Source organism: Aethina tumida, chromosome 4 (assembly GCF_024364675.1).
Source record: "Aethina tumida isolate Nest 87 chromosome 4, icAetTumi1.1, whole genome shotgun sequence".
NCBI classification, from domain to species: Eukaryota; Metazoa; Arthropoda; class Insecta; order Coleoptera; family Nitidulidae; genus Aethina; species Aethina tumida.
Genome location: NC_065438.1, coordinates 28,744,571 through 28,886,479, shown reverse-complemented (window position 1 = coordinate 28,886,479; position 141,909 = coordinate 28,744,571). Strand labels below are relative to the sequence as shown.

At 29.8% G+C, this 141,909-nt stretch overlaps 3 protein-coding genes across 7 annotated transcripts in view; 2 read left to right on the top strand and 1 right to left on the bottom strand.

Annotated features, from left to right (window-relative positions):
- The window catches only part of LOC109596235 (coiled-coil and C2 domain-containing protein 1-like), a 6,025-nt gene extending 341 nt beyond the window's left edge, over window positions 1–5,684 (top strand). The window contains exons 2-12 of one of the 3 annotated variants that reach the window (XM_020011741.2): window positions 1–180; window positions 416–1,180; window positions 1,236–1,349; window positions 1,549–1,668; window positions 1,753–1,851; window positions 2,143–2,281; window positions 2,335–2,499; window positions 3,101–3,332; window positions 3,402–3,553; window positions 3,877–3,997; window positions 5,076–5,684. The exon at window positions 1–180 is cut by the window's left edge and continues 88 nt beyond it. In XM_020011741.2, the coding sequence (XP_019867300.2) occupies window positions 1–180; window positions 416–1,180; window positions 1,236–1,349; window positions 1,549–1,668; window positions 1,753–1,851; window positions 2,143–2,281; window positions 2,335–2,499; window positions 3,101–3,332; window positions 3,402–3,553; window positions 3,877–3,997; window positions 5,076–5,195 (2,207 nt within the window). In that variant the 3' untranslated portion in view covers window positions 5,196–5,684. Of the gene's footprint in view, window positions 181–415; window positions 1,181–1,235; window positions 1,350–1,548; window positions 1,669–1,752; window positions 1,852–2,142; window positions 2,282–2,334; window positions 2,500–3,100; window positions 3,333–3,401; window positions 3,554–3,873; window positions 3,998–5,075 lie in introns of all 3 variants that reach the window. The other 2 variants (XM_020011733.2, XM_020011749.2) reach the window with 2 other exon arrangements.
- Window positions 5,685–13,453: 7,769 nt separating this feature from the next.
- Window positions 13,454–15,737, bottom strand: LOC109596395 (Krueppel-like factor 11). The gene is made up of 3 exons (XM_049966510.1): window positions 15,334–15,737; window positions 14,842–15,265; window positions 13,454–14,671 (listed from the first exon to the last, which is right to left on the bottom strand). Exons 2-3 carry the CDS (start codon window positions 14,896–14,898, stop codon window positions 13,769–13,771), a joined length of 960 nt encoding a protein of 319 aa, XP_049822467.1. The 5' UTR covers window positions 14,899–15,265; window positions 15,334–15,737; the 3' UTR covers window positions 13,454–13,768.
- Window positions 15,738–23,985: 8,248 nt separating this feature from the next.
- On the top strand, window positions 23,986–138,150 carry LOC109596126 (zinc finger protein ush). Of its 3 annotated transcripts, XM_020011610.2 has the most exons (4): window positions 23,986–24,322; window positions 69,686–69,739; window positions 134,462–136,650; window positions 136,883–138,150. In XM_020011610.2, exons 1-4 carry the CDS (start codon window positions 24,283–24,285, stop codon window positions 137,462–137,464), a joined length of 2,865 nt encoding a protein of 954 aa, XP_019867169.2. In that variant the 5' UTR covers window positions 23,986–24,282; the 3' UTR covers window positions 137,465–138,150. The 3 variants fall into 3 exon arrangements, with proteins under 3 accessions (XP_019867169.2, XP_049822124.1, XP_049822123.1); XM_049966167.1 differs by lacking the exon at window positions 69,686–69,739; XM_049966166.1 differs by lacking the exons at window positions 23,986–24,322; window positions 69,686–69,739 and adding an exon at window positions 103,804–104,051.
- Window positions 138,151–141,909: the final 3,759 nt, after the last annotated feature.

Here is a 141,909-nt window from a genome sequence, read left to right as displayed (position 1 = left end):
CAGCTTTAAGTGGTGGTGGTGGTGCTAAGCCAAAGAGACCTCCTAGAAGAAAGCCTATCTCCCAAGGAAACTTAGATTCTTTAGTTGCAGAAAGCATTAAGGATATTCCAAGTGATGAAGATGTGTCTGATGTTGACGATAATGATCCTGACTTATTAAATGAGCTACAAAATATTGCAGGTAAAAATAAATATTTATATACAATTTTAAAAACAACATATACTTTTCTTAGGTGAGCATATTATAATTTAACTATTTTTTATATTTATTCTTTTATTATTGCAACTTTTAATATAATTGAAATTTAGATAAAACTGATTTGTTTTATTCTTGCCTATATTCAATAATATTTATTATTGTATTTCAAAAATATATAAATATAATACGCCCATAAAATTTAATAAATATGTTTCAGGAGATGAACTAGCCCCAGAGGAATCAATTACAGAGAGTAACCCTGAGCCTGAACCAGCTAAACCAACATCTGACCCCTCATCTGATGTGCTCACTCTTTTGGAAAGTAGACTTAAAATGTATACAGAGGCTGAAGTTAATGCAAAAGCAGCAGGTGAAACCAGTAAAGTGAGAAGATATGGACGTGCCCAGAAAACACTAAAAGATTTGATCAAGCAAGCTAAATCTGGTCGAGCTATAAATAATGAGGATATTCCACCAGAAGTGCATTTCGTAAAAAGAAACCCGCCACCTACAGATGGTGAAGAAGCAACTGCTACACCTGCTTCCAGTGACCCCCCAGCTTCTGAAGCTGCATCAGCAGATCCACCAGTGCCAGCCATAACTAAAGAAATTAATACTGAATTGCTGAATTTGTTAAATGATCGTAAAATGCGTTACAAAATGGCTGCATTAAATTCTAAGAAGTCTGGAGATACTGAAACTGCAATGAAATATATTAAAATTGCTAAACAGTTTGATACTGTTATTGCTGCTGTTGAAGCAGGACAACCTGTAGATTTGTCTGGTATGCCAGGTCCTCCAGGAGATGGAATTGAACAAAATCAGGTTCAACAAAATAGTTCAGTAGACCCCCCTGCTGAAGAAGACAAGCCACAAGAACCAGTTCAAGCTCCAGCACTGATTACAGCATCTTCAGTTTTAGAAGCATTAGAACAAAGGTTGGCAGTTTTTAAAGAACAAGAGAACAAAGCTAAACAAGAAGGTAAAAACCTAAAAAACGAATACAATATACACAATTGATTGATTGATAATTACAGATAATCCAAGTAAAGTACGTAGATATGGAAGAATAATCAAACAGTTTGAACAAGCTATTAAACTACACAAGGCTGGTAAACCTATTCCTGTTGATGAACTTCCTACACCACCAGGTATAAAATTTTTTTCTAAATATATCATTGATAACTATTAACGCAAAAATAATTGAGACTTATTATCACATGTCGTGTCTTTACTGCAGATCAATGTTATTATATGAAACATAATTAGATTCTTACTACACTCACTTAACTTACAAGATAATTAATATTTAATTTTCCAATTATTATCTTTATTTTCTTGTATAATTAGGTTATGGACCAATACCAGTGGGTAATGGGGCTGATGCAGCTCCTAAAAGTCAACCAGAACCAACTCCTGCTGATACACCACCACGCCCTTCAAAACCCAGCCCTCCAAAGACACAGACAGGTACTACATTTGGTTAATTATTGCATGTAAATTAATTGAAATAATTTTCTATTTTTGATTTGTATTGTCATTTTTTTTTGTCAGGTGGACATACGCCCACTTCGAGGGCTGAAAAACAAGTAGTTATACTCTTGGCCAAACAAAAACAATTCAAAATGGCTGCTTTAAATGCCAAAAGACAAGGTAAGACTAATTGAGAAATACGTATATTTAACATTAAATATTTTTATAATATTTGTTGGAAAACGCAATATCAGCCAAAATGTTATTGGTAAAAAATTTCATCAGTGCGCAATAATATTTCTTTTCATATAAAATATTCAAATTTATTCATTGATGTCTTTTTTTGGCCCCATATTAAACTTATATTTTCGATAAGAAAAATGTTATAAGAATCATAAAATCTAAACTTACATTTCCAAATGAAATGTTAAAAATTGCTTATCATCAATTGTTGTTTTATTTTCCATACAGGTGAACTTGTACAAGCAATGGAATATCTAAAAACAGCGAAAGGATTTGATAGATTATTGGATGCAGCTCGAGCAGGTCTACCAGTCGATTGGTCCTCTATTCCTGTATCACCTGAGGCAAAATCTCAATTAGATAATGAGTAATTATTAATAATTAATACCTAATGTCTTATGTTATAGTTTAATTTTTTAGATATGATATTGTTATGGCGGACGAGTGTAATTTGGACGACAGTGCCGACGCAGATATTATGACTAGACTCGAAAACCAACTTTCTAAACAATTAAAGATGTGTCTGAGTACTAGAGATCATCATAAAGCTTTGGGTGATGTAGCTGGCATGAATAGGTTTGAAAGGTAATATTATGTATGTATAGCGGTGGCCAGAGAAATAGCACACATTACTATTTACTATATGGTGCCTTTTGTTTGTCATAACCGCCTGTAAAATATGTTTTAAAGTTTTTTGTATTGAATCGAAGGTCCTATTTGGAGGTAAATGAAAGTATTGTCTACTATCTAAACCTATTCTATTGAACTTGGATTCATCACTCCAAAGTACTCTTTTCCAAAATTCTGGAGGACATTCAATTTATTTTTGTTCACACTTTAGTGTTATTCAAATATACCTTTTTATACCAATACACTTTTTTACTAAAACAGATCCGTGCTAATTTTGTTCTAGTAAATATACTGATATTGTGTGACTCCATTAATTCATTTTTAGAAGAAAACAAAAGGATTTTCTTTCCTGATCCCAATTGGTATCTTAATAAATGGTATATAATATAAAGTAAATACATTCTTTGGCCAGAACTAATTTATACCTTTAAAGTAATATATTCGTTATTTTTAATATGTGTGTCAGAAAAAGCAAAATGTTTCATTTTGAATTAGTCAAATATCCTGTTTTAAAATACTTGCAAACTAAATTTGCATTTATTTATTTGTTTTTTAGATTAGCTATCAATGTTACTAAAGATCTTGATGTGGTTAGACTAGCACATAGAACTCCAGGAGCTAAAGTGCCTCTATTTCATTATGAAATGAAGGATTTCTCAATTATAAAGAGTTTTACAGAGCTAACTGACAATGATTTGGAACTGGTGATACTTAGGGGAATAAATTATAATGCCGCCAATCCAAAAGATGTCGATACCTATGTTAAATTTATTTTCCCATTTCCTCAGGTAAATATGTCTTTCCTAAAATTATTATTAATACATTAATAATCTGAGCATTGTGTTTTCAATTTTTAGGATACACCATTTTCTGATTACACATCAACTGTAAAAGACACCAATAATCCAGAATACAATTCTACATTTAATATTCCTATTCAACGAAATTCCAGAAATTGTCAAAGAGTTTTTAAACGTCACGGAATCAAATTCGAAGTGTATTCGAAAGGGTGAGTCATTGCTTCATTAAATTCTTCCACTACCAAGTTAATCACCTCTGCATGACATTCTGAAAAACTAATTATTTTTGTTAGTTGCTTTGCTAGTCCTAGTTTCTATTTTATCTACTTGCATTTTGTTACACCGTTTATTTCGGCCCACCGGAATTTGAGCAAAATTCGCATATTCACAATCATAGCTTGTTTGTTTAACAATGTGAGAGGCTTTGTCGGAAAGTAGCATGTGAAACTATCATCTCATAACTCACTAGTTGGTGGTGGAGTTCAAAACACAATGAATTTTTGCTCGAATTAGCGGGTGGGTATGCTAGCAGTTGCGCTAGCATCTTATGCGAATGTTTCAGTGGTTGGTTCAAAAGTGATTCTCTGATGGGGACTGTCAATCTAAAGCTGCAACCATTGGAGACGCAGTGTGAGATTCACGATAGTTTCGATGTAAGTAAAAAGCTTTAAATCGTAAGTTAAAATTTTAATTATGGTAGATTAAAACTTTTTATAAATAATTTTTGTTTTTACAAATATACACAAATTTCAAATTTGTTGAGTTTCAAATTTGTTGATTTTGTCTGTTATGAACTAAAAAATTCTATTCAATACGTTTTTAGTTTCTAATAAATAAGTAAAAGATATAACGATATTTCTGATGAATTTTGAGATTGTCGTCTATTTATGGAAAATACTAATTATATAGGTAACTAAGGTGGTATGATATTTAACAAAAGTGTTATTAACACGTTGAAGACGCATGTCCACCGGCCGGTCACTACGCAACAACATTAGCGGCCCACATGCTCACGGGTGGACACATGACATGTTTTACATGACCGCTTGTGTACACCTGTGGGCACGATTTAAATACAATTTATGTACAGTAGTCGATTCTGTAAATCTAGGGGTTAAATAATGTCTACCTCAAATTATTCTGCACTAAAAAAATATTTAAAAAATAATAAACGTAATTGACAATGCCGGCCCTTACAAGTGAAATACGATTTTCCAATGCGGTCTTCAACGTGTTAAATATCTTAATCATAACTAAAAGAAATTATAAGTTACGTCCTTTCTGTATCATAGACAACAATATTATTTATTTCGAAATTCACCAGAAATATTAGTCAAAAATAATTTACAATAATCACAAATTATATATTTTGTCAAACTCAATTTTCATTTGAAAAATAAGAGTTACATATACCTCAATTTTGCTTAGCATTTGCTAAGGATATAGTTTCTTTAGCATGTATATAATACTGTTGTGAAAAATTACAAAAAAAAGTTAATATACTTGTTGCCTAATGTCAGTTTTCCTTGTTAATTCGGAGGTTTGGTCATTTTTTGTCTATTTAACAGCCAAATTCAACCAATTTAAAACATTCTGTCTGCGTATTTTTTAACATAAAAATCTAAACCTTGTCTTCTTTCTATTTTAATTAATTATTAATATTCATATTAAGATTATTCTTTATATAATGTATGGTTTCAATAAATTTAAATCCACAAAATTTTATTACAGATAATGGATGGCAGAAAGAAAACTGGAGGAAAATTAGAAGTGCGCCTACGGTTAAGAAGTCCAATTGTTGCCCAGGAAATAGAACAATTGCAAGAAAAATGGTTAATTATTGATTCATAAAAATTTTTGATCAATTTCTACACAAAAGATTAATAATGTTCACCATAATATTCTGAATAAGCAAGTGCAAAATTGAATACTTCGTTAATAAACATCCCGGTATTGGAATTAATTTATTAAAATAATTTAATACGATCAAATTATTTTATACAGTACTAGTGATAACTTCCCACAAAAAAATAAGATGTTAAGATATAAGGTGAAGTGTGTATTGAATTATTTTACGTATTTAGATTTTACTATGACTTACGACTTATCCAATAAATGTAACTGTCATTAACATAAAATATTGTATATTGCCTATAATATGATATATTGTGATTAGTAGCTTTAAAAACCACAAAAATTTTATTATATAGAATATTACATAAAGATGTATATTTTGGAGTACTTGTTTGCCTTAGTGTTTCTTTTAACTTGGCGTTGTTAATATTGAATTGGTTTTTATTATAAATATGTATTTAGTAAAAAATAAATTTATACTACGTGTATAGTTTTTAATTAATCAAATCTGAACTTCTACTTCTAAAAAAATAATGTAAATGTATAATTTAAATTTTTCCTAGGTCTATCGTTCTATCGTACGCTGTATATGACACAAAAGTCCTCTTTGCATATACATAGATCATTATTATGTAGAATTATGAAGTAACATCAATATCCACTGTGCATTCTGATCATTTACGCTGCAAACAACTTCATTTTTATTGCTAGGTAGAGTAGAGTATAATATAAATTTATTTAAATTATATTATTTTTAGATTTTGATATATAAAATATAAAAAAAAATAAAATATATAAAAAAATTAAAAAAATATTTCAATATGGCGATCGAAAGTTGTTTTTGTTGACATTTCTTTGAAATTAAAAGTAATTCATTATATCAGTATGTATTTTTCATTATATTCATTAATTTAATGTACAATCGTTTTTATTTGAAAATGAAATTAAGTCTTGTATTATTGTTTTTTCATTTATTAAAAATGTTTATAATATATGAGTAATATTGTGTAACATACTTAAATTAATAAGTAAAATTTAATTTATTCGCACTTGCACTAAAACTACCTTATTATTATTAATGATGCAACTGTTAATTCGATTGCACTATTTATTTTTATTCAATGCAGTGATGTAAATTTTCTATATTTTACTTCAGTAACTACTTTTCATCAAACACACCCACATTTTAATTTAATACATTAATTTTTACATTGTAATACACATTTTCTTCATTGTTAAAACTGTTGAACAACTATAGAATGTATATTCTAATATGTACATAGATTATCGAGAACGTCTATTAAACTAATCAAATACAAAATAATGAAGGTATAACTAATGAACATAAGTTATTTTATATATAATTTCAACAATTTTAATATAATATAGCGTTGCAGTTATGAAAGAAAATTTCATTGCTAGAATAATAAGAAATTGACCCAGTTAGAATAATATTATATGTCAAACAAAAAACATACCTTTTTCAAACAGTGCTAAGGCTGAAGATGTTAAAAGCAAAAAGAGAAATCATAGAAAGGTAACCCCAAAAAGCCTAAAATATTAGGAGAAGCCACTGCCACCGTTTTTCTACCTTTTTGAAGAGTTTGCTGATCAATAATTAGATGGTCCAAGAACGAATAGAATAAGTGCTACAATGTCTTTGTAACTCTATCTGAGTTCTGTCTAAATTATTCTAAACAAAATTTAATCTTAATTGACAGTGGAGCCACTATGGATCATACCCTAATTAACTTGTTTTAGCTGTTTTATGTAGTTTATCAATTATTGTATTCAGAAATTAATTGTTGACAATAGATGGAGGCTAATAATTAGTTATTACAGTTTTTAAAAGTTTTTTTATCAATTATTTAAAAAAAAATTATATTGAAAAATGAGATATACCACATTTTAAATTTGGAAACTTTTGTTAGTGAAAATAAATACAGAATAAAATAGAGGATATAATTATTTATTGTATAAATAAATTTCTTAATAAATTTTATTACACAAATAATTGTTTCTTTTATAAGATAACAAATGAGACAATCAAATAAACTTTAACAAGATCTTGAATAGATAAAATTCAAAAACCTGGTCCTGATAATTGTGTCAATGTGCATTATTAATTGAAACTCGTGATTTTTGTTTATATATTTATGTATAAAATGTTCACTTATGTAAGCAGTTCATCTTAACGTAAATGAAAGTAAAGTCATAATAATACATATGACAAATTTCCCTTTTTGAAATTTATTATCACAACTATATTTTAACTGGATATTATATTTTATGTTGTATTATCAATACTTCCCTATTTAGAGCACGCAACTGGTGCATGGTACCTGGATGCTAACGATGGTGTTCTGGAAATCGTCACGTACTACATAGATTCGAGAACTGAAGCGATGATGAACGCCCATCGATTTAAAAAGTAGTAGTTATTGAAAAATCAGTATTATTATTTTTTTTTAAATATAGTTTTTTCTTTAATAATAATAAATATTGTCAAATATCATACTATTAACTTGAGATCGTTTTATTATAATTGTTTTGTCATTATTTTTTTATTATAATTGAATCAACATATTAAAACATTTAAAATGTTAATTCTGTGAATTTTCCATTAACTCTTTGTATTAAATATCAACAAACACTAGTTAGTATTGAATGATATCATACATGTGAGTTAAGGTCCCAGCGACCTTGTTATTCTTCCTAAACAGCCCCGTGGTCTATTTTTAATCGACCTACGGAAGATGTAATAATGCTAAGTGTTACGTCAGTGCGGGAAACGCAAAGCAAAACATTGTATTGTTGTTGGGAGTAGCACGGTGACGAATGACCGTGCTCAATCCACTGACATTTACTGTTCCAGCAGAGGTGTGGATAGTAACATCACAAGGCTGTTGATCCAACCGACACACACCCATTTCCATGCTCGACTCGAAAATGAGAGTAACTCAATTCTGCTAGCTTTCTAATGGGTCAATGTTTCATACATCATTTGAATGTATTTAGTTATAATATAAAGGAAATAAAAAGTCAATAGCCACCTTGTGGTTTAAAAGTAAGAAATGTAATTTCTTATTAAACTTTTTCAATTTTCTGTCTTTTGTGTTTCGAGTTATTAACTGAGCAAAGTTCAAAAGATTATTTTTATATTATTAATCCTATAAATGACTGTCAAATATAAAGAATGAAGTTAAAATGGACATAGAAATAATATATAATTCAAAAATATGTTGTTTTATACAACAACAACAACAACGAACAACAAATAATTTATAGTTTAATAATTATTATAAATAAATAGTTTAATTTTAGAACTCAAAATAAACGAAGTTACGAATATACCTGTTTTGTTTCCAGATAAAGTCATCCAATAGGTAAATATTGTAGACAATGAATATAAATAATATCTACGTGATACAAGTCAAGCACGCATAATATAGATAGACAACTCGTTCCATTAACCACGATATTTAGCGATTTATAACTCGTGGATTTACCATCAAATTAGCACGTGTTACAATATTGATATTTAATGATCGGTCATTGTGTTAATGCGTCCATATTTGCAATGTGAATACTTGAAAATGACATGTTCTTAGAAACATTAAATAAAACAAAATCTTAATTATGTTGTTTTGAAATATACTTTATTATTAGATATATGTTAGTGAAATTAATATATTTTCGTTTGTAAAAAAGGTTTAAAATTATAATTGGAACAATCATGTAAAATTCTAACTAAAAATAACACATGTATATATCTTGGTTAAATTAGAAAAATAAATATTCTTTTAATGCACTTATTACATAAAATTAAGAACCACTTTCAGGTCAAGATTAATTTCGAAGTGACAGAATAATAATCAACAGCAACATTATCGAAACCAAATCCCAGTATTTTCTGTGATAACGGAAATATGAGCAATCATATTTCAGTGGAATGCAACGAAAACAACACTGCACGCGTAGTGCACGTGAAGGTTTTGCGTTTTGTATATAAATATAATTGATCCGCCCATCCCTCGCCAATAACTAACGCAATTTATGTAATGTTCTATTGGTTTGGGAAAAAGTTGCGTCAATTAGTTTTCCGTTCACTTCCATTGACGTAAATTTTCACGCATATTGTGCATGACTGATGTATATTTGGTTGTTAGAGATTATGTTTATGCGATGAATAGTAGTATAATATAACTTATCGTATTATATCTTCAGTATTACTGAAACAAATATATAGAATAAATTAATTGCTACAAAGGTTGCACCTTAACTTTAAAATGGTAAAAATTAATCCTAGACTTTCCTATTTACTATTCATTCTCTCTTCAATAATAAATAAAATAGGTCAAAGTTTCTGCAACATCTCCAAACCACAACATTCCCTCCTTCAATTGTGTCATAAATATGGTACTTCCAATTGAACTATTTGAATCTTTTACATATACAGTAACGTTGCTTCCAAATATGTTAATTTTTTTAAAAACCACATTGATCTAATTTTAGAACATTCTATTTTTATGTTCTAGAGAAAACTATAGAGGATTTCCGATGGTCATATTTGACATTGAACGGTGTTCTATTTTTTAAATTCTGTATTTATTTGAGTTTCAATATATTCAGATTCTTTTGAATAAATTTAATTAATCTCTTATATTTTTTTGGCCCACCAGCTTGCCCAACATATTGTCTATGTTAATTGTTATTACTTTTTGCAGATATAATAATAATTTAATTTCCACCATACCACATACAAAATTCGAAACATATTTTATATTTGTAATAAATATTTGTATTTAGAATCAATATTCAGTTTAGATATTCATGTCTCCAAAGTATAGAGAAAATTCTTTTTAAAATTATTATCAAATATTTTATTATTCTTTAAATATTTTTAAGTCGTAGTTCTCTTGTTCAACTTTTAGATCTTTTTTCACTAAGGCATTCATTAGTTCTAGAAGTTAAAAGATTATTTATTTTGTACCACTTTTAAATATACATATATTAATAATAATAGCATAATTTTTCTCAAATGTAATGTTTATAAAGAATTTTGAAGTACAGACATCCGTCTCATATTTGTGTACATTGAATACTGAATGGGTATAAACTTAATCATATTTTAGTAATATCTAGCACTGATTATTATAAACTAAAGTTCAGCTTAGATGAAAATATATACCTGTGTTCTCTGTATCTTTTTTAAATTTTTCCACACTTTATATAAAACTCTATTTATCATGTTATAATAATAAATCAATCCAATTTATTCATAACGAACATTTCTATATTTTTCATTAATAATGAAATATCTATTATATACTTGGTCGAATTGTATTTGACAAATATCAAAATTGTTGATATGATATCATAAAATAACAAATTTTTATTAAATTGAATTTTCGACATGCGTGTAAGGAAAGTAAGTATCTTTTGCTGTTCTTCTTAAAACCTAAAATATGTCGATTTACCCTAAATTTAAATTTTATTGTAGTTTATTTACAAAATCACGATATATTTTCTGAGGCAACTTGTTATTTCAATAATACCTTTAAGACCACCATTGTAATCTGAGTTATGACATTCATTCATTTCATTCATTCTTGCAGTCAAAGCGTACACACATAATTATAAAAATTAAATTTCAGTATGAGTAATGTTGAATGTAAATTTATAAATACTATTTGAAATAATAAAAAAAACTTCTTTTGGAGTTATTTGTAATTATGTATTTTTTACATGTAATTTAATTTCCATATCATATATTCCATATAGTTCAAAACATATTTAATAGTTGTAATTACTATTGTTTTTCAGTGAAACTTTTAGATATCTCTCAATTTTGTACATTCATCAGTATTTATAAGTCGTTTTTCTTGGTTTACCAATCTTTCATTGAAACGTCGAAGTTTACCTTCGATGAAAATTTTTAAATCTTTTCCACACTTTACATTATACTCTGTTTATTATGTTAAAACATTTTCATAAAAATTATGATATTTATGATAAATGATAATTTAATAATTAAATTACTTATTTACTATTTGTCTGTATTAGTTCAACAATTGGCATTGAATTTAAATTTTATTGTAGTTTTATTTACAAGATCATGACGTATTTTCTAGGACAGCTTGTCACTTTATTAATACTTGATTATGATATTTCAACGTGCCTTTTACAACCTTACAATATTAAAAGATTACACATTTATACTTTTTATTTTAGTATAAATAATTTTGAGTGTAAATTAATCGAAATACGTCATTAAATTTGAAATAATTAAGACACATTGGAACGCCCACAGGCCCCTACCTTATTCTCCACATGCGCCTACGCCCTGACGTGCCACCCCAATAGACGTCAATGCACACCGATTTCCCCGACATTGACCCAAAACCGAGGGTTGACGGAAATTTTCTAAAGGCCGCCGCCTTGACGTCAAGGGGTTGGGGAAATGACCCGACCTTGACTAAAAGCGGTCGGAGGCAACAGTTTGTCCCCCGGGCGACGTCACGATCCGCTCCGGCCACGCCACAGCAACATGATCACCTAGGCAAATCCGTCTGAGCTTCTGCCATTGGGAATTTACGTCAGGCTATTTCTATATAATATTTAACGGGACGACACTTACCTTGAAGTATGCTCATTCACCTGAGCACAATGTTCACGTGGCAGATTTAAACTATTATTTGTTAAAAAACATGAGTTTTAACTCATTGTCTTTTTGAACTAGAAAAATTGTTCACAATTAGATTTAAGTCGAATATTACTCAGAATTTAAAAAAATTATTATTATGAATATTTTGGTGAATGCGCCGCGCCGACTATAAAAAATATGACAAAGCCAGTTCGAAATTTACACATTAAAGCAAATATTATTCAGTGAGACATTTTTAAACAATATGTGTATAAATAAATTGTAAATATATTAAAATAGAAGCGTGTGACGCGTCATATAAAAGAAGACTGCCAAAACTTGTACTATTTTAAGTGCTATTTAAGTCAACAATTAATTTTAAAATTTTTGGCAAGATATTTAAATAATGCTATTATAAAACGCATTATTCAGTTACTAGTTAAATCTCGTATAGTATTTTCTGTAAACATCAATTTGTAACTGTTTAATAACGAACTTTGAATAATTTAATTGTATTTGAGTTTTCATCTGAAATTTTAAATATTTTTTAAAAATTAGCAACATGTACGTATGTGCAAAACAGCAATAAAGTTTGTCAAATTTTAAACACATGTCAGGAACATAACAATTGTTGAAATTTCAAACTTCAAATAGTGCACTACACTTTTTCATATTTTTTCACGAGTTTAACAACTATAAAATCTCAAAGATAGTTGATTAATGCCATAATGTGAAAATAAATAAACAGTGTATGACATTGTTTATATTATATTAAATGTAGTAGACGTCATTGCATCATATCTGCTATTTGTATAACACCAACAGTGCTAATTCGATCTTTGTACCTGTTTATTTTTAAATTAATTTTTGATTAAATTATAATATTGAAACCTTATGTATAATATTCTATTTTAATTTATTTGCAATTGTATTTGAACTTAACTTACTTATACAGCGTGATTCACATAAATTACTCATTAGAAGTTTACGGAGAATGGAAACTATATATCTAAATCCAGTAGTTTTGAGGTATTAATTATTTTCTAAAAATTTTCACAAATTGATGAACTAACTAAAATGTTTCTAAAACCACAAACTATAATCCTATACGGAGCAATAATTAATACTCCCAAATTTTATATAGTGTTCGTTATTTACATTTAATTTTGTACATCTTAAAACACTGAATACCATGTACGTTTTAGCATAATTAAATAAAATATTAAGAAACCTTTCGATTGGCTTTAGCATTCCATATACGTAAAATGAATATTAACAGAGATTTTACCAAAAATGTGAAAATAACGCTCATTTTCCTTTGTGTACTGATAGTGAGCATGTTATGTGTATGACTACATTACATTACAATAAAAAAATTGCTGAAATATTATTTATTGTTTTTCTATTCCATTATAAGTCGCACAAATTAGCTTCTTTGCATTATATATGGACAAATTCTACTTATTATTAAATTGTTGCTTTAAATTACTATTAATATTTTCACTTTCATTTTATTTCATTTTTTTTTTAATTTTTACATGTAATAATAAATGTAAATAAATGAAATAATTTTTATGAATACGTTGAGGGAAGCAGTAAAACACTTGGGTAATTATCAAAACATATTTATTATTTAATAGTAGATTAAATTTTATGTACAAAATTAATAATCAAAATAAATAACATTACTATATTCCTAAAATCACAGACAAAAATATTATGAACATCCTTAACTACAGTGAAAGTGAATTAATGATGATTTGGAATGTTTATGTACAACATGGTCAGCGAAAAATCAGTCAAATTTACATAATAAAATTATACTTTTTTCAAGCCCTAACTTATTCTGGCAGATCCATTATATCAGTAAACTCAATAATACAAAACAGTCTTAGAACAATACGTCAGAGTTAACGAAACGTGATTAATGTGAGGCGGTTATAACCACGGGCGCTGGTTGCAGAGGCCTTAGAACAGCAGGAACCAGGTTAACTCGGTTGGATGATTGGGCTGGCCGTTCTTTCGCGTGCCTCTTCACGTGTTTGGCAAGATGATCGGAACGCATAAATCGCCTATCACACACGTCACATTTGAATTTCTTTTCGCCGGTATGCACACGTTTATGTCGCGATAACTCATCGGATCGTGAAAACTTCCTGCCGCAATCTTGCCATTGACAAATGAATGGTTTTTCCCCAGTGTGGATTCTGTTATGCGCCTTCAGATGCGACGACTTGAAGTAGTTTTTCGTGCAACCGGGGAATTTGCACTCGTAGACCCTTCTTCGGACTGGTTGTGCTTGAGGTGTTGGCGCGAAGAGTACGATCTGTGTTGGAATCGGACCTTCGGTGGATATTAATATTTGCGATGAATGTATAAATTTCGGTGCAATAGGCAAGGGTACTGTTACTTTGGGCTGGACTTTTACTTCTTTTTCTTTAGTGTCCTCCTTTGCCTGAACGACGGGTTCCTTCCTGCGGTTGCCCATTTTAAATTTGAGACTCTTGACGATATTTTCCTCTTTATGTACGTGGGGCATGGAGATCGGAGCGCAGGAACCGTCCGGATTCGCCTTCATTATAACGGATACGGTACGCACTTTTTCCGGTTTCTCGACAACTTCCGGTGGTGGTGTTAAACTAAGAAGTTGGCGCGCTAATTCACTAGTACAATGTCTCTTTTTCAAGGGATAGTCCAACTCCTCGGATTCGGAGTCCGACGGCTGGGGTGTGAGTACATTGGGGAAGAAACCTGATGCAGGCCTCTTCTGACCCAGTAGGAGCTTGTGAGGAAAGAGTGAACTCTGGCTAGACTCATCGTCAGAAAACTGAAACAAAAACGTCATAATTAAGCAGTGCAGACTAAAAAAACTAAAAAAAAATTAAAGGGTTGACAATATTAAACACAAAGTATAGGTCAACACCAGCAGTTTCACTAAACATGATTAAATAAAAATGAGAAATAAAATATTAAATAGGAATAGTAACTGATCCTTACGTTTTTCAATGGGGGTGTGTTGGGTGGCGATAAAATTATTGCCGGCGATAGATCCATATTTCCGAACTACCACTGTTTAAAAGTCACAAAGAAATAAAATATGTTAGGAGACCAACAAGCCGTGTACGAGCACGTTTGGTGTATCATTTAAAATGAAATCAGTATTTTGAAAGAAAAGCGGAGAGCTCTTGATGTTATTGCTCTGTCCACGCTGCGCTGGGGTGTGCGACATGCACAGGGTCCGTGTCGACCAATCAGAAACGGGGGCTCGCCGTTTTCGGCCAACTGCTGCGAGGCGATCATCCGGGGCCCGCGTGATCACTTGCATGGTGTTCACGTGCACACGGGATGATATCGGTGAGTAGTGTCGTGATTGTGACGTCATAGAAGCGTGTTAGCGAGACGTACGTCATCGGCGGGCCCGCTGAAAAGGTGTGTTAACAGTTTATTTTAGACGCACAAGCGATGTTGTCTATTTGAGGCGGAATTCACCTGAATAGTTGACGTGGTTTATACGTGGTCATGCCGGTCGGTGGTGTTAATGATTCATTACCATTATTAACGACGCGCACTCTACGTGTGTGGAAGAGTATCCGATTTCAAGGTGCAAAGTACAGCACGTGGATACGTAGCAATAAGGATCACTGAATTTCCTCACGTTAATCTCAAAAAAATATACTTATACTTACAAAACCAAATTGTGTATATTCAACCCAGGATGCAGTAAACTCATTAGACTGAACTTCCGGACTCCCATCAGATAAAATGAACCAAGTTGTTATTAGAGTAAAAGTAAATTTTCCGATAATAATCAATTTATTGATCTGTTGGTTTATATGGAAAAAAAATCTGAACCTGAAGCTGTATGGGTCGAGTTAATTTTTAAATCATTACTGAAATATTCCATTAATGAATTATTAAAAGAAATTAACAAGTAGACATAAATAATGTTCATATAACTTATAATAGACATCTAACATAATAGCTTATAACGTGTCTCTTATGTTTTAAACCATTTTTTTGTTTATTGTTTATAAATAACATTTAGCAGTAATATAAAAGTGTACAAATATAAACCTGTATGGCTTTTACATGTAATTTACATAGAAAATTAAAAATTATTTAGTTTTTTTTACACAAAATTATTAATATTCTCGTGAAAAAGGTATTGATTTAAATTTTTTATAACAATTACAATTTAACATGAACTACTTTTCTAATTTATTTTGAACAAAATTCATTTCCATTTTCGCCGGATTTGACATTAACATGTTTTTTTTTAATGGAATACCCCATATATAATACCTATATATATATACCATGTCCTATACTTATTTAAGTAGTTTTTGAAATACACAAATGAAATAGTATTCCCAAATATTATATAGGGTAGCATTTGTTTTATATCTGACAACATTACATTACACCTGTGGAAATATCTCTGTAAATATTAATTTTATTATAGGGAATGCTTATACAAATCGAAAGGTATGATAAAACATACGTGGTGTTCCATTGAAAATAACAAAGCTGATGTCATTTCCGTCGAAACTGCAAATGAAATTTTGATAAAAATAAATTAGAAAAAGTAGTTTACGTCAAGTCAAGTTAACACCATAAAGATTTCAAATCAATACCTTTTTTCGTTCTCTATAATCTTCTAATGAATAAGTTAGGTGAGCTAAGCTGTATTTATAATGTTTAGGTGTGTAAAATTTAATGCAATTTCTTTTACGAAAACCTGTATATAAATTTGGCATCAAGGTTTGTTTTTACACTCCCTGGCAATAGCGTCGTTAATAATTATGACAATATTTTTTATATTTGCATGGTTGAAATTAGGCGATGGGTAGTTATCGTTTAGAGTTATCTGCGTATGGAATTTTCATTCCCAATACTCAATCAAAGTTTGTTTTGGAAAAATTACAGTGGTTTTTATCTACAATTGTATGTTTATATTCAATTACTTAAAATTAGATATATGTTTAAACAATAAGAGGCCTTGAAAAATCAAATCTATTTTTCAAGGATTTACCCCAATAACAAAGTAATCTTAACATATAAGAATAAATACGGTTGTAAATATTAAGTAGGAGCAATTAAAATGCGTGGGAGGTCTCACCATGAAGAAGAACGTACAAAAATTAATTTTAATATATATAATAAGAAAAACATTAATTGCATACAAAACTATAAATATCGGGAAGGTCAAACACAAGTATGTAAACAAAATAATAATGTCTGAAACAACAAATTTATATTGTTTTCACCTGTAGTAATAAATTATCTAAACTATTTTTTTTAATTTGTATAATGCGTGTCCTTATCCAAATATCAAAAAAAGAATTCTTGAATTTTTTAGAAAAATTTTGGAAATTGAAAGTTTTTAAAAGAGTTGTTATCCCACGAGACAGATGAGGAACATATAAAATTATTTTAAATATTAATTTCAAAACAAAAATTAATATAAACAAAGTAAACGAAAGTGAAAATGTTGATTGAATCGAGTACATGACTTGCCTTAATTAATAGTACGTGTGATTAATAATCGCCTTAACCTAGGAAAATCGAATTAATACTCATACCCATAATTTTACATATTTTCGGTGTATAGCTTACACGGTGTAAGTATAATACCATATATATATATATATGAAACTCTAGAACATGCGATTATGACGATGAATATAAACAAAATTACTTAAAAGCATTGCATACACACATTACGTTTTGAATTGTAAGTATATCCCTCTAGTGTTTCTAGGTATGCTGTATGATTTAATATAGTAACTTAAATAAAAAATAAACTTTGCGCAAAATGGTTTGAAAATGTTTTTTATAATAAAAAAGTCACAAACATTTTGTACTTACATTTTAAATAATAAATTAAAACTGTTAACAACCTTGTTAAAATATAATACATAAAATACGTTAATAATTAACTAAATAAAGTTAAAAACTGTCAGCTTTAACCTTTGCGATAAATAATAACCTTGCGTTTTATTGTATAGGATTCTTTTTTATCCACATTGAAAATCATTTATAATAGATGTCGCCACCTATCACTAGTGAACATTTTCAATACAGAATACTTTAATAATAATATAACTTAATACAATAATTGAAGAAAAATTCATCAGATGGCGCAATAAGATTATGCACTACAAATTACCCATTAAGTATTTGATCACTGCAATTTTTTTCTCTGCAAGTATTTGTTATTATGTTATGTTATTTCTTTTAACAATTTGTTATATCGTTATTTAAAAAAACCCTTGACAGATGTTACCTCTGATTACCAAATATTATATAGACATTTCTTTTCTATTCATTAATATAAAAAATGTAAATGAACTTATAACTCCGTTCAAACGGCATTCTTTTCCGTGAACTCTCTATCACTGTATTAGCAAAATATTACCAGTTTTTAATATACTCTCGAATCTACAGATTCCAAAGAGTCTATTCTCTTGATATCTGCCCATTTTTTCCTTAATTGTCTCGATTTTGTTATTATACGGCTATGCAAAACAGATCGATTTTTTAAAAATCTAGATGGCTGTAACTATCTTCTCGGAAGTTAATCTATTATGTTCCCAATAAATCCTGAAAATTTCAACTATGGTTGCGTTGAAATCAACAAATTATTTATTAACGTTTGTCATTTCAATGTATATTATTATAATTATACTGTTAAATGATAATGATTATAGAAACTTTATAAATTTAGTTGAAGTAATTTATAATCTTATTCGAAAGAAGTCTCTCTCACTTCTAAGGTACTGTCATTAACAGGTGTAAAAGAATGGTTAATTAGAGTAATCATATCACAATTAACAATTTAAAATGATTAAAGCCACAAAATATCATCAATTTTTTAAGTATCCTTATGTTAATAATATCATTAGAAATCATTCTGAAATTTTTCCTAGAAAAGAAATAATATAAAATAATAATATTAACATTTACACTGTTTTAGAGTGATAGTTAATAGGGTAGTAAATTATTTGATGGCATTGAAATAAAAGTTGTACTATATAAAATAAAAACTCCGTCTCAGATAAATATAATTTTTGATCATTTGTTCATGTTTTATATATATTTGGCTAGTGGATGCGATGGATTGTAACTTGTGTTTATCACATGAAATTAGTCTGTTTACCATTTCATTCGTATCTAATTCAAAAATGTTTTAGTTTGGATCAAAATACAAAATGGTAATGGGCCAATCTTTTATTGGTTCTGTCCTGCAAAATTTAAACGGATTTCAAACTTTATGTTAAAATAAATATTTTATAAATAAACTATCAAAACTTGACTGTGTGTGATGAATTATTTGGAGGAGACTGATTAATTGATTTATTATTTTAATTGTTAATGTTGTTGTTGCTGATTTTGCTTAAGTTCTGCAGAAGAGCCGCCAGTATGAAAGATTTAACCAAACTGCTTAACAGTAAAACTTATAAATTGTAAATAAATCCGAGAAACAAGAATTCCCAACTATCTAGCCAAGACCATCCAAAAAATCCTAAAAGACAAATTAAGAATGCACAACCTGATTTGATACATGAAGTCTATTAACATGTGCAATAAAAAATAATAATAAATTTTATTATATTTTAAATATGTCAGAATACTAAATTTTTAGTATTTTTTATAAATGGACTAATATCTTTTCCATTTTAGTAAATATTACTTCTTGATAAATAATATAAAATGGGGATAAACTATATTCGGAGTATCATGAGGGCAAACCTAAAAGTAAATAACATTTTTCAAAAAAATCTATTTTAATTTTAGAAAACTTATTTCATTATTGATGTTTTCAAAAAAAAAATAATTTTGTTTAACTTGTATATTTATTTTAGTATTTCTGTCTTGGTGATTTATTTGTTATCTCACTCGATATAATACATATTTAATAAATAATTATAATAATTAATATTTTTATTAAAATTACATCAATTGAAAAATTTTATAAATAAATATTGAATTTAACGTATACATTATCATATAACATAATGATAAGTATTTAACTTACGTGAATAAGCTGTAACTCTATCATGTGTTCCTTATTTGTATAAATTTAATAATAAAAATACACGATGTATTTAAAAAGTTGCTCTACTTTTTTCAACCACAAAATTTTAATGTATATATAGAAAATATAGAATGCATTTAAATAGTGATGTAATCTACAAATTTGTATATACCGGGTGTACACATATACGTGTATACAATTCTCTACTGTTATTTAAACTCATATTATATTTTTAAAAGTTTCAGTGAAACATAATAATAAATATTATTGAATAATGAGAATTCTGTATTACTTTTTAAAATTAAAATTTTAAATTATAAATTTCGAATTAATAGAAAAAATTATCTGAATCTGAATATTTGTGAAAAGAATGTTTTTTTATTAGTCGACATTTTTTAAACAAACCCGAAATTTCTATAAAATTATGTTTTAACTAATGTTTGACATACAAAAACGTCAGAATTTTTCTGAAACTAGTTGTTGATAGAGGAGTGTGGCGAGTAAGTTGGGTCTCACTTTCACGAAAGTTTTTAAAAACACTACCGCAAAAGTCATGTGTTAAGACTATTAAACGACATACTTTAAGAAAAAAGTCTCATAATTAAAAATAATACATTCTAGTGGGAAATATACTAGTGCTAAAATTATTTGAATTCCCTCTCCTCTTAGGTGGGGTAGAAAACATTTTAAATTTTAAATAAGTATTGTATGTATTTTTATTGAAAATTTGGATTTGCTGCAAAAATATGAAAAAATAAAGTAAGAATTTCCCAATTATTTGTAATTTGCAAAATTGATAACATAGGTCTATAAATTTAAAAAATTGACTGCATAAAAGGAACATGTTTTTTAAGTAATTTGGGTGCGTAGAATCCAAATTTACCGTCAAAATTGTGTCATCAGATCTAATTATTATGAATTCAGCGCATAAAATTACCTACAAACACTGATTGCTGTAGTCTAAAACTTTGTATATCAGCGAAATTTTTGGAGGCTCATGTTAGTTATTTACATTTTTTTAGTTTTACTTAAAAATATTTAGGGCAAATATTACATATATTTAGACACAAAATCTGCGATAAATATCGGTTCTTATTTAAAATTTATAAGTCATCTCTTGCGCCTCATGTGGGTAGTTTCATTTTGGTTTTCATTATACAAATAATTATTATTTTAAGTTTTTAGCTTTAATTTTACAAAATTTTAATAAGGAGTTCTTCAAATCTTCTTTATGGAAAAATTTGTTTTCGAAAGAATTTATTTGAAAATATCTTATTCGATTTTTTACTTGTAAAGATATAACATGTTTTCGACAAAATTATTTCGAATTTGAATTAAATTAAAACTTGCATAATTTATTTAAGATAAATGAGTGTCACTTTTTGAAACATGGAATAAGTAAATAATAATTGTGCAACGTTTTTCAAATTATCTCAAATAATAATAATAATTTCTTTACCACGATTTTATTTTATTTTCAAATAATTTTTAACAAATTTATTATATTCCCATGAATAGAACGAGGTAGATTCCCATGACCCAGTTGTTAAATCAAAATATTAGTAAATAGTGTAAATAGTTTGTTGTACATATTATCGATATTTTCACATTAATTTGGGCTATTCCACTGTGTTTCAGTCTTCAGCAAAATATACAAAAAATGGATGTCGTTTTCTTCTTAAGAAAGTTTGATAGAGGGCTTGCATAAAATGTATGGCTCACGAATGATCAAAAGAAAAAATGTAGCTCAAAAAATAATGGGTGATTTTTAAAATTTTAAGATTTCTACTCACTTGCACTTTTCTCATTGACATTACACGGTTAATTCTGTCGATTCCGAAGTGTTTTTGATACTGAAATTTTGGGCTTTTTAAGGGTTAATTTCGGCCCAAAAGAAAAAAATTTGGGCTCGAAAAATAATCGTTTTTTTTATTTTTAAGGTGCGGGATGTAGCTTTACCGTAAAATTAGACTCCACCCTGAGTTTCAAGGGCTGGGGTTATCGAATCAAAAAATTTTATATGCAGGAATTTCGGGCTCTTTATGGGCTCACGAATGGTCAAAAGAAAAAAAATGTAACTCAAAAAGTAACTGGTGATTTTTTAAATTTTAACTTTTCTACGTATTTGCACTTTTCTCATTAACATTACAGGGTTAATTCTGTTGATTCCGAAGTGTTCTTGGTATTGAAATTTCGAGCTTTTTATGGGTTAATTTCGGCCCAAAAGAAAAAATTTTGGGCTCGAAAAATAACCGTTTTTTTTATTTTTATGCGCGGGGTGTAGCTTTACCGTAAAATTAGACTCCGCTCTGAGTTTTAAGGGTTGGAACTATCAAATCAAGAAATTTTATATGCAGAAATTTCGGGCCCTTTATGGGCTCATGAATGGTCAAAAAAAATATAGTTTTAATAATAAAAGATTTTTTTTTTAATTTTAAATTTTCTATGTAGATGTAGTTTTCTCATTAAACGGTTAATTCTATCGATTCCAACGTGTTTTTAGTATTAAAATTTCGGGCTCTTTATGATCTAAATTTGGCTTAAAGATAAAAATTTTGGACTGGAAAAATAATCGACTTCTTGATTAATTTTCAAGTTCGTGTGTGAGCGTTTCTTTAAGCCGAAATAAAAATGTTCACAGTATGTGAATTTTAGAATTCTTATATACTAAACAAAACAAAGCTCCAAGTAGTTGTTTTTTTTTAAATGTTAACTTTATGTCATAGGTAAGGTAATGGCTCACCTGTCTCACTTGAGTAGCCGCTACTGTAAGATATTCTCCTTTTTGAATACTTTTGAATATAACATAAAAGAAGTAAGTAACGCCTAAACTACTGTCAAAGTAGTCAATAGAAATCGTTATCGTATTGTATAGAAACTTTCTATACAACTTGAAGTTGAAGTATTCTAATTTAAATTTGTATTAAACACTACACATTAAATATTTATTTTTGAATATAAATTTCTTACCTTCTTAATGGATAACATCCTAGGATGGATCGACCTTGTCGTGGTCCTGAGGCTCAGTACGACTCCACAAGACAGTGGTGGTGGGAAGTTAACAGATCCACCACTATTCCAATCCCTCTCCAGAAGTATTCTCCTAGGATGGATCCACCTTGTCGTGGTCCTAGGGCTCAGTACCACTCCAGCGAGTGATGGTGGGAAGCTAACGGATCCAACCACTATTCCAATCCCTCCTCAAAAGGATTCTCCGAATCTGATCTCTGGAAAATTATGTGAAATTTTTCTCTATCAGATTTGGAAATTCTCTTAACAGTCAGAGCTGATATGGAACAGGCCGAAGAAAAATAAAAATGTCAAATACGATATTTGAAAAACAATTTATTAATAATTATGTAATATATTACAAAATTGCAAATGTAATTTGCATAATTAGCTCCCTAAAAAAAGGGTTTTGGAGCTTCTTACGTCTGAGTAGCCGCCAGTGTGAGATACTCTCTTTTTTGAATTATTTGAATATAAAAGAAGCAAGTAACTCTTAAAATATTGTCAAAGTATTCTTAATGGATCACATCCCAGGATGAAAGAAGGATGGATCCACCTTCACAATCCAGTGGTGGTGGGAAGCTTACGGATCCAACCACAATTCCGTTGCCTCCCCAGAAAGATTCTCCGAATCTTTCCCTGATTGGTCTTGTTCTCCCGGACTCATTCTTGCCTGTCTTTCGTCCTCTGAGTTTAGCATACCCATATAAAAATATCCCTGCAAAAAAAAAATGGATGACACGTCACCGAGGATGAATCTTCATCAAGCGGTTTTCCAGTGATCAAATTATAAAAATAATGAACAGTAATTATCGAATTTGAATTAGATCTGAAAGAACACAAAATAATTTGTATAGTAGTGGCCATTCGTCTCCGCATCGATGACACAGCCCGTCCACATTAACTAAATAAAACGGCAGAAAATCAAAGGGCGCAGTGATTGATGGTAAGTAAACAAACAAATAACAAACGCGTGTATTAATCGTCAGGTTGAAGAAATTGTATCAAGTGTGTGTGTGTGTGTGCGCGCGCCATAGAAGCAACAAACTAGAATTCCGTCGGGCGAACGGTAAGTGAGTCAGCGGCTGTCAGTCGTTTCATACCACTGCTTTGGCGAGGTAACGCGATTCCTTCGGCCAAACAGCCCCTCGACACGTGAACTGTCAAGACCCAAAATCAAAACATAACCTTTTCAAACGGCGATGGGCTACGTGTTTGTTTAGTTTGTTGAGAACGATAGTTATTAATTTTTTGTTTTGTTTTGTTTATTGGTGTCCAAGAGTGGTTTTTGTGTTTATTTTTGTGCTTTTGTTTTGTATTCTTATTATTAATATGTTGTTCGTTTGTGACTGTTCCTTAAACTGCTAGGGGTCTTACTGCAACTGGAAAAAATGTCCAGACGGAAGCAGAGCAACCCAAAACCTCTAAAAAGTAGGTGTCATTGTTTTGCTTTTATATATTTGCTGAGCGCCGCATTTTGTGTTTGTTTTGCAGTCGACGAGCGTAAATTAGCAAACCTTCAAAAACTAATTACCTAGATTGTTACTATTATCAAAAAAATTCGTAGCGTAATTTACTAGTTACTTTATCAATCTTTACTATTACTGGTTTGGTGAACAATGTCATTTGTGCCGAAACCATAAAAATTATCTTTACACATACTTATTTATAGATATAATCTAGAGTTGTTATCACCAGTAAATGTATTTTACATAGTGAATATGTAAAACAAATTGGTATATTTATTCACAATCGTGTGTGCGGAATATACTAAATAGTTATCGTGATATCATTTTATTTAAAAAATGTTTAAACGTGAATTTTAGTGATATCTTGAAATATTATACTTTCGACACTATAAACTTATTAATCACATAGAACAAAAAATAGTATTTAATCTTCAAAAATCTTAGACACGTCAATTCACCTGATAATTTATGTAATTTAAGTACGTTTCATTTTTTTATATTCAAAATTTTGAAACCTTTTAATTTAAGTCAATTTCTGAATTATAAGACTGATTTTTTACATGACAGTTGGGGCCTCCCACTTTTGATACTCTTTCGTTTGTGGGCGGTCCTACGCATGCAATAGGTTATCTAATTTGTTATAATATATTGTATCTAATTTTATTTATTAAAGGTTTAAGAAAATCAAATCAGACTAAATTTCAATATAATTAAAAATTCATTTTAAAATTTGAATATTACTGATATGAAGATAGCTTATTAAAAAAGGTGGCTTAATGACTACTAGATTTGTATAGGGTTTCCATATTAGTTGATTGATTGCAAACAATATTTTTTTAATATTGTTTGCTGCAAATCGTATTTTATTATATATGATTTTTGCTGAAATTTCTACGAAAACTGACGTTTTGGCAGATTTCGAAAATAACAATATGAATATATTATTCATTCTGATAAACGGTCCAAAGTTTCTTGAGGCTTTTTTTGCTTAATATGAAACACAATGGAATCATTTGGCAGAAAATCGTGTTATCAAGTAAAAATTGTACTAAATTTTTACCTTGGGCTGGACCAACTTGCCTCGAGTTCTCGCTTACAGAAGTTCGACTGTATTTACCTCAAAAATATGTCTTCATAACATTTAGAAAAAAGATGTGCAACTTTTTTATTTCATATGTATGAAACTTTTAAAATCTTGGAAAAAATAAATTTTCCAAAAATATATCATTTTTGATTTATAAGGATAAGATATAACTATATTTATGGTAAATTTCACGATATTTAATTTTGTCGTTTATCAAATATATGGGAATTTTTCAAACAATGTAAACATTGTTTTATTATAACCATCCGATCTGGTAATTTAAATAATTCTTTTAAAAAATAACTCACAATTAATACCTGTTTTAATGACAATTTAAAAATTAAAAATTTATCATGATAACGTGACATTATATAAAATTATATATCTGCTCTTTCCGGAATATCGATAGGAAAACTAACAATTTGACAGATTTTGAAAAAGTGTAATTAATAACTTATTCAATTATTTATATTGATAATCTACACAAAGTTAAAAAAATATATCTCCTTAAATATTTCGAGATACATTTTTTTAATTTCAGATGGAAGCAAATGATAATCGTATTTGCCTTTAAAATGTCGAAAAAAAGCAAGCTTTCTAGAAATATAAGATTTCTGGTATCTAAATTATTTGTAGCAAAATTATTATCACTTTTATGATAAATTTTAAGATATTTAATATTATGTTCTATGAAACATAGTCGTGGTTATGTAAAGTTATCAAATATGATATTTGACGTATTTTAACATTTTAATAATTTAAAAGTTTTTACGTTTGTTAATATAAATAGATAAAAATTGTGTTATTATCTAAATCTGCTAAATGTGTATTTTTGTCAGAGACATCAAAAAGTGGTTTATAGAAGTCAATGTTTAAAAAATGATCTCTGGAAAATTATGTGAATTTTTCTCTATCTGATTTGGAAATTTTCCTAACAGCTGGAGCTAATTTGGGACAGGCCGAAGCAAAATAAAAATAACAAATACGATATTTGAAAAATAATTTATTAAAAATTTACGTGAAAATTAATAATTATGTATATATATATATATATATATATATATTACAAAATTTATTATTAAAAAACGAAAATAAAATAAATGACCAGCATCCCGGTTTCATGTACTACAATATTAAATATCTTTGTTTCTAATCAAAATAAAAATTTGCATATCCATATTATCTTCAAATTTTAAAGAGGTATAATTTTTTAAGAGATATGTTTTATATTAAATAAAAAGCGTAATAAATAAAAATATTATTACATTTCGTTGAAATATAGGATAGATACATCAAAATGTAATTTGCATAATTAGCTTCCTAAAAAAACGTTCTGGAGGTTCTTACGTCTGATCTGGAAATACTCGAAATCAACCAAACTCATTCCATTTCTTCTTAAAACGCACATCACAATGATCACAACTGATCAATATACATATTCATCAAAATTATTATTTTTGTTAGCAAATTTATAAATTCTCTTCAATTACAAGTAACATATAATTAATAACAATAGATACAAATAAAAAATGGTAAGCAACAAAAATTACTTTAAAATTAGGAAAATTCATTATGAAAAATACACTTTTATGTAGGTTATCTAATGAGTAATAATAGGAAGACTTATTCTGAATGGACTCTTCTCATACCAAAATTTGAACAATGTATTTTATATTAACACACTATAGGCGGGTAGCAAAATATTCCATACTAAGTTGTTGAATGATAACAAAAAATAAGAGATCATTCTTTCAGTTCCGTATGTAAACCAATAGAGTAAAGTTATCTCACCCCGCTTGTAAAGTAAGTACATTCAAAAAGGTAAAAATTACCCGGCCCGCTAACAATCAACAGTTGTCGAGACGGGTATTTTTACCCGACCCGCTTATAGTGTGTTAATATTTGGATCTCCCTCGTAATTTCCTATTTTTTTTTTTATGTATCATATAATTTTGTTTATTCTTTTGTCAATTGGTATACAAGTAATTACTATATAATTTACTAAGTTATTTTTGTTATATTTATATTTTAATATATACAATTAATATTTTGATATTGTCTTTCCTTTATTGTATACAAATTCTTGTATGTACCGAATTATTGTTTGTTATTTTTTAGATGATGTATTATTAATTATCTTTTAAAATTCTCACATATAACCTAGGTTATCTGTCGAACACAGTCAAAATATTTGTTTTAAATTTAAATATTGCGAGAAGAGATATTTATATTTATACTTTAACCGTTGCACATTGTGCCTTATAGGTATTAATATAAAATGAACGTCTGTGATCTAATTGAAATGTGTTCCATTTATATTTTATTTAATTATAAAGTAAATAATTACAACAACTTTGCACTCATATTTTTTAATTTCATATTTCTTTATTCTTTAAATCCGAACAACTATAGATATGGAAGCAATGGTCACGAAAGTCTCAACCTTTACATTTATATGAATAATTATATAAAAAATATTTATTCTTATATTTTTATTTTGAGGAAATATGAAAGTTTCTTCTATTTACTTGTGTTTTTAGTCTGTGAAAAGGAAACAATTAACTATTTTCAGAGCAAAAATTACATTCATAAAATTTGACCAAGTGAAAGTGAAATAAACAAATGTCTTCCCTAAAGAATACGTATATTATCAGTGAAAAAGAACGTTTGAGATAAATTGTAATAATTTCATCTGCAATAACTACATAATAAATTATTATTGGATAGTAGAAATGATGGAATCGTATAAGAGATTAAATGTTATTAAAGCCCTATCTTATTTCAATACCGATAACACAAACATATTTTTGTTCCTAAAAGTCAGTAAATAAGATAGTATAGATCACATTGTTTTTATACAGCAGTAATTTATTTATGGTGTTTTTGACTTGTTCTAAGATAATATTCAAGAAATATTAGTGATAAGAATATTGATAAATTGTCGATACCAGACAGGAACTTATTATACTTTGAACTCAAAATAATTTGCTTGTAAAAGAAGCTCTAGCCGTACTGGAGGGCTGTAAAATTTACCTCTGATTATCTAGTATCTGTTTTTTTATTTTTAATTTATATCATTTCATTTCTGGCTTTTAGTTTTAATTTATAAAAGGATGTTCTGTATAAGAAATATTCAATTAAAAATGGTGACAAGCACAGTTTCAACTTTCACTTTGTTCATCACATAAAATTATAATGTGAAATGAGAACATGAGATAAGATAAAATCGATTATGTGTTTCACTAAATACCTAATCTGCATTTAACATGCAATATTGCCCCTATAGGGACAACAACGATTAGATTTACTTACCGTTTGTGTGTATTCGATGTCGTCCCGAATTAGAATAAATATGGAAATTACATCAATTATTCCACAAATGGTCAATATACTTTGGAAATTCATATAGATAACTCATGAATACAATATTGTGATATATATCATGATTTACTGACAATTTATCTCACGACAAGTCTAAATATGGTTTATTAATAAAAAGTATGTTAGTATTTCTTTATAGTAAGTATAAGTCTGTGATTTCAAATAACTATATTGAATCAATTAAAAATATATATATATATATATATATATATATATATATATATATATATATATAAATAATATTCTACATTATTATTAATTTTTAAATTTATTTTTTATTTTTCAACAATATCAAATTTGACAAATTATTTTGTTGTAGTTTTAATATTTTACATTTTATTAGTATACAAAAATATTATTGAAGATTTAACAGTTTTTTGTTGGTTAATTTATTTAAACGATGGAATAATCAGGATATTTCTCCACATATTATAAATGATATTTTAACAATACATTATATTATTATGTTAATTATTTCTATTATTTTAAGGACAAAATGAATTATAGATTACATGTATAAAAATGAAGTTGTTACCATTTTTCTTAAAATCTGTAGATAGATCTGAAGATATAGTTCTTTAAAACATTTTGAATGCCTATTTTTCTACATTGTATGGATATGTCTAAATCAGCTAAAATTCAATACCAATTAGAGAAACCCAGTCTAAAATTAAATAAATTAAACTTATTTTATTGCTTCGTTATTGGATCTTGTATCATTTTTATAAATAATTCATGAGAATATTGTGATGATCGATAACAAGGTCGGTATTGAAATGAATGGAGAAATTTACATGAAATGGGTACGGTTCAGTTGGGAAAAGGCTGTTCTTAAAAATTAAAGCGCATGTTGCATTAACCAGGTATCGACTGTAATCATTAAATTGATTTTGAAAACGTATGATATATGATACTCAGAAATAGTCTTTATCAAGAATATCATTGAAAGAAATGTAATATGAATTCAAATGTGATCAATATGCAATATTAATGGAGAAATAATAGAAAACATTTATTAACAAATTTATTTTTATGAAATACGGCACAGTGACGCCACAAAGTTAAATATTACTTATAATTTTCCTCTCAACGTCATTATAATTCATAAATGTGATTTAATTTACTGATAAGATTCAATTAGTGTATTCATATACAGCTAAATATATTCAATAACTTAATCTACTGAAACAAATTCAAATCGCGTTTTTTAGTCTAACATAATAACCGCCAATAAAACGCTTGAAGCTATTTATTTGAATAATTTGTAGATCTTTACGGTGTCTCACACATAACAACCAAAACCATCTATGATCGCTGATCAGCTTCGTTATCCGGACTATTATGCAGCTTAACTGTATTAATAATATACGACATTCCATTTCAAGTCTACGGATCCATTCTGATTCTAAATAGATTCTTTCCAATGTTTTTTTCATATTTATTTATATTTTCCATTTAAACCATTTGTTACAAAAAAAATGTGTATCTATTATTTTTGATAAATAAAAAATATAAACAAAAGTAAGTAAATATTAGTATTTGTAAACGGCTAAACAATAATTAATAAATATTGGTATATTCATTTGAAATTTACCATTCCTTTCTGTTGTTTAACTTTTATTTATTTAAAATAAAAAATTATAAACAAAAATTAATAAATATAAGTGTTTGTAAACAACTCCATAATAAGCGAATTATTTCATTTCAAATCTTCAGGTTCATTCTGATCATAAAACAATTATTTCGAATGTAACTAATTTAATTTAATAACTTTTTAAAAATGTATTTTTTTATTTATTTACAAATTAATATATCCTGATATTAAATTAATTGTTTCCAATAGTTTATAAACTTTTTTTGTTTTCATTAAAACTCTCCATAAATATGTGGAGTAAATCATTTTTATACTACAAAGTTCAGGTGCATTCTGATCATAAAATATTTCGAATGTCGAATGAACCAATCTTTTTCTACAAAGTTCTTTAAAAAATTGTTCATCCTTATGTATTGTTCAACTTCAAGTTGTAAGCAGAAATAAATAAATATGGTGTTTGTAAACGACTAAATATTATATGGTCTACTTCATTTCAAATCCACAAGTGTTATCTGATCCTAAATCAATTATTTCCAATGTTATTTTTTTCAAAATTAAATATTTTTCATTGAAACTCTTCCCAGGTGATTTGTTCACCTTTTCTTTAATGATAAATTAAAATTATAAACAAAAATAAAAGAATATTAGTATTTGTAAACGAGTATAAATATACTAGTCCTTTCTAATCCTGTTTTTTTTTTTCAAAATTACATATATAATGAAATAAGTCATTTACTATAAAATAATTAGCCGTAATTCGTTAATTTTTAGTAACATTAATCGCGTTTAAAAATCGATTTAAGCTTTAATGAAGAAATAAATGATCATAGTTTGTTAGAAAAATTTTTGCTAGTGTCAAAAATTATTGAAATAGCTTATGTAAGAACATATTACAATTCATTAAATTTTAAAAATAATTAACATAATGGTCTTGATATGTAAGAAAACAGGCCATACGTATTCAATTTAAAGAAATAAAAGCCTGTTTGTTATAAATTGCGCAGATACTTATTACACAATTTTCTGGCCGTTATATTTTATCTATATTTAACAGAACACAAAAAATCTTTCTGATAGTAAATCAAGTGCTACGAACAGATCCAAAATGTTTACCGATGATACGCACTGACTTGATGGATGGACGGCTTTGTTTTTTAATTAACAATCATTATACACCACATATAGCTACCTGGGTTTGTGAAAATTGCCAAGTCACGGCTGGTGCTACTGTGAAAAAAACTTAACAAATATTTTGACGAGTTACACAACGAACCGGACGCATCGTAAAATAATTTACTAATTGTAAAACTTATATTTTGATTGATTTGCCTATCTCTGACTGATATCTTTGTTACACTCTATTAATTATTTCCAGTTCATCGACCGACTTTATTCATTGTAGATCACTGTCGTATCATGTGCCATGGTGTGATTACAATAATGATAAGTACAAATTTTATATACGTTAGATGTGCCACTGTTCATAAAACTTCTGATGTTCGTTTTGATTTAAATCTTCCATTAACGTTTCCAGTTACTTCGTATTTGTTGTGACGGGCGGTTCTAGCAATAGTAAGCGGATTATTATAGAGATTATATTAGATAATGGATGGTAAGGAGATTGTGTTGGACGATATTGAGATTAATATAATATATCAAAGGTAAAAAAATTATTTTGAAAGCTTCTAAGGGCTTTTCAATATACTCAAACATGAAAATATTCTTTTTGGTTTTTGTGTTATTTTACTCAATTATCAATTAATTTAACATATTGCATATTATTAAAGAAATCGTTGGAGCATAATTTACGGCAAACTATCGGACAGTGAACGATTAATTAAAACTGTTGTTAAATAAATTTATTTGTTATTAGAATAATAATTAATTTATTTCTCATGGTGGAAGGTGAGGCTATCAGCTATCGATCTTGTAATATAACAAGTCAGCCTTTCCATTAATAGTTTACGTAGGATACATCTTTCAAAGCGATCTTAATTTTGCGTTTTTTAAACGGTTACAATGACGTAATCAAATTAATAGATCTTTAACTATTAAGGTCAATTCATTACGTACTTTTACTAGCTGATCTTTTACTGATCCTATACATAAGTAATTTTCTTGTTTCTGCTATAATTATTTAAAAATAATTTAGCTCTAAGATGTTCTTCGATTGTTTCACTCATCAAATCCATTAAACATCTAAACAGTAATAAAATCAAACCAAAAGGAGATATCTCTCGACAGAGCAAGGAAACATAATTACCGTGAAATAAATGTTGAATTGAATGGTCTGGCAGTTAACCAACGAACGATTAGTGAACGCTAATGAAATGTCAACAGAGGTTGCCGCTGAGAAGACGTACCGCCGTTTTACCGACAGCCTCCTGTTGCCTGCCCCTGCCTCTATCTGCCTGTGCCGGCTATTTACTGCCACGAACATTCTATACGCTGTTAAATCTTTCACGTTCGCGGATGCCAAAGCATTGCTCAGATTCGTTTCGGCTTAAAAATGGTCATATTACATGGAATATCTCCGATGAAATCTAACCGACGTTATACGATCAAAGAATGTTTCTTTACGAGTTGTTATTGCGGTTACATAGTAATTTGAAATTTTACAACAAAATGGTTAACTTGCTTTTCACTCTTTTTAAATTTGTTTCTTATGTACAGGGTGTGTCAGAACATGAATTCAAAATATTATAACATGAAAAGTTCCTATACGATTATTCCAAAAGCCCTCAATAAGTACTTTTTCAAAAATCTGTTTTTCTAATTTGTTTAATTAATTTTTTTATTAATTGTGGTGCGTAAGGATCTGTTTGACTCTTAAACGTGCATTAAAGAATATTTATTAAATACTTTTGTATAAAATGGTTTCCTCCTAATTTCTTCAAATCTTTAAATATTCCTATCTAGGAGTATCATATAATATTGGACTCTCCGAAACACAGCAAAAGTAGAGTAATTTTAAAATAAAACAACATTACGTACATTTAGCCTTCTTTTATTTAGTATCTAATAGTATACCCATTATTTTAATAACTTCTAAACACTTTCTTCATTGATTTTAGTAGCTTTTCAATATAATCGTTCGAAATTTCTTTTGAGTGATTTTGAACTTCTTCGCAGAATTCATTCATATTTGATAGTCTTTTTGCATAGATTTTCCGATCAATTTCTTTTCAAAGGTTTTCCATTGGACTGAGGTCTGGGTTTTGTGCTGGCCAAGGCTGGACATGTAATCCTTGAGGAGCGAACCATTCTTTAACTATCTTAGACGTGTTTCGGATCGTTGTCGTGCTGGAAAGTTCACCTTAAACTCATGTTACGATAAACAAAATGATCCAATATTTTGTCTAACTTAACCAGTGGGCCCATGCCAAATCCAGAAAAACATCTTCAAATCAAACGTCTCCTTCACCATGTTTCACAGTGAGTCTAGTGTACTTAGGATTATACTTTTCATTAATTGGTCCTCTCACCTATGAAATGCCATCAGATATGAATCATTGGAGACGACTCATCGGAAAACAGAATTGTTTTTCATTGCCCATCTGTCCAGTTTACATGTTCTCTTGCAAAAAGTAGTTTCGCTGCTCTATAGATTGCAGAAATGAAGGACCAGCTCCTTTAAGTCTTCTTTTTATGGTACTCACCAACACAATGAGTTCGTTTATTTTTTGATTTATGCGGGATGCGCTGATAAAAATGTCGCGAACAACAAGGGTTTTGCTTTCCCGTTCAAAGTTCTGTTAGTTTAACGATTTCTACTAAATTTCGAAACTCCTTCAAATGTATTCCTTCTGTTAATATTGGAAATCGTCTTCGAAATGATCGATTTGTTTAAATTTAAATCTACTGCAATTTTACTCTGATTTTCTCCATTCCGGGACTTTTCTACAATTTATTGTTTAATTTGTATTGAATGGTCACTTCTAGGTATTTTTAGCTTTAGGGAACGATGTCGGACACATAAATAAATTATAAAATCAAATGTAGTGAATATAGGGTTTGCTGGTAGGTGCCTTACCTATGAACCCTTCCCGAAATAAAATGTTATAATAAAACTGTGTAAATAAATATATTCGTATATCAATTGAGGTACGAAATGTTTAGGCAATTAAAATTAAAATTAATTTAAATTAAAAAGAATTTTTCTTTTAATAAAATTATTATACTTTTTAATATGTTGCTCTACGTATGAGCGATAGTATAGGTTGTGTGCATTATTATTTTAAAGTAATCATTCATGACGAATTAAATAGAGCGAAAGAGTATTACTTAACAATCTTAAATAGTATCATGTATGATAGGTGATTACAATTATTGTATTAATGTTATATTAATTATAATATTATATAATTTATTTTAGAATTATATTATATTTATAATTTAATTTATATGTAATTTTAATAAAGTTCAAGATTTCTTCAAAAAAAGGATTTTGCTTTTTTGAATATAATTCGAGAGAGCTAATTTTGGCTAATAGTAAAGAAACAATGGGAACTCATTGATTTTGAGCAAGTATCATGTGGTAAAAGAAGGCTTCAACGCAATCACATTTTACTTGATTTTATGCTGCTCTAAGTAATCCATTCAACAACGTCGTCGTCGTCACTGTGTCTTCGTTTCAGTTTGTACTCAAAAACTCTTTCCTGATTTAAACTCTGCCACCCACTATTTTATTATTACACATAAGGGAATAGATCGTAGCGCCGTCCAACATTTATCTTAAATGATACTTTAAACTTAAAGCTTTTAAGGTGTCACTATCTTCCATAATACAATTTTTATATTTAACAACAGACTAAAGAAAAGTAAAGTAGAAGAGGTTTCCAGTACAAATTGTTGATCATATCAATCACAACCGCTGAAATAAAAAATTTAAAATTATACATTTAAGCAAGAATATATATTTATATGACTGTTTCATTTTTCCGTTAACATAGTAATTGATCTGTTCGTTCGTTGTTTAATCCCAGCCAACCCAAACAAGGTAGATTGCGAAGCTGGGACGCAGGTGATGTATTTCAATGATGATAGCATTATCGGGTAGGTATCTCGTTAGTTGGCAAGGCATCGTGGCTGGCTACAAGCAAGGCATAAGGTGAAATATTGTTTTGAATGGTAGTGAGTCCGCTGCTAGCGAGACAACGCCGCGGTTCATATATCACCGTAGGTGACACGTGCATTGTGCAATTATTCATTTTACTCGCATTATGTTATATATTGTAAATGTTACTCTATACTGTACTCTGTACGCTCAGTTCGTTGCGTTTCGACTGCTGCCACGTTATCGCTACGGAAAGTAGATATCAGTCTTGATATGAATGTGCATAGAGCACCGCAGCAGTACGAATACGACTTTGAGCCTTCACAAATCGGATAGGATAAATACTAAAATGCTTTACGTGCATTGTTCTTGCCACACACTCGAAACAATTTGTTTTCCATGCAAACGAGATAAGTACAGATTATCCATTCAGTATCTTTCTGACTTAAAATAACAACAAAGAATGATAGCGGCAGAATTCAATGAATTCATACGTTGAGAATTTGTATTGGTACAGTTTAGTATTGTTTTCTAGTAGTAGCCGCAATGAAAAATTATATTTGGAATTACTAAAAAGTTAAAGTCCAAAGGTAGTATTAACATGTGTTTCATGGATATTGTAATATTAAGTAAGTACACTGTGCTTCTTTGTGGATAATTTGTGTTATTTCAAAAATCAGAATATCAGTGGCATTATATTGCAACAAATATATTATCAAAATAAGTTTTAACAAACAATATATAAATAAAACAATATTGCATCAACAACATAAATTTTAAACCACTCAAAAAACTAATATTACTAAATTCCTTGAGAAATTATTAAAAGAAAATTAATTAAATTAAAATAAAATAAAATATTACCTAACACTAATTGGTCGATCCCCCTTGCTCTACAAACAGCTTCCACCCTCCTTGGCATACTCAAAATTTCTGATTCTTAGCATTTAGCTAATCCTTCTAAATTTAACATATAAAGTATAAATTTGTCTGTGTGTCTGCCTCTAAAGAAATTCCACCTCACACTGTTACAGAATCAACTCTAAAAGCAACAGTTGAGGTCATATTTTGCCTCATGATATCTCTCATCACGTTCACGACATGTGCAAATACGGCTATCCGAATGATATAATGTATACCTAGGCTCATCTGTGAACAAACAATGCTGTAGTCTATAGGCTGTGATCGTTGACCATGATCTGGGGCTAATCCCTTGCTCCCTGTTTAATAGGGGATGTTAAAAACTCTCTAAGGCTCTAAGACTTATGATGGTAGGCAAATTTACAGTTATTTCAACTTCTGTACGAAACCTGGATATAGAGACTGTGTGATTTCATTTAAAAAATCAAAAATCGGTCTTGGTGCTGGTCGTTGTTCTTTATTGAGCACCAACATGTCGTATTACTAGTTTGCCTATAAGGATTCCAAGCGCGACTTATTACACTTTGAGTGTATGTGTATTATACATTTGAGCTACTTGTTGATGACTCAAATTGGTATAAAGGCGACAAAATCTTCAGAAAAAAGACGTATTTGAGCATATTTTATGCTAATAATCATCATATAAATTAAGAATGAACAAAATAAAATGTATTAAAATGTAAAAATACGTTTTTTGAAAATAATAATGTTTATTTTTAAATTTATTTAATTTAAGAAATTCAAATTATCCACTTCGAAAGACCCGTGTCATTTATTTATTTATTTTGAGGTACTTCTTCAGTATGAATATTAATTTGGCATAGAAAATATCCATTGATTGAAATATCTACCGTTCATCAGTTTCCAAAAACCTCCACATTAATATTGAATAATACATTCAACGAATTTTCTAAAGATTTTCACGTCTAATTTTTATACTACATGACGGCGTGAAAACGCCGAAATAGATAACGATAAAACAATAAAATAATGGTGGTGCCGCATTAACAAGTGAAATAGAGTGCGATGCAGATTGATTTCGACGCAAACAAATGTTGGGGTCTTTAGCACGCAGTTTGTTTAGTTTATCCCTTTGATCTGACTAATCTACAACATTATACCGGTGAATAATAACAAGTGGTGTTGCTTTCCCGGTTAACGAATGCATTCGCCGTGTCCAGTGAGCGTTGCCAACATTCCGGTAAATCTCGGACTTGAGTGGATTGTCGTCGCAAGGGCCGTGATTACTTTATAAGTCAACGCATATATCACACAAAGTGTCTTACAAATTACACGTGTCGTTGTTTGTTCTCCCTCTCTACTTCGCCCACGACACGCCACTGATTTATGGATATTCCGGATACGACGCTCCATTACTATTTTTTGGTCTAGCCGAATCGTATGGTTAAAATGTTCCTACATTAATCAATTTTTTTCAACAAGCCATTGAATTTTTAATAATTACAACTGTTGGTTTAACGCTTTTGATCTTGTAATTGACAGGTTAGCTTAAAAGAATGAAAGATTTTTTTAAGTTTACTTATTGCAATTGCCTAATCGTAAATATGATATTTTTATTTTATATTTTAATAATTTATTTAATTCAGAATATGTTAAATATATTTTTAATTAACATTTTCTTGATTTTCGACCAACGAATAATTTCTGTTAAATAATGTTTTTGCAAGAGTTAAATAATTTTCCCGAAACATGTAAATGACTAAACAAACCTTTTTTTAAATAAAACATTAGTTTTTAATAAAATTCGAAATTTGTGAAATATCAGTTTTCGTAGATATTTTAGCCAGATGTATATGTGTGGCAATTAATTAGTTTCATCTAATTTACACTGGTCTGTCAGCAATAGAATTTGTTGAATCTATTGTAAGTTTAAAATAATATAATAAAATATATGGTATATCAAGTCTAAATCACATATGATAATATTATTATTAATTTTTGAAGCTTGCGTGATTCAATTCCTTACTCATTTAATTTTTAATCATAAACAGTATGTATAACAAAACCGTTTGATCCAACTGAATTTTCAGAGAGATATCATGCACTATAGAGACAGTAAAAGTATGCAAACTTACTTCGTAGTGGGAATCTTTTACTTTCATGACTTCTCTCTAAAAATTCAATAGGATCGAAGGCTTCCAATCGGTATAGTAAGGTTGAATTCTATATATCAAAAACTAATAACATTGTTTTCAACTATTGTCATATGTGTCAAATTATTTGAATGTGGGTAGTTAATTTTTTACTTGAAAAATAATTCCATATGCGTTAACATTTTAAAATTATACATAATTATTATTCAAAATTCTATTTAATATTATTAAATCAGTTTACAATACAATATGTAAATAATGTGACCATCCAAAGAAAATATATAAAATATAATTTTATAATAACATCGTTTATTGATCGAATCCTGAGATGTGTACACTTTAGTTGTTGACAGTTTTCAAAGAATCTGACGACAGTTAATTATAATTTTTTGCATTGTTGGGCGCCGTACTCTGCAGATTAAGTGCAAAACCTAATAAATCCTAAAACATGCAATGGAGTGTACAGAGAGAAGCATGAGGCTGTATATCAGGACGATCTTGATGTCGCATTTCCATCGTCAACATCTGGTCACCGTTGATTAACGAGAATGCAGCAACTGCGCCTTGAATTAATTTTCTGTAAACAACGAACCGCCGATTAAATCTACTGGCCAATGTTTACCACTATTAAAAATAAACAGACTCCCGTAACTCATAAATGTGAATATTTTTTATTATCTGTGTTCATTTTCAGTAACTTAACGTAACGTAATTTCTAGACAAAAAAATGAAGCTGATAAATAATTTTATGTATGCGACAATTATTATGTTTTATGTGCGTTATCTTAAGGACATATTTTGACAAAAAAGCTTGAAAATACGTGTGCGCACTGTACTGAACATTATTTACTGAAGTTCCACCGAATGAAACTTAAACATTAAAGAAGACTCTCGGTATCTTGTTTTGGGAACAATGCCGGATACTCGAAAGTTCACCATTTGATAAATTTTCAAGTGATTACAACTTCCTTTTAAGATATAGATAAACATAGCCGCCGATATTGCTTGCCTCCGTATATCCGCACTTATTTGATTATCTTAAAATCTGACTGGTACATTGTGTTATTTTTGATTGTGATTTATTTTCAACACCATTGTGATAGTAATTAAAAATAAATAAATGTATGTTGAAACAATGTACCACATTCAGATATACAATTTATATTAGAGTATTAGATAACTCAGTTTTGGTAACTCAAAGCAAATTAATTCAGACCGGAGTGGAAATTATATGTAATTATTAATTGCCAATGCCAAATATTAACCAGGGTGTTTGTTTAGTTTTTTTCAAGTCAATTGATTTATTTTATATATTTAATTTTTTATATCAGTTGTTTATAATGGAATAAAACAATTTAAAACAAAATTTTATTGTCTATTTAATTTTTTTAAATTGTATTTCTGCAAAATAAATTTAGATTTTTATGTAGAACTCTAAAACTTATATTTCAACATTGAAAATTTTTTAGAAAAGTTATAAAAAAGCTGCAGTATTCTTTAAACTTATTACAGATAAGTTAAGCGAATCACCCTGTATTTTTATTTTCCAAAACATAATTTAAATAAAATTTTACGACATTACACCATACAATTTTATTATTTATTATTATTACTGTTAAAAATATCATGAAAAAAAAAAAATAAAAATATTCATTAAGTACTATTAAAATAATAATGTAATTAATTAAATGTAGCTGTATGATGTATGAAACGACGAGGAACGTTATAAATACATATTTCCGAGAGTTCATTTGCGAATATTAAATTGCATCGGTGTATTTAATGCAGAACAATGTGGAGTTATTATCTTATTAAAAACACGAACCACTGCTGTTATCTAAAATATACTCAGGCGGATGTAGTGGTAATTAATAAAGAAATTAATAAAGGGTTGGAAGATTAATCATATTACATCAACGATAATACTCTGCACATAAAATATGAATTGATATTAATTCAGATTTGTGAATCGAAATTAATTTATTGTTAACTTTATGTAGAGTTACTCGATGGAGAAACTATCATAGATATAAATACAAAAGATGTATTGTCGTAAGTACAAAACGCTTAATAAAATTATATTCCCCCATTAAATGTGGACAAGAACACATAATGTTCACTGTCACCTGGCAGACAGCCTACAAAACAATTGTATGTGACTAGTTGAACTAGTCTTTACTTTTACACCTACAACATTAGAATGAGATGGAAAGCTACTACAAATTATACTATATTGTCTACTTTTATTCCAATCATTGTTATATTGTCAGTGATTGTTATCTCGTTCTCAGGGTTGTAGTTTCAATTGGTCTTACAAGACAGTTACCGAAAATTCATGTTTCTCGCCCAGTTTTAATGGTATATTTAAGCAATAAAATATGTTAAATCATTTATCTTAATTATACAATCACAAAACAATTTTGTGTTTTATGTAATAAATTAATGAATTAATTCATTTTGGATTTTACATATATTTTGCTTTTAGGGCTTATGTGTAACATCGGAAGAAATATTCATTTTAAAAGCATGGTTACCTTTTTTCTAAAAGGCTGACTTTTCTTCAAGAAAGGTGGATCCAAGTTTCACGGATTACAACTAACAATCTTAATGATACTTTTTAATATCGTTAATTTGATAAAAATGAGGCAGTGAACATTTTATGTCATTGCAACTTGTCAAATATAATGGTTTTAATGAAAAAAGAAACAGATCAATAATCGATCAATTTAAAATATTAAGTCCCGACATACCGAAATGGATCACTATCTAAATATACCAGTACCTATACGTCATGATTATTTTCGTGGTTCTCTTATCTGCGAATCCATTCTCCTCAGTGGAGAGTGGAGTTTCGGTGGGTGTGCACCAGCACGCCTATTTCAGATTACTTATAGTGATGCTGATTAGATTATGTGTTTATTTTGAGTTTTATATCGTTCCATCTGTTATTTTTTCTCTCTTGCCACATTCTATCTTTCTCTACAGTCGACTCGTCTCCGCTAATTATGTATATTTTAGATAACGGCTCCAGTTTTTAATAAGATAATAGCGCCACATTGTTCTGCCTTAAATACGCTGATGCAATTTAATATCCGCAAATTAGCTCTCGCAAATATATACTGCATCAAATAAAACAACATGCGTATTTGGTTTAATTTTGCAATTTCTGAACAAAACTGCATTTTTAAGAAATTTTTTTGTTTTAAAATAATAACAAAATTATAGACTAACATTTAGCTTATATTAATTTACTTTAATTCAAATTCCCATGTTGTAATTTAATCTTTAGAGTCTAAAACAAATTTTTTACTTCTCGTGTTTTAAAACCATAAGTAGAAAAATAGGTGAAATGGAAATTTATTTTATAGGTCAATCAATTGTTTTGTTTTTTTTCTTTCAATTTACCAAACTGTTATTTGTGTCGAGAGTTTATAACAAATCTTTTACTTTATCACCTTTGAATCAATGAATGAACTGGTGAACAGTAAAAATATTCAATAATAAGTGATAATAAAAACCAAACATATTTTTTGTTTGTGTGACGTCGTGTGAAGATAATAGTGTGTTCTCCATGTATTTTGTGAAGGTTATAGAAAAACAATTATTAACCTTTTAGTCTGTAGGAAACAACGAGTTTGAATTTTGTTGAATTAATTATATGAAGTCAAAATGTTGATAGTTATTTGTAGAGGATATAGACACTAAAAAGAAGATTTAACAAATTATTAAAACGATTCATTTATTCAATATTTATACGTTTATAGTTTCAACTATTAAAATATATTAAATGTATCCTAATAAAATTCCTTATAAAAATAATCAACCCAACTTTAAATTTGAGCAAAGATATTAAAGTTAAAATATAACAATTCGTAATTTGCGTTTTTTAAAAATAAAAGTGTTACGTTGTTAAAATTATAATAATTCTAATATAATTATTAGCACGATTCCAAGGAAATGTTTCGATAATACGTTATTTCTATCACGTGAAATATTACCTACTTACTCTCAATACAACTGTCAAACGCCCCTTTGTTCCGTGGGGATCTTATCTAATAATTAACTGCGAAAGTGGCGATAGTGGGATTAGTAAAAAAAGAGCAATATAAATTGACCGGACATAGGGCACGATCACCGTATACATCAGAAAGTTAACGAGACGCACGTAAACTCCGACTATCTGAGCTTATGAAGTGAGAGCTCCACCCATCGGACACGACCTCGTGGACTACGGTACGCCTATCTTTCCTCTACTCTTCTTCTGTCCATATGGGATGCTGGCGAACGGATCTCAACGGTCACCCAAACCGGACAGAGGCGTTCAACTAATAATCTTAGTTGTTCCGCATTGATTTTATTGTGTGGTAGTATGTGATTGATACAATAAAAATATATGCTACCCATTAATATCGATATTTATTTTAATTTCATTTTCTTCAACAGAGTAATCCAATTACAATATAAATAATGGTAGTGTAATATTTTCCACTTTGTAATAATTTCTTGTTTAAATCTTAAAATTTCAATTTACATTATGTTTATTTGGGAAGAAAAACGTTTTTATTTAAATAGAAATTACATAGAAAACATATTTTTTTCAATTTAAAACCTCTAAAACATTGTAAAGCTTGCTATATTATTATTAGTAATATATACATAACATAACGTGTATAGCAGGTGATTCTTTCTGTCATTTTTGTTCAACTAGACTTATTAATTAGAGGACAGAAGATGGTCAGAAAATGTTCTCAGTGATTCCTCCGTCACTGCACAGTTGTAGATTTCTAGATAAACCGACAGAAGAACAATAAAAATATTTACTCAGCAATTATTATTGGCTATCTACGCTTGATACATCCTCCTCCTTCTCAAACTATAAACGGTACTAAACGAACAAAATGCTCTCTCTCTGCAACATTATCATCATCCTGTAAGAAAACCTGTTTCCACTACGTGATATGAAGATTCAATATGCCACATTTCAAAAATTATTGTTTCAAACCAATTAACTATAATTTTCGTATCAGTTTCGAGTCAGTTCAAATATTTCGATATTCAATAACTTTGATTTATCTTATCGCTGTCTAACTGGAATTAACTTAAATATTAATATATAAATGTTATAATAGTCATTATCTATACATACATACAGCTACGAAGTGATTAAAAATAAATACTTATATGCATCTCCCCCATCGTTGATTTATACAAGCTGTATTTACTAGTAAATGTATAAATCTCCAATATATACATTTATTTTTAAGCGTGTTACGAGAAGAATAAATCTAACCACCAGACTCATACACCGAGGGACGCATGTTGGAGCTGCAGAACGCGGTAATTTGTTTATTGATTATCTACAAATCTGAAGTTTAACCTTAAATAATTCTAAGATAAGAAATCTGTAAATGGAGGACGGTACAGTTCGTCATCCTTTATTTGGGCATTAAACGTGGGCCGTGGACGTATCAGAAAACAAGTCCTGTCTAGAAATTAACTTATCTGATGACACTTCAACAATTTATACTTTGACATCTAGTTAATCACATAGTTGGTGGATAAGGAATATCTCAGTTACTAAGATTACATAGACATACATGGTCTAATAAACAATGCATCTGATTTGTAAGATGGTAAATTCAGAACTTGATACTAGCTATAAAATATGGAAGTTTTCTTCTTTCTGGGGTATATTTATAATTTTATGGTTTTACAATGTACTAACTAAACTGATTATAGTATCTAATCTGTATTTTTTAATTTTCCTTGATTAAATATAATGTTCTTCTGTTTGTATTTTAGTTTCTGATTTCTGATTATAATATTATATTACTTTAAGCAACAACTTATTACATAAAACTGGGTTACCCAGATGGAAGAAAACTGATTATAAAATGTCTAATAAAATTGATATTTGACAAATTCCAATGAACTAATTATTATTAATTATTTTTATTATTGTGATAACTGTCTTTAAACACATAATATTTTATGTGCAACTGTTGTATTTCAAAGAGAATATTGATATATCGATTTTCCTGGCAAATTTCGAGATATTTAAATGTTGTTGATGTTTAAAGCTGTTAAATATCATATTTGACAAAAATTTTAACAAAGAATCAAGTTTTTGTGACCTTAAATATTATAAAATTTGAATTTGAATTTCGTAGAGTTGTCAAAAACAGTCAAAATCAACCAGTTTGGGATATCCTACATGATATAAAAATATAAAAAATATTAGATCAGGCGCCCACATATTTTTATTAAAATTATTTATTTTAAACAGACCGAAACAAAATAAAATAGGTGAGAAACCACAAAGAGAAATGACGTGAACTTAGTGGATATGTGGAACGAACCCTGATAACCGAGCTTCGACATAAAAGTTGATATCTTTCATATATCCATTTACTTCCACCTTATTGAGCACTTGGAGACTCACCATAAATCTCGGAGTGTGGTACACGGAGATGTATCATATTCTATCTACATTTTGCAGAAAACCTGACCCCGTCCCCGCCTGGTGGGGTTTTGCCGCCCAGCGGACATTATATAAATACATGATGATATATGCCCGATATCTCGCGTGGGCAAATGCCAAATATCGAACGTGAGATACATGCTGATAAAAAACCCCTATAAAAATGTCCTCCGCGTCCTTATCTTTTACACAGTACTAAGGAATATTTTTTAAAACGTGAAAATTTTATTTTTAAACCGTTTGTGCGGTTGCACATTCATGAAATGGTGGGTCCTGAAATCTTTCCATCCTGCTGAATCTTGGTATCTTTGGGACATATGCGTTCACAATTTTATGATTTATTGTACGTTGACGAATTAAACTTTAATTTAAAAGAAAACTTAAATTTAGTGCACATGTCTATGACAATATCCCAATTATTAATATTTGACCTTAATTAATACAACTACGAAAGAGAAATATCTAAAAATAGATAAAGTACCTTTTCGATAAGGTTTGAATTTATCGTATAAAAAGCTTTTATCGTTACTTTATGTCGACCACATGGATTCAGATAAATAAAACCCCAACATTTTATTTTAATTGGAATATAAAAATTGTATACTATATATGGTATCTTTAATAAATATACAATGTATCTATTTCAAATGTAATTTGTCTTTAAAAGTAGACAATATGCCACTAAATATGGCTTTCCTCAAATTTATCAGAATAATTTTAACCACTTATATTCTCTGTGGGCAACAATTCTAAGATTATATATTATTATATTATTATTATATTCGATTGATTAGAATGATGCTGGAGACTCCTGAAGTTTACTTTATGCTGCTTACATGATTCCAAATGGAAGTATTTCTTTTCAAGGGGTTTTACAATTAAATGTCTTAAAGACAACAACAAGAAAATCTATGCATGAAAAAAAAAAAAATACTTTCGTCAAATACCAATAACTGACTTATTTGACTGGAAATAAAAACTACATAATATAATACATAATTTGATTGCATTATCTATTACATATTTTATAGGTAGACTTAAATCATACTTACATGAGAAATACACTTTTATTTAACAACAGTAAGTCTTGATAACTTTATATTTTTTATTCTGATTTTAACAAACTTTTTTCAATTGATTACAATCGTTTTATTAGTACACATAAATATGTACTAATAAAACAATCAAAACATGAATTTTCATATTTAGAATTAATTTATATAGTTATTTTTACCCAAATCAAAAAATTTAAATAAAAAAATAATATTTATAAAAAATAAAATTTGTCAAATATTGTACAATTAAAAAACAAGCAAACTGTTTTGCATTGTTCTTAAATCTCCAACTAAAATCCAACTAAACATTTTTAATTCCATTCGAGTTACGGTTGATAATATAAACAAACGTTTGTTTAAGTTTTCCTTAAATTGTATAACTCCAGAACGGATCCTTCTATACTAATAAAATATATAAAACAAATATAATTAGAAAAGATACAAATTATAGAGTTGTTTCACCTAAATCAATAAATTTAATTAAGGACACCATATTTATGAAATCTACTTATGTTATTATAAATACAATGTTAAATCTTCTACTACATTGAATATGTTCTGGACTGATTTTATTTAAAAATAAATAAAATATATTAAACTAAATATATTTCTACAAACGTTGAATTAGGTTTTTGTGACGAATAAGCCCTTGAAGTTCTATAGAAGTTAATAAATTTTGAGACTTGTTCTTACGTGTTCATTATAGTGAAAGGTATTTACTGTTAGTTCAACGATACAATTTTTTAGTTTGGACATTATCAGTTTAATACATCACACTAGAATTATTATAGGAAACTATCAGGTAATAGATGGATACTAAAATATATAGAACGACAATTTATTTGAAATTAGTTTTTATTTTCTAGGTGACCTTAAACATTATCGAAATGATAGTTGATAATGGTAAAATAATCATTGAAATGGGCGTGCAACGAACTGCATTCGTTATTTTTAATTCCGAGTGTGCACTTTAGAAAATCTGCATTTTTTTTTTAAATTAATTGTTTTGCCAACAATTATTGTTATTCGTAGTTGGTTGCAACTATTTAAGTACAAAGTTGTTTCTTGGTATTCATCAAAAGAGATAAGTGGTATTTAATAAACCTATAAAACTTAATCGGTTCACAAAATGATGAAAAATTAATTAATCGAACCCGACTTTACTTTCATCCAAGCGGTTTACTATCGAATAAATTAAAGCAAAATGTCGTTTTATGTCTCCTGTAACGTTAATGTGAATCACGCGGGAGAATTAGCGTTAAAATAAGAATTTTAATGTATTACGAAATATTCTCATGCATTCGCTATCATGTGTAACACATATTTGTGATTTAAACAAACATTTATTGTATATTGATTAAAATATGCACCATATTATAAAATCAGAAAGTGTTGAAACATTTGAATCGGTGAGCAAAACTCTACCATCATGTTGTACAAGCCGTTAACAATACCAAAAATTGGGATCCTCGCATAGTTTTTTTTTTTAATTTCTCTGTAGATCTTATCGACGGTAATATTTATTCGTGTGTTGTCTCCGCGTGGTGGCAGTAGCATGTGTAGAACGAGACGCGGCCGCATTCGGTCACAGGAAAAAAGCTTCCAGACGTTTGCTGTTGCAGAGGAGCATTATCAAGAAATCAACAATGTCCATTAAATACAACACATTTTTAAGTGATAAACATTTGCTCCGTTAAACAATGGCCCATAATGACACAGACTGATGAATTCCGAGATTAGAATCGCATCACGAGTCGAAACCTTGAAAAATACCATTTAAATTATTATACCTACCTGGACTGTGTGCATAAGGAAAACGATACAAAAACTAAAAAGCGATTATATTCAGAAATTCCCACATTATAAGACTGATATTTTTTCCATTTAGATAAATATTTAAATCGACTTTAAATTATGTTTAGATCTCAAAAAGTTATCAATGCAGCGTGTCTAATCATAATGGACGATATCGGGTTAATCAAGTTTTAATTAAAAAACACGCAGTTGCAAATGAAATTAATGTTATATGCATTTTGTTTATCGACTGCCTTTATTTTAATGATGCCACAATTTATACACAAATTGTTTATAAATGTTGTTTGCGATTCGAAATTTATAAATTTAGATATTCATTCGTTCAGTTAAATATTTATGAAGCATATTAGAAGAAAATTTATGAAAATTAACACTATATAACGCAACATTTTATGCATGAGTTGTTTCTAAATATTAATTTGTAACCGAAAAATTATAAATTTACATATACAAGGTGTTTCACAACATATTCGAAAAATTTTAACCACATATTCACTGTTACATAAGAAGTCTATTAAAAAAATTTAATAGAGCAACAAGAAACGAGATAAAAAATAATTCAAGTCTATCTGTAAAAGCTGTTCGAAATTGTTCCCATTGATTTGATTGCAAGCTTTGGCCCGCCGAATCTAATTTTAGCACACGGGTCTTTTTAACCTGCTATACAGGGTGTTTCACAACACGACAAATTTTAACCAACCCAAACAAATTAAATTTACGTCACTCCAAAGGACATTGTTCCATTTTTTCCTGAGTTCATGACAAGTGGGATTTTACAAATGCCTGACGATACACTGTGATTTTTTAGCTACAACTCGACCATGTAGTCCTGCATCGATAAGTCGATTCCTCACTGTTTTGTTTCTAACATCTAGATTGAATTGTGTCGAAATTGACTAGGTGATTTGTTTTAATGTTTTGTGAGTATCTTTAAGGGACAGCCTTTTTATAATTTTATTTATCTTGGGGATGGTTTTTTGTGGACGTCCTGGCTTGCGTCGATTTTCAACACCACTTTAAGTGCGGAAGTTACATAGCACTCTTAGTAATATTTAATCTTTTTGTCGCGTCACATTGCGTTGGGCCACTTTTATAAAGTTCTTAAATTGAAGGGAAAAGTAAAAACGTATCCGATAAAAAGAGCTAAACAAAAAGAGGGTGCTTCCAGGGGTATAGGTAGTTCCAAATTGATTAAAAAATATATATCTGAAAATTTGAGCTATTAATATTAATTATACGATAGTCCGCATTCCAACTAATATGGAAATAACACGGGAATTTTTTTTTAGGTTTTTTAGAATTGTTTCTCGGGAACAAATAAATTTATTTGCTCCTGATAGCAAAAAAAATTTAAAAACACCTCTATTAAGGACCACCACATATATGAAATTTTATGAAAATATTGAATAATAATTAAATTTACAAAAAGATTGTTGGTCATTGGTCATTGTTGGTCATCGAATCAAGTCGATTTATGTGAATCGATTCATTTACATAATTCCATCATTTCTAAATTGATACTACATTTTATACATATATAACTTAAGATAAATATTTATGAAACATATTGAAAGAACATTGAAAAAATGGACTTAATTCTTAATGCACAACATCATAGAGACGTACTTGAGAGAATATCAGAAGTATATTAGAATATATTTAGATAATTTAATGAGAAAGTTGCGTCTTATGAAAGATCAACGTTTTGAAGATATTTGCCAAGATTCGTTTTTTAAAAAGTTTCACATTTTTAATTAATAAGTTCTAGCAAGATCGAAAAAAAGTAAAAATATTCTCATAGAAATTTGTTACTTTTTACTGATTCTTTCTTTTGTGACTATGAACATTAGAAATGTTAATTAAACATTGATTTTTTTTTCAAATAGGCATTTATATTGATAGAAGATAATTATGTTAGCGAATAAATAGGTAATTCAATAATCTGATGTTTCACACTTTAATAAATAGTTTTTTATTCAATTTAAATATTTCCAGTGCAAGATGTGTTAAAAAAATTAAAAAAATATGGTAGAATTATTTAAATTCACTGCCGTAGGAAGTGATTTTTTAAAACCAAGATAGTCATTTATTACTTTTTTCTGAGTGAAGAATATGCAAGAAAAAAATTGTTATTTTCCCCGTTAAAATGAATTTTGTGAGGTATCTTACTAAAGGTACTTAAAGGTAGGAAAAATAATGTATTTTATCATTATTCCATGAATGTTAATTAATAATATTTATTTGAATTTTGTGATTATATAATGATTGGTATACTTGGTGTATTCTCCATGTGCAAAATCACAAAACTCGGTTATATAGAAATCAGAACGGCATACTAAACGAAGGTATTAGTATGAATTGAAAATGGTTCAGTGTCCCGTATTGAAAGTTATCGTCAAGTCGATCCTCCGTTCAGGCGAAACGTGAGAATACGCGAATCTGATAAAAAAGAGTCGAGGCTCCGCGCGGAGCGGCTGATACGTTGGCGGTTGGTCGGGGTCCGTTGCAAGCTACGTTGGGCCATCCGGCTGTCCTTAGGTCCCACTTGCGTTATTTGCTCGAGATTGTGATTGGGCGATAAAACGAGGTGCGTCCAGACACGCTGATGCCGTGATCTCCAAACAGATATTAAAATATTACCGGCTGCACGGCCTCCAATCCGATAGATATTATACATTAGATAGGCCGCGAAATGCAGAAACGGAACGATTTATTGCGGGGGATACGAAAAATAAATTAAATGAAATTCCGTGAAAGATCTTCGGCCGTGATGACTGGAACTGTGGGTCGAGATTTAAATGTACGAAACGGTTGGGCCATCTGCTCAAGATTTGTTTTAAATGTCTTTAGATTATACACTCTCAATTCAGCACGGTTAATTTGTCTTTTATACCATATTTTCACATTTACGTTTGTATATTCATATTTATTGTATTTATTGTATTTACTTAGTTTTAGTAAAATTGCTACATTTCGTAACCATTACACTCAAAATGTACGTGATATCAGATAATAAGTTGAACTAATGTTCGAAACATTGGAAGTTAAAACTATTTAGTACAAATTATTCCTTTATTAACGAGGCAACCTAATGATGGAAAGGTTAAACATATGAAAAATACCTTAAAAACTAAATGTAAACAAATATTAATATAAAATATTTTCAAAGCGTTTTTAAATATCTTTGGGGAACTAAAAATAATAAATTAAAAAACTGGATTGATAATCTGTACTAAAAAACTTCTCCTATCCTCTACCCCATCTCTAATACATACAATTGTGGAAATAAGCATGGCATATTTATTTACTTGTTACAAATGTTACTTAATGTTTTCCCTAATCTGTTGTAAATCTGAACAAATCCATTTTTTTGCAAGATGGATCAGTACATTATTCAAAATGATCATTATATTTACAGGTTTTCACTTTATTTAATAAAAAACTAATTTGATCTAAAAAAGTATGGAATATTTTATTAATATTAATCATCAGTAACTCAAATATTTCAATATTTTGTGTGGTTTCTATCAATGCATGGCATCTTTTAAGTATCAACAATATATCAACAAGAATTTGTTGCCAGTTCTCCTGTATTGTTTAAAGAGGTTCTTGTTTATTTTTAATGTTTTTTGTTCGGATGCGACCATCTAATACTTCCCAAAGATGCTCAATACGATTTAGATCGGGGGATTTAAAGCGTCATTCAAGCATAGTTAACTATTTTATTAGATACCATAAATAATTTTAGACGTGTCTTTGGGATCGTTGTCTTGTTGAAATATCCAAGGAAATGGCATCTTTTACTAAGCAAATGGAAACACGGGGCTTTTCGGTATGTCTATTTATTGAAAACGATCCATTTTACCCTCCACTTGAATCAAGGATCCAACTTTGGATCGAGAAAAGCGTACTCAAACCAAAATACTGTGTTTCATTTTAATAATAATAATAATAATAATAATAATAATAATAATAAATATAAATTATATGAAAAATTCAATGTTTAAAAATATTTCATACATTTTTCCACCACTGTATATAGGCTGTTTTTACTTAACTTGTTCAGTAGGAGTTGGAGAACGAAAACATGTAATTGCGAATAAAAAAACTGCATCTAATCTCAATAGTATTTGATTTATTAATTTTTTATCAAAAAATTTTGACAAATTCATAGTCTAACTAATATGTGTGTAAAGCAACCAATATTCATGCTGGAAAGTTCATTTTAATCACACACGATAACCTGGGACCATCTTAAGATTCCATTATAAGTGCTCCCAAATTTTATACAACATTAAACATCGATAACTTTATTATTTTAAATGGAACATCAGGCATGTTTTAGCATAAATAAATTGTACGTTAAAAAACTTTGATTGATATTAACAGTAATCTCAGGTGAACTTGTATTTCCCCTACTGTTATGAATCGGCGTAAAAATTCGACGAAATTTTAAAAGTTGTAAAAAGTGCTTAGCAGGAGATAGAATTCAACTGGTTTTTGATATTAACAAGATGTAATTTAAAGTAAGTAATCCACTTACACTTCAGGATGGGTATTACCCTCGTAATACAAACTTAGTAAGTTAAGTAGTAACACAGTCTTTTACCAGTTTGGAAATATTCCATACAACCAAAATTTACCAATTTTAAATGTCATTTTTCGTTTGTGATTGAAATAAAAAAAATTCATCTCTTTTTAAAAAATAAGAATACTTAAAATTACTTAGAGAAATTATCTAAATCTTTTCACCCCAAGGTAAGTAAAAATAAAACGTTGTTTCCACATTGCCAATTGTTTTTATTTATTTTTTAAATTTGGGCTGTTATATTTTCTAACATACAGATTTTATGTCCACGTCCATATTAAGTCATTTTTCATTTGGCAAAGAATAACAAGTTAGGCACAGTCGAACAATCACTTCCAAATGCATTTATTCAGCAGTTATTAATAAACATAGTCTGGCTTATCGATAAGAGAGGGACAGCCGAGTAAGTGAGTGAGGACAGGGGGATGATCCAGTAGAAGATTTATTAGAGGACATGGTTGGAAGAGCGTCGGGAGGAAGGGAGAAAGGCGAGAACACAGTCCATAACGCATTCCGTTCACGGACACGCTAAAATTCATTTCCTGGCAGTCGGCGTGTCTTTAGCCGCAGAGCACGGCTTGATCAGGAAATAAGTATAGGATTTTCAATGGAAAACAAAGCACTTATCTCTTGATACTCTTCCATTGGTCCCTGAAACTACCCCTTGTACCCCTTCCCCATCTGTAATACATGTATCGCTTAAATTATTGCAATGTCTGCCTACTGACCATACCAACTCCATTAAAAATATAAAAAAACTCATTCGATGAGAAAAGCATTTATCTTCATCTTCCCAATGACTTTTTTATCTGTGACTATGTTACGGAAATTAGGAGTATTAATTAAACATCTGGATACCTGGTTATTTTAATTTTTTAACTCTTTGTTGTATTTGAATTGTTTTCACAAATAGACAATTTTTGTCTAATTTAAAAAAAAAAAATTAAAAAATGTTAGTAGGAAATAATAACCGCAACCATGAACAAGTTGTTGCTAATATATTTTTATAGCATAAAAGTAAACATTTAAAAATTAATTTATCTACAACTATTTATTTTTGTTAACTATAAAGAGATAATGAAATTAAAAATATTTTCATCATATAGCGTTAAATATTTGAAATTATATTTCTTACCAAAACTACTCTTTTACTTATGTACTTTTATACTGGTGAAAATTTTATAAGAAATTGAATTAGTTACAAATTGGAATTATATCACCAACTTTGGTTGACCAGCTGCGTTGTCACGAATAAACTAACAAATAAATATCTGTTTGTCGGCTAACAAGAAGTGTTTATCTGCCGTTGATCAAGCATACATAGACATACAACACACTACACTCACAAAGTAGGTGTGTTTTAGTGCAGTGGTTTTTCCTTTTGCGATTTGCGATTCCTAGTGCGGCAGGAGTGAGGTGTTAAGGCGTGACGCTACTTTCACATGATCACTAAAACATATATGTATATGCATTTTAAGCATTTACCATTAAAGATAATTATAATCAGTTCTTGAATAATGCATATCGAGATGTATCTATTTAGCTAGTTTTAGGAAAACGATTTGCGATTTCCTTCTAACTGCAGAACTGACTTCTTATCTTTCGGCATTTTTGTTGTGAGATCAAAATGGAAAATGCTAATGACTCCATGGATCAGATAATGGTAATATATTTAAAACTTGAAAAGGAAAAAAACAATTAAGATACTTACTCAGTGTCTTAAACAGCAAACTTCACAGAGACTTCGGCTTAAAATTACATAATCAGTGGCTTTTAAACATAAACAGAATGAAAATAATGTTTCTAAAATATACTCAGTAATTGTAATGTTTTGACAAAAAATATCCTGTTTATAGGGTAGTAAAATCACAATGGCTCGAACAGGAAATTTTAGTCACAGTGGGAAATAATTTAATCTAAAATCTCAATCAAGAACGTGGTAGTATAAATTCAGGTGTGTTCTAAACATGAAATATGTCTTTTTACGTGTAAGTATTGTAAAATACTCCATATTCTTTGCACATTTGAATACATTTGCCAGAGTGTGTGTGTCTAAACTAGGTGTAAAAAATAAAAAGTTGCGTGCTACTCCTAGTTATTAACATAAATTTGATAAGCGATATGCGATAAAAGTCCATAAGCATATCGCAAATCTAAATAAATATCTTTACACTTTTTTCCCCGTGCAACAGTGAAAAATGTTCATACCAACCCTTCGTTTCTTCTTGCTTCATAATGTTGTTACTTACGTAACTCATTTCAAAGAACTTAAAACTAATCTTTAGAATCTTTAGAATGCGCCTATTATATATTTTTATTATACTTCTTTGGAAAAACGATAAAAATAATATTTTAAGGACCAAATTTGGTTATAATAAATAATAATAAAAATATCGTTGTGTATATATTATTATAATTTTTTCAAAAATTAAAAACAGTACATAATTATTAGTAAATAATAAAATAATTTACCAACTAAAATAAAATTAATAAAAAAAAATCTTTCAATTGTATATAAAAATAAAATATGAATTTGCCCATAAATATTAGTTTAAAAATCATTCAAAAATTAGTTTTACAAATTTCGAAAATGAAACACAAAATAATAATTATCCCGCAATCTCTTAAAAATAATTAAATTACAATTACATTTAATTAAAACTTAAAAAGTTTATTTATGATATATTGAAAAAAGATTTCAATTTTTTTTGTGTAATTTGTAACATCTAAAATGAAAGGAAAAATAACTTTATCACATTTAACCACGTTAAACAATTAGTACAATTATGTATTAATGCACAACAAAACAAAATTATAATTATTATATATACTACATTTTAAAACAAACGCTAATGTAAATATAATATAATTTAAAAAAAAATATATAAATGAATATTACTTTAAACAATAATAATAACTACATAAAAGTATGACACGTAATACTTTAGCTTGTGTGCTTCTGTATTATCTAAATTTAAGTAACCAATAATAATATTTTTTGTTAGTTTTTATAATTATTTAAAATTTTAATTTACAGAATAAACTTTATATTTAACTAACAGAAACTTGTGTACAAAGAAATAATTTAAACTTCAAATTCAAATTTCTTAGGAATCTCATTTAAATTTTATCGATTTTAGCTACTATAAAGTTTACACTTTGTCAAATACAAATTCATCCAATAAATCATTTACATTGAACTGAAACCGTAGGATTAAATATCTAGACTATATTTATTTTAAGTTTTTTATTAAAATATAATGTAAACATTGTTATTTCGATGTAGAACATGTTAATACTAATAGCTGAATAACTGCTCGTAAATCTCCATGATGAGTAGGTGAGGACATGTTGGGGAGAGTGTAGAGTACAGGCAGAGAGGCGAGCATGTTGCGAATCTTGATTAACCGGGCCCGGAATGGAACGTAATTGTTTAGGCACCTCAACACCACCATCAGGTGGTCGCCGCTCGATCTGATCGCTTTATTAATTACCTGTATTGACTGGTGTTGTTTCTGCACACAATAATAATTGAATCGTCAGTTGGTTAAAATATTCACCAGTCATTTTGTATTGTTTCATTCGAATGAGTACTGTAAATAATTGAGAGGTCCATTAATTAAAACGTATCATGTTTTAGTATAAAATGATAAAATATTTATATTAATTATAAAAAGTCATTAACAATTGTGTATGTTTTTCTTAGGGTTAAATTAATTTAATCAAGAAATACGATGTGTTAAAGGAACAGCAGACCAGTTAAGCTAGACCTCGGCCATGAGACGTTGTGATTGAAGTTGCACGGAGTGTAGAACAGGGAGATGGTGCGATAAGAACACTTAAAAGGTATCAGAACAAGAGTATGATGTGGTCGGCACACAGCGGGCACATCAAGCCGACAGAAATTCAATTTAAAATCCAAAGCACGGGGTACGAAAAAACATGACGACCGCTGCTGGGATTCAATCATGAACTACTCTTATACCAATTACCTATCAATGTGCTATTATACGCCGATCCAAACGATTGCATCTCTGTTCAGTGTTTCCATTTATTTACACAATACTAATTTGATAGATTATCGATCTGATATAGGCCTTGTAATAACAATGTATACATGGGTCATTGTATAATTGCTTTTCCTATCCTATAATAATCCATTCGGATTATTTCTTTTTTTGTTATGTCACACTTTTAAATTTAAATACAATTAACCATAGTGCACCGTCAGATGCCTTTATAAATAGTTTGCTCACAGTTTTACACGTACACAAATAAAATTATCAAAAGTTCTTACACATCGCATTAATCACTGATATATTCATTATTCATTACAATTTGATGTTTACATGCTTTTCGTTTTATCGAACTCTGTTAGTTTATCGAAAACCAGCGACTGTTCCATTTGGATTCTGATGATAAGCCATGAGCATTTGTTCTATTAACTTAAATGTCTAGTTTCATATACACACTCCCCCATTTTAACATCTTATCGCAGCGGTTACGAAATTCTGCTGCAGGTACCTGTATAATTTCGAGTACCTAAGTAGTTGTTAGTTCAATAACTTCACATATCGCATATTCATTTTGTGTTTATCAATAAAGATAAGTCTCAAACAAGTATACAGTTTAGCAAAAAGTTCGAGATACTAGGTCTTGCTAATTTAATTTTATATACAAGAGAAACTTCACTAACTCGAACTTGCTACCAATTAAGTCAATTTTATTACAAGAACACTAAGTAGTTTTACATAAATTTTTATCTCTAGAAATTGAATTTCTGTAACTACTCATGCTATATTTATTCAGAGGTAGCAAAGATTTCTGGTTTAGTCGACTTTTTTCCGAGGTGACTGATGATATAGTGAAGTGAAAGAATTACAGTTTACATAAAATATCTAAAACGGCAAAGCGGTAATGTATGTTAATTGCTGAGACAGAAAAATATCAAATAAAGGTACAATATTGGCCGTATAGTTTAAATTTTCTGTCAAAGCTGGATAGAGAATTTTAAATAACAAGCACAATAAAGACTCATCTGCTAAGTTCCAACAACTAATAACTAAAACATGGGATAATGTAATGTAATAATTGAATGAAAACACGAAGCACCTAAAGATGGAAGTCTAACCCTAAACATCGTCATCAACATATTACCGAGAAGGTTACGAATTGGACACACAAAGCCATAATTACTTGTCAGTGACATACCATTCTGCTCCACCTATAATATCATCTTAACAGTTGTCCACATTCTGGTTGAGTGCTCGAAATCTGCAAAACGGTATAACAACTACATGCAAATTTCGGGATTTTTATAGAATAATTTCGGCCAAAAAGTAAAAATGTTGGGCTGGTAAAATAACCATTTTTTATTTTTAACAGGAGAGGTGTTACTTTACCATAAAGTTAAACCCCTCATGTAGGTGTTTTTAAAATTTAAAATTTCTATATAGCAGTTTTCATGTTCGTCAGTCGTTCCCATGCAAAAAGTAATTAACTATTATGATTAAACTATAAAAAATTAAACCATTTTAACTTCACTTATATCATACAAAAATGAGGATGATGATTAACGCGAAAAATGACTGGAAAAAAGGAGGATGTTTTTTAAATAATTTGAGTGCGAAGAATTCAAACCGTCATTACCGTCAAAATTTTGCTATGAGGTCTAGCTTTTTTATGCCGCATGGTCGCCACAAAAACATAATATTGTCCTAGAAAACAAAACATTTGAAATAAACCATTAGTTGATCCAAACAATGTTCTACTTCCACCACTGCATATAAAACTAGGTCCTTTTAAAAACTATGACAAGGGTCTGAGTAAAGATGGTGCTGCTTTTAAAGATTTGTTTTCCTAAAATTTCGTATGTTAAAATTAAAGAAGGCATATTTCTTGGTCATCAGATTAGGAAGTTATTGTAATACTGAAACATTATTGTGAATTAAGTGCACTAATGTCACTCAAAATGCATGTTTTGCGTTCAAATTTTGACTTTTTCCCATAAAACCTTTGTGCTCTGAGCTATGACTAAGGAAAACGTGCTCATCAAGATTTAATATAAATTGAAAGAAATTATCAAGGATTTTGGCACAAAAGGAAAACTGATTCAGAGAAATACAAACGATGTTCAAATAATTAAAATAAGTATAATATATATAGAACTCAAACTTTCCAATATATATATATATATATATATATATATATATATATATATATATATATGAAGTTATATTTTTTAATATCGCCATACATTGAGGGACATCTACAAAAATAGTGTTTTTATTGTAAATTATTCATTTTTTGTCTTCAAATTGAAGAGATTTCAGATCATTATACGATTTGTTGGTTATTAGGAATTATAAGTAACTAAATTTGAAAAAGCTTCTTTTAAATATTTTGTAACTTTTAATCGTTATTAATCGCATAAAACTGATTTATTTACTTATTTATACAGAGGGATCTTTTATTGACATACACCTAGTAACTAATATTGTTGTTTTAGTGAACCATCGTATTATAATTCTTTTCTTTTAAGTTGTAACTAGAAACTAGATTTAGATTTAAAAACTTTTTTATTATACATAATCACTGGTTTGCAAATTAGGTAGTTTGCTTTTTTTGTCATTGAAACTATCTCTAAGGACAAGATTATTCAATTTTTCTAGCATTAGTCTAGTTCAGTCGTTATCAATACAATTAAAATTCCTCCTTAAAAATCAGTCTAATAAACAACTTTCTGGCGATTTTAGATATTAGTAACCCTTCCTTATCATTCGAAATTGTTTTTCTAAAACATTAAAAAACATTCGTATGATTTTTATTGTCACTTGAAATTATTGTTCATTTCCTCGGAATCAAGAGTGTTAATTATGTAAAAATTTAAAAATTTACATCTTTTAAATTATTAAGCTGTATGTGTCTTTCAAAAAATATTTACTATACTCTTGTCTAGATTACATTCCTCTTAATTTAGAAACTGAAAAGGTGACAAGATGAACATTTTCATCAAAATTTAAATTACTTAGTGGGAAGTAAGATACCAGGAGTATTGTATCGAGTTAAAAATTCTTTTTTGAGGATATTAAAAAAATTTCTACCTACAACTACCATTAATATTCAGAGAATGAGTGTGAAATTTCCCAAAATCTGTAAACTGGCGCACATGATAGTACGTATGTATACGAAAATATCAATTTTTTAGTTTAAAATTTGAATATATAATAGATTATTGTGTAATAACAAACGAGCGAAATCATATTAAGTTCAATTTAACTGTTTGACAACAGAAAAACGTAATAAGCCTGATCGGATGATAACAAAATCAATTACACAATGACCCGCACACTATATATACGAGCATTTTAAACTGCAAGTATAACTACACGACTATTAAAACCAAAATCGTTGCGATCATCTATCAAATTAGTGTTGTGTAAATAAATGCGAACATTGAACAGAGATTCGATCACTTGGATTGGCATATAATGGGATATCAGTACAGTGATTCTAGAGCATTATAGATAGATCGGATTTTGTTATTATTAATTGTATCTGCATTTCATTCATGTACGATTCTTCAGTCACTTTGGTATATGCGTACTCTTTGGATTTAATGATTGAAATTTTTTTCTCTTCAAAACATATCTTAAGATATATATGCAGTAATAAATTTAAATCTGCAATATTCAATTTCAGTAAACAATAATTAGCAAAAATTTTGAAAACTATCGTTTTTAAAATTCTAATAAATGACAGACACAATAATAAGATGTACACAGAAATGTGATGTGTTACTAATTAATTAAGAATTTCCTCAAATATTAAAAATAAAAATTGTTCATTTGTCGTTTAATTATAATTTTACTTTATTACCAACTATAATGTCCATTACAACATTAATATAAATAATTTAAACATCCATTTTGAGTATTTAATTTAGACTTAATTTTAATATTTTTCTGAATATATTAATGAAATTACAATGTGTTAAATACCTTCTATTGGGAATATTTGTATAAGCTTAATTGAGAGGATCGTTTGATTGAATTGTTCATATTTTTATATAGTTCCTGTTTAAACTTTGATATATATATATAAACATTTCTTGTTTATTTTAAATTTAATATTGAATTTCTTTAAGTAAAACTATAAATCTTTAAATTACTGACACAAAATGTGCTAAAATCTTATTTATTAAAAATTATTTTGCACAATAATTTTTGAATAAATAAATAAATAAATAAATAAATAAAAATTATCAGGGTATTTCTCTTCAGTTTCGAAAATCACAGAAATATTAAAACGTCCAAATTTTTAATATGAAGAATGAAATTTTGTATATATATATATATATATATATATATATATATATATATATATATATATATATATATATATATATATTGGTGGTCGTCAAATTTAATGTAGATATTCATTTTTTTATAAAAGATGTTTTAATCAATTTATATCATTTGTATTTTTAAAAATATCATAATAGACTTGTGATAGGTGTTATAGAAAACATTTTTATTGGTATCCAGAAATGTTAAGGAAATTTTTTATTTAAATTGCGTAAAAAAGGTGTGTGCAATTTGAGGTACTCATCATTTTAACTTCAGCGTTCAGATCTCACCCTGAGTCAGTTTTTCTCTATTTAGAAATATTCATAAAATAAACCCATTTCAGGCGCTTAATATATTGTAAGTGGTAATTTTATTTATTTACATATTAATTCGTAGTTTCTAGTTAATTTTATTAATTTTTATTAAGATAGTACTTAACTCAATGTAAATTCAACTAATTCAGAACGGGTATACAACGTAGAAAGGCCGGTCCTATAAAATTTAATGACCGACATCCCATTCATTATAGTAGCATTAATTACATAATTATCGTAAAAGGTTATAGATTCTGCATTTTTGAAAGATCGGCCGTGGAAAAGTCAAGGATCGACATCCCCATCCTTATGCTATCCTGACACAGTCGGGTAGCGAAGCTGAAGCGCCGTCGTCCGCAGACGGGAAATGAGAACTGGCCGCCGACACAGATCGGGCTCACTTATCTCCTCTCCTCCACATGCACAGAATACGCTCGTTCTCGGCCGCTGTTGGATGTTTTCAATTTATTTTAATAAATCTGCTACAGCGAATGTATTAACCGATCCGGACTCTCCTATCTCTAATCCGCAACGACGACGCCCCGAGATATATGTACGGCGACGCCCGTCCAAAAACTGAAATTCGCCTCGAGTCTCATTCAAATTTGTGTTAGTGGTTTGCAACCGACTGTTAACAATATTTTCTATTTTAACCTATTTTCTATACTGTTTTATTTTACACTAATAGGAATCAAAAAATTCATAAAAAGTTACCATCAAGATAATTAACAACTAGGAAATGTTGTGTTAAACTAACAGTCTCATGACTATAAATGCTATTTTTTCGAGTAATTATTTATTCAATTATTATTACAATGTTTCCTAATTTCAGTTTTATATTGCTGCAATTAAAATTGTTTGTTTTTTCACGAACAATTCTTTAATTATTTTGAGATACGTAGTTTACACAGTTCGATCAATTTTGCATTTTGAGAGGAAAATACCTTCATGTTATATGTGACATTAATATCTGTAGGTTTTACCCGGCTAAGTAACGTAGACAAGGAAAACATGAATCATTTTGGAAATCGTTTATTGAATAATTTCAGGTTTCTGAAGTCATTTTCTGTTCATGAACAACGAAAGAATTTTGTAAAATGTAGTTAAATGATAAGTAATTATCAATATATTTTTATTCTCATAATTTTCTAAATGATACACCTACTAAATAAAAGGGCTAGCAAACCACCATATATGATAGTCATAGAATTTTAGTATTTAATAAATAATATTTTCTGGAATTTAGCTGAATTAGATCAACAACAAAAGGACTACTAAACAAATGAATATGCTGAAGATAAATTGGCAGGAGTTGTACCTTAAAGTTTGATCTATGATAAATAATAATAAATGAGTGTTTATTAATTAAATATTTATATTATAATTTAGAAATTATTAATAATAGTTTTGATGTTAATTTAGTTTTTTAAATTCAAAGTGGTTAGTTAAAATGTTGTTGATTCTCAAAATGATTTATATTTGTAAAACTATCTAACTAGAAGGAAAAATGCTCAATGCTTTAAATATCTAATTTGTACCTAAGAGTATGGAATGTATCATGGCACTCCGATGAAGTTATTTGTGTTCCCACCGCATTTTGTTTGGAGCCGATCCTTGCAGTTCCCAGTGTAGCGTTAAAGTATTTTAGTTTTTTAGTTGGACCGAATGCAGCATAGCCTTAATAGTGTTAACAAGTCAGGAGATATGATTCGATAGTGGCGACTGAAAGTTTGGAATGTAATCAGTTTGTTTAATGGTATAAATTATTGTCGGTCGATAAGTAACCGGGTAGGCACTAAATAATCAGTCAGTGTCCCTCGTTCTTGAGTCCCCACTATCGGACGCGCACACATTGGTGGACCTTGTTTAACGGACGTATTTTACTCCACAGGTTGTTCACTTGGGAACAACAATTTATACCCACCACCATGCATTATGTATCTGGTAATTAATTTATGACGATCTTATTAATAATTAATTTTTAGTTTGCTCTAGTCGACTTGCTAATTATAACGTATAATGTTCAGCTAGGCAATTACTGCTATTTTACAGTAAGGTATTATTAAACCTCAAGGGGATAATAAGTGTGTAAGGTCAAGATTATCTACAAATGAACATACCTACCACCTCTCCCTTCAAACTCTTTCGGTTTTTATGAGATGAGACATTTCTCATTAAGCACAGTAAAATTTATTAAAAAAGTGATCCCAGTATATAAATGATGAATGCTTCCAAATATTGGTAGAATGTTTGAATGTAAAAAATCAGATTTTTTATTTTATGATAGGTTTAAAAATATTTAAATACTGCAGATAAAGAAAAACTGATTTAAATGTCTAGATGACAATTTTTTAATGTAAAAATAAAATTTGTACTTTTCGTACAATTTTGATGAATTTTTCTTAGTTGTAAAGTATGAAAATATGTACTTTCTGTATGTTTGTGGTTGGATTTCCCAATTGTTCAGGTGTAATTTCCGTACATTAATTCTACCACAAACTTATGAAACAGATAAATGCATTTAATGGTGGAACCAAATAAAATTTGAGTAAAATAATATGTTGTGCTATTTTTAACAGTTTATTCCCTAGCCTACTTAATTAAAAGTGTAAATTCATAAAATGAATGATTTTTAATTTTTTCACAGAATTATAAGTGTGCATATTTTTTATGAAATTTAGTATAGATCTATATTATGGGGCTACTGATTTACTAGTGGTATTTTATCAATTTTCCTGTCTAAAAAATTATTCAGTAGGTTTTGGTTTTAGGTCAATTAAAAAAAGTTTATCAAAATGGGCCACATTGTATTATATATGCATACTATTAATAAATATTTTCTTTAAATTTAATCTTAATTTATGTCGAAGAATCTGGCATAACATACATTATACTGTGCTTGGTTATTTCCTTGAGATTATCTGATAAATCAAGACGCAGAAGTTGCGTATTAAATTTATTAAGTGGAAAGTCATTTTCTTCTTTGTACCGTTACAGACGGTAGCACTACTATATTGTTTTAACTTTTTATAATAATTGTATGAGAAGGAAAAATGCAATTGTTTTTATGAATATTTATAATTATTTTATTTATCGTAATATTCTTCACCTTAATTAAAGTGATATTTGTTAACAAACACTGAGATTACCATTTCTCACAATCCATCCATTTCTTAGATACGTTTTATTTAATTGTCGTCTTAACAATTATTTTCGTAATAACATAATTAATTTGATTTTTTCGTATCCTCAGTCGCACGTCACGGAAATTTATCTAAACACGAAGATTTATTATGCAGGGTACTAATTTTGCATGCAGAGTCGACGTCTCCTTATTCTCTTCATGGGTATAACAAATGGTGCGTCATTATGTATACTTCATATTACGAGCTATAATGCTTAGGGAGGAAATTAAATGTTATCTGAATTCAATGTGATTAAGTGATATCCGATGCAATGACGTAAAATACTTATACTTTCCATTGTATTTATTGGCTATGACGAATAGTATTTGATTAAACATTTTATGATATTAAACAGGAGTTATCTACTTATAATTAGGATATATCCGCGTATAAAGGTAAACTGTACAATAATCTGCATCGTAATGCAAACGAATTTCAGCCAAATTTAAATAAAATCATATCACGAACATGCGCGATGTCTGAAGGAAATAAAGCGTCGGTGAGGTGGGGGACGGCCAGAGCGAATACATTTCCAAGAGTGAAATTACAAATGATCCGCATGCATTGTCATCAGCGATAATTTCCTGTGCCGGCAAGTTGCCTCGCAGAATTTTGATTTTATAAAATCTTGTCATGATTCCCATCATTAATCAGTTTCGGGAGAGACAGCCGAGGGATATTACATCTCTTAGAGTTACTGGGACGCTTCCGCCGCCGCGGCACAATCGTCGAAAGCGCCGCACGAATCTGCATATTTATTTAAAATCATCGTGCGCTGCGCTCTTCCCTCAACTGACGGGATTACACACAGCCAGACGCAAAACAACAATGTATCCTGATATCTGTTTTACAATTAGCAACAAGCAAGTCGATTCTTTTTAATAATTTAATATTAATTAATTATTAACATATAGAAAAATTTCATATTATTGTTAAATTATTATTTATTATTTATCTAATTACGTAAGTTTAAAATAAAATAAAATAATTTAAAAAATTGTTAATATTCTGTTTGTTCGTTATAACCGCCTGTAAACGGCGAAGCAACGAGTGGCATCCGCCACTTGAAATTACAACTCTTAATAACCACAATTTGCCTAATTTTGATGATTTTTGGTGTTTTATTCGAGACTTCACATCATTCCATAAGCTTTCATTAAAATTTAGTAGCTTTTAATTAGTTTTGAACAATTTAGGACATGTTTCAGATCATTATCAAGCATAAAAATCCAGGTAATTGGTAAATTATCGTTAACAAATGGTTCTATTACATCTCTCATGATGTCTCTATATACATGAAAAGGTCCATCTTACCAATAATTTTCTGTAATGGTGTTATACCATGCCACGAAAAAGAATCTCAAATAACCTCCATTATGTTTTCTTACTACCATAAACCAACCAAATCGGACTAAGATGAGTGACAAAAAAATCAAAAAAAAAAACATAAAGAATAGAATAGAATAAATTTTATATAATTACTGAGCAAATTTTCAATTAAATTTTTTTATGAAATATCTTACTATCAATAACAATATGAATTTTATATTTTGTGATATTTCTCTGACCACCACTGTAGGTAATGTTGATAATTTTCTTAAACAAATATAATAAATAATATAATATTTATTTATATGAATATGATTTTTATATTTTACCAAAATAAAGATTCAGTTTCATAAATTGTATATTAAAAAAATAATTGTAGTAATTTCATACATTTCTTCTTATAAATAAACTGCCGAAAAAAAGTAGGAGATAATGAATGTTTGATTAAAAAAGGAAGGACTAAAAATTGTCAAATGTGTATTCTCAAAGTACGTTGAAAATCGGTTCAATATCTTTTAGGATCACTTCTAGCATCCACAACAGCTTGAATACGATGAAACATGCTTAGAATTAAGTTGTCAATTGTATTTTGAGAAATATTGTCCCAGATTTGAGGTAAGACTACCCGAAATTACAGAAGTGTAGAAGGAGCCGGTTCATGAGTATCTAACATCCTTTGAACAACATTCCACTTGTGTTGGATGGGATTTAGGTCGGGTGACATCGATGGCAAAGGAAGGAGTGAAGTTTCAAATTCTCCCATCGTGTTAAGAACACTTCGTCCACATGAAGCCGTGCTGAAAAAAAACTGGAATTTCGCTCCCAGATTCTCAAATCCGCGATGCCTTGTAAAATTTCATAGTCTCCACGTCGTAACTCATCTCGAATCATAATGCAAATCACACCGGGAGTCAGAATACAACACGGCATTCCATTTGGCCACCCAATGTCGCTTCTCTTGTGCCCATCGCGCCGTATTCCAGAGGTATGCCTCTTAGCGGTCTTCTAGACACTAAACCGACTTCGTCAAGTTGATTTCGAATGGCTCTACAAGTGGCGACGTGAAATCGGCGAAGTGTCGAGGTGGTCGATATTGTGGAGTCCCTTCTTGCATTTTGGATGATGTAACACTCTGTCGTTTTTCTTTCTCTCCTTACAAGTCTGCCAAGTCTGCTTATCACACTTTGTGATGTTCCCATAGCTGTTGCAACATCGACTTGGCGCATACCGCCCTGGATCATACCAAGTACCCTATTGGCGTTAACTTCATTTAAATAATGTAAAGACAAGATTGTGAACCTGATGACTCGAGGAAATCACAAAAATAATACCTAAAATGTTTAAGAAATTGTTTTAATTTTGTTACGAGTAATAAAAACACAGCACATATTTGAAAAAGTTACGCTTGCTAAATAAATATATTTTATACTAAACAAGAAAATTTTTCAAAAGTATTCGGTTAAGATGCCGACAATTCAATATCCTTTTTTCCGCCAATAATGTTTCCATGGTATTTTCCAAAATAAAGATTCATTTTCAGTAAATGGATACAAAAATAATTTTATTAATTACATTACTGGAATTATATGAATGTACATGGTGCTCCCAGAATATACCGATTGGAAAACCTTTGACCTGCTGAATTTTAAGAGAAATATCATGCATGACAGAGACAGTAAAAGATTTCCACAACGAAGCAAATTTACAGAGTTTTATTGTCTCTGTTGTGTATGATTTCTCCCTCTCATTTTGAACACTTGAATCTTTTAATAAACTGAATACAAATTTTAATGTAATGTAATATGTATAATATAATATTAATGCTACTATCAAAATAGTCGTTTTCATTAACACACATGTATATAAATAAAAGATATTTTATTTTTAATTATTTAAATAAAACTTAATTATAATTCGATTTAAAAATAGGACAAATTCTCGAAAGATAGACAATAAAATATTTTATGCATATCAATTTAACACATGTTGAAATACCATTTTTAATAAAACATGAGAAAAACTGATTAGAATATCCAATTCTGTGTTGGACTATGTTCTCTAATGATACCATCCATAACACTAAATTGAATGATTGATCGGAGGACATACATATATTTTTATATGTAATTATTATATATTTTATATGTAATTTTTAATTTTGTAACATGCATTTTGAAGAATTTAATTTTTTTTATAAAAAATGCTCTAATCATTTTGTATAACTCGTAATATACTTCGTCAAAAGTACATAAAAAGATGACATTAATCATAAAAGTATTAATTAAATGTCCCCAAGCTATTGGGATAACGGCGAAATAGTAAAAAAACTCAGTTATGATATAAACAACAAGTCTAGGGAAGATAATGTGCGATATAATCTTGGATTTTTAAAAAGTCCTCCAACTTTATACTAAGAATCATTAAGATAAAGCCGCAGATTAATGGAAAACTGTAGCGGAAAATTTTATGTAAAAATTGCACTACTTTATATCATTGTGATAAGTATAAAATATCTCTCGCTTCCAGGTATATACGGCCGGTTGCGGCAAAAAAAATGACAAAAATAATTACATTCTTAAAAATGGGGACAGAACCTCTTTTATTATCACATTTTATTATTGTTTCCATTTCACTTACAGAAATTTTTAATGTCCCTTTTAACTAACTAGATAAATGCCGATGTAATTAACTAACAACTTAATTTTAAATTTTCCGCGTTTTTAATTAAAGCAATGCAGACCAAATTATATATATTTTTGGGCAGATAATTTAAATTTCCTTCTGTACTCTAATAACCGCGGACATTTCTCAAATTAAGAAAATGAAATATTTATTAATATAAATTCATTTGAATTATCCTTGTATTTCTAAAAGTGAAATATTATTGCACAGCGCATTTAATCAAAAGATCAGTTGCGGTACCTAATAAAGATGAATAGCAATTTAATGCAAATAAATTACTTCTCATGGTTTAACAAGACTTCGATTAAGATACAATTTCTGACAGTAATTAATCTCATTAATTTGCAATTGTTATAAAATATAATAACTTTTATGGATGCACTGTTTTCCATAATTTTTTTATAAACATTAGTAATTATTCATGAAGAACAGCCCGACAATATATGATGAAACGTAACTGAAAATATGATTTGATTATGAGAACTAGAACAAAAGCCCCGCAAAACAATAAGAACGGATTAAAAATATTCACACATTTGTAACACCCACTTCCTCATAAATTTTATCGATAAATATGACTGAATTAATTTTTACGATAAAATTTTATCGAAACTGCTAATTTCATTTCAATATTTTTTTCTTTTCTTTGACAAACAACATTTTATAGATTTAGATAACCTTGTGTATTTGGTAATTGATTTCAAAAAAGTGTATTCACTTTTTTATTCAATTTTTTTATTCAATTTTTTTACCGGATGTTTCAAATGTGTGACAATTTATTTCAAATGAAAATCATAAATTAGGTCAAAAAGGATGTATAATTTTGGAGGGTTTGTTTATCTTATAATCATACATACGTACTTCTATGTGTGATTAATGTGATTGGTATAATTATATATAATAAAAATAAATTTGGTTTTTAAAAACAATAATAATTATTTCTAAATTTACCATATATATCGTTCACTCTTAGTAAAATATAATTTTGTGTATCATATTATATATTTTTGGAATGCTTTTTTTCTAAATATTTTAAAAGAAACTTAAAAGTTACAAAGTTTGGCTGAAAAAAGTTTTCAAAAAATATTTGATATGTAATTTAAAAATTTTCTAGGTAATATATAAACATATTTCTAGTAAACATCAATATACTTAATATTTTTGACTGTGAAACAAAGAAAGAATGGTTGATAACTTATTTTATTTATATTTTAATGCGGTATAACATTTAAAAAAAAAAAGAGCTTTGGACACGTCTACCAAAAACAACAAATTTGAGACACATATTTTAATCTTTATTAAAATATATGGTATCAGGATGTTTAGTCATGTAAATTATATGCATTGATGTATTACAGTAATGTTTTTGTAATTCTAGATGACACGATTGAAAAATTGCCAGTGGATTTCCGGAACGAATCAGAAGTAAAAGGTAAGTAGGTAAATCACACCATGGGAATAAGTCTTAACCATCGAACGGACTTTGTTCTTCGCGTTAGTTTATTTGGGTCCATTATGTTTCCTGTGTAGTGTTTAATTCAGCACCTCGAGCTTGCCGATAAATTAAACTGATAAAAAGTAAAAAAAAAATAAAACAATCTGTTAATCAAACAACGTGTAGATACCATCTATCGCGGAATATTTATAAATGCAGGGCCGGATTAGAAGTAGGCACCGCTATTTAAATTTAATTATAATTACGGCAGTAATTAAATAATAAAAAATATATGGTTCCTAGAGAATAGAGAAATGAAAATCATATATTTATCATCTGTTTACGAGCTAATGATGTATGTAATTAGTGTGCAGTCAATAATATTAACTGGAGAGAGTTTGTAATTTATGGGTGCGGAACTCCAGTTTCATATTATTTTCATACACTTTCTGTATGTTCTTGAATTTTATTTATTATGTTTTTAACTTTATTATGATAGTACTTTGATTGTAATTTACTAAAAAATATTTTTATCTGATTTTAATGATTTTCTTAAAATTATCCTAGTTTATAACTTCACATCATAAGTCCGCAACTGTAAATTTACTCGATGCAAATGAGAGAGATGTTTTTATCGTTCAAGGTCGGTGGGATATATAAAGTGGAGTGTAATCGGTCCCTAATAAGTTCTGTAATTGCATGTATAATTTAGCAGAAGCCACCATGATAAAACCGTATCAAAAATAATAAATTCTAATTTATTCTGAAACACTTCTGCTCTATCACCTCTTCTTGCCTACTGCACATTACTTATTTACTGCATCTAGGTAATTTTGGCCTTGGTATAAAGAATTTAATCATTATAACTATAGATAGAAAAAATAATCTTCTAAATTTGACTTGTGATTCGTTTTATTAATTGAGCAAACGTTTAATGTTCGCTTTCTTCGACAAACCAAAACGAAAGACATGAAGTGAAAATAATACGTTTGTCCCTTATCAGCCATTCGAGTGGTCATCGATTCTTGGTAAATAGAATTTTGGGGGTATTTGACTTGCTCTATGACGGGACGTTTCATAACAGATCCAGATTAATTTCCACTGGAATCGTACTTCCGCCCGGCATCGAATGCTTGCCGCAGTAGAAAGATAATGTGACACCTTACACTTCAATACACATCGGCTTTCCCTTATTTTTTTATTTGTCTCTTCACAAGAGTAAATGATAGAGGCGACAATTTAATCGACTAAAGTAACACCAATTTAGTAAACTGTGAGAGGGATCATGGGAGATATGTTTTCACTTGAATACTATTAAAAAAGTTTGTAATTCTAGCGGATCCAAGAAATAGTAATATACAATTTTTTCATCAATTATAATTAAAATATTTATATTTTTGAAATGTACCGTAGATATTTAGATTTGAATAAATTACAATAAATTAATGAAATAGTAATTAATTTATTCAAATAGGAAAGATATTTCTTTCCTATTATAAAATTATTATTCTTTATTATAAAAGGAGAATTTTTATATATAGACGAAAAGATGTTTTCTTAATCATTTCATATATATTGAAAGTTTTGATGTAGTTTACCTCAACAAATAGGTTTTCTTCATTGATTTTATACAAAAGAATTATCTAAGATAAAATTCTTTTAAAATTATAAGGTAACAGAAGTTACCTTGTGGCACAGATTTAAGAAAAATATTATAAGAAAGTTGATAAAAGATATACTTTCAATTGAATAGGATTGAAAGAGATTGTGATTATGTTGAATCCAAATAGATTTAGTAAAAGTAACACTTTTAATTCGTAGACAGTTTTAGACCACCAGTTTGGAACCACCTTAAATTTCACTTATTTTGACCATTTACCAGTATTGTTTAGCTTCTCATTGTACTGTACGAATTAAAAATATTAGTTTTAATTAATGCAAAGCGAAAGCAATGACCTTACGAAAACAAATTATATATTAGACTTTAGAAATGAGGATATGTTATACAAGAAGTTTGTAAGACAATCAGTAGGCAAACGGTTCCATAAAAAATACCAATTATCTACAGTTAAACATGGAGAGGGCAATTTTATGCTGTGGAGCAGTTTCAATGAATGTGGCGTTAGCCCTTTGACCCATATTACCGAAAAAATGAACCGATTTGTTTATGGAAACATATTAAAGGACCACATGCTACTTTTCGCGGAGGATAATGTGCCAATAAGATGATTGTTTCAACAGGATAACGATCCCAAGTACATAAAGGACTGGTTCGAACAAGTTTTGCCATGACCTTCACAATCTGGAACTGGAACCATATAGAATATTTGGAATCATTTAGAAAGGAATTTTCAGCAGCACGCAACAAAAAATAAGACAGAGCAATAAAATATTAATGCCTGTATTTGTTTTTGGTTATTTATTCAAAAATTAAATATTTAATACCGTTTCCAAATTTATGTAATAATAATATAATAATATTATATAATATAATATCTTAATAAAAGTAAATACAATTTATAGATGCATTTTTATTAATCCCTTATACAGGACATAAGACAGTAAACTTATGTCCAGGAGTGTATATTGGGTGCAAATTGATAAATTGAAATATTACTATTATTTATATAAATGTGCCTTCTATATTGAGTCTTAATTATTAAAATTATTAAATAAGTAACGTATGATGTAGTTTTTATTTGAGGCATGAAAATATGTACCATATCATACATGTCTAGAAACTACAAATTTAGGCTTTTATAAATAAGTTTTCCAAACAAATCTTAAACAAAGACGAAATAATAAAAGGTTGAAGTTTTGAAATAGTTTACCTTAAATCAAAAAGATTTAGAAGAAATAAGTTTACATTTCCTTAAAATGGACAATTAAGAAGATAAGAGAACTTTGAAAAGAAGACCAATAAAATGAAAAAGGCCAATTCAAAATAGACTGTATAGATAAATTACGTAGAATCGTATAAAATAATCTAATAAATGTGGAAGAAACACAGATCTTCCCCAGATTGATTACAAATACCCGGATTTAATACTAGATAGATCTGAACACAAAAATCAAACCGACTGAAACTAGCGTATAATTTTACTAGTCTAAGTAATAAATTTGAAAATTGCATAGAGTCACGTGTGTGTTCATAAATAGCGATCAACGGCCTTATCTACAAGTCCAGCAACATATCGCGAGGCATTATATTGTCCATCAGAGCACAGGCCTGGTGCTTCAATACAATCATTAATCTAACATCTCATCATGTATAGGTATATGTATATGTATATGGTGTACACACATATCTAAAGCCGCATAACACTGTCTAAGCGATGGCTGTTGTCGTTTACGCTACAGAAACCGGGCGCATGATCTATGATGCATCGTTTATTAACATTAGGAGCCATCGATAGCTGCATAGTGACATTGTAAAGAACCACCATCATCAATCTACTATCTCCATAATTTTTCTTGGATGTGCACGTATAACAAAAGTTTAAAAGAAAGTTTCTATTTCGGCAACTAATGTTAACCTTTTTATTTGTCATAAATTCAGACGTTCAACCTGACAGTACAATTTTATACGCAGTTTGCCGAAAACTTCAAATCGTCTGATATATTAAATATCCGTTATCAGTGGAAATGGAAAATAGAAAAGCCCGACCGGGTCGTGGAGGTACCAGCATCTGATATAGTGATGCAGATATCACTCTCATATCGGACAGTTTCTAGGCAAGGCGGTGGGCATAACAGATTATCCTTTCTGATGGCAGCGATAAGGCGAAAATACAAGGGTCGTGTCTGATTCCCCACGGTCTCTGTATAAAGTGGGAAAAGCCCCATTCTCACAATGACCACTCGTTAACAGCTTATACTTTAGGAATATATAATGATATATTATTTACAACAATTTAGCAAAAAAAGTTCATATCTTTTATTTTAACACATGCATTGATTTGAAAACGAATTGGTTCACCAAGGACAACGTTTAATAATACGTAATTTTTCTTTTACGATTTCTTTATTTATGAAATTCTTATTTTTAAATACACTCAAACATTTTCTAAAATATAAATTAAAGTGAGTTGTATTTTTTTGAAACTTTAAACGTTTCATCTAACTACAATAAATTGTATATAATTAAAATAAATTTGGAACAAAAATGAAATGGGTATTCAAAATTTTGATTGTTTTGTGTATTTCCAAATTGGATAGGCACTGACCTAAACTAAACTTTCACTAGGTACTTTTTATTTTTTTTTAAATGTTCTCTTTAAATTTTTTTGTAATTGTTAGTGTAATTTTTTTTTTTTAAATTAACAATACCTACATACTAATAATATAGTATTTAATGTTTTACATAAACTTTTTAAAAATTGATCTTTTCTATATGAGTTACAAAGAATTAAAAAAATTCAACAATGAATGAGGAATAAAAACTGTTTTTGTTATTTTATTAATAAATGAAAATTCTCTAATGTCATATTAGAATTAAGCATCAAATTAGAATTAATTATAATCGTTATCCCCCAAGTCAGTATGTAATGCTGAAAATATTACAAAAAGAGGGTTTATATTAGCGGCATGGATAAATGATAACGAGGTTGGACCGCGATCACAGTCTAAGCGTCGACGGAGTGGTAGGTGAGTGATAGCGGCGGTGGCCAACTGAGGCTCAATGAAAACATATGAAGTATATTCAATCTGTGCGCGACTGATAAGGACTCGGTCCCGGCATAGTCCCGGAGCCTGTCGGCGGTAATGTCGGGACAACACTCGCCCGTCATGTCACCAGAATGGATTCGGATTTAGTTACGATGGATCTAAGAAGATATTTCACTGTTAAGTCGTCCACTTGCCCCCTGCTTGAACACCCAGATTCTGTCAACATCCGTCGTACAAGTTGCGTTCTTATCAATTGTCAATATGTGCTAAGCTACTTGAAGGATTGACACGTTCAAGTTTACTAACTTTCATTTTAAATACGAAATATACTGAAGGCCACGTAATCTGTTAACTGTTCCATCTATTTATGTTTATCAGTGATTAGTTTCATCACATTCTTATATGACGAATGTCACAGTAGAATTAAGCTTGCTGCTGAAACAAAAGGATTATAAAGAATTAGCTTTAGATTAGCCCTTCCTAAATTATGAATGGACAAATTGTAATATGGTATTAATGAATTTTTAATTGATAACGATGTTAGTTAGTCTAGTCGTGGTAACGCTGTAGTTTTTTGTCTTTTGATATGTATAGTATATTCTGTTTTTAAATTCTTTTATTATTTTATTGATTTTATTTTATATATTTATATTTGACGATGATTATTATTATTATTATTATTATTAGTACTGTATCAATTACTGTTTCTGTCTAATTTCCATGTAATGATCAAAGAAACAGAGACGTAAAATATTGGTGATATATAGAAAAACATAAAATATTTTATCTGCAATACCAGAATGGCTCATCTAGATAAATATTTTTTTTTATATTTACTGCAGCGTAATATACCCAGGCCTATTGTAAAAGCTTAGTGGGGCGGACGGTTGATTTAATACAAAATGTTTGGACGCGAATTGATAGTATTTTAAATATTGCGCCGTCCATAAATTTTTCATGGATTTACAAAACTAAAAATAACAAAATATATGCATCAAACAAATTATATTCGGTATCGGTTCGATCTTTAATTTTCCTTATCGCGGATCAGTTGTGTCCGGAAAGCAGGCCTGACCCCGAGCGATAACATTACAAATAACTGCCAACTGATCAACTTCTGATTAAAATGAATTAAACATAAAAACACGACCGTACAAAAACCACACAATCGATAACGACTATTATTTATTCATATTTAAATACACATCCGTTTTTTATTCGTTCTGTTTTACAATTGCGCTGTAGGTTTTACCCGATAACGTTTTAGGACACTGTTAAACTAATTGTTGTAGTATATGTAATAATTTTTGTTCTGGAAACTCATATAAATAAATTGAATTGAAACACAAAACGTTCCAAAAAAATGGACATTATTATCTAAAATGTCGCTTGCACAAACATTTTATTTCAACGGTGATGATCTATTTCACTTATTCTGTTGCACTACAAACTAATTTATTATTAGTATGGATGTGTCTTTTGGAAACAGAATGTATAGCGGTATCGCTTATTCGCACACCATTACCTGTCGGGACGAAATGTTTTTCCTTGATAAGGGGTGAATATGAACCGCTCACAATGTCCCAGATATGCATAATATAAAAATTAAGTATCATTTCACGTCAGTCGAAAATGTTACGGATAAGTTAAGTTGTATTGAAATATTAGATTGTTTTTATTATAAAACTTAATGGAAATATTACAAATTTTATAAAAAAATGAATGAATTTTACGAAACTGCAAGTAAATAATAAATGTGTTGTTAATCGATGAAATTTCTAAAAAAATAAGTTCATTTAAATTCCTTTTAGCCATAATTGGTTATTTGTAACTACTTCATTGAAATTTTAACACTTTTGACGTTATGGAATTATTATAATGGAATAAAATTTAAAAAATATGGAATTATTAAAATGTTTAACGAAAAAGAAATTACGTATCAAGCACTACATTATCTTTTGATTACTCATCATAAGATAAATTTCCTAAATAAATGATAAAACTATTATAATTTGACAATTTAATCAAAAAATGTCTTAAATATAATGAAATCTTTGAAAATTTGAATTATTTTAAAATTGAACAAAAAACTTTAAAAATTCCCTTTTTATATTAACCATTAGATATGTTGAATGCTATGAAATCTCTTTAAAATTAAAATAATTATAATTTTAATTGTAATCATAGTATAATCACGATTGGTTTAATATTTTTAACTTACTTCACTAAATATTAGGACACACACTGTTCAATATAATTAAATCAAAATAAAACTGTTAAATTTTTTTTAAAATTATTGTAATATTTGGCAAAAAATAACTGTTTAAGAATTCCATTTTTATACCATAAGATCTGTCTAGATGTCAATAAAATTTCGTCAAAATTGTGAAAAACTGTTTACAATTCTAATTGTGATCATTATAAAATCATAACAGATTTAATTGTTTAACTTTTAGTTAGTTTATTAGTTAGTTATTATAATTTTAATTATAATCACAGTATAATTATGGTTTGTTTAATATGTTTAACTTACATTATTGAATATTAGGTTATAAATTTATATTTATTATTATGTTATTTATAAAATTATTATAATATTTAAGAAAAAACTGTTCAAAAGTATACATATACGATGAAACATCTTCAAAATAAAAATTATTCTAATATTAATTGCAATCATGGTATAACCATTACCTTATTGTATATGAAAATGTATACAAAGTATTTTTTATGAATTGTCTTGTTTGTCTATATTTTGATACGCAGCACTAAATATTATTTATAATATTTTTCATAACAAATTTTTAATTAAATTATGATTAGATTTTAAACGTAAAAAATAGTTGATTGGTTTACTATTTGCGACTTGTTATTGAACGTTCAATACGTGGGATTGTTAGTAGATAACAAAATTTAGGTTTGCGTGTGGGACGACAGAAATAAACTTTAATCGTCTATTCAATTTACTTTGATTAAATTATGATTATTTCCATTCGAGTTATCACTTCCATCATTTATGACTTTCGCATGTCGATAACGATTCCATGATTGGATAGAAAAAAATAATTGGAAACTTTATGACTGTCCCATAATCATCGAAGTTATTAAATTGCATGTAAATAAATTGTAATGTTCATTTTATGGATAAACACTGATTCCATCAAAACCAGTATATTTATAATTATGGTACAATCTCTTTCCAATAATTAATTTACTGTACAATTAACGCACCAAACCAATTGATATTTAATAAAGTTACTTAGAATAATCAGATTAAATAAAAAAACTGAAAATTATATATTATACTAATCATCCGTGATGAGCTCTGAATTATGTAGCCACATTGACAAAATCCTTAAGTTTTTCTAATTTACTTTCCACAAAAATTGTTTTAATATGTATTAAAAAAGAAATCTGAAACACTATATCAGATCCAACCATTTACGGTACTCCGAAGGCAATTTCTGAAATTAATTGACTCCATTAATCTGTCACATTTAATCACCATAAAATATTAATTATATTATTGTTCATGTTAAAAATGGGGATGTCGACTCTATTTAACACCAATTAAGACCAAAGTCCGCAAGGAGAAACCTTACAATACAATATAAAAACTGTGAGAATTTAAAACACCATTTTTTATGGCGGAAAATCGAGTTTTCCGTGGAAAAACAATAGAGTCATTTTTAGAGGCACACATTTCCCACAGTTTACGTACTTTCCATGTACAATGGTATCTACTACAGACTCTAAAGAATATAATTAATATTTTATTAAAATTGTTGATAAGGTTAAAGATACTTTAATTAATTAAACCGTTTAATTTTTAATATTTCAAATTTGGGTCGTCATAAGTCTTTATGTTCACTAGTAAAAACTATTTTAATGTAATGTAAAATTTAACTTTGTTTAACGCTAATTGTACATATTTTAATTAATAATACATATAAGCACAAATCTGAAGTTTGTTTTTATGACACACAGTATCTAAAAAATAGTAACAGTAAGTGCTGATGAAATTTTGCATTGCAAAATAATCTAAATGTAGGTATAAGTGACGGTGTTTTATCGTATTTAAAAATAATTCTTTTTTACTTCGGCGATAGCGAAATGCAAAAACAGCTGCACTCCATTAATGTAGACAGATAATTTAAAGTTTATCGAATTACAATTACAATTAAAATGATTATATTTACTCTATTATATTACTACATTTAAAAAAATTATAGGTCAACTATTATATTATTATTATAATTATTAATTTTGCTAATAATATTCTAATATATTATTTATGTTATATAAAATATTCCTTTAGTACGTATATCACTTCTCTTTATATTACCCAACAAGTGGTTCATGATAAAATGTTTGGCAATCTGCCATTTCGATGGCATACCGAATATTAGAGAATCCGATAATTAATTAATTTCATAATTGGTGTTTGTTTCAACCATAACAAATTGAACCATGTTTTATAATATACCGAAGTTGCAATTATTAATTTACTAAAACTATACAAACAATTCTCTATATATTTTTTTTTTTTTTCAAATTTATTAATTTTATAGACCTAACAATATTAAAATGTTTACTCTTTGTAAGAAACCTAATTGCTTCCGTACTTAAGTTTGTCCTTCGATTCATTATTCCCTTAAAAAATACCTGACGTTTGAATGGTGGTTATCGGAAACCACGAACGAGCTAACCATCTGTTGTAACATTAGTATAAAAATCGATTAGGACTCTACAGCGTAAAACAGGTGAGATGTCAGCAGTTTGACACATTAGGGAACCCAAATGCTACGGCATTCAAATAACAAAAATTCTTGTACAAGAGTTGGATCAGATAAAAACTGAAGGAAACCAGTTGGTGCTGGCCACAATCATATATAGTTATTTCGTTGAAATTTTTGTCAGAGGCACAATTTTGGGTTAATTACGTTTTATATTAGTAAAGCATTGATTTAGAGACAATGATATTATTTTTTAATTGTTCTTTATTTAATAAAAAAGTTATCTTAAATTAATTAATTAATTTTGATATTTTACGTTTGACCCGTCTGAATTTAGAAAGAGACATCATGCATGGCAGAGACAATAGAAGTCTGCCCCATATTGAGGGACTTACTGTCTCTTTTGTACATAATGTCTCTTTCAGGATTTAAATTAATCAACTAATGATGACAAGTATGTTGTTACCAAAACTCACATTGCGAAACAAAGTCTACTCTACGATTGCCCAGTAAACTTTGACCAAAGACTCATTATTATTGATCTTTATCGTCTGCTGGTTCTTCTGCTTCAATTTTTTTATTAACACTTTGTCAATCCTCTATTGGACATGGATCTTAACAAGTCATATGGAAACCTATATTCATCATTTTTTCAGGTTTGAAAGGAGACACTTCTCGATCTCAAACACCTTGTTTGGTTAAATAGATTTGAGACTAAATAATTTGAAAAATTTTAACCAAATAAAGAAGTATTAAAATTAGAACTGTGTGATATATGTAGTTCAATTAAAACAGTCGTACTAGTTTATACCTTGTATGGTATATTCAAAGTGATTAACCGTGCCTTATCATGATAAAAATGTTCTGCATCCTTTATACATTGAGACACTCCTTTCACACTGATTAATTAAATTATTTAAATAATACGTAGTGATTTTTAATACTTTAAAATGTTACTGGTGGCGATCAACAAAGCAAAATTCTAAACAGTTAATTTTTTCTGGTGATTTAAATAATTATTTATTTCCCAATATTATAATAATAATTGAATCTATTTTTATCATGATTTTATAACTTACAGGCGTTCATATATAACAAATGAATAAAAAATATAGTTACAATAGCATTTGAACGAATGAAGTGGATATATAAAGGGCTAATAAAATATTAAAGCTTCACTGACAGAAGAAATAGCAGTCGATTAACTTGTCCAATAGGAAGGTGTCTTTGGACAAGAGTAACTAGGCAATATACTTGTCATCATTGACAGTTTAAGATCACTCTCTCTTTTACAGGTACACATACCTAATAGTATAACTATTGATAATGACAAATAAGTTGGCATTCACCATAAAAATCATTTGCATCGTGTCTAGAGCGTAGTTCATCGTTTGAACATTGAGCAGCTCCTTTAGTACGTTGAGCAGCCCTCTTTATATTAATTAATAAAATTTATTTAAATATTACCCAGTAATTTCTACGTGTTTGATGCATTTTACCTAGATTGTAAACAGTTAATTTTGTCTAGTGCTTTAAATAATTAATTATATTCCAATAGGGACGCGCTAATCTCAGAAAATCGTTTAGCAGCTATCTGTATTGAATAGCGTTTGGTCAGCACCTCAATGTGTCGATGTAAATAATTACGTCGCGGCGAATCCTTTTCGTGCAATATTAGTAAACCGAAACAAATTTCCTGACACATCCAGATGCTATTCCAGATAAGCCAAGTTGTAACTATGCACTATCGTAACCTACCCATATACACCATCGTTTACGGTGTGACTAACAGCATTCTGGTCGACGACCACAAATTCACCAACAAAACAGTGTATCCGTGACTATATACAATGTTGTTAATAAACAAATGACACCATTGTGCGGTAGGGTACATTATGCAGCCTCAGCTGCGTCTCATTGTATGGATATCCACCAAGAAATCCTTCGGACGTATATGGACATGGAGACGAAAATGGGCAAAATAAAAAATATTCATAAATGTTACACTATTTAACATTTAACACTAATTTTAATACAATTTAATTCAATAATTCAACAGTTATGTGGAGATTTACAAATAAAATCGCTTCGATGTTAATAAAAGAGATAATCTTGTTGAACGAAGTTAAACCAAGGGACGGGCAAACAAGTGATTTTACACGATGTACAGTTTCGTTTTATTGCATAACGGTTAGATAATGGGTAATGGAATAATTCAACAATCAGATTCAGATACGTTACACGTTACTTCAAAGCAAAGTTAGATTTAAATAAATGTCGTCGGTATTGTACATTGTACACTATCAACGGTTGTACAACAAAAACCACGAGTGCAACGTTGCCACTAACAATTGAACTCCTTGGGAACATATATTACAAATATATTGGCACATCTCAAGTTAGTAAAAATAAATAATCATAATATAGGCGTAGTAAAAATTGAACGATATCATGTAAAAAAGTGAGATGTGATGTTTATGTTATTTTAGATTGGTGTATTTATTTTAAATCTAATATTTATATAATAGATTTTATATTATAAATTAAAGTACCTGACATTTTACTCTTCTCAATGATTTGAAGATGAAACTATAATTACTTTTCAATTAAGATATGTGATTGGCGCATCCGCCAATTATTTAAGTTACTTCTATGAGCATAATTTAAATACAGTACCTAGATATTCTCTATTTTAGATAGAAACTTATGTAACTTAGTTACTCGATTTTAACGAATAATATCTTAAAAGAGAGGCAAGGAAAAATTCTTACCATACCAAAAAACAAAAGGTTAAATATTTTTTGAGAGATTATATGGCTTATTCTATCAGTAGAAATAAATTATTAGTATATGAGTTTTATTTATTTGTGAGATTTGATATGTACCTATTTTGAAAGATGTGGCGTACTTATTTCCTTCATAATGATCTACACTGTTTCTTCAGATTCAATGAAATTTTCATTGAAAATCTTTTAATTCAATGGGGTTATATAAAAAATATTATTTGTAGAATGTTTCTATTATCTACCTATCTTTTGATATCTCATCTTATAAAATTTGTTATATTAGGCATAATTTCTTAAAAAAGTAATAATTTAACATTAAATACTTAGTATAAGGATGTGATGGATAATAATTAACTCAATATTCAATTTGCAAAATTAATATGTATCCATTTTGACAAAATGCAAAATTCATTTCAATTATTTTCTTCATAATACACAATTTTTTCATAAAATGTTCGTTATGAACATCTTGAATAGGTCATACTGTATGTAACGCAATATGTATTTTGAAAGATGCGTAATCCAATGACGTTCTCTCTATGAAAACCAATCTCGTAGTTCCCAACGAGATTTATTTAAAAAAATAATTAAAGTAAAAAGAAAACTAAAATTATAATAGGTTTTCCACTTGTCATAATTTATATACTTATATATGCATTGCGATATGTATTGAATAAAAATTGTAAATATAACATATTGGCAACTCAGACAATGAAAGCTTTGGATTTACTTTGATCTGGTTGACTAACCACTGTCCGACTTCCATCTATTTCGCTCTGCTTTATGTTTCATTTCTAACGCGACAATTCACCGTTTATGTGTTCTGCATGATATCCTACCTTATTCGGACCATTAAAAAAATATCATATTGTTAATACCTACACAGAATGTATTATTTTATAGTTAACAATATATTGTACGAGTATTTTTAGTTACAGTGTTACCCATATAATTCTTGGAATTTTTGAAAACATTATTTTAAAATGTAGCATAAATAAAACCATTTCTATTAGTTGATATATTAGTTTTCTTTGTTTTGACGGGAGAAAATGGGGAAGACCCAAAAACGAACCCGTGAGTGACAATTGTTAGGTTAGGTACATCCAAATGATGGGCCTTTTTTGGGATTGTCCACTGTCAACTGGTTCGAGAAGAACAAGTCCAATCTGAGGAGGATCGAAGATCTTCCTGGGGATGGATTGGACTTGCAGGTGTTGGATCCGTTAGCTCCCCCACTACCACTGGCTTGTGGAGCGGTACTGAGCTCCAAGACCACGAAAAAGTGGATCCGTCCTGGGGACTCTAACAAAAGGCAAATTTTAATTGTTATCCAGGTACCATAATCGGTTTCAAAGCACAAACATTGGTGACATGTATCAGAGACATCTCTTGAGCAAATTAAAATATATGACGCAGACTTTCGGTCTGTTATATAGGCAAATATTGTAATCTTATATCATAAGAATGATTTTTGGCTTTTTTGACAGAAATTATCTTAGAAATGTATGTTCCATGTTTCTTTCAGGACTACTAAATTTCGATTCGACTATTCGATTAGTATTTCTGAGATATGATTAACGTTGTCAATTATTTGGCCACCTTGTATATTTATAACAATTTTGTAATTTATTTGTAAAAGTCGAGCAAATAACACATGTTGTTTTCTTCAAATAATATATTTGAATTAACACAAACGACAATTCCTTCTATTTATTTTTTAGTAATTAAATAAAATAAATATTTTATCCATTTTTGCCAACTTAATTTTATTTTTGTACAACTATTTTACAGTTTAAATGTATATTATATTATTTTTGTTTCATTTATTTTTTATATTATTTAAAAAATATAGCTGGATAAAGTACTTGAAATATTTTATTATTAATTTTGAACGAATAAAAAACTTATTTTATTGTCATATCATAATTATATTTTGTGTGGTAACCTTTGACTTTTACAACTGCTTCACATCTCTTGGGCATGGATTCAATCATTCAATCAAGAATTTCCCACAGATTCTCAATAGGATTAAGGTAGGAACTTTGTGCCGGCCACTTCATTACTTCGACCTTTTCCATTAAAAACTGATCTTTAACCAATTTTGAAGTGAGTTTTGGATAGTTGTCGTGTTGAAAGATATGCTGTACAGACATTTTTTCAAACAAATTCACGAACGAACCAATACGGTGAATTAGACCGACGTCGTACGAAGAAAAATACTCTCATACAATCACAGATCCTCCTCCACTAACAGTTGGTTTTATGTATTTTTATTAATCATTCACTTTTCGGACGTTGAAGATGAAAAATACCATCACTGTTAAACAAGTTAAACTTGGATTTGTCCCTCCATACAATTTTTTTGCAGTCGTTCACTGTCCACTCAACGCTCACCGGCAAATTTTAGTCTGCGATGTTCTTCTTTCGTAGAAGTGGTTTCTTTGCTGGCCTACAACTTTTTAAGCCAAAAATTCATTAGTACTAGTAGAATAACAGCGGAAATTTGTGCCGATGATGTGAATGGATCGGCCTCACCAATGCCTGAAGATTTACCAGCAACTTCAAACGGAACTTTTGTTACGCAACTCCAATGTTTGGTGTGCTATACAGAGTGGGTAATCACGATAGTATACGATGTGTCTATTATAATTTATAACATTAATTATAATGATATTACCGTACAAATTTTCAAAATATAGAAAATTAAAAAATTCCATGTATTATTGCCAATACTTTATAAACACATCTCATTTTCTTAGTCTTAAATACTTTATGTAAAACTTAAATATTTATGTATTTATCATAATGATTAAATAAAGCTAAAATATTATTATTACTTTATTTATGTAAATTGGCCACTCAAATCACATGTAAATACAATTGAATATTTTAAATATATCAGTAAAATACCTATTAGCATTAAGATTAAATTGTTATTTACCTTTCTAAATTTATCATGTGCAGCATGAATGCAAATTAAATTGTGTGTAAATTCATATGAATTATTGATGAGTTATTAAATCTTAATTCATATCATATATAGTACTGTAATACCGGTTAATAACAAACAATTAGTTTAAAAGATTTCACCATCAACGGTTTCGTGCGTCCAATTAATAAGGATGATAAAACGAGAATGTTCAAATGAAAATTAATTTATATTGTTTTCTTTCGGTTCGAAATTGACATGGGAATAAATTTAAAAAAAATAATGATATAAAACACGTCTGCCAGCTCATGTGATAAAATCTTAAAAACACGATTTTATCATTAGTTCTTGCCATCAAAATAAACATGATATGATGAGTACAGATTAATTATTAAAATTTATGTGTTATTATCGTGATCTTATCTGACCAAACTCGAATAACATTAAGATGGTGACTGGCTGGCATTCGTTTTAACATCGGTTCGTAAATTCTTATTTCATATATTTTCAATCTGGTCCTCCTATTATTAATGTTTATAGAGTTGATTTCGTTGGAGTCAGCACGTTTTGCTTGCTCCTTTCCGTACCCTCAACATCGCGGAATGAACAAGTGAAAGACCATAACAGCAACATAAAAAAGATGAATTACAAACAGTGTAGGGGGTAAGGAGGCACCGGGTGTTGGGGGGAAGGGCAAGCGGAGAGCTCAAGGCGAGTTTATATCAGCGAAGCAGCACAATGGTATTGTTGTGTTCGGGCGTTGATAAGAAATCTGCGCTGATAAGCCGCTAGCGGTCGTGTTGCGATAACCGCTCCAAAATGGAATATTCGTGCTGTTTGTGTGCGCCTTATCGGCCGATATCGCAGTCCGAATGACAAAATGTTTGGGCCCTTATCACTGCCACCGTGGATAACAACTACACTCGGCCGGCGATAACGAAAAAAATTACGCGCTGTTTGCGCTAATGGCTTTATACCGGTTTTTGTATTTTTAATTCCTAGCATCCACCGTTTTATTGCGCTCCGATAGTCCTTGCTCTTGACTTCGATACCGTTTTCCATCGCGCTGGTGTCCTTATCGGGACGGTCGGATCGTTCATTATGCATATTGGTCAATTAACGGGCCCGATATCGCCCGAGTTGCAGGGTAGCTGTATGCTTACTCCGCTACAGGTTAATACATACATTTATTTCCCACATTAACCTCGCACCATATTCCCATTGTGTGTCACAGTTATATTATTCCATAAACGTTTTTTATTATAACCATTGAAATACCTAAAAATAATAATAATATCAATCGAAAACCGTTTAATCCGACTGCATTTTGAGAGAGACGTCATGCACGATAGAGACAGTAAAAGTCTGCAAATTTACTTCGTAGTGGGAATCATTTACTGCCTCTGTCAAAGAGAATATAGTATTATTCTGACAACAAATAACTATAATAAATTCTTTATCTCACACTTTCAATAATATTTATAATAGTAAAATTATCACTTTTGATAACAGTATTTCAACTCTCAATTCTCTCGTAAACATATATACGTGGGCTATGTGAAAAGTTCTAAGCTTAGGTCAAATATGAAGCTCACTAAATAAATGAGAAATGAAAAAGTAAACAATCAGATTAAAATTCAACTTAACCAAGTTTGTGGAGGCTGAACCTTCATTATATGTAATGGACGAAATATTGAACAGTTGAATTCAAATGTTGCCATACAACCATTTCTGATGAAAATCATCCAGGTGTTTCAAATGAGGTTACCTTATTACGACAAAGATTGAAAATGTCTACTATATCGTGATAAACGATCGCAAAGGAAATGTGTGTAAAGTTCCTGAGAGTGTAGATGGTAATTGAACAATTAACAACTCAATTGGATTTGAAGCATTTCTTAATATAAGAAATATTCTTCAATTTCAATTTACTATATTCGCCTGATTTAGGCCACTCTTTAAATTTTGAGAGATTGAACCGATTGAACAATGAATTAAATGTATCATAATGAAAAATAAAGTAAATATAGTTAAATTGTTTTGGGATGGAATATATTATTATATATATTATTATTATAGTATTCTAATAAAATTATAGTGTTATAATAAAATGAACGAGAATATGTCAAAAGTTTATTAGTATATTAGTATATTAGTATATTCAAATATTCTATTCTGCGTGCATGCCATTCCAAGTATATCCCATATGCGAAACATATCGGTTTCAATGTCTCAAAATAAAAGTACGAGGTGATATTTATTAATATTAAGAATTTTACATATTTGGAACTGATTCATTTTTTTTTATTTAATTAATTAATAACTTAAATATAAATGGTTATATTCCAAAAACGATATGATAAAATTATTAATGCTTGTTTATTTATTTCTTTGAAATACAGGAAAACCACGTTGATAAAAGTTCATTCTTAATAATCAACGTCATTAAATACACACAGTTTATCAAAAAATCTTGAATAAAATTTATATTTATAAGTATAATAAGTTAAGAACAGTATAGAATGTATTGTATGTTTTCTTAATTTAGTAAAAAATTTTTAAAATACTTCTGTAAAATACTGAATTATCGAATAAAAACTATCGAGTTATTCAATAGTTATCAATTATTAGTTAAATAAATGATGTATTAATTTAAAAATTATTCGTTTCAAATACTAATGAACCGTATTAAAAAAAAATAAAATGAAAGTGTGATTTTCATTTTGTAAATTAATATTTTCTAATTATTTTTTCTATTTAATAATCATTAAATTCAAGTATTCAAACATTCGACTTATCTGATAAAAATAAAAATCACATTTGGTTTTATTACATACATATTGGTTTCAGTAACATCAATAAAAATTCTTGATGGAAATTTTAGATAAAATCTAACGATGTATGTGATGTAATTTGTGATCTTCTCTAATTAATATTAGATATATTCAAGTAACTTATAAAATACAACTACAAATCCAAGTTATTAAAATAATTTATCATACATTACATCAATAAACGAAACAACCTTGATGTACTTTTCAACCAAACCGGCGTCATTCGGGGCAGTAAATTGGTCCCCATATTCGTACAGAAGCCAATTCCATTGAACACCAAATTCAACAGGTGATTTTCACGCGAACGTAGTCAACCTCTTCCCCTACCCCCGAACTCGTGAGGGTTGTGTACGTATTGCGACCCTTTTGTGTATCGGGAGCCCTTTGGTTTGGACTCGATGGGCCGCCTTCCCTTTTTGACAGAACAGATAAACAGACTGGCTTTCGGTCGCTAGCTGGAAACAACGGTGTACGGTGTGCTCTTGTGTGTGTAAACGACGTGCTATCGAATCATTTGTGGTTATTTTCGTTCTGTATATTTAACATCTTTTGGCTGAAAGTTTGGCATTTATGGATATGCTATGGTAGTTTTCACAGATAATATGGGTATGTTTCACTTAATACTTGTTCGATGTGTAATTGGAAGCTGAGCCAACACTAATATATTATTTTTATTTTTTGGTTCTTGCAGGAAATATATGTAAAAAAATTAATATTATGATAATCAAATTTTCACCTTTAATGTGTTTAACATATGTTCGTCTTATATCAAGTGAGCAGTAAAAGTATATCGCTAAATGGAATCTTTAGTTTAATCGGAATTTAAAATTCTATTACCGTTTGTCACCCTGTTTATAGTTCCAGTATCATAACGATCAAAGTAAAATACTATATAAAAGACATTTAATAATAATAATAAATATTCTGGCAAGCAAACGCTTAAAATAATTTTCAAATTTTTTATTGATTGAATTAAAAAAAATGTGTATTATAATTAAAACATAAATGTCATCTTAATTTATTACGTGTATTCGGAAAGTAAATACTGCTGCAAAATTTATCATTTAAAGAAATAGCGATAAGTTTGCTATATATTACAGTAAGTACATGATTATGAATCAACTGCAATAGGCAACAGTATATTTAAAAAAGTTCATTCCCATTATTCAAGTCAGTATTACAATAACAGAAAAACACAATTTAAAATTCATTGTGCCAAGTAATTGTTATTAATTAACATAATTTTAGATAACAACTTCTTGGAAGTATTGTTTCATGTGTTTTGTATTTGAATGACAGGTTTCTGTTAAGTTAAATAAAGTTTCTTCTCAGTCAAATAGTGATTATGTAAAGATTATTATTAATTGTATGCTACACATTATATAAAATTAAGTGATAAGCCACCACTGAATTTTTTCGAACATTTTATGTAACATCGAAATAAACTCTATTCTTAAAATAACTGAATGTTATTGTACATTTTTTATTTTAATGACAATGAGGTAATATAATAATTGTGTTTCAATTTTTAATAACATTTTAAAGTTCAAACTCATCCACACTATCTTCTCTGTTTAATTTAAAAAAATGTTTTAGCTTTTAGAGAAGTTAAGATTTATAAATTAAATTAAAATATTAATTTGTATACCTACTATTATTCTGAACGTCCACAATAAACAAACCATCAATCATCCGTCCAACAAATATCCTGACACAGTTAACGCCATTAATATCACCTCGGGTCTGTTTAGGTATAATTCGCAACCCATTATGTTGGATACACCTCCTGAAAAATTTCCAACCCCTTCCCGCTCCGTCAAACGATAAGATCTGGTTTGCCGGTCCGTCCAAGCTAGTTAAACTGATAACATCTCTCTTCCATAGAGGCCAAATCGTCGATTCTTACTTAGATTAGGACAGTTGGTAAATGAGCAACTGCCCCGAATTTAGGACGCATCGGCAAACTCACGATCATAAATCTTTACGTTAAAATTAAATTTGGATCAAAGTTGATTTTGATGACGCACCTGTTGTCAACAGCATAATCGATTTTATGATTCATATTCTAAAGGTGTACCTAATTAATTACAATTAATTTACTAAAAAAGAACATATGGACATACCGTAGTAATTATCTATTTAACAAAAGTAGTACAATACTGGAAAAAGAATGAAATTTTCATAACATTAGACCGCCACGAAACATGCTAAAAATATTTTCAGCAAAATGGAACCTCAATTTTTTATCAATATCGTCGTCTTTTCAACTCTTCCAGCACGCTACGTTCCAACTGATCGCTGATTGATGGTTCGACAAAGTTTCCTGTGTGCTTTTCAATCGTCTACTTTGTTCCGTGCACGTGGGTCCGCGACGGGATGTGCGGGTGTGGGAGGGGGGCTGTTGGCTAGATGCATGCTGGCGATAAGGTCCTGGCCGGGCCCTCTTATCAATGCTCATCAATCAGGCCAGAAACTGATAAACAAACTCCGGCTTGAATGTTAGGGGATCGCGCAAGCTTATCGCTCTAGACGGTTTCAATCTACGAACTGTGTTTCAGCGATAGCAACCCCTCACTCGGCTGGTTGCGTTCTCCCCGCGCCTGCCGCACCTCTATTGTATTTGTCGAATGGATATGCTCGATAAATGGTCGTTGTAAATTGCAATAATACTAACAACAAATTTTTATTAAGGTTGTTGTTATCTGAACCTTTATATGTATGTGTTGTAGGCTTTATGATAAACTGATATAATTGCCAGAGGCTCATTAAAAGTCAATATTAATAACAAATCCCTTACCCTTTTCTATCCACTTTTTACAAATAAATTGGTTTTTAAAAAATTAATATAGATAAATTATAATAATTGCAAATAAAATTATGATAATTTATTATAAAATTATGTAAGTACATTTATAAAGAAATATTTTATTCTATTAAACTTGGCACCAGTGCCATACAACACCGGTACCGACGCGGCACAGCGCACTGTTGTCAGATGAATCGACCAGAGATGTTGTACGATAAGATGACAGCGAAGTGATAAGAAGCAGCGGTGCGATGCGAGATATCGCGAAATAGGATGCGATTGTATCAAATGATGACGACGCTCCTGCCTGGTTGCTTGGGCAAAATCCCCCCTACCCCACCGTAAACCTCGTCGTGCCATCAATGTCTTCTTCCTGCCTTAGACTATATAATAAGAGTTCGTGGCGGGAACGACACGCCACACTAACTGAATGAGAATATTCAATGAATTATTTGCATGTCCGTTTGGATTATTCATATACGATGAAATTTATTTCAATTTATTTATAGCAAGCCGACGAAAGCATCGCAAATTAAGAGAGTGTTAAGAAAACTTATAAAGCAATTAATTGGATTTGAAATTTCATCCTGAGCATTAACGGTCAGTGAGAAACTAAATATGGGAGATATATTTACCATTTCCCACAACCTTAATGAGATTTTAGTTGAATGACAAAAACCTTTCTGTGTTCAAGAGATTCTGTTCTGATGCTGGTGAGTTAATACTCATGTTAACCCACGTGAACACGCCTAACACGAGCAAATGACGTGTAAGAAAGCCGACGTGAATTTAAATAGGACTTCTCGGTGTCTCCCTGAAAGATGACCAGCCCGATTGATGCAGCAACCCTTCCTTCCTTCCTTTTCCTACTTTTAAACTTACACATCCGTTTTTAAATGGCTATTTAGCTGAATCGACTGGTACCGAAAGAGGGTGTCTATGAGGGTGCATTAAATTGGAATTTGTTAAGTAGTAAATAAGTAATACGAATATATCAAAAATTTTAATTCTGCATTACTTCCACGACATCCTTAACGACAATTATTATCAGCATACACACTTGGAATATAAGTTCATCCCGTCCTCTTTGTTCTTCATCTATGCACCGAACTGCGATTTACATCGCCCCCTGAATATATACAAACTATATAATTTAAGAGCACTCGAGTAAAAAGATAAAGGGAATTTAAGGAGTGCGATTAAATTACTTTGAGTGCAGCGTGTATGGCGATACGAAACAACCCTGAAAACTTCGTTGAACTGAATTGAAATATCGGGAAGATATGCAGAAAATGTTGTGATAATTATTCATTATTATTATTATTATTACACCACAGAGGCCATACGGATGTACACTTCTTTACATATATAAGTATATTTATGACTGAAATGATGATCGTTGGAAATTGAAATAAACCGGGAGAATTAGAATTAGCAGTAACTAATACAACATAATAAAATAATTAATCAAGAGAGAGATGTAAAAACTAACTATTTACTATTTACTTAGGAGCCATTAGTTTATAACTATCCAATGACAAACAGTAATATTCTTTCATTTGAAAGGTCTCAATACAATAAATATTAAATCTAAGTTAAGTTATTCTTTATATAAATCTACAGTTTTAAACTAAATGTAAACTTCATAAATATTGATAGACAATTGTAAATATGAAATAAATTGGTTATCAATTTGTTATAAATTGATTTCGTTTGAAAGGCCTCATTATAAACAACGTAAAAACTAAGCTACATTCTGTTTTATAAGAGTCTAGAATTTTAAAAAACTGTAAACTTTGTATGTATGTTATAAAATTATTTTATTTGAAATGTCTCATCCAGCCATAACCTAGTCAAAACCAACATCTCACTAGTGCAATGGTCAAAATTAAAATGAATCAGATTATAATTGCTTCATGTTCCATCTTATCTCGCACTGGCCAGATTTAACCACTAGAGAAATATAAAAGATATTTTTAGAGTTATTTGTTTTTTATTGCTAAATAATGTAACAACAAATATATAAAATTATAGTATGAATTTTAATTTTCAGGTAAGAATGCGAACTTTTCCGAAGATGATGGCATATCACAAATAATAATATGACATGAGTACGTTAGCATCGCAAAAGGTTGGATTAGGTTAAGTTAAATTTATATGTTGTTTAAATGTCTCATATAAATATGATTCTAATCATAACCTTATTATTGGAAATAATTTATTCGTCTTAGAAAATGTTAAATCTTAAGTTTGATACTCTATAACAGCCAGTTAAAGGTTACTTATCGTTAGATAACCGAATAGATATTAAAACGAACGATAGTACAAAATGAGAACTTATCCATTTGTTTACTGTTTAATTCTTGCTGATAATATTTGATAGTATATCTTCATCGAGACACAACAATAATTAAGCTTGTTTACTAATGGTAATACTTTTTAATAAGCAGATTTCATATTTAATATTTGTGTAAATGTCTTATCATTTTTAAAGAAACCTTTTTCTTCTTCTAAAAAAACATAGATCTGTTCTTTTTTGAACAACACAAACACTAAGAGCGTTGTCATTTTTAATTGTTAATAAGCAAGTTCTTGCATAGCTATACGAGTAGTGTTGTGTATATGTATTTGTGTGTGCAGTGATCTCGATGAACGGAAACAGGCCCATAACATGCCATCTTACTTTTTGTTCTTATTGGAGACTTTGCGAGAAAACGATACTGATCTTTTGTTTTCTACCAGTTGTGGCCATTGGAATCGATGAATGCTTTCGGATTTTAACATTTTTTTCCAACTTACAAAACGAATATCGACCTTTAAATAACTAAGATAGTATCGTCGACTTTAACATTGTCCGACATCAGTTCCATATTAAGAAAGTTTAAACAAGTTTTTGGAAGTAACACGACTTACTTATAATTGGATATTTATGATATTTGACCATAAATATAATTTATTTATTATTTAATAAGGAAATAAATGTGTTGTGTCCTGTGAGATTGAACAACACAATAATTATACTTTAAATTAAATCATAATTAAACAAAAGACTGTTAAATTATTTTAATGACCCAATAAAGGTGTGCCCACGACGAACAATCTATCAAATCAAGGCGGCTCGCTGGCACAATGTGGCAATTGTTTTCTTTAACATTTATTAAACTTTTGACCTATAGTCTAGATATTTAACTCGAACGCCTGATTTCTTAAACTGATATTGAATTGATTGCTCGCTTTAAAACCAATATTAAAACTGACAGCAATACCACAACAAATTTCACAATTTAAGGGAACACAAAGTTAAAAACCCTTTCAAAAGTTAATGAGCCGATATTATATTTATATATACTATATTGGCTTCGTACTTTCAATTTGAGATAAATTCCTGAAAAATTATGTATTTGACTATATTAGGAATTCACCGGTTGAACCACTCTTTACAAACTGTGACCAGTTAAAATAAAATTATCATTTAATCGGAACATAAATACAAGTAAGATGCGTATCATTTTCCCTATATCATTAAATTCATTTACAAACGTAACGTAATTATATTTGATAAAATAACGAAGCAAGTCTATATTTAACCTGATCTTTCGATATGGTTTCCAAGGTCTTAGTAAGAATGCCAAATGTCACCTTAATGAATAATTATATCAGAGTTGTTTATATTCCAATAGATAAAATTCAGAGATATGCACCATAAAAAATAACCTAAAAGACAGCTCACTGATAAACGATAAAATTGTTTTAATTTATTATTGCAAAATTTGAAATGTCCTGCATTTTTTTAGTTTTAATATTATCACGCTTCTAAAATCAAATATTTGTGATTGTCATCTTCAATTTGACAATCAAGATAAAGAGTAACTAGATAAATTATCAATAATCAGTGCTAGCGACTTGTGACAATGAGTGATAATTTTTGCTTTGTTCTATTTATAAAATTAAAAGATATTGTTTTATTTTTTTTTATATGTATAATTGAATTTAATTTCTATTCTCTTATGTATATTTTTATTTGTGTACATATTCAAATAAAATTTTATATTATTTAGGATTATTTGATGTCTCTATAGATAAAATAAATTTTGATAATTTTGATTAAATATAAATGGAAAATAGGTATTTTCGATATTTTATGTTGTTTCTTACTAAAATTTCTTTAATTCAAATTGGTAAATAAATTCCTCAAAATTATGAATGTTTCGACTATATTATTGATTCTATTTTATTTATTTATTTTATAAATTATAAATAAGTATCTAATAATATATTGTGTTCTATTAAAGTCAAAAGACTTTTATAGAACACAATTTTAATGTAGATCAAAGAATTGTCAAAAGAGGAATAATAAAAATTTTGATGAATTTCAGAAATTCATCATTTTTACAGTGTAACAAAATATATGTAATAATAAAATATTAAAAGTTAAATTTTTAATAAGAAAAACTCTGTATCTATTTCTATTATAGAAACATATTTTACGGCTAGGCAAACAGAAAAAGTGTAAGTAATAATTGTAATATTTTATTCATAAATAATAAAATGTATGGTTTTGTAAATGTCTGTCTTAATGATAATAATAATTAATGTCGTTTTCATAAAATTATCCATAAAATTCTTTTTTCGTTTTTGATGAAACAAATTTTCATTATAACTGCTATAATTTTCTATTTTGTATGAATTATTTAACATTATTATGTATTGCACACACTTATTCAATATAATGAGGATTTTTATGCCTATATATCCAACAACACCCACCCGGTTGTCTCAAACGAACATGTGCTTAAAAGGTGACATTTGATCTTATATTTTTCGTGAAGGTGGTTTTCTAATTCGTTGCCCGTATAAAAATTTATATTAATTGGAAAATAATGTACGGTGAGAATCTTACGAGTGAACAAAGGACCCAATAGTGATTTAATTGATTCCGTTCAGGAAATTTCGAATCAAAGTTGCACCTCGTTCTAGTCACCTAGTCACTGAAAAAGTCGATGAAATTTTGCAACTGAGGGAGCAAAACCGACAGGCAAGATGTCAGGAAATAGCGGAGGGGCTGTACATGAACCATGTGGGTATCCACCACATTTGACTGACTGAATAAACTGAATAGTGAATTGCTGTTGATACGCAACAAATTCAAACTATTTTTTAAACACATCATTACAGTCGTTAAAAACCCTCCACAAACTATTTCAAAGTCTGAATTGTCAAATGATGAGTACTTGGTGGGAATGAAAAGGAATTGTCAATTATGAGCTACAGCAGCACAAGGAAACCACCAATTCCATCAAATCAAACTGTGCGCAACTCGACAGTTGAAACAAGCACTCCAGAATAAGCGAATAGAAGTTTTTTGTCGATGGTCATACCAATAGAATTATTAAGGTACCCGAAAAATGGCAAAGGGTCAGAATGTACTTGATTAAAATTGATTTTCATTAAAGAAAATTTTTGTTGGCCCAATATATTAATTTATCCATTGAAATTATAAAAATATCTGTAAGAACATATTGTTCTCTATTTTTTATTTTATGTGGTTATTTTAAAAATTATCATAATGATTAAAATAAACGTCAAAAAGAAGAATAATCAAAATTTTGATACATTTCATAAATTCATCAGGTTTACAATTTAATTAATCATCTGTAATTGCAAAATATTTGACGTTTCTTAACATTTAATATGAAGTAAACATATTCGTCCCATTTCAAATAAATATAAAAATAAAAAAAATTCTATTATAAATATTTATATTTTTATAATGAAAAAATTTTTAATAATTGTATTAAAATCTCTTTTCTGTTTCTAAAGAAACAAATTTCCTTTATGACAGATAAAATAAATTTTTGATATTTTTTTATTTCATTATTATTTTTTATTACTTAATTTAATTTTCTATTAGTTGACTCTTTTGAAGTTGCCTAGTGCTTCTTAAGGTAAGATTAAATTAATTAAATTTAACATAAAAATTAAGAGAAATTCGACTATATTATTTATTTTATACAATAACATTTTGTTTTCAATTTTTTTATAATTATTTACTCTAGAAATTTTGTTGTGAATTAAGTAATCGTCAAAAAGAGGAGTAATTATAATTTAGATACAGTTCATAATTTTATTTGTATAATTTGTTTGATGTTTCTTAACGTTTATCCATAAAATGTCTTTCTTTCTTTTTTTTTCGTAAAAAAAGCTATTTAACGTGACTATTAAAATAAGCTTATGGCCTATAATATATAATTAAATTAATTAAAAATTAATTAATATAATATTTATATTATATGTATGTATATATATATATAGAAATTTTGATGTGGAGAAAATAACTTATCATAATAGGAATAATAAAAATTTGGTACATCTTATAAAATCAACATTTTTACAATGATGGTTAATTAAATATATGTAATGACAAAATCTTTCAGATTTCCTAGTTTAAGAATTTAATGTGGAACACAGTCAAAATAACATTTTTAATAATAGTTAAATTTGGTTTACAATTTTAAAAATATCTATCTTAATAATGTCGTTTTAGTAAAATTATCCATAAAATCCCTTTTTTCCGTTTCTGATGAAACAAATTTCCATTATGACTGCGATAAAATCGGTCCGAATGTTATTGAAATCATTTATTATTTGCGATTGCCGCACGATACGCCAACAAAAGACGTAATAATAACGACATTAATATAAGGTTTTTGCGGCAGATTTCAAAAGCGCCTCGTCTGTATTTAGGGCTGAAACTTGCAGATGAATGACTACAGATTACATTATATTCCCCCGATTTATCTATTATTTCCAGTACAGCCAGTACATTCTCAGTCTGAATGCATTGTGTGTCTTTTTACCCGCCTATTGTTTTCGCCTAAATCATATTTTAATTTTCTGATACCTGCTAGCTCTGCTTTGCTACGTCGTTTTTCCTCTTTTCTTATGTATGAACAAAATCGATAAATATATTTATAGTCATACAATTCAGGAATTATCATTAAACATTTTTAAAGTGTGTTGGTTATAATTTCAATTGGAAACATCGTGAAATGTATCACAGAATTTTATTTGACTATGTTGTAACAATCTCCATTATTTATCTTTTTTACCATTTCAAATGGACTTAAGTTTTTTTATTTCAAATGTGCACATCATCACATTAACATTATCATATCGAATTTAATTTTATCTAGAAGGAATATTTTTAAAGGAGTTCAGTATTTTAGCTAAACTGAATATTTAAGGGTGTTTTTTAATCTTAATTAATTTTTTACGACTATTACTACTTTATTTCAAATGGAAAGAATAGAAATGACGCAGAATTTTATTCTTATATGTTATGGCAGACATCATAACTAAAATGAATATTTACAGAAGCGTTTTGTATTTTCGTTTTCGTTTATTTTTTTAATTTCAAATGGAAACATTACAAATTTATCACACCATTCCCCTTTTAGAATATTATTCTATATTGATATGTTATAGAGTAGCCTATATTATTGAACCGGAAGTGACCCGCATTGGAATTATTAAAAAAATTGATAACTTCACGCCATATCAGGAAACAAAATTCCATATTGATGTATCTTTTGGATTTTCATAAACTTCTAGTGAATCAATTAGTTGAATAAACATTAATTTTCATATGAAATGCACGCTTTACTATAAAATTTGTTATCAAATATGTATCTGATCTAATAGTTGACTTGAGAATTATATGAGTATTAGTGACGCACACTCTTAAAGTTTAATATTTGACAATACGCCTTTTATTATAGGATATTTCCATCAATTATAGATTACACATGTTCAGGAGGATTCTCAAAAAACGACGTCCGGTGCATCGTCCGCGTCGGTCGGCTCGTTTTTCAGCAATCGCGACGCGGATCAAATAGTCGAGTGTGTAAGACAATACCGGCCCCCGTGACCGACCGGGGCCCACCCAACAAGCAAAACGAAATACACACGTGCTCTCACGACCAACAAAACAATCCAGATATCATCTTCAGATAACTCCCGCGGTATCCGGAGTCAATGACAAACTAAAAATCACTTGTGATGTCGACTCTATTCAACGGCCTTCCTGCTCTTTATCGGCGGCAATGAGTTGCCTGCAAAGTTCAAGTTGCATGGCGATAGTGAAGCACCACCAAACGGTGGATATTTCCTTTCCAATTTCATTCTAATAGTTATTCTTAAACACGTTGCTTCTATCACTTATGGTTTTTGTTACGAAATTCTTCCACTTTTGATATATATTTAACTCAATAATATTAACCAACAAATTGATATCAACACGAAGATATGTTATGTAATTTCAGACCTTTTTTATGGTTCAAACTTTCAAGACAAGTACGAAATGAAAATATTGAATTTCTTTTTCTCCTGAACGACGTCAGTGTACGATAGGATGAAATTCCTGTCGTATATGCTATATTGTGTGTACTTTATCCAGTTTTTAATCAGGGAATTCCGTGAATAAAAACGACCGTACTCATATGAACCGAAGGGGGTGTTTATGGGGATGGTCAGATAAGCAACCCCGACCAACAAACTGATAACGGCAACCTTGGGATAATGTTGATGAACGAATGGAGTAGCCACGTTTTATATTTGAGTGTATTGTGTAAAAATATACATTTCCATAATTAAAATGTAGCTAATGTAAAGCAACGATAACACAGGTGAAAAATATACATAAAACATACCACCGGGGTTTATCATGAAATTTTAGTAGCACAGCCAGTTGCTTTACCAAATCAAAAACTCAATGATGTAATTTTATAAAAGTTCTTTCATTCTAGTGCAACAAATAACTATATTGCTATTGGCGCAACAATATCATTTTAATATTAGGTTAATCTGCAAAGTGAGCACACAAATTGATTTCAATTAAACTCAATTAGCAACCGCAGGGCTAAAACAGTACGGGGGAATAAATTCGAAAGCTCGGCGTGTTCGGAATTAAGTTGTATGACACAGTAATTCCAGGTTGCGTCCGGCAAAGGTGTGGTTCAGCTTTTGACGCAATTAATTACCGGAGTATCCTTCCAACGAAGAACTAGTTCAGCAACCGCTTCGTCGCTCTTCCACGCCGTTTCTTTACACTTCGCCTCTTCGACTGATTGTTACGAGTGTTTGTTATACTTTGTAAACCGTGTTGATTGGATTAATTTAATAGGATTGATTTAATTAGGAGTTTCTGTTCTTAGGAATTGTGGTTTATGTAATTATGCTGATTTATAATATAACTACTTACGTACAATGTACATTGTAATACAAGGTGGATGACATGACTATTCATGTAAATTTAATTATCAGTAATCTTACATGGATGAAACTTTAGGAAATGGTGACACTTCCTAGTTACTTTTTTCAACTTGTGTGTGAATAAAAAACCTCAAAACATAAATTCTTAGTATAGTAATCATGGTTCTCAAACTAGTGATCAATCAAATTAATTATAAATAACCCATCAGGCAAAGCAGATCTCTAGTTTATAAAGTATGAGGATGATGAGAACAAACAAACTTTTTCTGTGGTAATGTGGAGGTTGGTCGGAAGTAAAAGAGAAGAAATAATAGATAAATCACATTAATAAAATTGATGTGAATTGTGGTGAGTGAATGGTGTTATCGACACGAAATCGGTAAATTTGACGGTTCAATTTGTGTCCAACTCTCACCGGAGGCGTCGAAAGATCGTCGACGCTTGGCTCCTAATAAAGTTAGTCATGTGTGATCGAATGAGTGACATATCGCAAGGAAGCAGCTATCGGCCGAGACACTTGTGCATCTGAAGGGGTCCCCGCGGTGTCGCAGTGTCCCACCGCGCCTCCGGACCCTTATCAGCGGGACACAAGGCGGCTGCGGTGGCAAAGGGCTATCGGCGTTCGACAGTGCCGTTGCCGCCTCACAGCCGGGCCACTCGTGTGGAAAAATGATAGCGTACACCGCACGCCGCCACCCCGACAAACCTGCAACTCTTCCCAGTTCCCTTTACGTTTTTCACGTGCAATGTGACTGCCGTCCCCGATTCGACGCAGATTTGTAGTCCTATAGTCAAGCCACTGTGAACTGGCTAACCAATTACATTTATCAATTGGCATCTGAAAGAAAGCATTATATTTGTCTAAATCACTCAGAAATTTACAAATTTTAGTCACTAACTTTACAATAATTTGAATTTCACTTTTTAAATTATGTAAGTGTTGATTTATCTTCCTGAGAAAGTATAGAAGCAACACACGTGTTGTTGGGATCTTTTATATTTTATTTTAAATTATACTGTCATATTTATTATTATTATTATTTATTTTAAATATTCATAAAAGCACTATAAACATGCTAAATAGTTACCAATTACATTCATCCAGAGATTACTAAAAAATAATATTACTGTATTGGTATACAGTTTTTAATAATTATTCAGAAATTCACAACTTTTAGTGACTAATTCTACAGTAATTTATCATTTAGTTTGGAGTTTAAGAAATGATATTGGAACATTCTCCCTCATAAGTGATATAACTATTTGTTAATCTCCTTAAGGAAACATAGAAACAACACACGTGTAGTTGTGATCTTTTGTATTTTATTTGAAATTATGCCATCACATTGATGTTTTATCTGATTAGGACGTTTTAAATAGTAATAAAGCCACAATGAATTTAGATCTCCGTTTAGATTATTCTGAATGTTATTATCATAGATGGTAAACCGATATGATTACTTTCGTTTATACGAGTTTTGTTATAATACTACTAAAATATTGTTCGTTTTTGTGTTTATGTTGTCGAATCGATTTAACTTCACTTGGCAACATACAATACACAATCATGTAAATACAAATGTAATTTAAATAATTTTTAATGAAAATTTAAATCGTCTTGCACAATTTTCTTGAACCTTGGGAAAGTATATACCGTTTATTCTGGATAAAGTATGATTAATGTCATTCTATTTTTTTGGTGATGATACTACTTTGAAACATTAAATATATATTTATTTAGTTTCTTTTAGGTTTATGTGCCTTTTTAGTTATTGTCTTAAATTGTTAATTATATCTAAGTGTCAACTAACAGAAATTTTGTGAATTTCTTCTATTTAAATATTTCCTATAATTCTAATGTTAAACTTAATATATTATACAAATATTTTGAGAAGACAAGAAAGACCCCTTATCGCACTATCACACGATAAAATCTTGTTTAAAATAAAAACATCATCTCATGTAGTGGTTTTTCCACCATACGTAATCTAAGCATTTCTATGAAATTACAACCCGATTTATGCAGTCCACATAAGGCAATTACTTTACACTCTTGTAGAAATAATTGGATAATTTCATTTGATTACATCTTTTACACGAATAACTTAAGAAAAATTAGCATCTTAATTAAATTTATTGCTAAACAATAAAATAAATACCCATTTCTATTTACAACATTGTTAGTTGTTAGTGGTTAGTTTCCCAATCCATTAGGCTCATTAGGTCTATCCTGGTTTGTGGGCGTGGTAAATTATATTACAAAGATGAGGAAATTGAACATTTGCATGAGAACGACGGAACGGGACGTATCTAATCCCAATATTCTCGTAATTTTAAAACTTCATTTATTAATCTGAAATCCATGAAAATGACACAAAAATTACATGTATTCATTATTTTTGGTGAAAGAGGATTTTTTAACAAAGTAGAAGCTAAATGTTGATGATCTTTTTCTTATTGATTTTTGCTACTTGGAATGTCTTAATATTTTGTAAAAAAATTGTTTTTACATTTATTTCTGATAGAACAAAGATGTTTTAAATATTAGTCATCTATGACTTCTTTGTTAAGGGATAACCTGTATCATTGTATGTACATTAAAAATTCCATATTCCAATTTATGTAATGTGTTTCCATATTATATAAATTCCATACAATTTTATTTATGTGGGTAGTAATTCAAATATTGTACCGTATTATACTCAGATAAGTCCGTTTAATATTACTCGCTCGAGTCATAAATCTTTCAAGCAGCTGAAAAAGGCAAATATCCTCGAATAAAATAATCGACAAGTGTTAATGGAAAGCGAGACTCGATCCGATAACGATCGCATAATTCCTTATCGACTATAGTCTGGCTTTTTGAGCCACTCTCGGCCACGTAAAAATTCTCACAGTGGACCGACCGTAGTCGTCCATCATGGTCAAATTAACCATAGACACTATCGTTCCATCGCTTTACTTAATGTTTATTTAGTTAATATTGGGTTTTTTGAAAATTGGTCTCAGATAATTTATCAGTGATAAACTACATTTGAATCATCTTCAGTTGGATCAAGTAATATTATAAATGATTTGTAGTTAGATAAATACGTTAATGGATTTATCAATATTTAAAATTTAAAAATCAATTTTTTCTATAAATAATTAAATCTGATTAATGTCCCTTCTCTTAGATATAATCAATATTGTCGGTTAAAACAACTTTTCCTAAAAGATACTTATTGTGCCGTCCCAAATCACTGTGATCGTCTTTCTGGCTTGTTTATTTCAATGTTTACGGGTTAATAATTCGACAAAACCAGTTCTCCGATACCCCAAGATGTTATCTTTCCATGTAGGTGGCTTGTTTTTTAGAATTGTTACCACGGTTTCGTTATATAGCCTCGTATATGTAACAACAAATTGAATATGACTCCTTTAATAGACTATAATGAATTAAAATCCCATTAAAAACCATTTATTATGGACGATAACATTCAATTTATTATTCTACTCAATTTGTATATGTCAATTGATCGAAAGATGATCAGTCGCTAGTTTTAATTAAGTTTTATTTCAGTTTTATACAAATCAATGTTAATTAATGAAACTCCGGACCGGTCACTATCAATATTTATGTGAAATATGAAAGAATTCATAAAATGGATTTTATTTTATATAACAACATATTAAATGTGACTAAGTACACTAAGTAAATGTGCAATTAATGATTACATTTTATACATGTTGGAAACCCAAGCAAAGGGCTACACATTTTAAGTGGGAAAAATATTTCTGAGATACCACTTTAATTTAATCACATTTAATTTAAGAAAATATATTGTGACTGTCTTTTATCGTTATAGTATTTTCAAACCATGAGAATAATCTTATCCATAATCAAATACCCTAACCTAAATATACCCTCTTATCAGATTTTTATAATATCATCAACGGAAACTTTGTAGTATATCACAAACATCAAACATACCTTATCGGATCTGATAACGTATAGTGATTTTTGATGTGTATTTAAAGATTGTTCTGATCTGAACTCGGGTTCAGTTACTTCAGTGTGCCAGTCGCGACAATATAATGACAAAAAGAAATCGTTGCACCAGTGACGCGCACGTGTACCCGAAATACACTTATTCTTCGAAAAAATCGACGATAGTGACAACGAGTTAAGTAATTTCTAAACATGCTGGACATGATCCTCGACTATCAAGCGCCCATCAAACTATTCAAGAGGCGATATTTCAGCTGTGTCAACTTTCAATATATTGGGGATGAAAAAGGTTTGTTGTGGATGTTATTAGAACAAGTATTGTAGATGATGATATTACATCGAGTACTATGTTTGTAAGGGTTATCTTCACAGTTTATTGATCTGATAAACAATTTTATCGAGTTATATCTGGTGGTATTTTTATATTCATAACACTGCATTATTAATTTTCAGATTAATATTTCTCATTATCTTTATATTATTCCTACATAATATTTTGGACGTATAAAGGTAGTTTGTTTAAATTCAGTTAAAAAATGTATCATACAACTTTTACTAATACATGCATCTCAAATTATTATATATTATATTCTTATTAAAAGAATATCTTTTAAAAAAATATTGATGTCTAAAAACAACATTCAAATAAAAAGTATATTATCCCTTTTTAGAATTGTTAAACGTCACTTCATTTCGTAAAAAATATACAAATCACTGTAAAATAAAGAAAAAATTGTAGGTATTGAAAAAGTTATTCGTTTACATTTATACATTTAAATAACCAAACATCAATTTACTTAAAATGTCAATTACAGCAAACAGTATTTTATTAGGATATCTATATCGGTTCTTAGCCGATTGATAAATGAAAATTGGTAAAAGTAAAAAAAGTCGTCCTTTATCTAAAAAAATCACTTTTCGTTGACATTTCTCGAAGGAACAGATCTGAATATTTCAGTGAATCTGTGAATAAAGAAAAAGTTGAAGTTAGATATAACTTGGGTAACTTTTACTACAATAAAGCTAAATCCATAATATTGTTGTAACTATGAGATAACATAAGTTTAGCTATGGTTACATTATAGCAAAGATTATCTCCTCACACTTGGGTACGGTACCTTGTATTCTTTCATTGGTTATAAATTACACCCGGCAAACTTTCACCAAACCAAATAAAACTTGAAAAATACGTTGCCGCGCGAACAGGAAGAGACCAAGGCGTACATTCGAAAATGCCAAAGAGCACCGGATAAGTGTGTCGTGTAAATACATTGACTTATCGCCTGTCAGTTTCGACACAAAAAAAGGCGCGTAAAAAGTTGAGTACATTGTTATCTTCGCATCGCATTAGCGTAGCCGGGATGCCGTTTTTATCTGGCTGAAAAAAGATACGGAGTTTGTGAAGGGGGCAGAGGAAAAAGAAGGGAAAAGATATGAACGGTGATTCGTCCGCACTGGACGTTCATCGCTATCGCATTCATACAGCCTACCGAGATACGGCTAATTGCTCTTAAACCACCAGATGTCAGATGAGGAATTTTTCAACAGGATTAGTTGCGTATCCTTGTTAAGTTCTTAATTTTGAATTGTTACAGCTGGCTACTAAATTGATTTTTTCACTGATCAACAATATTAAACGGTGTTTATAGAACTGAATATTTGTATTGTATAATACTGCTACTATAATATTAGTGAGATTATATCTACAGAGATCTACTCAAAAAATCTATTAGTCAAAATAGAATAATTTGATTATCCTCTTATCGAATAGTATTAAGATACAATTTGTTGTGAATCCCAATTTTATTATTCATATTGTTATTCCAACCGAAAAGCGTTTGTTACGACTGAATTTTGAGAGAGACATCATGCACGACAGAGACAGTGAAAGTCTGCAAATTTGCTCCGTAGTGGGAATCATTTACAATCTCTGTCATGCAACTATCACTTTTAATATTTGCTTGCTTTAAGTCTCTATACGACATGTGGTCTTGCGTTGCCTTAAAAAAAACAGAACATCTTCTCTATTGACTAAAGAAAATGGTCATTGAGTAAGTTTCCATAAACAATCTGCGAGCAATAGCCAGTTGATGGTTTAGCCTCTTGATAAGTTATTAATATAACAAAATTTTTTTGGGTTAAGACTTTTTAAGTATTGTTCCATTGATGTTGTTCATCTTCAATAAATGCACTTACAGTATCTTCTCCAAATATATAGTGTACTTTGAAAGCTGATTTTTTAATTAAATACATTCTTTTAACAAAAAACAAATTTACGAAAATTGAATGAATAGACTAAATATGAACTGAAAATGCTAACTGTAATTGAATTTGTTTAAATATAATAAAAAATGTATCGAAATATACACTGAACCAACTTACTTATACTTTTTTGAGTGCCTAATTTTATTATTATACTTTTTATCTAAATCTAACTTCCTGGAGTATTACTAACAGTTTCATTAATATGAATGCGCTTATAAATTAAAACAAATCAGTAAAAAAGTCGCGAACATTTATGGATGCGGCTTGCTTGTAAATTTTATATTTGACATTGCTTTACCACGAACGGCGATAAGCACATCTTCTTGGGAGGTTCTCATACTAACGGCGATCATTTTAGGAGATTAACTATTGCGTATACGTACGTACAATGTAAAGGTATATATGTATAAAGAATATGTATCGTATGCATAACTAAAGAATCTTTGTATTTATGTGAATTGAGTCGGATCTTAACAATAATCATATATGCATATCTACTAAATGCGTAAATGTGTTCTATCAGAGTTTATATCTAAGACGCACGAAGGTAAAAATTGTAACCCTGAAGAATGTTTTGTATGGATAAAATACTTATATACATACAATACTTGTATTTATAATAATATTTTATTTGATCCAATAGGTAGTTTATTAGAATTTATATACCTTAATATTATTGTGAATAGTTATTAAAAATAGATAAGTAATAAGTAGATTAAACCTAAATAGACATTTTAAGACCAGGGTGCGCTTGTATAAACCTTATTCATGCTACGTATTTTCCTTTGTGTGTGATGTCATCTAAACAATATTAAAAGATGGAAGAGATTGTGACTTAATATGTATCAGATGGTATAAGTCAGTAAGTACCGTATAGAGATTATTGTCATATGTTAATTTGTGATGAATTTAACAATATTAGCATTGGAATAAAACATTTAAAAAAATAAGCCTCTATTTATTTGAATTATAAATTTGAAATAATGATCATTATTGTTATTATTATTATTAAGCTAATTGTGATTAACGGAGTTGTCGATGTCAACTTCTTTTATAAATATAAATTGTCCCTAAAGAACATAATGGTAATTTGATAATTTCATATTTTTGATAGAATGTTATCTCAAGTTTAGATTAATATCACTTAAATTGGGAGTTCGTTAACATTTCGTGTAAAATACTATTAAATCTCGTTATCCATTACGACTGATTACTTGAGTAACAACAACACTTCAAATTTTTAAATTTACTCATATTTATGTAGTAATAATAATAACAATAATAATAATAATAAAAATAATATATTATACTTTATCTTTGCATCACTTATATACTTCTACAGCAGTTTAAACTTCCAAACTTTATATCGATTGTTTTGAAGTAGTACCAACAGAAACGTTAGTTGCTCAATGATTTAAAAATTTGTATATAATTCTAGATTTCCAACAGAAGAATTTTACTTTAGTATCCATAGAGATAAACTTGAGTATTCTTAAAGATAAAACAATCATCTATATGAAGCCTGAAAAACTAAAACACTCGATACTATTTTTGTTCAATTATTGGCAAATTTTCAACCAATATACAATGCATTGCATTTTTTAACATGACTATTTCATGGTGACTTTCAATCGACATTCCAATTTGTGAATTTGTCTTCAGTATACCTCATAATCATCGCATTTGAAAGACCAGTGCGATAATTCTCTTTCCAACACACATAGCCTCATTTAAATTCTGCTCGTCAATATATATATACAACACTTACAAGACTACCCTTATATCTGCTATTAAAAAGCTTATGCTTTTTTGTATAAAAAAATAGACTAGAAAGCTAAATTTGAATAATTCCATTTATCAGAAATTGGGACAAAATCAATCATGGTGCCAAAGACAAGGCAAACAAATTTGTTCCTTGTTTTTTCCTAGACAAATCGTCATCTATAAAGAACTAGATTACTGTTGACATGATTATCTTCAAACGAAAATATGATTGTGTCCAAAATAAATCCTTATCTATTCCAATTTGAAAGTTTTAACTTAATATTAATATTTTCACGTGGTTTGCATAAATTTTAAAGGAAAATGCAACGCCGTAAAGTACATGTCCCAGTGTCGGTAATAACACCCCGCAGACAATGATAAGCACGATCAGATAGGCGAGTATATATATCATATCACAATGGCAAGGCAAAAATGATTACGGGAGACGTTCCTTCCTATATCGCGGCAAGCTCGGTCGGTAATGTGAATCACGCTCTGCCGGTTCTTACACTGGCTTCTTCAGCCGTTGATTTATGTGTTCCTACGCGAATAAATCTCTCAATTATTTCACAACCCGACTTGTACTTGTAAGTACATCCAGACCGCACTTGTATCCAATTGATTCATTTGGACGGGACTGCCTCGTTATGAAAGGCACGTTTTGATTGCGGGGGGACATTAATTAACCTCTACATGATTTGTGGGGAATACCCGATTGTATTGACTTAATTAAAACCATTGTAAGATTTAGTGCTTCCTATACACGGCGTTGTGAAAGGATATGGTATTTGTTTCAAGTTTTATTATTACAGGACCAGCGAATAAATCAAATTGTTGGTCACAAATAGGATATAGTTATCCCCAAAATTGCGTCAATAGTTATTAGTTTATCTTGCCAAATAGACAAAACCACTTAACGCATTGGAACCATCTACAAACATCAATTTACGATTGACTTTTATCTGAATGCAAATATTTGTAGCCATATGAAGGATTCGTATATGGGTCTGTGGTACTTTAACGGCCACATATTGATTTAATATACACCAGAATAGATTTATTGTGAGATGTCTTTTGCGCATTAATAAAATACAATGTAGCCTCGAGTAAATAGCAGATAAACTTAAGTAATGCCTTTATGTATTTTCGGTATCTTAATGGAAGAGGATTTTCAAATATGATAAACTAATATTTATATTCAGATTACCCATAGACAATCGCATTGGCGTGCAAAAGGAACGCTGAAACGCCACTCGGTTTTAATCTTGCCGAGCGAATTTTATCTCTAAGAGACGAAGCATCGCTTATCAAAATACCGCGATTGAATCTACAATACGACGTCTCAGAAATTATAACGGACACTTTGTTTCATAGATCATTAAGTTAATCAGATTGGGACGCACACAACCACTTTGCATTTTAATGAACATTCTTTTTATGTCTGGTCGGACGATATTGTATGAAACGTAGATGCAGTCAATATTGGCAAGCGTAATGGAACTCGGAACAAAATATTCTTTGTTCTCATTTCGTCATAATAACCAGCCCAAATCTCCCAATAATAACCATCAGTTAAAATAAAATAAAAATCGTAAATCAATGTAATTTCAATTGGTAAAGGAAAACCAAAAACGGCGGCCTAAGCAGTGGCGGCGACTACACTAATGGCGTATCATTAGGACTCAGGTAATCTGCGGCACACTTTTTCTAAAACCGCAAAGATAAAAATAATAAATCATTGTGGTCTTTCTGTTCGGCTTTCCTCTTCATGCAATTCTGATTACGGTGCACACGGTGCCTTCTGCCGATAGATAAAGCACTCAGGCCCCCCGTAACTTTTATCATCGGTCCCGAACAATTCGTAATATATGAACACCGGGAGTTTCATTTCATTAGATGCCGCCCCCACCACGTACATTATCGCGCGTATATACTGATATTTTCTTCATTTTTACATCATTAGGGCAATGTGTGATAAATAAATGATGTGTACAAACCCACGGCTTCGCTGATAAATAGTAACGACGTTATTTGTTATTTTATTTTATTTTTCTGTAATATTCAGTGTCACATATATATATATATATTTTTTTGTTTAAAGGTATGTGATATCTTGCTTCGACCGTTCGTAAGTATATAAAGCTCTTTTTAAATAGCTGAGCCAATGACCTAGTTAGTATTTATCAATCGTCTTCAAACGGAATGATCCAAGCTATTCAAGTTGATGTAAACATAAATGATCAAAACTAGAAATTTCTTTTGCGAATTTATATTTTTTCCCTCCCCTTCAGATTGGCCATATGCAACTTAGTCTCTATAGATACTATTCTCAAAACATTATAAATTGAAATAAACTCAAAACTGAAAACTTTTTTCGTATATTTAGGTATATTAGTTTTCACTTTCTCTAAATATAAATTAGAATAAATATGGGGGCACAAAACTAGAAACTTCTTTCATATCTTTATATTATTTTAATCTTTCCCAACTTTCTTCGAATAAAACTTTCAATTCTAAAAACAATATAAATTGGAATAAGCATTAATATCCAAAGCTACAAACATTTTTCACATGTTGTTTAACCCCCTTCCAGTAAATTATATATATATATATATATATATATATATATATATATATGATAGATTAGCGACTGTTAATCTGTCTTTTTAGTATGATTAAAACACTAAATTCACAATAATACGCTTTATTACAACAAACGTAGTTTAACCCTCGACATCTAAAGCTTGACTGCCCGGTTCTTTCTTAAAATCTGCCCCGATTATCAAATATAAACAAATCCTTCAGATTTGTTTACAAAACAAAATAGTCTAAATAGATGTGAGCCCCTTCTATAACACATTTATATTTTTTCTTAACGCTCTTCGAATAAGTCCTACTAATACTATTCTCAAAGCAATTTAAATTTGAATAAATATGGATGCTTAAAGCTAAAATCATACACATATATGTATCATTTTTATTTTTCCCATTTCGCTTCCAATAAGGCATATATGACCTAGTATTTAATGTTACAATACTCAAAGCTATACAAATTAGTACAAACATAATCTTCAATACTAGCAACTTCTTTCATATTTCTATAGGAGTTAAATACATACTTATAGACACATTTTTATCGTTTTCATTTTTCAAAAAGGAACAGTTTTGTTAAACGTTTTATGTTATTATTTAATTGATTATGATATTGTGGAGGAAAACCTTATTGTAATACTTCCAAGTGTAATAAAACGGGCAAAAACTGTTCATTACTACACAGAAATAAAAATCCATTTCTATGCAAAGTTATGAATGGTTGATGCGGCTCTCGTTTGATGGCAGCTCACTTGTTTTATGAGGCAGTTATATTTATGTATGCTGCCACCGACACCAGTTTTAAATGTGCAGTGCATGAAGATCGTTTTTGTATAATCTCAGGATCATCAGGTATTTTACGCCAGACGCTTCGACGAATGTGTCTCTTTAAAGAAATTACGCAAAACTCTTCATCTCATATGACTGTTATCTCTGACCCAAATCTGCACGGAATAATTTATCTTGATGTTTTTGCTTTGCAATGGCCACAAAAAGATGAATAATAGGTCGTCGACTAGATATGCCAGCTTTAAATGCAGTCTGGCGTTACACAAGTTTAAACACAATACACTGGTAATCACAACGCCACTTGTAATATTGCATTCGGAAATGCACATATAGATTTGTATATGCAGTTTTCGTAACATATTATTTTGAACTATTGGGGTAAACGTCTTCCTTTGTCAGTTGATAAATGTAAGACCGGACGCTCGATTGTCAGGTGGTTTGTTGTCGGTTCTTACACTTGTGCGATAAGAAGGAACGGTGGGTGTAGGTAAACTGACGTAATAACAATTATATCTTGGCTGGGAGAACGTCTTTCATTGCACCATTTAGACTGCAGTCTTTGTCTTCTAAGGTTTCTTATGCACAAATATATTCTGTACATAAGCAGATGCTAAAATTAGATCCAGTTGTAATACAACTAAATTCAAGCGATTGTAAGTTTATTATACAAATGTCCACTTGTAATTTGCATTAAGTAGTACTATATCATAATTTACAGACTCTTGGAATTGAAGGTGTCATAAAATGGTATGGAAAATGGGTAATTTAAAGTATTTATTAATCTTAATAATAAAAATAATAATAATAATAATAATAATAATAATAATAATAATAATAATAATAATAATAATAATAATAATAACAATAATAATAATAATAACAATAACAATAATAATAATATAATTTTCTAACATTTTCTTATCTGTCCTAGCAACTTAAATATTTTTGTTTATGTTTCAGAATAATGGAAATATTCAGTTTAAATTTGAATTCATCATACAAGGCCGAAATAAAATAATACCTTTATCTATATAAAGCATATTTTCCATTAAAATAATTATTTCAATTTAAATCTATATGGTTGGAACGTTTGTATATAATTATATAATTTTACATATTTCACACATCATTTAAATATTCAGGAAATGTGATGTAATTGACACAGGAAGCGCATCTTTAGACGTAGTTCATTAAGTATCATCTCGGTTGTTTATTGTAGGCATGTCTGCGATAGTGAATGTGCAAATACGTGTTCAAAATCCTTTATATCTCGACAGACAGGAACAATACTCGGAATACATCATTACCAAGTCTGTTCGTGTCTAAAGTGCAGTTTATAATTGCATTTCAAAGACTTGTTGCAAATAACAATACCGAAAAACTCTGATGATATACACTGAGTTCTTCACAATATGCGGCACATAGGAAACACGCAGTTTACTTAATGTTAATACTGCTACATGCAAATAATTGTTTACTTAGTTGCATAATTTTAAACAGTTATGTTATGTACATAAATGACAGTTTTGTAGAAGCACCTTTAACTAATTTGTCATCCAAAGAACTGTTAAGTTTATTTTCTTAACTGCTGATTGATATTGATAATTAAGGTCTGCTGAAACAATTGTGCAAGAGGCTACTATTTCAAACAGGTCAAGTACCAAATAGCTTAATATCTGTAGTTAATAATCTCAAAAAAAAACATAAATTGGAGTAGTAAATATCGATGCTCGAAACCAGAAAACTCTCTCCTATATATACCGAATAGAAAATTGTTTGATCCAACTGCATTTTGAGTAAGACACCAAGAACGAGAGAGGCAGAGACTTTTACTATCTCATAAATTATGTTTCTCTCAAAATTCAGTCGATTGGTATGTTTTTTGTCTTCGTCAACTGTTTTCCGTGTACATAAAAGATGATTTTATTATCTCTTTTAACTAATTTGTCTTGCAAACAACTGTTAGGTACCTCTTCTTAACTATTGATTGGGCTAATATCACTATATAAAACAAAACAATACAATAGTGTCCAAATTTATAATTAAAGTCTGTTTAAACAATTGTGCGATGGAGAATGGAAGTCCGCGCGTCAAAAAAGTGTAGAGTAGGCCACGACGTCGACCCGGCGTTATCGCCACGTCTAAGGAGAAACAGAAGAGCAACGCGACGCAGAGCGTCTTTATCAGCGGCACAGACCTCCCCGAGTCGACGCTTATCGCACCAGACCAAGCAGTAGCATACATGTTATCAGTGAAACGCCGCCACTATTAGAATATCTAAATATCCTTAGCTTCAGTCCGCACTTGGGGGGCGGCCGCCCGCCACCCGTTCGTCCCAGTTCTGCCCCGACGGTCCCCCCAATGCACCGCTGCGATAACGGCCGTCGCCACAGCCTTATTTATATTCATCAATGCTGCCTTATCAGTTATGAGCAGAAATGTTTATTAGAATATAGTCCCGGCGAGGTACGATGGACAGAAGGACGTTTTTCTTTTTTCTTCGTGGCAACTCGTTATTTTAAGTGGCCTAGAAAAGGGTTTGTTATATGTACTAAATATGGAAATTCTGGTCTGTCCGCATTTTTTATACTTATATGCTAGTATGGATGTTGAAATTTTAACTTTAAGTGGCTATTTGTCATATTTAATTGATTTATTATTTTCATATAATAAAAATATGTGTGGAAAAATAAGATATAAGAGCTGAATTTCACTATTACAATGTAAACAATACTTAAAATTCATGGATAAATGTAAAATTGAATCTACTTACAAGCTAGTCATTATAGAAATTACACTTAAACGACAACAAATGGAATTACTTTCTGATGACCGCAATGATTAGATTATGACATCAAAAATTATACGACTAAACATTGAATTTTCTTGAAGGAAAGCATTACAACAACAAGAGGACCCAAAATGCACCGTGGAGCGTCCTCAGAAGATATGCATGTCTTCAGTGGAGAATAGTCGGAAGATGTGCAGATAAGTCTCAATGACAATGTCCGTGGTACATTCAACATACAGAGGCGATAAGATTATACCAGAATGCAAACTTAGACTAACTCCATCCACTAGCTGTCTCACTTGCCCGGCTCCTTCAAACCGCGATAAGCAACTCTATATGAAAACTTGTAGTTATACGTGCGGGAAACGATAACATTCTTTTATCTGCTGCCACATTTTAGCGTCAAAGTTTTGTTCCGGGCTCCGTTGACCGACTGACTCACGACAAAAAGGCCCTTAATCAATTTTATAAACTGGGTTTTCATAAAATCTTTTTGCTTGTTAAACCTGTGAGTGAGTATCTAATGATAAACAATTGCAATTTTCATTTCCATCAAAAAGATATATCCAAGATAAAGTTCACTTGCAAGGCTTTACCAGTATTAGTCGACATATTGCAGACTGGGATATACTAAAGTGCTTTTCGTTATTATGATTATTAGATTGATAAAAGCACTACGTGCTTTTAACCGAAAACCGGGATCTGGGATTTGCATCTCTCTGATTCTATAAAATATCTTCTTCGCTGAAAAAATAATTACGTTTTATATGGCTGCATTAATTCGCCCCCGATAAAGGCACTCGGGAAGCAGCAGCCACTGAAGCGGGCGAGGATTGCATGTCGAATCTACCTTTTTCAGCTTTTCGAGTGGTTAACGCGTTAGGTTTTTGATTATGTCATTAAGCGAGATGACAGATAGATCACATTTTCACTCTCTTATACTTTACCGCTTTCCTCTTACGACAGCAATTTATTAGCGATTTCCTTTCATGCCTCGAGTCTGACACCTATCGATTACAATATTTACGATGCCCCCTTCATAAATGCCTTCTTCGCCTTCCTCTTTTCTGTGTTAAATATTTGCGTAACGCTTCTCGTAAATTTCATTATTAATATCTATCCACTAAAATTATATGCTATTTTATAAAAAATGTTTGCACTGAATCTAATATTATACATATGAATTATAGATACTTCAGTATCAATACTGTTAAAATAATTTTGATTTTTACACATATTTAATAGATGGTACTAGTAAAATCTATTATGCAATCCGATCATAAACAAAAGGTCCATCTGATGTGATTGTGATCGGGGCGTTCAAGAAAGTTTGACTTCAAAATACTGCTTCCATACGCCGAACTCAATCTTAATCTCGGCGTAAATCAAAAACACTTTAAAATATTACATGGCGGCGTTTTTCTTTTATGCCCTATCTCGATTCGTTTTTTTTTTTTTCTGTTTTTATCGTTTGAAATTTTAAACGCGATATGACTAAAAATGGGACGTATTGTAAAATTTTTTGAATTAATTCCGTTTCGGAGAGATGCCTATCACATGAAGATGAGTTTCTTTTTTATTATTCTAACTGTAAACATAAAGTGGCTCGGAAAATATGCGCAGCTACACTTGATGGTGACCTTATCATTTGAGGAATGTGATAAAACCGACTTCTTGCAGAAATAACATCTAAAATTTATTTTTAATTAATTTTTTCTAGTTTTATTAAACAAATTATCTCTATATGCTTATAGCAATTATTTGGAAATTCTCATATTCATACTAAAGTATATAGTATAATAATAATCACTAACTGAAAAACTACTTTCCTTCCAGATATTTTCAATTAATATTATTTTCATCTTCATTCAATTTGATAATGTTTTATGTGGGTCATAGTTAATAGATAATCCGCGTGAATTTCCACTACTGCAGAAATTAACAGAATTAGGTCAAAAGACACTGTATTATTCTTGAATTTTTATAAATAGCAGAGGACTACGGTACCTTCAGACTTGAGTTGTTGTTATGCTATAGAAATGTTCAATTTTTCGTACTATAAATCAGTTCGTCAAACGTAAATAGAATTTTTGACAGTATAATTTTAAGTATTATAAATAAAATTTTAACGTACTTTGTGTTTGCATATTTATATAATCCGGAAATAGGTCCATGAAAACTCTGTAAATAGTGAATGTAGAAGAGACAGATTAAAACAAACTAAGACGAGTTTTGTTCAGCAATTCAATTATTCAAACAGTCCGCTTTTGTTGTGAAGTAAGTACACATAATAATTTGTAGAATTGTATTTTATGTTCCGCAATTATAATATGCAATCTCTGTTAAGCAAATAAATCAGTGTTGAAGTTGGATGTCAAACTAGATGTTGTTAAAATATTAATGAAATAAGAACTATAATTTTGACTTGTTTTAAAATATATAATTCTATAATAATAAAAATATAAAAATAATATTAACTGATTAAAATACTGGTACGATGACATTAGACGTAATGAGTCCTTCGAGGATATTTTCGACTTATGGTGATAATTAATGTTATCGTATTGTAGCATACATGAAAAAAATTGACACGCAACAAAATATTTAACGCAATGTATTTTGAATGTCATTTAATTAACAAGAATGTCTTAAATTTTAAATATTTACGCATTTAGGACAAATTACTTGTTTGGACGTTGGCAAATTATAATGTTATTTTCATTATACACCGTTTCGATATTGACAGACTCAAATCGATTATATTATAACGATAAACCGAGTTCAGTAAATGTACAGTTTCTTATCAGATTTCATGCAAAATTATCATTATACAGGAAATATGCCAATCAATAAATCACAGGCATTAACTTCGACATTTATACCTGTGTGGTCTCCATAAATTAAACATGTCATGGGCTAGATAGTAATATTTATAGCAATAGTTTATCGAAAAATTTAACCTTAAAAAAATGTTGAGGGTCATACGACCATCAACAAACATTGAATATTTTGAGCCACTATTGAACTATACAGTTCCGATTGAATTGGGACTCAGGTTATCTTGGGTCTGAAAATTAATTTCTTTTTGGATGCACATTGCAATATTTCGCTGGAGTTAACCGGAAGTTATCGGAATGGCATATACCAGTTCTCAACGGATGGCATTATCTTAACTGTTGTTTTCTGTAGAGTGTTGGTATTAATCAGGGCGTTATCAGGAGGACATAAACACACGTATGTGTATGTGAGACGATGCGGAGCGGCGATAGGTGTTCATGGGGGCGCCTCTGCCCCCCATTCCTGTACGGGTGTGGGCCTGTGCCGGGGCCGATAGCGAGAAAGATACGAGGTGGAAGTAGGAAACGAGACGATGTAGATAAGAAAGTAATATTGCTGCTGGTTGCTTGAGATAACGGCCGATATGACCTGCACACCAGCGCTGGGGGGACGACGCGACACTCGAACGCGGTGCACTGACGACTGCCGCCGCGGCGGCTCCTCTCACCTTGACACTCGCTCCTCTATTACCGGCGAATGCAATTTTTTGCCGCAGACTTTGGCAAATTGGATGGCGGATAATCGCCCAAACTGGCTCCTAACTTTTACAGCCTTCTTCCCAACTAAATATTGTTATCTTAACACTAAAGTCATAATTTTACTTGTTGTATTTATTTACTACAATAGGGCTACCTTTATGGCATGAAAAGATACTGAATTGTAATACTAGAATTATTGAGTACTAGTTATACTTTCATCAACAGAAATTTTGCAGAACATAATTCCAACTCTAAAGCCTTACGTTACTTGTGCATTAAATTAAAACTTATTAATGAAGATTCTAGAATATGTTAATTATATGTATGAAATTCAATCTTTCACAAGATAGTTAAATATTTATTTATATTAATTTTATTAATTTAATGAAAATTGTTACTATGAACAAAAATTAAATTGAATCCTTGTTGAAATAACCTAATTATTTAGTAGATTAACCACTTAACTTTATAAATTAGTAAATATAAAATTAAGTAAGAACATTTAGCGTTAACTTTAATTAAACAGTTTAAAGTTAATAGATATCTAACATCTAATGTCATCCTTCATTTGAATATTGTTATCACAGCACTTATCTTATATTTTCTTGTTGTATTTATTTACTATGATAGATTTATTTTTTAATAATGGAAAAATTGTTACATTAGTATTATTATTATTATCTTACCACTTCTAAAAACTTGTTGAAAGTTATTTCCCATTGTACTCTTCATAAATTCAAGCTTATTTATGTTAGAAAGTAATGTGTTTTTTTCTTACAATACTGAATCTTTCTGATTGGCACGAGATGGTTAAGTTATCATAACATTTTCGTATATGATGTAATGTATTTCAATTTTGTTAATTTAATTACAACTTGATTGAAGCGAAATATTTAGGTTGAAGTCTAGTTGGAATAGCCTAACTAATATTAAATTTATATAATGGTATACATAATATTTAATAATTTATTGTTAAATTAAATAAATATATAACTATTTAACTATTTTAGTTTAACGTGCAATAGATAATTAATTAAGAAAAATTTAATTAAATTTCACAATATATATATATATATATATATAATAATTTAAGTTAATGTTTTTTGTAATTTCATATATGATATATTAAATAATCGTAAAAATGCAAAACCATTATGGTGAAAATTATAATTAGCAACTTGTAAAGTACCGAACCAATAAAGTAAAAGTATTTTCGCAAAACATTAATTAGTAAATTGTAAAAATAATATAAAATTTATAATAAATTTCTCAGTCAAGTTCTTGTTAACGGGTTTACAGATAATTCACTGTGAATCACGATGAATCAACACATGGTGTGGTATCGTAGAATGAGCCAGTAAAAAAGCATGGGCAAACATATAATTATCCCTGTGCTGCATCTTAAGAGTCTAATTGAGCCAGGCATATAATTCGAGAGATTTATGTAATAAGTGGATAAATATGGTAGGATCATTTACAGATAACGGCGCGAAACCGCCCATATAAAACAACTCACCCACAACCACAATATTGATAAGGAACGGGACTTTTTTCGTTCCGTAAAATATATCGCGACTATATGATTTATGCTTGTTTATTTTCACTTCAGGCGAAGTAACTAGAAACTGGAAAGGAACAAGACTTGAACCGAGAAACGATCGCTATCGCAACCAAAATCGAAATCTTAAGTGTATTGAAAATGACTTGCAAAAGCAATTCACCAATTTAATATTATTTATTACTATTATTTTGCAAAATATTAACTATTTAAATATTTGTAATGGTCAACCAATAATTTATATGGCACAAATCAAAGCTTCCTTTAAAATTGTTCGATTAAATTTATGTATTATCGTGATGCGGTTTTCGAAAAAAAATATTGCAATTTCCTACAAAAGCAATACATTCCAAACCGAATAAAACTGTTTATGTCCAGTTCGGAATTGTTAAATCGCCGTTTTGTGGATCGGATCAATTTCACTTTATAATAATTTTTAAACCATTTGGCGACATGAATGTGCTCGGTTTAGTTATCTGCCCGACTATAAATCACATATTTTGTATATTTAATAATGAGCTGGTCTATTTATATATATAAAATTCACCATAGTGTATTCTGATTTTAAACGAGATAAAACGTTTCGAGAATCATCAGTGATAAACAAATGAAAACTGTTGTATGGGCTTGTAAATGTGCATGCGGATAAATAGTATGTAAATAAATATTTTGAGCAATGTGAACTTTAATGGAAATATAATTTATGAATGGATATTTATTTAGTATATGTGAAACGTTTATTTTCTGTATACATACCTATGTATGTTTATTTTTGGCCAGTTTATCAAACACATACGTGACATGTTATCACTGACAATGAGCAAAGGAATAAATATAAATATCTCTAGTGATTTTAGATGTAGTGATAAGTATTATAGTTTTCTTTCAGATAAAGAATTTTAAATTGATATCACTATTTTAAGATTTGATTTTAGTATTAGAACTGCATCTAAAATTAATAAAAAATTAATAAAATACGAATATTTAAACAATCTATCAATTGTTTCTTAAATATCTACAGTTTTTTAGAGTTTTAAGTCTCTCTTTTAATAGTGCTTTTAATAAAATTAAAATATATAAAAAAAAACATGATTGATGTTATTGATTACACAGATATTTTTGAATCCACATTAGTTATTTTTGTCTGAATATAAATACTTTTTGAATAAACAGATAAATAACCTTACAAGTAGTCAGTTTGTTTAGCCCAATTCGAATACGTATACGTTCCAGAAACAAATATAAGGAAATGATCCTATATGTTTAACTAAATTGATTTCGTTGGTTAATGTATTAAACGAAAATGTTCTTAAACATATGGTCAATATTTTTAAATTACCAAACCATCAATATTTTGACAGAAACGTATTCTCACTACCATTCGATATTTAAAATTTTTGAATGTTGCGCGTGTAATGAAATTAATGGCTGGTATAAAACACGTTGTTTTAGTATAATTTTTACCGCCAGATAATAAAAGTTCCAATACAAAACGTCGAAACAATGATGGAGGAAAACAGTTTGAAAAACCGAAGATAACAGAAATTACACGCCACTATCGCGAATAATCAAAAATTGCACATGGTTGCACTCCGTTACCGATCTTGATAGCAATTGAAAGCATCAAAATTTCGGTCATGAATTTCATATGAATTTCCCACACCGCAGCACGAATCAAACAAAACTGTTCGAGGCATTTGGTTATTGCTTGTCGATTTTAACACCGCCGTACATTTTATTTATAAATTCGATAAACGGTATACTAAAATATATGAATACCAAAATCACATATTTTATTTGAATTTATAGTAGTAATTAATTCGTAATTAATATGTTAATTGATCACATTCATTTTTAATTAATTATCTAATATTGATAATGGTAAACGAAGAGCACTTTTGGTGTCATCATGGAATATTTCTATTAGACAAATTGAAGCATATATACCATACATATAGATTTTAGAATTGTTTTATTAAACTAGTATATTCATTTGACTTTTGTCAGTATATATATATATATATATATATATATATTGAGGTTGTCTCAAAGAGATTAGCTACTTAGAAATACAGTTGTCAATTAAGTTGATTTGTGTGGATTTACACCGTGTAAAGTCTACACCGCTTATCCCGCGAAAAGAGTCCGCCTTAATTGAAACAAAATAAAAAGTTGCTGCCACATATCAAGATGCAAAGATGGTAAAGAACTGCTAAGAGAGATTGATCTGGAAAGTGACCACACCTTCTTGATTTGGAATGGACACGGTGGCCTAATTAACGTAGAATGCAGTGGGTTGAGATAAGAACGGTCGCCAGTATCTACCCCCAGATTGTCAAGGGGATACATTGACAACTTCCAGACACACTGCTCATTACGGACCGGGTACAGTATCAAGATGGTATCGCCATCGCCCGGTGACTACCTATCAATGATCACTTGTTCCAGCTACCAATGCAACCGCGTCCTCTCACATCTTCTGCCAAGAAGGCATAATTTTTTATGAGAGCCAATTAAGTGCTGATCAATTTGTTATCTGCCTGTGCTTTGAAAGAAGATCAATTAATGTAATCATCAGCTTAATAACAAAAAATTTTAACTGGTTCTTTGAAAATCTGATGCAGTAGTTCCGCGGCGACGGAAAAAAATTACATCTTTGATGTAAACCAGAACCATCAAGATAAACGATCGTATATAGAGTATCTTTAAATTATACAGATTACGTTTAAGTGAAGATTCACAGCAACAAATTATTACATTTTGTCACAATTCAATAGAATGTTTTCCTTTTAAAATTAACATATTTAAAAAAGGTCATTTAAAAAATTCAATAACAAATATTTATGACACATCTATAGGTCATCGCAGACTTTTTACCAAACTAACACTAAAATTATAAAATACAAAACATAAAATAACGGTACCTACTAAGTACTTACTAATTTTTCAAAATATATTTCTTGAAAACAGAACTAAGAGAAGAACAGAACTAACAGGAAAGTATTTTATCGAGAAATATACTATTAAATTATCAAAATTAGAAAAATATATTCATACTAAATTTGATATGATCGATATCAACTGTTACAAGTGTCCATAATTGATAGAAATCATTGATTGCTGCACAAAGTATTCTGATAAATCTGACAATTTCTGAAACTGATATTTAACAACTGACAGTAAAGTAACTTCTTTTGCTATACATACTCTCACGCAAAAATAAAATAAATAGTGACAAAAGTATTAAAATAAAAATAATTAATAAATCATTAATGATCAATGAGATATACTAATAATACTTTTGTTACATATAGTTACTTTTGTAACATATAAAAATATTTCTTAAAAAAAGAACTAAATTGAAATATATTTTTTTTAGAAAAGTGTTTTGTTGATAAGTATATACTGTTAAATTAGCAAAATTATATTATAATAAATATTACACATTTTTATATGTGTTTCATAAACAGTATGACAGTATGAAATATCTCGAAATTCATCATAAATATCAGTATATCAGAGATAATTTAACATATCACAGTTTATATTATCTAAAAATCTAAAATTTTATATTTACACACATTGATGCAGTATTAAAACGTAATTGGTAATATTTAAATAAATTATCAATGGTTTTAATAATATTTTTGTCAGATTTTGGTACTACTCAATAAGTTTAATAGTTGATAATTTTAATTATCTCGAAATTTACCATGAATGTCATTATATTTTAAATATTAAAATAATTTAATACATACCTGATAAAAAATTGTGTTCAACATTTTAAAAAATATATTTGAAATTTAAAAAATACAAAATTTTACTTAATTAAACTTAATTTGATGCGCTGTATAATTTTAGAGTGTGTTTAAACTTTATATATTTTTTATATTATCTTTACAATAATATTTTAAGTTCTTTGTTCTAGTCAAGATATCTCAGTAAACTTACTTGTTAGATGCATATTACTGTGGAAACATTTCAACAACAACTCAAATATACTAAAGTAAAACATTGCTGGTCTGTTTTTATTTGAGCAGTCACACACAACTTAGAGATCCAGTAGCTTAACAATTGAAGTTTAGAAAAATTTAAATATACATATGTAATATTTTTAGTTTTCGTAAATTTTTATTCACCGAAATGTGCGATGATGTTATCCTTCATTGCTTCGCAGTACTCTAATCAATGTAGGTATCACGGAAGTAGAGCCCCAAGTACAATAAGTGTTGGACGCCGTCGAATAGGAGGCCGACAAATAAATCAATTATACATACGTGGCCATAAAAAGGCCGAAAAGCAGTCGCGGGTGTCCGCTAACCATGTAAATTGGTGGCGAATTGTCAGGAAGGAACAGCGCAGCGCGCTTTTGAAAACGCCGGGGACCTAATTGTCCTGCCCGTTTAGCATACAATGGGCCGGTGCTGGGTGTCCAGTCCGAGCCGTATATATCGACGCAGATTTTTTAATGTTGCACCGGCACAAGATTACCTATCTGGCACTGCCATCTGCTATTTACAAATAGCGATCCTATTGTACGCAGACTACCACTTTTCTATTGTGGTGGCTCCGGCTCTTTTCCGCACTCGTATGGAAGTCTCGGCGCGTTCTTGTCGACTGGCGATTTTGCAGTGGCGTACAATTATCAATTTGATATGCCACTGCCAACTGTTTATAAAATTTCAATATAAATAAGTATCATATTATGACAAGTCGGTAAGTAAAGAAAACAAGCCGAAAGAGTAAAAATGGAAAAAAATTAAATAATGAAACTGTTTTAATTATTATAATAAATTTAAAATTGATCATCTTGGTTTATTCATTTTAATTAGTCCTTGAGTTTTGAATAAGACGAATTTATATTAGTTACTTAGTGTTTCTCGTTGTCGTAAAAATGGCGAATGCGCATATTTAATTTAAAATTTTATTTTCTTGTTATGAATTTTTTATAACATGTATTTTATACAGTACAGTAATACATAAATGTCTTTTATTGATAGTATTTTAATTTTAAACTCATAAATAGTTTTAGATTTTTAATTCTGTAAATATATTACTTTAATTTAATTACATTAAGTACGTGTATTAAAATTTCTTTAAATAAACGGGGTGGACTAAATTGATTAAATTTAACTGTTGCATGTGTAAGTGTCCAAAGGCCAATTTTTTATTTTTAACAACGAGTACATTATGAAATAGATTTCTTATCTTAAAAAAATATTCTTTAATATCTTTAGTTCAAATAATATATAACGTGATATTTGCCAAAGTAAGATATCTACACCATTATTAATGTTAATAATTGGTAATTAGGTAAAATTTGATTTTAAAAAATATAAAAATCTAAATTATTAATTTCATAGACAACAATATTAATAATCTCGAATTTACCACATATATTCTTATATCATATATCATAGTTAAAAATAATTTATTATTTCATATCATATATCATTTTGGAAAACAAATTCGATTATAGTTTCCGTTTAATAAAGCATATTACCTCGATATTTAAAAAATATATATTATTTAATAACGTATTGAAGATTTGTAATAAAAAAACATTACTATTATCCTTTTTTGAAATTTAAGCTTTATTAATTAATTTAAAAAATGCCTTTGTAAAAAAAGCATATATAAAAAACAAGTATTTAAACAAAAAATAATATAACAAACTATATTTGATTTGAAAAATAATGTTTCTGGCAATAGTCACAACCAAACTTATATGGAAACACCCAATATTCATAAGAAAGAACTGTTTTTTATGAAAAAAATTAGTCTTGAATAAAAAGAGAATATTTTTTTGATAAAAAATGAAAATACGTGGTAAGATTTGTTTCTTCAGTGTAAATTTCACCATATATAATAGTTACTTATTTTCGCAAATTTTATTTAAAATGTCTTATGTATGATTTTCGAAGTGAAATTTATCTTGATAGACACTAAAAACTGAACAAACAGTAAATATTGTTTATTCAAAAGGTAACAAATATTTAAATTAATAAACATAAATGAGCATTGTATGTCTCAGTTACAGAAGTATTAACAATTCTTGCTAGGTAAAGACGAGCATCCTATTAATGCAAATTGAGTATTCCAAAATAGTACATTTTTACAGCTTTTTCTATTTTATTTAACGAAAATATTTTTATTTTATTTACAATGGAAACAAATATTTTATTACTAATTCACATATAATTATGAATATATTGTATAACCACGATCTATTGAAATACTTTATAGAAAATATGGAGGAATAAACAAAAAAGTTTCCAAGTTACATAGGACTAACGAAATTTAGGAAAGATAAGAAACTAATGAGTTAAGTGCCATTTCTTTATAGATTTTTCCTATTTATTAAGCCCAACAATGGTACTACTTACATCCTTGAATGAAATTCAATTATCAAAATGTAGTTAAATTAATAAAAAACGATGAATGCATTGTCTTCGATATAAAGGAAACACCATTGGTGTTTGGCTGCCGGCAGGCGACCGACAGTGAGCAGGATACGTCGTTCCTGCGTAAAGGTAATTGTATGCTCAAATAATGGGTCGCCCGATGGCTGAGTTATGGTGTTGTGGAACATTATACGCGGTGGCCGTTGCTATTTATCCGCGCCGATTTATTGCTACACGAACAAATTGCCTCGCCCGTTTTTGCCGTCTGCACTCTCGCAACTTGGAACTTCTCTTACCTTTTGCATACCCGACACTCTTACATTATGTATAAACATGTATGGAGTATGTGGTGCGTTTGCTGCGACTTTTTTTATTATTATTATTTGCAGGATGTGCGTGCTGAAGATCTCGAAAGCATACCAATTAAATGTTCTTCGCTCATTCAATTATTGACGTAGTGGTAACGATATAAATGATGTTAATTCTCGTACCGGAGCCGTCATAAATTTGTATCTGACAAATCAGCGTTCTGTCCGCCCATTTATGACCCTATTTCGGAAAGTGGAGCCTCGTATCTTTTAACAAATTGAGGTGTCACATTTTATCCGAGCTATTATCGTTTCATTATATACCATTATCGACTCCCTAATTATCGATTTGGTTTTGGTGAGTGTATCTGGCATTCTGTATTTGTTATTTTTTAAGTAAATTCCATCGTCTGGTACCGATAAACCGATACCAAAGCTCGATACCTGGCGGGACCATGTCCGATAACAAGGAGTAAATGTCTGAACATTTACCTGTGGGTATCAATTATAATTATATATAAATGCTACGTATTTTTAGTTTTGGAATTTACATAATGTAACAATATGATAATCAATTAGTTTTATTATTTATATTGTGCAATGTAACAAATTTGTTATAAAATTATCAAAATAAATTAAAACGTTTCATAACTAATTTTGAAGACAAAATCTAAATTGTATACAATTTGAGTGGAGTTGTGCAACGCAATATAGTTTCTTATAAAATTATTATGACAATAAATTAATGCATTTCAAAACAAATTTTGAAGAGAAACATTGATGTTTGTGGTTTTATCTAAAACGTTACTTACAATTTTTAAACTTGTGCATTGCAACAAATTTGTTATGAAATTATTTTAATCATAAATAAATACGTGAGATGAATTTATTTAGTTAAACTAAATAATGAATGTAGTAAAATGATAATCTCTATTTCTTAAGGGCATGGACGTACTAAATTTATTCCTTAAATAATTATATTTTTAAAGGAATTTTATAATAAAAATTCGTTTGTAATGTGACTAAAAGAGTCTGTCACACTACTTAGACTTACTACAAATAACTATGTTACTTAAATTTAATTTAATATTTTCCTAATTAATTAATGTACATTTATAAAACTTATTTAACCGATATTACTCTCGATAAAGCGAAACTGTTTGTTTCCCCGCTAATTAAGGAAGGCCATTTAAAAAATCGAAATCTCTTTGTGGCGTCTAACCTATCTCGACGGATTTCAATCATTCCGAGCAATAGTCGAGGGGACAGTCACTAATCACCTGGGCGTACGGACCTTCCTCTTACATAATAAACCCCGCGGCGGCGGCAATGGAAACGGCGGTCGCAAAGGCTGCGGGGCGAATGATAACGGTTCCGTTTTTTGTCCGGATTAATCCTCACAAAATGCATTCATACTTCATATCTACGTTAATGACTATCGTTTTTCATTTGTCCCATCCTCGTGCCCCGTCTCCACATTGATATCTTGCCACCACTGGCTAAGGAAATCGATATTGAAAAATCGACAGTAACATTTGCTATTATTATAGTAAAAATATACTTTATGTCTAAGTTTCATTATTTCAGTTTCAATTCAACCTAATTTACTTATCAATTATTATTTTTTAATTTTATTTTGTAACGTCGTACCCGCATAACATAGTGGTAATACAGAAGTCTGGTTTTTAATTGTGCATGTGCACGAAGCGGACCGCAGACGCTGACAAGTGTATCTATCTATCGCCTGTTGGACGATAATAGCTGGATCGGTGGTAATTAGTGACCGATTTTCATTTATATCGTTTTCTCGTTCCTCGGCACATTACAATAATTACCTCGCAGATAAAATACCCTCCCTTTTTCTATTATCGCATGCATTAACTTTTAAAATATTATACGATAGATAATGCCCACAGTAGGATCATTTCTCAAACGCCCGTTCTCCGTTCACTTCGTGGTTCTCCTATCTCCATTCCGTATTTATCAGCATTGTTTCTCGCCGTTGCTGATTCACTGCTTCGTATACAGAGCAACTCACAAATATTATTAATTATTTAGTTCTTATTTGACATTGAAAGTTTATTAAATTATAGACATTTATATTAAGTGTGATAATATTTAATATATTATTATTAAAAAAAAAAAAATAAAATTGTGTAAAACAAAAAAATATATAGTACTATCACCTGAAATATACATTTTTGGTGAAAATATAATTTTCATTTCTTTATTCATATAATTTGTTAAATCAATGAATGAATTAATTCTTTGAATACATGTTATATACAATAGTTATTGAGTTTTGTATAATTTAAGAGCCATTTAACATTAGCAGTAAGGACAGCAACCAACACGTTGTAATTACTACCATACAAAATTTTAATAAAAATCATCTAAATTATATAAAAAGAGATTAAAAATTTGTAGTGAATTTATTTAGTTTGTTTTAATGGTACTAGTAGCTGAAAATCCACGAATATCTTATATTATATAAGATATAAGGAACCATCAACAATTGTATGTGTGTTACGTCAAAAGCCATAAGAAACGACTGATAAACTAATAAAATATATGGTAATTTAACAGCAAAATGGCCAATTAAGAAATCAATTCTATTTTCTGTTTGTCAACATATACATTGGAAAAAGATAATATTTTTCGATGAATAAAAATTAAACCCGTTTGGGAAGTGTTGGAAATTAGATGCTCCACTAACAAATAATAATAATAATAAAAGATTTTGGACATGGATATGGATATCACAAAATAAAATTGATATAGGTATTAAATAAAAATATACCGAGAATGAATCATAATTCTTAAACTCTTCCAATAGAAAAATATATGGTATACGTTTGTCATAAAACTATATTTTGACTAATGCTAAATAGAGTGGTAAGCCCTATTTGATGTGGGATTACTTTTCTTTATAAAGTGGTATCATATACTGAAGCAATGGCATTAAAATCTTATTTAAAAAAAAATAATCTTAAATCTGTAGGAGTGAAATTTTGGCGGGTGGTAAAAAAAAGTTTTAAAAACAAAAAAAAAGTGCATATTATTTGTTATTGAGTTAAAAAGCTAAAGTTTTTTCCTTACAAGTAGATGAAAGCACAGTAATATTTTAATTAATTAATGTTTCATATAAAATTTAATTTTTATTAAAAAATGTTCATAAGGTTTGGAAAACTATATATATATATATAGAAAATTTTTTATAATATTTATAGATTATATAGAAATAAGTACAAAATTATATAATATAATAATAATTTAATGTTTGCAGATTTTATATATAATATTTGTATAATTGCATTGTTTAACCGCCGGAACAAAAACAAATAAATCATATAACAAAATTCGGAAGAGAAAATATGAATATGAATATGGTTGACATGAGCTGATGGGAGGGTTGGCATACAGGAATGGGAAGTTTATCATTTGATGCAGCGCCGGTCGAACCTTTTAATCATCCCTTACAATATTTCTCCCGCCACTATCCGAGAAAAAAACTTTCCAAAAAGTGACAAGTCCACAGCGCATAAAATGTACAGATGACAGAGGTGTGGCCAGCCGTCGTAGCGGCACAGACGACTTCGATTTAATGCGGATAGAATTCACAGATCAATTTTAGATTTGAAACGATTTATAACTTCCTCTTATACAGCGCGAATTCGCTCCGATAATATCTATCGATCACCGGCACATTAGCATAAGACATTGATTTATAATTATCCCGGAACGACAACGAGAAACCAATATCTGCGATTTTCGCGAAGAGATTAGAGAAGTGAATTGATGAAAATCTTGTGAAAGAAGAATGGCGAAGATAAATTGAGTAAAAAATGAATCCGATTTTAATTCTGCCCTAAAGTTGAAAAGTGTTGTTTAAAATCTTTTTCACTTGTTCGGTGGAACCAGCTGTATGCTTACATAAAATTTAAAAGTTAATAATATAATAAGTAGTTGGATAGTTAAAATATTATATCAGAAGATCTTCCACATTTATCTTCTTGTCATTTAGCATAAGATAATAATCAAATTAGATACTCGGGACATTAACCAGTCTATAAAAGTTGAGCATCCCAATAAAAACTTAAAACGTCTTAACCAATTATATTCTTAATATCGATAACCAACCGTCTCACAAACATGAAATTTATGCGCATATCTCCCTGAAACATTAATAAAGCAACCATTTAAGGCGGCAAAGAGTTATGCTAATGAATTTTCCGTTGAATGCCTTAAGCGCCGTCTGAACACGTGCTTTGACGTAAAACAGGAGCATCGGGAAAAGAGAAGAGGCGCGCTTCGGTGGTGTTAATAATAGTGCGGCATCCGCGACACCACACCACACTAATAGCCTGTTACTGTTCACCGCCCACTGCCCCAAGACAACAACTTCACTTGTCCAATGCGTAAATGTGCTAGAACCGACATTTTCTTCCTGCTTACAAGGATTGTTGCAATTATATTAACACCACCATATGTTGATGACTAAGATTGGTGCATTAAGGTATGCTTGAACTTTTACGGTAAATTTATATGAAGACTTTAATTTTCTTCTGTTTCATCTCAAAATAGTTTATCATAAATGGTTAATTATCAACTTACAATCAGTTAATTCATCATCACCATAATTAAATTTTTACTCTTCTCTTATCAACGATTATAATATTAAAATAATTACCTATCTTATTGTAGTTTTTATTATTAAATTACATTGTGCCAAAGGTAATAATTGTAAACAAAGGAAAATTTAACTGAGCTATTTGTACAGACATTTGCCGATAAAAATAAAATACCAGAAAAATGAAGGTTCTCTTCTAATCGGTGAAATGCTTTTAATGTAGTCCATGTTATCAAACGAAGCATTTGGTCTTATCGCCAAAGCGGAATGGTATACGGAGTCTGGATCTAACAGTGTTGGCGCCGAGCAGTCATTGAAAACCATCTCACAGTTAAGTTGATCGTAATCAGCTCAATTAACACAAGTGTACTGTTTATAAATAAACAAAACGAGGTCACTATATTATTGGTCCAATGTAATATAATTGCTTTTTGCGGTTTATTTCTGTACTATTATCGGAGGAAGAAGAATTACATCATTGAGGTCCTTAAGACCCGTTGATATTTCTAAATGCAAGTCTTCAATGTGTATATTGATTGCATCCATAAAGTTAACTGGTGCCCGATTACCACTCCCATATGTGGAATTTTCGTTTACCATTTACGTAACATTATAAAACATTTTGACAGAATAATGTAGACCCTCACTGTTGAACCGTTACATTGCGAAATTCGCAATCTTATAAGCATTACCGGCCCATAAATAATATTCGAAAGCATATTGTCTCAACCATTGTCAATAATATGAATCTTATCTTAACCCAGATCGAAGCTGGTTAATACCTACCTCCGGATCAGGATTTTTCTCTGTATTAATTTTTTTAGTTATCGATCTTTCGGCTAGATAACCGAGACGAAGTAAAAGGTGTCTGTTATAAATAATTCATAAATTTCTACAAAGTAAAGCAAAATTAAATGACCTTTTCTCGTCCAAAAATTATACGTCAAAGAAGATGGATCGTCTTTTTTATCTGAAAATCACAGATGTTGCCAGCAAACACCTAAGATTTATTAGTTTGTGTCATATGATACAATGTCATCTCGTTTATTTTTATTTTCTACGTATTTTGATGCTTTGCTTAAATTTGTTTAATGATGATCCCTAAACTTTATCTTTCTACAACGCTATTGTTATATTTCACACGAAATTTGAATCACACATTAAACACTACTGCTTAAGAGTATATGTGTACTGATATGGATCCAACAGACTATAAATATCGTACAATATCTATGTCATTGATTTTTTAAATTGTGAAAAGTAATTAATAATACGTTGTCGGTTAACACAACGTAGCAACAATGAAATATAAGATCGTGACCGAAACCTTTACAAGGCAAACGCCTTAGATGTGTTCAACAGATCTGGTGCTACTAAAATTTATTGTAGGCTTCTATACAGGGCGATGACAATAGATCACAACCATCTATTATAACGTAGGGATTTATTGTATTTGTTTTTGATAGCTTTATTTTAACAATGCCCGGTTGAAGTGAAAATAATATAATAGTTACACATAGCTTCACTTACTGACTTACACCTGGACATTATTAATATTTCTAAATTGTTTATCCTTCATTTTATTTTATATTACATTTTAGGAAAATATATATGTTTTACTTGATGAAAGTTTGTTGTCTCATCTACTGTTCATGTCTAGTGTAAATGTGTATCTATCCCTGTAATATACGCTTTTTCCAGTTCCAAGTATTGTTAAATAAATAAAATATTTGATGTTATTCTTACATAAAAGAACAACCTCAGCTTTAAATTGTCTAAATCCGGCGTGTGATCTCAACATCAATTTTAAAATCAGTTATCTGACTGAAACCAGAGCTTATCTGGAATCTTGGCGGACGATAACTGAAACTAAGGTCGAAATATAATTCAACATCAGGGACACGTCGACAGAAACACATACGTTGCGTATATATAGAGTGGCGATGGTCTTATCTGATCCTGGTGGAAAGGTCCTTTGCCAATTAACATAATTGTAATTATGCTTAGGTGTCACGAGGTGTCAAGCACGATTACGCATCTCGCACACTGAATCAAGCGCTTGTAGACGGGAACATTTCAAGCTAAGCGGGTCGTGGGGACGAGGGAAAAAGATGTATAGTCTAACAAGGCTGTCCTCACCTGCTACCGAGTTATCAATCTCGGTTTGGACATATCGGCACATGCAGTAACGTGTTTTCTCGGTTGGAGGTAAAATTCAAAAGGATTAATTAGTTTGCGACATAAATCGTTATCTTCACTTAAGTATGTAACTGAAACGAGAAAATCAGAATTAATTCTTGGCAATCTTAATTATCTTCAATTAATAGCCAATTTACAAGAATTTCAGATTGTGCATCCGTAACTGATGGACAAAATTTTAAAACAATCTTCCAGAGCACTTATTGTTGAATTGCTGTACATTAAAGAATAAAAATGTAAAGATAACTAAACTCCGCTTTATGATTTTTTCCATTACAAGTGTAATATTAATCTGAAACAGATCTCAAAATAAAATTAATTACGCCAATATATTAAATTAGGGAGCATGGTAGGTAGATGGACATCGGATACCTCCCACGACCATTTTCACCTGTAAAATACAATGTCAATTTGAAAACAATAGCAATAACACAGGGCAAGAATGCCGATAGCAATGCAGATTAAAGATATTAGGAATTAATAAGAGTCTGGATGGGAATTCTCGCTAGCGATAACAATCTTTAATTAGAGTTCGGAATGTGTATAGTCGGTAAGATATGAATCTTACTCGTTCTTTCTCTGTTACTCTCGCCCTCTTTCGTTGGTGCACCATGGATTCTGATGCGAATGTGTGTGAGTGTGTATACACACATGTGGTACCAGAGTACGCAGATTAAATCGCAACTTATTAATTAGGAAAGCAACGGTCTCAGTCCAATATGTTTAAAGACACCGTATAACGTTTCTAAAAATTCTAGTATTTTCTCTAATTGGCTAAACTGTTTACAAATTATGAATTCGCAGAATATCAAACGTCATCATTAATCTAAATAACTTCATTCTCAGTGCGAAGTGAAGTAGATCGACTCATGAAATTGTAATAAGTAAATGGTAACCGATTGTATGGCGGAATTAAGTGGGAGTGTATTTGAATCTATTGACTTAATTAGAGAGGTTAAGATGTCGTGAGGCACGATTTTTCATATTTGCATATCTAGCTTTGATTCAGTTAAATGTCGCGTGGATCTATACCCATACACACATATTGAAAACTACTTCGAATGAAGAAAGAAGTAGTAATAATCACATATACATATTTTGCAAATAAAGAACATAAGACAATGCAAATTATTACACCCTAAGCAAGGTATATTGATTTAATATTTATGAACTCTTTCGTTCTACCTACTTATTTTAATTCTGCATAGTAACTCAGATGTTGTAGAAGGCAGCGGTACTCGACGGGTGAAATGTCGCCTTCTTGAACGGACACAGGGCATTAGGCCATAGGACGCGTGGGCCGTTCTTCTGACGGACTGCTTCATTAGAGCAGAACCTATACATGCCCGAGCCGTGTACCGTGCTCGCTCTTATCACTGATGCATTTGTACCAACCTGTTCTCTCCGTACCATTCCTCTCCATCCATCCGACGATCCGGCTGGCCATAATTTACGGGGACCCGCTCGTATTTTATTACTTTATCATACGCCAGTATCGAATACTCGCCTTAGATTGTATCGGTTCTCGTGTTTCCTAGTAAACCAACACTTGTATGGGATTTACATTTAGTTTCTTGCTTTGTCCCAATCGAAAATCACCTCATCCAACTTGAACTTAATTAACGATAACTTCACACACAACCACGTATGTTTTTTCATTTAATCTACATCTGTGGCTCGTAAAACTATCTTTAAAAATAATCTCAAAAATACACGCATTCGCAAATTGTATAATCAGCAAATGGTTAAAAACATGTTGTACGACAATTTTATTTTGGAAAACAACTTCTAAAACGAATTTCAATAAATAATGATACATGTACAGTAAATTAGAATATTTGACTAAACTATCTTTATTTACAGGTGAAGTGGAAGATTGGACAAACAATGGCAACGCAGCCGATGCTGGTAGAGATTCTTCTACCCCAGCTCCTTCCACCCCTCCTCCAAAAAGCAACAGTCCAGAACAGCAGGAAGAAGTAAAAACCATTATAAAATCTGAACCGGAGGAGAAACCACCTCGAATACGACTTAAAGCGAACCTTGCCACTGATCCTGCTTTACAGCCGCAATCAATAAATTTACCAAACATTAAAACTGAAATAGAGTCTAGCCAGTCACCGATTAATTCTGCCGAGTATTTGGCATCAATACAATCAGTTTTAGCATCTAGAGCCTTTTTGTTGCCGAGTTTGGCGGAGACCGCAGCGAGGCAAGGTACAGACGCTGCTGAAAACAGGGCACCCAGCGTGCCAATCTATCAATGTCAACCGTGTGGTATACGATTTTCTTCTCTTAGTACCTTAGAGGCACATCAAACATATTACTGCTCACACCGTGCTAATAAGTCGAACAATGACGAAGATAACAAATCCGTCGGTGGAGAGCCAAGCGGAAGTCAATCAGACCAAGATCCATCTGAACCTTCAAACAAGAATATAAGAACGGGAAAGCAGTACACTTGCACTCACTGTTCCTACAGTGCAGATAAAAAAGTAAGTCTTAACAGACATATGAGAATGCACACCGTGTCTCCTAGTCCAGTCAACGTCCCTGCATCAGCCATTCCAAATGGGGACAATGCACCAGATAGTCAAGATAGATACTGCGCCGAATGTGACATACGATTCAGTTCACAGAAAACTTACAAAGCGCATAAAATGCACTACTGCAATTCCAGACATAACGTTTTAATGAAAACAGGCAATTCATCGACTGTTAAAACAACATCCAGCTGTACTTCGGGTTCTTCTCCAACGTCTCCTGTTGAATCTACTACATGCAGGACTCCGCCAACGCCACCGTCCGCTCAAGTCCCTCCACAGCAATCGTTTTTAGCGCTACCCACAAATCCTATTATCATTGTGCCATATTCTCTATTGCGCAGCGCTAGTTTTCTTCCTGGATTAACAGGTGTGCCAGTAGGACTCCCCAATCCAGATACTCCTTGCTTCCTGCTACCAAATGGAACTTTACAACCAATGACATCTGCTATCAATGCTTCACAAGCATCCCAGTCATCAGAAGTTTTGAAATCCTCCAATAAACCTAAAGAATCCACTATAATACGAGAGTCATCTTCGGCACCTTTAGACTTAAGTGTTAAGAAATCTCCAGATCACGGAGATTTAGTCATCGATTGTGGAGATGAACAAGAAAAGGAAAATATGAACAAAGGACGACCTCTCAGTCCAGAAAAAATCGAATGTGTGCCATCTATTCCCGGATCACCTCCATCAACGCCAATATCACACGGCACTTCACCAGCTTTAAGTGTTTCGCCGAAAAGAAAACTCGAAGAGACTTCCAGGAGCAACAGCCCTAGACTGAGCAAGACACCAAAATCAAGCACTGCAGAAAAATCCAGGAGTCCGGATACAAATATTTCTCCGTTTGACATTCCTGCACTTCATCCTCTTTTAATGAGAGCTGGCGCACTTCCAATTTTCCCACCAGACGTTCAAATGCGACTGTCAGAAATTCCTGCTGCTATACCACCTTTTACGCCACAGGTTCTGGTTAAGCAAGGAGTGTCTAAATGTAAAGAATGCAATATAGTTTTTTGCAAACATGAGAACTACGTTGTACATAAGAAACATTATTGCTCTGCCAGAATTCAAGATGACGACGCTTCTAAAACATCCGGTAGTCCGCCAGTCAGTCCACGAAGTACCGGCACAACATCTCCTGGTCAATATCAACAATTAATTTGCGTTGCCTGTGGGATAAAATTCACATCACTTGATAATCTAAATGCACATCAGGCTTATTACTGTTCCAAAAAAGGCGAGATCGATGTCAGAAAATGCGGCAAATGCAGAGGTATCGCAGAGCCGGGACACCAATGCATGCCCCCTGCGGCTTTAGCAGGATGGAAGTGTCCCTGTTGTGACGTGATCAGCCCCACAGCTAGTGCCGCACAAAGACACGTGGAATCGCATACCGGGGTTAAAGCCTATCGATGTAAAATCTGCAAGTACAAAGGAAACACGTTGAGAGGAATGAGAACCCATATCCGAATGCACTTCGATAAGCGGTCTCCTGATTTACAGGTACGAAATAATTTATGATACAATAATTTAAATCAACAGTAATATTATTATATTTAATTCGTTTTACAATACAAGTGAATAGGAATGTTTAATACGATAATGAAATAATTTAATTTGAAAAAAAAAAAATACAATTTTCATAATACAATAACAAGAAAATTCGACTCAATAATTATCCTGAAATATCATCTTAAATTAAATTTTATTAACGTATGATTTTAAATTGTTACAGGAAGAAAAATACATTTCGTACATATTAGAAGATGACGGAACAAACACAATGGAAGTAAATGTCGCTCCAAATGTCCCGGCTGTTTCAATCGAAAGACCAGTATCGCCCGCTGCTGAACTTCCACCTATCGTTTGTCCAAAATGCCCTTACACGAGCTCCTCTAAATCCAGCATCTTGAGGCACATAAAACAGGTTCACGAACCTCAAGCCGTCGATGAGACAGTCATCAATGGCACGGAGGATAAGAATCGATCCATGCCCTCACTTGAGGAAGAAGAGGAGGATGAAATCATCGTCAAAAAGGAAGCCATGGAGCCAGAAGTCATAATTGCTCCTGTGGAAGACGTTAAGGCGGAACCGATGGAACCCACAGAAAAACCGTTAGAACGCGACGATTTGCAAGAAGCCAATAAGCCAGGGCAAAAGTACTGCAAGTCCTGCGATATATATTTCAACTATTATTCCACGTTTATAGCGCACAAAAAGTTTTACTGTTCGAGCCACGCTGGTGAAATAACCGCGAATTCTACTAATAATAATAACAATCCACCTAATAGGGCGGCTGAAGCGTCAGTACTATAAATGTAGTGTTAATCTCACAAGATGTTAATGAAATTGTGGTATAAAGTGATTATGAACAGTTTTGTAATCAGCGAGGAAAGTGTATTTTAATTACACCCTGATAATATATATGATACAACCACATATTTTTACAATATTGATTTTGTTCAGAATAATTTAATCATCAAAATTTTATTTACAAATTATCTAAGGATATGAACAGGAAAATTGTTTCCTCGCTGATTAAAAACAGGCCAGTTTTGTATACGCGTAATTGTTATTGTAAAAATGAATGTCAGTCGCCGTTTTTAACCAAAACGGTCGGCCATTATGTTACATTATTCCATTGTATGTAAAAATTATGCAGTTTTTAAATATTTGTTTTGTATAAAGTTAAAGGTTTATTAATATTTTTTATAGTTTTAAGTTTAGATTTTTTGTATAAAATATGAAAAATGTTATGCCAAAGTGGAACTGAATTGATGTGTCACATATGATTTTCCTTTTTGTTTTTATTGAACCACTGTAATAATACGGTTACATGTGTTAGGCTTCTCCATTACAGTTTATTTAGTTTAGTTAAGCATACAGTTACAACTGAAAATAGTTATGTAAAAGTGAAATTCATGTTATTATATTATATTTAACTGTGGATATTTCTGAAATATCCTTACATCATGAAGACAATAAATTATTTATTTGTAATATCTACAAGTGTTTTATTTTATGTTATGTTTAAAAACTAATCCAAAATGTTGATCAACACGGAAATTAAAGATTAAAGATTTTTTATTATTATTATTATTATTATTATTGCTTATGATTCTTTAATGATAAATGTTTTAAATATTGCAATATACTCCAGTATTAAACATTGTATTACAAAATACTTTATTTGCTGATTGATAATCACATGGTATTTATGTGGTATTACATATTTTTTATTTTCATATAAGTTGATGCAATCTAAGATTAATGTAAATTTTTATGAATGATTATTTTGCTTAAGTGCTGCAAAAATTATTTTAGTGAATAATTTCCTGAATAAAAAGTTCTACTCCATCGCATGAACAATGCAAATTATATACCAGCTCGCATATAGATTTTTATGCATTTTGCATAAATATTTAAAAAAGAATCTAAAATAGTTCTTTATTGTTGGGGCAATCTTTCTAATCGATTGTTACCTTACTTCACGCACATTATTTACTGCGAATGAGGGGCGTATTACTTTTTAAAACGCACACATTAAGAAAATAAATAGTTTACTAGACTAATATCTAAAATTGTCTTGCTTAAACGTAATCTGTATGACATTTTTTTGCGATGAAAGAACAAGATAATTTTATAGAATATTTCTTAGAGATAAATTATAATTTTTTGTGGTTTTAATAAGAAAAAACCGTTTGATTTATTTGCAATTTGAAGAAAAATATATAAAATTTGTTACATTTATTACAACAAAACCTCTTAAAATGAAATAAATTAAAATAAAACAAAAACAATTCTCAAAATTTAATTTAATGGAATTCTCAGGTACATTTTTATCACTAAATACAGAAATTTACTTACAAAAACTATAATTTCTAAATTATTTTTTTATAAGTGTTTATGGTTTTCATAAGAACATATCTTTCACTTTGAAATTTGATTAGAAATTAAAGAGTAGTATATAAAATATACTACTCTATAGAAAATAACTCGATAGAATTATTTCATAATTACCAAACAGCGAAATCGTTGAAAGAGAGGAAAAAAATCAAAGAACGGAACGTGGGCAGAGTCGGAGCGATGTGTGTTAGTTTGGTTATCGAATCTAGGTAATCTGAACCAGGCGACCAACGACCATGCACACTCACACAGGCAGCCACGGTCATAGCCTAGCTAGTTCGTTCGTTCGTATATATTCCATGCACCTAGATAACTTCGTTTATTTATTATGGCCTTATGCAAATGATGGTCGTATCTCGGTAAAAATGCACGAGCTGGCCTGCGATAGCGAGCGATATAGCTAATATTTTGCAACGGCACGATAAAGCAAATACAACAAAACCCACACCACTCACACATGCTTCTCTGCTGCCCCCGGCAAAAAACGGGCACACAAACTTTCGTAATCTGGTGCATAGTTTTAATGTGTCGCTGATAAAATAACTGCATCTAATATGAATTCTGTTAATGTGGATTGGATAAAAGTTTTCTTATTACTAAAATATTTAATTAGTAAGTACTTACATACAGGACTACATTTACTCAGGTAGTAATTAATTAATCAATTAATGCTTCAGTTTATACTTAAAGAATGTTATTTTAAAAGTGATAGTAAGACATAAAAGAACTGATATTTTATTAGGCATCAATATACATTTTCAGTTGATAAAACATCACCTTTATAAATCGGAAATGGGCATTCCGGTCAAAAGTAAATAACTATTAATTAAAATTACAAATATTGTATAATACAAATACTTGCAAATTACATGCAGAGATTTTAAATATACGCAAGAGTAAATGACACTTTAAAAGAACAATAATATACGTATATTTATAATCTAATATTTATCAAATTTGTAAAATGAAATAGATATTTACAATTTAAAATACACACAAGTCAATCGACAAAAATTAAGACATACGCTTGCTTTTATCTAAGATACATATACGCATATGTAAACGTGAATTCATTTAAATGTAACTTAAGGAGATCAAACACAAATGTGAAATTATTTTGTATGATAATATACAAATTTTCGCTGTAGCTTTGTAGAAACTAATGTGTAGGTCTCGGCACACCTCTTAAGAATGTCCCTAAAAATATTAAAAAATTAAAAATTTTTAATGAGTAATAATTAGTTTAATACAGTATCCAATTTCTCTCATGCAAAGACTGACAAGATTTATATATTCCTCCAAATTATGTGCATGTTGTGAAATATATGATTCCAAGTCTTCTCCTGTCCAAAATATCAGATGATTCATACCTGTATCGTGCAAACGTTTGTGACTGAAAGATAAGAAAAATATTTAAGTTTGGTAATATTTTTAGTGCATATATGCTTTAAAATCTCAATATTTCAATGACATTATGATATTTACTAATTGCAACACCATTTTGTGATAGACAGTTTAATGTTTAAATTTATAAATGAAGAAATAACGATTTGTCGAATTATACATAAAAAGAGTTCAGACAAATCAAAGTTACCTTTTAGTCTAGATTACCTAGGCAGACAGAATTCTACACTTGTAAGAACCCTTCATAAAATTAAACAAATAAATAAAAATATGTTTCTGTGACGTATACATCTTTTATTAATATTTAAGTGGATAATTTAAATTTCAAAAATCAGCGTACCAATGCATTAAATTTCAACAAATATACATTAAGTTTTAATAAACAATGTAATCTCTTGCATAAATTAAACAAATTACATCAACAGCATAACTTTTAAACCTGTAATAAAAGTAATATCACCAATTTTTTTGGAAAATTAATTAATCAAAATTAAAATTAAAAACAGAATATTAACTACTACATTTTTTTCAAACAGAGCTAAACAGAGCTATTCTTTTTTAAGAACACTAGTAAGCTCCTCCAAATTTTGAGGCTGGTGCTTTAGAAAGAAAATTTGACTTTGAAGACGGTCCCATATGTATGGACCACTGAGTCTTGCTAGATGAGAGCGAATATTGGCAATAATAATTGGCCGAATAATCAAGTAATGTTATCACTGATCATTCATAGTTTTCCGGTTTAATATGAGGAACAAACAATTACGTCATTTCATTGCTCTCTGTAAAACAGAGGGTGTCGATAACGACTTCTGCCTCTAAAACCAGCTTCTTTAAACCTTCTTCTGATGGTAGACGGACTTAAAGTGACGAATCCTGAATATCTATTCCAAACGCGACTTGCTACACTTTATCATCATTATACTTTTTTGGTACTTTTATCGACTCATATTACCAATGTAACTACAAAATATTCAGAAGCCTCAGTCTTGTTAGAGACATTTTATGATGCTAAAAACATATAAATTAAGAATTAACCGAATAAAAGGTATTCAAATCCTGAAATGCATTTCTTGAAAATATAAATTTTACAAGAGGTGGAATGTTGTTTATTTGTATGTCTCTTAAATAGAGTATATAGAGTATATACCGTATATTCATATAATATTACTGGTCAAAATAAAACAATTTAAAAATATATTTCACTTATGAAATTCAAATTACACACTTCAAAAAACGCGTAGTATATTTAAAAAAAATAATTCTTGCAAGAAATGTTTCTATATAATTTTTAGTCACTAATGTTCCAAAGTCATCAATAATTTTCAACATTTAATTAAATGATAATACTTACATCTTTGCTGCAACACGGCTTCTGAATTGTTTCGTTTTGTATATGTGCCCATTAGTAACCACGGTTTGTGTAGGTACTAGATATCCATTCTGATATGAAC

What these genes read in the sequence shown, in the direction of transcription:
- LOC109596126 (XM_049966166.1), top strand. Translation starts at nt 103,955, where the DNA reads ATGCTGGACATGATCCTCGACTATCAAGCGCCCATCAAACTATTCAAG. An exon ending in ATATATTGGGGATGAAAAAG is followed by an intron (nt 104,052 to 134,461) that starts GTTTGTTGTGGA and finishes CTTTATTTACAG; the next exon opens with GTGAAGTGGAAGATTGGACA. An exon ending in AGCGGTCTCCTGATTTACAG is followed by an intron (nt 136,651 to 136,882) that starts GTACGAAATAAT and finishes AAATTGTTACAG; the next exon opens with GAAGAAAAATACATTTCGTA.
- LOC109596395 (XM_049966510.1), bottom strand. Translation starts at nt 14,898, where the DNA reads ATGGATCTATCGCCGGCAATAATTTTATCGCCACCCAACACACCCCCA. An exon ending in ACACACCCCCATTGAAAAAC is followed by an intron (nt 14,672 to 14,841) that starts GTAAGGATCAGT and finishes TTTTTGTTTCAG; the next exon opens with TTTTCTGACGATGAGTCTAG.